This window comes from Antennarius striatus, chromosome 13 (assembly GCF_040054535.1).
Source record: "Antennarius striatus isolate MH-2024 chromosome 13, ASM4005453v1, whole genome shotgun sequence".
NCBI lineage: Eukaryota > Metazoa > Chordata > Actinopteri > Lophiiformes > Antennariidae > Antennarius > Antennarius striatus.
In genome coordinates, this window is record NC_090788.1 from 10,767,756 (window position 1) to 10,878,913 (window position 111,158).

The window sequence follows — 111,158 nt, forward strand, 5'->3', positions numbered from 1 at the left end:
TTCTTTTCCTTGATAATAGAAAATTGTTAAAAAATCCCATCATGCAATGCTGTGACCTAGAATCCACATCCACCCCCATGTGACGTCTTTGACCCAAGATCTACCTCTACATAAAGTCCACTGACAACTTTTCAAGACATCTAGGCAATAAATGAACAAACAAAAAAAAGTGACTTAAATTATTTAGTCATTGGTAGGGGCAGCTGGATAAGGGTTACACTAATGTCAGATTTAATTTGTAAGTCAACATTTATCTTTTATAAGGACCATTAATAAAAATCCAACTAGCCTACCTCACCTACCAGGGGACCATTCTTTGCAGACAGAGAACTTCACTTTAACTGCTTGAGTAACTGTCAAATGGCTTAATTTTGGATGCACAAGAACAAAACATTCAACAATCAAACCTAAACTACGACGCCTTGGTCTTAGTGATGTTTTTAGGTCTGTGTTCCCCTCTCAAGGATCTGAATCCCCACCTCTTCATCTTAGTGGAGAGTAAACTGCAGCTGAGGCCACTGTTTTTAATCAATCTGAGCTTTAAAAACCTTGATAGCTCGTAGCGGTGTGCCAGTGGGCCCGACAGCAGGAATCATGTTGCGTATGTGAGCAAAGGCACAATCTTGTGATGCAGTGAGGTGTTTACGACTTCACTTTGAAGGAAGGGTAAAATCCTTTGTCTATGGGACAAAAACTTTCTTTCTGCTTGTGTTACAGAGCAGAATCTTCCTCTGAAGCAGTTGACTTTTTTTTCCATTTCCCATTTTGAACAGTTGATTTTGTTATGATGGAAAAAATGTCTTTGTTTAGGTCACAGTCTTGTTTTTATGTTTGTCAAGTCAATTTATTTATATATCCCCAAATCACCACATACAGCAGGATACTTGAAAGCACTTTTCAGGAAGCACAGCTTTAGAACATTTCTTTATTCTACAGAGACCTGACAATCCAAATGTGATCAATCTGTTGGTGACAGTGGCAAGGATGAGGCAGAAACCTCAAGCAGATCCCAGGCTCAGATTAGGCCGCTGGTTGGGGTGAGGTTGGGAGTGCAGTAAACTTCTCATCCTTTGGCTTCTTCAGGGAAATAATAGTTATTCTGGAGCCTTGGTTTCTGTAGATTTGAATATGTCACCATGTTATTTTCAATGAAAATATTTTAAGGGCAAATTGAAAGGTATTTTACAGATATAAACACTCATTCTTTCTGGGCAGCACGGTGGCGCAGTCGGTAGCGCTGTCACCTCACAACACGGCGGTTCCAGGTTCGGGTCCCGCTCTGTGCGGAGTTTGCATGCTCTCCCCGTGTCTGCGTGGGTTCTCTCCGGGTTCTCCGGCTTCCTCCCACCTCCAAAAGGTTGATTGGCCGATCCCAAATTGCCCATAGGAGTGAGTGAGTGTGTGTGTGCATGGTTGTCTGTCTTTGTGTGTGGCTCCGCGGTGCACTGGCGTTGTGCCCGTAGTGTCCCCCACCTCACGCCCTATGCCAGCTGAGATAGGCTCCAGCTCCCCGTGACCCGCTACGGCGGATAAAGCAGCAGAAGATGAATGAAACAATCTTTCTCACACTTTTTTCATCCATTTTCTCAATAATTTATTCCGGATCGAAGGAAACTGAAATATGAAATGTGTTCCTAAAACATCCATCACCTAGTCTGTACACTACGTACGACAGAAATAGGAAGGATTTGACAAAGAGAGGAGGCGACATCCATCAGGGCATAAATAGGATTTAACCTGCAAACTGGTTTGTATCTGAGTTCTTATAGCTGTCAGTTCTCTTCCATCCACGTGTTTTTGTTGACCTCCAATCTTGTCTTCACAGGTTATGTGATGAAATCAACACACAAACTGGCAGATCTTATAGTAAAACTGAATGAATGCATAAAAAAACTGCCAAGGTAATGCAATTACAGTACTTCAAAATTAGAGATTTTCTCCCAATAACAGCTGACTCTTTTGGTTTTAAAATATCTCCTTGGTCATTACTGGGATTTCTCTTTTGGAAATCATGAAATGAACATTGCTGATTTACCCACAATTTATTTAGAGCATCTTATTTTTACTTTTTTAAATCAAGTCAGTGATTAGAATCAAATTTCACTCCAAACATAAAGATAGGAGGAAATTGGAAGAGTAAAATTAGCATGATAATTGGAAAACTGTTCGATCACAGGACTCATAGCTGGAAGATGATAAGTCATTAAGCATAACTATAACTATCTCCGACAATTATTGAGTCATTGCTCTTTATTCATGCTGCTGGATTTCTGACCTGTGGTGATGTTGCTGGATTTAGATGAGAGAGCAGCTGCCATGTATGTTAGAAAGAGAATTCATCTGAGAATCAGCTCAAAGCAACCTCAAAACTGCTCATGCCTTCCTGCACGGGAAACCAGTAAAGTATTCCAGGGCACCAGCTTTCACACATCTTAGAGCCAGTATCATCTGAAAACATGACAGTTCATTCTGGAACCTTCACTTTTGGACCTGAGTTACTGAGGAAAATATATACGAAACTGGTCCACATGTTTTTGAATTCAATACAATTACAACAAGCAAGAACCCATGGAAATTCCATGATAAAACAATATCAGACTTCATACCAAACATATGAAAAGAATAAATAGCTACCTTATTCTATGGAGCAAGATAGATAGAAATTGTTCGAACAGTTATGACACTCTAAAATAAATTTAAATGGGAAGTCCATGTATAGTTATTTCTTCTGACATAGCAGATGCCTTAAGACTTATTGTTCATGTGATTCCTTCTGGCAGAAGTGCCGTGATTGGTTGGGTGCTTGATTGACAGGTAATGGGTGGAGTTTGTGACAGCGTGAGACTTTTTCAAGTGAGCTTATTTAAATATATAGGTGGGGAGATAGTTATCTGTGCCTGACAGTGACGTGCGGTCAAGGGAGGCAGTTGAGGCACGGCCTCACCTGCCATCATAAAAAAAAAAGGAAAATGGAAGAAATAAATTAAATGGTTGTATTTATCCAGTGATGTGTATTATATAGTTATTTTATGTTTAACGTCACCAATTTTACATTATTTTACTCAAAATCGCTGAATTTTCACATTTAGTACTGAAATACTGAGAAGAGACCTGCGGTGAGGCACCAGCCAGCCGAGCCTCACCGTGGATTGCGCAATGGCTCGGTTAGCTGTGCTGGTATGCTATACAGTTAGAGCGTAATGCTATCCTTTTATATGTCGCTATTAAAATGTCCAAACATGTTTGCTCTATGAACTGAATTTTCATAATTTAGCTCATTTATATGATGTTCACTGTTTTTTGTCAACTACTGTATGTGTATAACATCTTTCTTGAGTTGAGCGGACCTGAAACCACTGGTAAAAGGCACGAAGCGAGGCACGCAGTTCTTGTGCCTCATGGTAGGAGGCGCTGGTGATCCCAGGGATTCGGCCAAGGATTCTTCCTCCTCGGCCATAGAAGAAGTGACAGAAAACTCCAATCTATAGTCAGTGAGTCAAGTGCGGCCATTCATTTGTTTTCCGTTCGCCTTGCCTTACTATAAAAATAGAGGATTACATATCTCAAGTCAACATTTTTTTTATGCTTTTGTTCAGAAGGAGCTGTGCATGGACCTCATATATAAGTAAACAAAACATACAAAAAATGTGAAGGGAACAACATAACAATGTATTTTAAACAAATGTGTTTATTTGTGTGTTCATGTAGCCGCAGGAGGACACAAGCCAGTGTCTTATTGTGCTGGTCCCAAGCCCGGATAAATACAGAGGGTTGTGTCAGGAAGGGCATCCTTCCTAACACAACAGTCCAGATTTGTTGCTGGGTCAACAGTCCAGAGCAATGGAGAGTGTGGAAAAGAGGTGAAGAAGCATGTACAGGCAGGATGGAATGGGTGGAGAAACATGTCAGCTGTGATGTGTGATAGAAGAGTTTCAGCTAAAATGAAAGGAAAGGTGTACAAAACTGTGGTGAGACCAGCGATGTTGTTTGGTCTAGAAACAGTGTCACTGAGGAAAAGACAGGAGACAGAGCTGGAGGTAGCAGAGATGAAGATGCTGAGGTTCTCTTTGGGAGTGACCAGGATGGATAGGATCAGGAATGAGGACATCAGAGGGACAGCACATGTTAGAGGTTTTGGAGATAAAGTCAGACAGGCCAGACTGAGATGGTTTCGACAAGTCCAGAGGAGAGATAGTGAATATATTGGCAGAAGGATGCTGAGTTTTGAACTGCCAGGCAGGAGGCCTAGAGGAAGACCAAATAGGAGGTTTATGGATGTAATGAAAGAAGACATGAAGGTAGTTGGTATGAGAGAAGAGGATGCAGAAGACAGGGTATGATGGAGGCAACTGATTCGCTGTGGCGACCCCTTAAGGGAAAAGCCGATTGGAAAAGAAGAAAGAAGTGCTTATTTGTGTGTAACAGTTTGGGTTATTTTTAAAGTCTCATAGCAGAATTATTTACACATATACTCGCTGTTACGAGTATATGTGTAATTAAATGAAATAAGTTACACTGTAGGTTCATATGTTTGTAAACCATCTTCATCTGATTATGATAAAGTTAGTGCTTCACCAGCCATGAAACTCACAGAACGTCTCTGGTGCCTGATGAGCTAGGTGGGTGTCTCTATTCTTCTGCACAAATGTAATGCTTTGATAAACGTAATTCTTTTATGTCCTCAGTGATAATGCAACATTCATTCGTTCATTCATAGTCTACCGCTTCATCTGCTGTGGTGGGTCGCGGGGAGCTGGAGCCTATCCCAGCTGACTGTGTCACGTCTCTTGACAATTACTGTTCTATTTGTTTTCCCTTTACCAACATATCTGTCCTTCTAGATCCAGTCTGTCTCGCAATCAGCTCATTCCCTGCACATACCTTCCCTTCGCCCACCTGCAGCCACTCCCCTAATAAGTCACCACTATTCATATACCCAGCTCAGCCCTCAGCTCTCGGCCAGATTGTTAGTGTTCGTCCTGACCTTCCAGCTAGTGATGTCTGAATGGCGCCCCATGGGGCTTCGAACCATTTGTGACAATTGTGCCGAAAACTGTTTGATTACTCAGCGCCCCATTCATTGAGAACGTGGACGCCCTCTTTGGCAGAGTTGCTGTACTAGAACCACACGGTCGATAACCCCAGAAAACAGTGCTTTGACGTTTCCTGTATAGCATATATTTTGTGAGTAAAACAGAATATAATCTAATTCAATGTGTTAATCCTTGCTTGCTATATTGTAGCCATATATTATAGGTAATTGTTTTATGATCATTAGTCCTTTCAGTGTTCAAAAAAGCAATAAGAGATATAGGTAGATAACTTGTCCATTAATGTATATTTAATATAAATATATACATATGTGTTCGTGTGTGTAAGTTACATAGGATGATTAGTGCCACTGATAAGAAAACAAGGTCTATGTTGTGAGATAAAAGTCGGACTTTCCAGATGTCATCACAGCAGCACCACCGGCTTCATTCTCTCGTCTGGATCGGTTACGCCTCATCATTGATGACGTGTTGTTACTGTACGTCAGGTGCTGGAACAAAGCAAACACTTCAGCTGTAAATTAAAAATGACATGTGGATTATTATTTTTATACTGTGTGAGCAAGAGCCTGAAAATAAGTTAAAATCTACTTTGTTCGGCTGCGCCAGTTCAAAATGTTCCCAGACTTGGGATCTCTTTCTGGTTGGATTCATTGTAAAATAATTATGACGCAAACTGTCTGTCAGCAATCAGAACGCTAATGTGATTAATTCAAGGGATATTGATGCGACTGGAAGCGCACCGCGCTGTTCCATCCATTTTAACACATCTTTGGTTGTTTCGGATCACCCATGTGGAGCTCCAATGTGTCACCTGGTGAATGGGGCGCCTGGTGTTTCGGCGCACTTGTGTGCCAAACGTCATCAGTCACGAGGTTTTTCCATGTTTGAAGCAGGCTCCGGAGCAGTGTTTCACATGGGAACGCCCATTGAGTCCGGGGCATGGAGCGCCGGAACATCATTACTTCCAGCCATCGTATCCTGCCTTACCCTTTGACCTTGCTTCGACCCTGCTAGTTTCTAGGACCCAAACTTTCATAACCCCTCCTCGGATTTGTCTGCCTGGTTTGTTGGATGACTTTTTGTGAATGGCCTGCCTGAATTGGACTGAATTGGCTTGTTTGCTTGCCATTTGTCTGATTCGTCTGCTTTTTGGACTGATTCCCCAGTACCAGAACCCTGTCTGTCTAAACTTACTTTAAGACTCTTGACTGCCCGTTTGTCTGTCGTGCTTTTGGGTTCCCCCTGCCAGTTGTGTTCAAGCCCTGACAGACTGAGGGTGTGAGGTGAGGGAAACTCCGGGTGTGTCGCCAGTGCACCGTGGAGCCACACAGAGACATACAAACATGCACGCACAGACTCACTCCTACGGGCAATTTGGAATGGCCATTTAACCTGAAGCGCATGTTTTTTGGGGGTGGGAGGAAGCCAGATAACACTGAGAGAACCCACACAACAGATATGTCTATATCTTGAATTGTAGTCATTGACTACATGAAAAAATGAACAGTAACTAACCAAAACTATCAAAACAGAGCTCCGTCAATGCCATGTATTTTACAGGCAGAAAGAGTTTGCTGCGTTCATTGTGATGTAGTAAAAACACAAAATACTTAAAATGTGATTTACTGTACTGATAGAATATCATTAAATAAAGATAAGCAAATGGACTGCTGTAATTCCCTGAAGACAATAAAGCAATGGTGGCACAGTGGTTAGCACTGCCTCCTCACAACACGGCGGACCCGGGTTCAAGTCCCTCTCTGTGCGGAGTTCGCATGCTCTCTCTGTGTCTGTGTGGGTTCTCCGGCTTCCTCCCACCTCCAAAAGCATGCGCTTCAGGTTGATTGGCCGTTCCAAATTGCCCGTAGGAATGAGTGTGTGTTTGTGCATGGTTGTCCGTCTTTGTATGTGGCTCCGCGGTGCAATGGCTTCGTGCCCGGAGTGTCCCCCGAGATAGGCTCCGGCTCCCCGTGACCCGCTGCAGCGGATATAGCAGTGGTAATCTGACGATGACTGACTGACGACTGGAAACCAAGCACTGAAACATGTAGTCAATGGATCCTCAAAGACCGTATCACATTTGTCATGAACTTCATGACATGATTCTCATTTTCATAATGTTGTCCTAATAGTGCATGATGTGGTGATGAGGTAGGCAGTTTTGTCATTGCTTATCTTCACCCCAGACATAACTGCAGCACTGCTGCATTCCATGATGTCTGGAGTGTAGTGAAATTGTAAAAACATGTCAACACACAACTAGAAAATCCACCGCTGTTCCCACATTCAAATTAAAACAACTGTGATGACTTTTATAATCTTTCAGCTTTTGTTTGTTTTTTGCCCCAACTTTGAAAATAGAAAATATCCATTGATAACTGGCTCTGCTCTGCTGTACGGATCACTGTCATTGTCAAGTCCACCTGTCTTCAGTTTAACAAGAATATAGCTTGTACCTCTAGTTCACAATGCTAAAGATAGTTGTGTTCTGAAATTGTTCTTTTGCCTGCTGTGGCTTCTAATCACTCATGTCTCATCCCCTCTGTACATTCCATCATCTGCTGTGTCCGTAAATCTGCAAATCACTGTGAGTGCCTCACTGCTCTTTACACATATCTGGCTGCCTTAAGGATGAGATGATTCATTCCTAGTGTGCGATAGATGGCGGTGTTGTTACGTATGCCTACATATACATTTTGTATGTGCTGTATGTAGGTATGAATGTGTGCATGTGGTTGTTTGTGGGAGAGTCTGTGTCCTGTGTGTTTTGTTTTCCCTAGACCCAGATCACCCAATCCAGCTCCAGTGCCTGCCTGGAGCTGTCCATCAAGGAACTTCCACTTACCCTGCTGATCACTCCACCTGCTGCCAATTACCACAAGTACCTGCCAATTGCATGCCCCACCCCAAACACACCCTATATAAGTCTTTTTTTTTTGCCATTCAGAAAGAAGAATCTCCATCTTCTCTCAGCTCTGAATCGCTAGCTCAGCTCTTTATTACATCTCTCTTCTCAGCTCTCACTCTATCTCTCTCTATGTCCCATGTTCTCTGCCATTTCAGTTGTTATTCTTTGTTAGTTATTTGTATGTTCTGTTAGTCCAGGACCTAGGGGTAGCTAGACAGAGGCCTCTGTACATGCCACCCTTAGTATCCTTTGTCTAAAAACACAAGTTAGGGTGATGTTGTCTTCCTGTTGTATTTTGGGTCAGTTATCTGTCAGTTATCTCTCTCTCGTTAGGAGAGATAGTGAATATATTAGTTGAAGGATGCTGAGTTTTGAACTGCCAGGCAGGAGGCCTAGAGGAAGACCAAAGAGGAGGTTTATGGATGTAATGAGGGAAGACATGAAGGTAGTTGGTGTGAGACAAGAGGATTCAAAGGACAGGGCTAGATGGAAGCAATTGATTTGCTGTGGCGACCCCTGAAGGGAAAAGCCGAAAGGAAAAGAAGATCTGACTGTCTCATTAGTGTAGTTAGGCAGGGTTTTTATTTTCTTGTTTAGTTAAGTTACCTGCATTGTTTAGTTTGTGTTATAGATTTTATTTTTATTTTGACAACGTCCATTTCCCTAGACCAGGGGTCGGCAACCTTAAACGTTCAAAGAGCTAAATTGAACCAAAAAAACTAGAATCAAATCCTGTCGGGAGCCGCAAAAATTATAAGCTTTATATGAAGGCAACACAAGCTCTAAGTGTCTATACTAGCTATATTAACCTATCAAATTGATTAGTCTACAATTGCATGAGATTCATTATTTTCCATGCAGCGCATCCTGGGGAGACTGACGCACCACGTGACTACTCTGTTGTACCATATTTGGTGCTTTTTAACTTCCATTACTATATTGCTGTATTATACTTTTTTGCATTGACGAACTTGTTAAATCTGCTCCCAAGTGCAGCTAACAAATCAAAGATCACTCCTAAATACAGTAATCCCCGTTCAGTGTGTGATGGTGATGGCGTCTCTGGACTCTTTCAGGGAGGGGGGTTGAGAGCCTCGCTGTACATCCCTTATGAATACAGTCAGCTGGAGCTGCAATGACAAAACAGTGTTTCCGCTCCTGGAGACTTTTATTAAGCGTGTTTAGGTAACGTGTTCTCAATGAGCAGTGCTATTAACTATCATTTCTTCTTGCGGCTCGTTGGAGTTGACATACCTACACAATAGCGCTGTCTGTTCAATATCGCTCACAACACACGACTCATCATGTTAAATTGATAATGTTTGAGTTGAATTAATGTCCCAGATTTGCTGATAGATGATGTTGCGTCTTCTTTCCTTCACTGTCTTTGCAGTGAGAAGCATGTCTAACTTTCTGTATTATTTTTTGTTTTCATTATTTTAATGAATGAGTCCTTCGTGTTATCACCATCTATTTGAGATACAGTATAATCGGGGGGACTGTGTGTTGGACACAACTTATCCACAGCGGTCAGAAGCAGGCACCACACAGGGAGCAGTTGATTTCTGGCATTTAATCAGTAACTTTCAGCATTACTGAACATAATTTCGTGAACGACTCAGTTTTATAGTTCACCGCACTCTCCACCATCACCATTCAACGGATGCGTCCTTCTTCAACGGAGCAACAGGCGCTTCTCCGGTCCCGATTTCACCCCCTACCAGAAAAACATGCATTGCAGACAGGCCATGCATAAATAATAATACACATAATAAGGCTGAACAAACCCAGACAGGAAAACACTTGTTTGGATTAACGATAACTACTATATTCACATCGCCATTATTAACAATGTAATTAGTAGCCGGCATGGCTTGAGCGATTCACGTGACCACATCACCTAGCATGGCTAACACGACCAGCCTCAGTTGCACCGCTAGCACGATTAGCGTGGCTAGCGCAATTAGCGCGGCCAGCGCCACTGTCAATTCCCGTCTAATCTGAATGAACTCATGTATATGCACACATATGTGTACCGACAAGGAGCGGACATCCTCCACCCACCACTGAATGGCCGTAGCACTGCTGTCCTTTACTTAATTGAATGTGGAATCCTCGTGACTCTCTTTCTCTCTCTCAACCTGACAGAGTCCGGGAGCCCCGTAGAACAGTGGTAGTGCCGCGAATGACAGCAAGAAGTAGACCCGCCCTCAGGTGGCCGGAGATACAGGGAATCTCACCCAATTGGTCAGGACTCATGTCACATCCCTCATCACCCGCCCACTGTGCTGCTAAACCAATCACCACTGCTTTCTAAAACCAGGGCTACAATCGCCTAGGACCCCACAGTGCATCTGAGCTGTCCTAAAAGGTGCCTGACTAAATTTTTAAACAACAAGATAACGATGATAACTTAATAAAGCGTAGGAAATTTACAACAATCTTCTTTTCCTTTCGGCTTTTCCCTTCAGGGGTCGCCACAGCGAATCAGTTGCCTCGATCTAACCATGTCTTCTGCATCCTCTTCTCTCATGTCCTCTCACATGTCCTCTACCTTCATGTCCTCTTTCACTACATCCATAAACCTCCTCTTTGGTCTTCCTCTAGGCCTCCTGCCTGGCAGTTCGAAACTCAGCATCCTTCTACCAATATATTCACTATCTCTCCTCTGGACATGTCCAAACCATCTCAGTCTGCCCTCTCTGACTTTATCTCCAAAACCTCTAACATGTGCTGTCCCTCTGATGTACTCAGTCTTGATCCTATCCATTCCTGGTCACTGCCAAAGAGAACCTCAGCATCTTCATCTCTGCTACCCTCAGCTCTGCCTCCTGTCTTTTCCTCATTGACACTGTCTCTAGACCAAACAGCATTGCTGGTCTCACCACTGTTTTGTACACCTTTCCTTTCATTTTAGCTGAAACTCTTCTATCACACATCACACCTGACACTTTTCTCCACCCGTACCATCCTGCCTGTACACGCTTCTTCACCTCTTTTCCACACTCTCTAATGCTCTGGACTGTTGACCCTAAGTACTTAAAATCCTCCACCCTCTTGATCTCTTCTCCCTGTAACCTCACTCTTCCACTTGGGTCCCTCTCATTCACACACATGTACTCTGTCTTACTGCGGCTAACCCTCATTCCTCTCCTTTCCAGGACAAACCTCCACCTCTCTAGCTTCTCCTCCACTTGTTCCCTGCTCTCACTACAGATCACCATGTCATCTGCAAACATCATAGTCCATGGAGATTCCTGTCTAACCTCGTCTGTCAGCCTGTCCATCACCACAGCAAACAAAAATTTACACCAATGTCTTGTCTTGCCATATCCAAAATACACCAGTTGCAATTGCAAAGTCTTTTGTGTTGGCTCCAATTTATTTATATCTCAGCTGTTGAGTTTCTGTTTGCTTATTTTCCAGGTTTTTGTTTTTTGTTACTGCCATTTAGTTATATATTGTAGTCAACATTTTGAAGGGTTGTAACAAGTGTATTAAAATCCTGCTTTGAATTGTTTGATAAGACCTATCTTCTTTAGATTCACAGACAAAATAATAAAGCTGCCTGTAGATGTGTGCCAGAGCCTCCAGACTGATTTTGGCTCAAACCTAATTGGCTCCTCTGCCTTTTTATGGAGCTTTTAAACTTGTTATAAAGTGGCAAACACCACAGTGGAGCCAATGTCATGCAAAATGCAAGAACTGATGAGCATTTGGGAGAGGTAGTGTATTTATCTCCAATTGAAAAGGGAAAACGGTGTGCCTTTTCCATCAAATGAATGTCAGCTTAAATCGACCTTGAAATTAATTCATGATTAATAAATGACAAACGAGAATATTTTGGTTTTGTCAGATTTTACTTGGCAAGAGCAAATGTTCATTATCTGCAATGGCAGAGATTAATCGACAGTGGGATGAGTGCCTCCTTAACTGACATGTCAAAGACCAAATACATGTTAAAGTCGGGGTCATACCATGCCAGACAGGTGCTGCAGGAAAAGGAGAGACAAAGCAAGGACCATGAGGGCCGTGCATTTTGGTCTGTGTTTTGATGAAAACAAAAATAACAGAGGTAGAATTGGAAATCTTTTTATTGTGATTTGAAATGTAGGGTGCAAAAGATGTTTTAGAAAGAGACTGATAACCTGTGTAATGGCAGTTGTTCCTTGTGTGCAGACATTGTACATAGTCGCAAGTGTCGGCAGTTTGGCTCATTGGTGTGTTGTTGTGAGTCAGAATCTAAAATACTGAATTTGTTAACTTTTTATTAGGTTTCTAGACTCTTCTGATTGTCTGGGAAGAGATTGTGGGGAAACCCTTAATAAAATCAGCAAAGACTATAATCTACGAAGGGAGAGGTAAGCCACTGATTAAAAAGCCATTGGTTGTTTTTGCTCATCCAATCAACCTATCAGAGTTAGCAAAACACTGCAACAAAAACACTTCGCATGATACGCACAGTATACGTACTGACAGTAAGAAGGTTTTGAATTTACATTCATGATAGTGGCTGTAATACTACAACATTGCGTTCATTTAGAAGAAGTAGTATACTTTATTAATTCCCAAGGGGAAATTACATGGTCACTCAGGTATACATTTTTGTGTTAGTTTTAGTCAGTGTGTACAGGCCCCTGAAACACAGCACACAAGGGGGCCTGTAAGCATGCAGTCAGTACACACAACATCAAACTACACATGGGGAGGCAGAGTGACGGGCAGTGAGCAGCTTGTAGGGGGGACGGCGCCTTGCTCAGGGGTGCCTTGGCAGTGGCTGGGAGGTGAGCTGACACCTCCCGCTGTCGGCTCACACTCCGGTGATATCCTGGCGGGAACGGGATTCGATGGCTGGGGCGATCTGTCTTCAAGACATCTGCTCTACCGCTGAGCCACTGCCGCCCCATATACTGTATGCAAATGTTAGCCTGCTAACATGGATACAATGATTAAGTGCTCACATTGTTGTACATATACTATAGATCATACTCATCTTCTTAAACATGTTGGGTTGATGTGAAGTTGTGAACTGAATGGGCGCTAGGGAAGAGGAAGGGGAAGAGATCTTTTGGGGCGGAAGTGGCTCAGTGGTAGAGTGCGCGGTAGAGTGGGTCGTCCAGTGTTCTGAGATTGGCGGTTCGATTCCCGCTCCCGCCCAAAAAACACCTGGAGGTGAGCTGACAGTGGGAGGTGTCAGCTCACCCCTGGAGCACTGCTGAGGGGCCCCTGAGCAAGGTGCTGTCCCCCTTACAAGTTGCCCATTGGGGCGCACCACAAAGGAGCTGCCCGCCACCCTACCTCCTGTGTGTTTGTGTTTTTTCAGGGCCTGTCCACACTAACATATGCATGTGATTGGATTTTTTTGATTAACTAGAGTGTGCTCTTAATTTCCCTTCGGGGATTACTAAAGTATGTTAAATTAAATTAAAATTAAATGTCTGGAGTCTGAGGAGATATCTGCACTTTAACCAGCTAAAATATGTGAAGGAAAAGTTGGGGGATCGCCAAATTGGCATTCATCATCTGAACATAATCAAAAGTTACACGGCACACCAGTCATTAGTTTTTGAGAACAAAAGTTGAGAACAGCTGTAGGCAATTAGATTTTTAATGCTGATATCTCAAGATCACAAGCTAATTATCATGCTATCTCAACAAAACTCATTTTCTCGAGATAATGGGTTGATTTATCTTATTATTTCAAGAAAGCAAGCTTTGCTTGTGGGATAATGAAATAATCTACCTATAATCTTGAAAAAATTAAAGGTTGTTTCTTTTTATTGCTAATTATAATTTTCAGTGCCACACCGTCATGTACTGTGTAGACGGCATCTTGACAGCTGTAGAACTGATTTGAAAATGTCAGATAAAGCGGTAGGTTGTCCATTATTAACATATTAGACTGGAGTTTGACATAATTTATGTATAAAGTACTACATAATTTATTGCACATTTTGAACAACCAAAGTGGTTTGTAATTTTCTCTTTGGTCTTAGCACATTGGATGGTAACATACCTTTCTTAAACTGTCACTGTAAACCTCTTGTGTCATTCTCCTGTGATTTTGTTAACTTGAATGGCTCAGTCCAGTGTACAAATAAACACAACACATCACTACTCTACACTACAATATATATACCGGATATTAAGGCATTTCCAGTTGCTAATACTGTAAATTATATAGCCTAGTACCCACTGCTGGCTACTCCTCATGTGTTACTCAAAAAGCACTACCTAATGCTGTAGTCACACCATCCATAATGGTGTAACTCTGTAATTATGCAGAATGTAAATACTCTTATATAATAGTACTGTATAATCACCACACAAAAAATGCCACAGTAACCTGTTCCCAACAAATGGGAACAGGTCACCGAGTTTACTTGGTTTGCTACAAACTTCCCCAAATCAACCCTGTAACCTAACATGTGTACGTCATTCTACTACACTCGTGAATGCCATAAAAAAAATTCCTGATAGATTATCTTCATTCATTCATTTTCCAACCCGCTTAATCCGCTAACGCAGGTCGCAGGGTAGCCAGTGCCTATCCTGGCAGTCTCAGGGCGTGAGGCGGGGGACACTCCGGGCACGACGCCAGTGTACCGTGGAGCCACATACAAACAAACATACATTCACACACGCACTCACTCCTATGGTCAATTTGGGACTGGCCAATTAACCTGAAGCGCATGCTTTTGGAGGTGGGAGGAAGCCGGAGAGCCCGGAGGGAACCCACGCAGACACGGGGAGAGCATGCGAACACCGCACAGAGCGGGACTCGAACCCGGGTCCGCCGTGTTGTGAGGCAGCAGCGCTAACCACTGCGCCACCGTGCCGCCCTCTATAGATTATCTTATTATTGAGAAATCAAATGTTTAGCAAATGCAATGAAGTTAAATGCATTATCACTACAAAAAAAGCTTATTTCAAGATGAATTCAGTAATTACCAATTATTTACTTAAGAAATTTCACTAAAAACAAACATTCAAATTTACTGGTGATGTTTAAAAGGTCCCAAAAGTGAACATGAAAGTCTGTATATATTTAATGCTTCATCCTCTGGTGATCATGAATGTCTACTGTATATGCATTTTCAAAGCACTACAAATCCATTTTCATCGTGAACTGATCTGGTGAACCAGTAGACTGATAAATCAAACAAACTATTGCTGCAGCAACTGAGCCATTGTTAAAACTGAAAATGAGATGTGATCAACTGTTGTATTGTAGTTTAAATACAGCAATAACCACAGCATTTTGATGAAGGCAACAATTGTTGTAAAGAGTCAATTTATTCAATGAAGTCTGTTCAAGTATTTCTTCCGAATGAAAAACTCTCCACTCCCTTTCTTATAATTGAAGGCGCGACTAAACAAACATAACAAATCTCGCAACTTCTATCTTTTAATAATGTTTGACAATAAGTAGACTTGGGAGACATTCAGGTGTCTCATGATACAGTCTCCACAAAGGAAGCACAGTGCATACAAACGGCTGACAAATAGCCTCCTTGTCTTCCATCGGTAGGTCACTCTGATCCACAGTTCTTTTGTCCCGTGCACCAGAGATTCTTCAAATTACAGACAGTGTGAAGAAGAAAAAATGGACCTCCCGAGGACCTTTCTCATTCTTCTTTGTTTCGCAATTGTTACCTGTTGATGCTCTTGTAGCTTGTTAGTGCAAGACGTGAGACGCTGATAATACAGTAGATCTTCTTCTTTTCCTTTCGACTTTTCCCTTCAGGGGTCGCCACAGCGAATCAATTTCCTCCATCTAGCCCTGTCCTTTGAATCCTCTTCTCTCACACCAACTACATTCATGTCTTCCCTCATTACATCCATAAACCTCCTCTTTGGTCTTCCTCTAGGCCTCCTGCCTGGCAGTTCAAAACTCAGCATCCTTCTACCAATATATTCACTATCTCTCCTCTGGACATGTCCAAACCATCTCAGTCTGGCCTCTCTGACTTTTTCTCCAAAACCTCTAACATGTGCTGTCCCTCTGATGTACTCATTCCTGATCCTATCCTTCCTGGTCACTCCCAGAGAGAACCTCAGCATTATCATCTCTGCTACCTACAGCTCTGCCTCCTGTCTTTTCTTCAGTGACACTGTCTCTAGGCCAAACAACATCGCTGGTCTCACCACTGTTTTGTACACCTTTCCTTTCATTTTAGCTGAAACTCTTCTATCACACATCACACTTGACACTTTCCTCCACCCGTACCATCCTGCCTGTACACGCTTCTTCACCTCTTTTCCACACTCTCCATTGCTCTGGACTGTTGACCCTAAGTACTTAAAATCCTCCACCTTCTTGATCTCTTCTCCCTGTAACCTCACTCTTCCACTTGGGTCCCTCTCATTCACACACATGTACTCTGTCTTACTGCGGCTAACCTTCATCCCTCTCCTTTCCAGGACAAACCTCCACCTCTCTAGCTTCTCCTCCACCTGTTCCCTGCTCTCACTACAGATCACAATGTCATCTGCAAACATCATAGTCCATGGAGATTCCTGTCTAACCTCGTCTGTCAGCCTGTCCATCACCATAGCGAACAAGAAGGGGCTCAGAGCTGATCCGTAATGTAGTCCCACCTCCACCTTGAACTCCTCTGTCACACCTACAGCCCACCTCACCACTGTCTTACAGTCCTAATACATGTCCTGCACTGCTCTAACATACTTTTCTGCCACTCCAGACTTCCTCATACAATACCACAGTTCCTCTCTGGGCACCCTGTCAAAAGCTTTCTCCAGATCTACAAAAACACAATGCAGCTCCCTCTGGCCTTCTATGTACTTCTCTATCAACATCCTCAAAGCAAATACTGCATCTGTAGTACTCCTTTTTGGCATGAAACCATACTGCTGCTCACAAATGTTCACTTCTGCCCTTAGTCTAGCTTCCACTACTCTCTCCCATAACTTCATTGTATGGCTCATCAGCTTTATTCCTCTGTAGTTGCCACAACTCTGCACATCTCCCTTGTTCTTAAAAATGGGCACCAGCACACTTATCCTCCATTCTTCAGGCATCTTCTCACTATCTAAGATCCTGTTGAACAGCCCAGTCAGAAACTCTACCGCCACCTCTCCTAGACACTTCCATACCTCTACAGGTATATCATCAGGAATTTCAGGCACTAAATACAGTAAATCTGATGGTTTTGGTGAGGTAGATACAAAAAAAAACATGAACCCTTCTGGATTATGATTTTAATTTCTCTTGAAATAACACAGAAATTTATGAAGACAGCAAAAAAGACCAAACAAAATTGTTGCTGAAGAAATAAGCAAATGAATAAGAAATATATTTACATTTCTTACTTGTTTTCCTGTGCCACAGAAATCTCATCAAAGTCTGACATGTGTGCATTTTGAGATTCTTTCCAATGTAATTTTGGGAGATTCAGAATTGCACCACTTGTGGCGATGTCGATTTGAGTGGATAAAATGAATGACCTCAGAGTTTCATTCATTATTCTGTTTAATGGACAAAAGAAATAAAATTACACAAGTTGAACAAAAATCATTGGACTTGCCTTGGCAGCATTAACCAGTGTTCTGGCCATGTTAGCTAGCTTGAATTGCTAATACCTTATTTATATCATGTCATTTAGATTAAAAATTTGGATTTTCTCTTATTTATGCGACTGTCTCACCCAGATCTTCTTCAAAACTGATTTCATTTGGATTCCCCCGAGGAAATCTCACATCAATTAGGTAAGAAAACTGACTGCTTCATTGCAGATGTAATGAATGGGTAACGCTAAAATATACTGTGTTCAGATGATTATTTGCAGAAAAATGTGCATTCAAGACAACATTATCATAAAACATACATGATGGCTTATTTCTAATGCTAGCCATGCAAATGATGTGAAAATTCATAGTTTTTCATCAGATTGCAAGAGTCACTGCAAAAAGGCAGCAGGGTTGCATCATAGTCAGGTATTGAACTAAATGGTTTTATCTGTATTTAGCAGACTTCTGAACTGGAAACAACATTCTACTTGCACTCAAATCCCCAGTGATAAAAGTAATCAGCCCGGCTCAGGTGTCCTTCAGTGAAGCTGCTGCGTAGATCCATAAATGTGTAGTCATTGCATATTATATCAAACATAATTTCAGGACATGTGTACTAGATGTTTTACAGAATAAGAAATGCACCTTACCTCACCAACCAGGCATGGATTGGCTGTTTGGACTGGAAACATGCAGCACTGGAACCTTGAACTGTTAGACTGGAGGAAGACCTGTCTGTTGATCCCTCCATCAACTGTCAGGGTTCACTCAATGGACAGTTTACTGAAACAACATGCCAGTACTTGTCGATAAAGCAGACTTAATTTTGTTTTGGAATCAAAAGTTTAAACAATACAGGAAGTTGTGTAAAATTACTATCAAAATAAAAGTATGTAGGCTTCCTTTTCAACCTGAAACTTTCGTCCTCTATGTATAAACGGAACAAGCTAACGCTTTGTTTAGAATACAATTATATCTGAAAAGTAATGATAGTCAAATGTAATAGTCTACAGTTGGTCCTGATGCAGGAAGCGCCTTGAGATTTGTACCTTGCTAATGTAAGTGGAGAACAGGTTACAATATTAAAGATTTCACCTTCATAAACCTGCTGAGATTTCTAACAATTTAAGACCGTTTTGCTTTTCAGTTGACAGCATAAAAATGAAAAAGGAGGGAAATGGAGTGAAAGAAGTATCAATTCAGTGAAGGGTGTGAAGGACTCCATACGATGACGTTTTTTTAAAAAAACGCAACTTTTTAAAAACGCATCGAAAACGATTTGCGTCCACATGACAGCATTTTCAAAAAAAAATCTATGTCCACACGTAAATGCATCAGTGCGTTTTTGAAGATGGCTATGAGTATGCCAAACCATGTGGTGGCAGTATTGAGTCAAAATTTATCCAATAGGAATCCTCCTTGCTTTGTTGTCACAAAACGCCTACAAGAATGCTGCCATCAACAAGGTTTGTACATCCATCATGTTTGTAGACACAGGCCCATAAATATGACGTCACAGCGGTTTTCGTCACAGGCAAGACGTCAGCGTTTTTAAAAAGTTGAGGATACACCGTCCACACGAAAACGCAGACCCAGCGTTTTAAAAAAAATCCACATAGGCCAGCGTTTTCAAAAAGTTGCATTTTTGTTCTGGATATCTGGGTTGTTCTGTGGACGGAGGGCGTAAACGCAACAAAAAAGTTGCGTTTTCAAAGAGTTCCGGCATCGTGTGGACGGGGCCTGAGAGTAAATCAGGGCAAAAATAAGTTGGAAAGGTGGGCCAGCCACATCACACCACTGGGTCGGCTGCTGAACAACCACAGTCACTAGTGGAACCCACAATGACCAAACCTGTACCTTCAGAATTATTACCAAACGTCTTATATTCAATCACTTTAAAAAGTACAGTAGTTGCCCTCCCTAAAGGATGTGTTTTTACATTCCTTGAGTACACTTAGTTTTAATGGTTATTTGGATTTTCCCTTTATAGTAGATTAGCTGGTCATACTGTATCAGGTATCTTAGTTTCATTTGTTAATTTGCTATTCGGCTTCTCGGCTTCGGCCAGCAACAGGCCCATCTGATGTAGGTCTTTGGTGATGGTATTGATCCACTGAGTGTAGGATGCATCGCGGCAGAGTTTTGAAGTGAAGGATTGTGTGTGTGTGGTGTTCCGGTGGGAGACGGTTATCATTGGCAATACCAGTGAATCTGACTCCGTTCTACTGGACGTGAATTTAAGGGCTACATTACCGAAGGAAGAATTTTGGAAACGTCTATTGTGAGTAGCACTCTGGTGTCAAAGCCATCATTTCTGTCTGTCAGGATCTCATTGAGAGGCCATATTTCAGCTACATAAAGAACGATAGAGGGAAAGGTGTTGTGGACACAGAGGTTGGTCCGTAGTGATATGGAGTGGTGTCTCCATAATGGTTTACAGAGTGTTTTCATGACACTGGTTGCCAAGGCAAATTGTAATGTAAGTGTCTTCCAAAGAAATTCTTCTTCCACAGTATCAGAAGCAGCCTTGAGATCCATAAAAGTGATGTAGAGATGTCTGTCTCCACTGAATTTATGTGCCTTTGATGATGAGGCAGGGAGCAGAAAACTGGTCTGTTTTTGAGCAGTTCAGTATTAAACCCTACTGTTGGGGACATATTTGACTTCTAATGGCCAGAAAGACCAGAGATAAAGGTAAAAAGAAAAGATGTGTGATGCCTCTGTGGTTATTGAGACCATGTACTGTATTTCCTAAGTGTTTCGAGGAGGGCAACCTGAGTCCAGTCTTCCACGAGGCACTCAGTACTTTAGTATTCCAGTCATGATTGGTCAGAGGTATGTGAAGGTAGATTCCTACATTGGTTTTTCTGGTGATAACCCTTTATTTTTAAGAGAAATAGCCACAGTGTTGTATAGTATTGTATGAAGAAGTCTGGAGTGGCAGAGAAGTATGTTAGAGTGGTGCAGGACATGTATGAGGACTGTAAGACAGTGGTGAGTGTGCTGCAGGTGTGACAGAGGAGTTCAAGGTGGAGGTGGGACTGCATCAGGGATCAGCTCTGAGCCCCTTCTTGTTCGCTATGGTGATGGACAGGCTGACAGACGAGGTTAGACAGGAATCTCAATGGACTATGATGTTTGCAGATGACATTGTGATCTGCAGTGAGAGGATGGAACAGGTGGAGGAGAAGCTAGAGAGGTGGAGGTTTGTCCTGGAAAGGATAGGAATGAAGGTTGGCCGCAGTAAGACAGAGTACATGTGTGTGAATGAGAGGGACCCAAGTGGAAGAGTGAGGTTACAGGGAGAAGAGATCAAGAAGGTGGAGAATTTTAAGTACTTAGGGTCAACAGTCCAGAGCAATGGAGAGTGTGGAAAAGAGGTGAAGAAGCGTGTACAGGCAGGATGGAACGGTTGGAGAAAAGTGTCAGGTGTGATGTGTGATAGAAGAGTTTCAGCTAAAATGAAAGGAAAGGTGTACAAAACTGTGGTGAGACCAGCGATGTTGTTTGGTCTAGAGACAGTGTCACTGAGGAAAAGACAGGAGGCAGAGCTGGAGGTAGCAGAGATGAAGATGCTGAGGTTCTCTTTGGGAGTGACCAGGCAGGATAGGATCAGGAATGTGTACAACAGAGGGACAGCGCATGTTAGAGGTTTTGGAGATAAAGTCAGAGAAGCCAGACTGAGATGGTTTGGACATGTCCAGAGGAGAGATAGTGAATATATTGGTAGAAGGATGCTGAGTTTTGAACTGCTAGGCAGGAGGCCTAGAGGAAGACCAAAGAGGAGGTTTATGGATGCAATGAGGGAGGACATGAAGGTAGTTGGTGTGAGAGAAGAGGATACAAAGTACAGGGCTAGATGGAGGCAATTGATTCGCTGTGGCGACCCCTGAAGGGAAAAGCTGAAAGGAAAAGAAGAAGAACATAAAATGTAATAGTAGTCGGATGATGTTTCCCATGAAAAATGAATGGTCCTTTTGTTTTAGTTTTCCTTTTGGGTGTTTTTTTGTGAATTTACAACATGATAAGAATCAATAAAAAATAAAAGAGAGGCTGTTATTTTCAGACAACAATCAACTCAAGCAAATATGGAAATAAGCAGTGGTGTTTGTCAGTCGGTTATGCAGTAGCGCTGTTGCCTCACATCAATGCCTTTCTATGCGGAGTTTGCGTATTCTCCTCGTGTCTGCCTGGGTTCTCTCCGGGTTCTACGGGGTGTTTATTCTGAAGGTGCTCACCGGAAACTCGCGTTTTTGTGGATTCTGTTGTTGTGGAGACTGGAGTGGGCGGAGCCTGCTCGTGCCATTCCTGTCTGTTTGATACTGCGATGAAGTCCTCGGTGGCCAGTTTAACGTAGTCCTACGAGCTGCTTCAACGCTCAACTTTAAGTTTCCGCCGTGCGACCAGTCCGCTGATTTACAGGAAGGGAAAACTTCATTTAACCTGAATTTCAGGGTCATTTTTAGACTGAAACAAGCTGGACGTGTCGCGCAACATCCCCACCACCTTTTGAGGATTTTCCCCCCGCAGCCGAATAGTCTGGTGCGTCAGTTGAGAGGAAAGGGAGAAAATCACTTGGACGGATTGTTTTACAAAACAAACTAACAAACACATGAACAAGCAAGAAACTGTTGAATTTAACGTGGACTGAGTGGACACCAGGATTATTTCTGCTGTTAACAGAGATGCGGTGAGGTGAGCTGTGGTTGCGGGTTCATGTCGCTCCGTCATCGGGCTGGAGGGGAAAAATTTGGGAAGTGTGAAGCACAGAGAGTGGATTAGAGTGGAGGATCTAAGTTTGGACCACGAGTCTCCTGAGCTTACAGGACCGAGGTGGGAGTACATTTGATTCGTTATTATTTTAGTTTCTGAATTTTACCTTCTGCTGGATTTTCACCTCAACCTAAATTGGACTATTAATCTAAGTTTCCAGGTTTACCGTATAAAAAGCCTCCAAACCCATATTTACAATCAACTGATAACTGCCCGTATCCAAACTATGTGTTCCTACTGCGGTGTTTTGACCACAGCGTGAAGCTCTCCGAACCGAAATCCACTTTGGTGCGGACTGATCTGCGGTCAGCAAAAGCACATCCCTGCTGCCATTGCCACTTGATTTTTAATTCAAGGAAAAACAGAGCCCGCTTCGTTTATTACCGTTTACCAACAGCACCATGGAGCTGACGTTCTGGCGCCTCGTCCTGCTGGGGAACATCTTCCTGGACTGGGTTTTCCTGGCTGCTGCAGAGGAAGGTAAGTCTGGAGTTTTTCTTCAAACACTGTCCAGAAGGATGATGTCCCTGTGGTTGGACTGCTGAGTGACACGACAGAGTAGTTTTATATCCTGTTCCTGACCAAAAGGAAGTACAGTAGAACCACAAGAGAATGTTTAATGCATATGCGATACAAAGATCTGACAATAATGTGATCTAAATCAAAAAACACACAAGGATGTACAGAGCATTCGTCAGAACGTGGACTTTAAAAAAAATGAAATTCTGCTTTTTGTTTGAGTTCTGCTGTTTTGAAGGAGTTTCATCCACAATGCAAAGCTTGTGTATTGTCTCCCTGGTGTCTGCAAGAAACTAATGTTGAAGACCTAACTGTTATTAGTTTGCACTTTCAAGTCATGAAAAGGTTCCCAGGCTGCACCCCGAGACCCTTAAATCAATCCAGCCACCCCCCACCCACCCCCCCAAAAAATCTATAACACATCCCAGCACTGAGGCAAATATGAAGCCAGTGTGATTCATTAAGGATGGTGGATATGTTTGAGGTATTTTCCGGTTGAGAAAAACATGCAGATATATCTATCAATTATAGTATTAGTTTTTGGCAGCTTCCCTGAGATCAGCCCTGGGGAAAAGAACGCAGACGAGACAACTTATAAATAAAATGTCTTTTTGTTAGAAGATGGGTCTGAAGAGAACAGCTTAGAAGTAAGGATATCACAGCACCATCAGCATAACGTCAAAACCAGTGTAATATGCATGTGTGTAATATGTACTACAAGGGTGGAGGACTGTACATCATCAACTACATGATCAGAATAAACTAATAAAATGGGTGTTGATTGGGTTTTTGATCTCCGCCTGCTCGTTAATTATGTGTGTCTTTTATGGAGACGTTTCATTCCTGTTGACAAAACTAAATTTGTGTTCAAGAATGCTGCCTATCTGTGAACCCTATTTTGAAATGTTACACAAAGTAATGGGCTTTGTGGGTTTTTTTGTTTTTTTTGTTCTTTTTTTAACATTCAAGGGATGACAGCCCGGTTTGGTATCGAGCTTTAAAATAAGTGTGAAGGTTGTGTGCAGTTGTGTTCCTTTTAAGACAGCTCCTTTATTCTACATCACCCTGCTAGTGTCTGGTCGATAATGTGCCTAACCCGTCACAGCTGTTCATTGTTTTCAACATGTTTTTTCCCTCACTTGTTTGAATCAGAATGAATGCAGCATAAAAAGAGTGGACACACGCTTTAACATGAAACAGACGACAATTCGGATAAATGAAATTGCATTAAAAACATTGAGACCGCCAACAATTTTTTTTTTCTCGCCAATCTTTAGTTAATGTAAACAGGAATACAGGGAATAAGCATGAGCAAACATATTCTATGGAAGGAACGTGAATCTTTCATCTGCCTGTAGTCTGAAGCTGGATGCCAAATTGGTGATAGATGCCCTTTCTCCAAGGGCTGGACTCACACTGTGGCTTTTTCAGTAAAAATGCATGGATGTAGCACCTAGTATGGTGGATCTGTGAGACATTAACTACTTGTGTATAGACACTCACAGGATGCTATATTACTCTTACTCTGTATAACAAGGGAAAGTTCGGGATTTTCCCTGATTTTGTCTGAGTTTTCATGCCAGGGTTCAGGGGTTCTGAGTTACACTAGGGTGAGACCCAGTCTCTGACTCAAAAGTGAATCTCAACCGTCAGTCTTTTTCTCCGGAACATAAGAAATGCTTTACCTCAGATCAAATTGTGTGTGGGAAGCCCTGCAGGAATTAGGCGACACAATCAACATGTTCCCCTCATGAAGCTCAAGAGTACTCAGTTTTTGCTTTGCTATCTCCAGACAGGAGCATAATAGGACCGATATGGAAGACAGACATGTAGCCGAGGGGTTGAAACTCCTCCCCAATTGATGCCAGACCAAATCCACCACGCCAAGTATGGAGCAGAAGGCATCTCTGCCAGCGCACTAGATCATCCTCTCCCTTGTTCTCCACCTAGTTGTGAATCCTGTAACGAACTGATGGGAGGGTAGATGAAGCTCAGAGCTGCCAAATGTCTCCTCCTTTTCCAATGAAAGGACAAATGACTCACACACTCCACTTGCTTGTTCGGTGCACGGATCTCTTCCTTCTGTCTCAAGGAAGATTAAAACACAAACCTCTTGATCAGATAATGACTCTGGCTGGAATTAATAGTGAGCTTTGGGTGGAAACTGGTAACAAGGATTTACACACACACAAACACACACACACACACACACACACACACACATACACACACAGCGGGCGCCAACGTTCCTTCTCTGCTTGGCGTTGCGTGTAAAAAATGTGTCATGCACAATAAAGTATGACCAAGGAGTGAGGTTTTTATCCAATATTAATAATCTTTGCTAATGTAGCGCTACCATGATTTTAAAATATGTTTGGTGATGAATGGTCCTTATCCACACAGGCTCAACTATAAGGAACCCATTTAGTTTTTGCCTCCTGCCTGACGTTTTTCCTCACACGCACAGGCAAGCGCAGTAACTTTAACACAATTTCATGTCCAAAGTTTATACTTGCTGTCACTTGTCTGGACTGAAAGGATTTTCTACCCATTTTTTTTTGAGGATTTTTTTTTTTTTTTGAGAATTGGTCTTTCTAAATCACCTGTGAGATTATCTAAGCCTGCAACGCTTCTGCAGACAGTCCTTCAAGATTTCAGAAGTTAACTTTCCGGAAAGCTCTTGATGTAAATTCCAACTTCACTTCCAAAAAAAAAAAAAAAATCACTCCATTACGGTTACACAGCTGAACAGTTGGTGAGAAAATTAATTTTTAAAAGGTTGTACTTTCTTCATCTCCCCAGTGGAAAACCTATTGCGGGTATCTTGCCTGTTTTCAAGATGGTTTTTGAAATGTGCAAAATTATTCATATGTGATTGAAAAACAGGCACATTGGGGTGAAAAAAACACAGATCTCCTGTTACATCTGTTGGTGCATAACCATTGGTTAGTCATAATGGAGAGACAGCTGAGATTTTGTAGTCGATGCATGAACGTCTCTTAAACATCGTCTTCCAGTAAAGTAGTGTGTCTGCAAAAATCCTATCACTTCAGAATAGTTTGTTTTTGCATGGGAAGCCTCAGCTTGACACTTGTAGCTTAACCAGCATTGTAAATCTTCACACATATTGGCAATGTGGACAATATTGTCTGCAGTATGGTGCAGCTGCTGCCTCACTCTATTTACAAATGATTTTTACAAATAGTGTGTATAAGACAGTGCAGCTGTTTGTGTCATTTGTTTGACTGGTGATATTCATGCTCCTCCTGACGTTTCAGAGTAAACGTGCTGCAGTGGTTTGTTCCACATCGTCCCATAATAAATCTTGAAGTGTCTGAAGTGTTTGCATTCAAGTCTATTACTCTTTTTTTAAATTTGATGATACCTGTGTCGAAACAGCATCAAGTTGATGTGTCAAAGGCCAATATAGATTAGTGGTTGATCGGAATCTTCATTTCATTAAGCTTACATTATTTAAAACAAATTATAAATAGCTAAAGAAATCCCAGTTTGTTTGATTTGTTAATGAAGTTGATAGACCACCCTGCCTTTATGAGAGTGGGTTGACCATTTTGCCAACGGCTTCCCACCACCTGAGGTTCACTGCCTTACAGCTGATTGGTGGTGGTTCAGAGGAGAGACAGATAGGGAAGCCAGTGCACATATATCCCAAGAAAATGTTACAACACCCACAAATGTTGCTCATATCCACTCAGCCAAAATCATAGCACAGGGTTCTTTGTACTGAATCCAACAAAACATCTGTTGATGAATGGCTGTCAGGTGAAAGGCAAAATTTACATAAAATATCACATTATTCTTTCACATTTTCACCAATTATGGTCATTCTTTCACCTCCTGGCATCTGTAATATAACCAGCGTGATGAAAAGAATAATTCCTCTCAATCTAAGCTAAAGTGCACTAAGTGTGTGAAATGCAGAAAAGATTATTTTATCTAGGAGGCCTTACTTGAGCCTCAGTCCCTTTTTTCCCTTTACAGCCATGTATCCCTTTTCTTTTGCTACTCTTTCCACGTCCTCTGTCTCCTTGATGTTTGACTGGTGCTATTCTGTTTTCTCTTGCCGACTGTCTCCCCTGCCATGGCAATGTGGTTCGTTTCCAGAAAGCCTTTTAAATGGAACCGATTTTTATAAGAAAGGGATTTGCATTTAAAGCAACCTCCCCCCTCTCTGAGAGCCTGTAGCCCATCATCCTCACCACCTCAATCCGATGATTAGCTTCCTCAAGAGTTAAACAGGCATCCGAGTGCCACAAGTACTCTCATTCCGTGTCTCTCTCCTGCTCCCCCTTTCCCCTCTTGCTGAGAAGGATGCATATGACAGCAGGGAATTGCAGGTGGATGATAGTTTAGCTCGCTGAGTAGGTACACCTCCCCCCCAGCCTATACATCCATGTCAGGCATTCAGTTTGGAGAGCCACTCTGTCCTCCACCCACATGCTTCTCGCTGGGAGTGGGACACAATGGGGACAGGCTGCAGCAGAGAGGGAATGAGGCCACAGCCTATCAGCCATAAGCGCCAAGGAGAATGGCACTTTTAGAGGGATGGGGTGTTTCTTTGAAGTGAGTCAGGGAGAGATGGGGAGACTGGCGTGTGTCGATGAAATAGGAAGAGAGGTGCAGAAGAGGGCAAGGAGGGTGCAAGTATATGCACATCACACCACATAACTAGTAAAGTAGATGTATTGGCTATTTGCATTCCATAATCATACACACCTGGGGCTGCGTGTGATATATAGGTGAAGGGCTGAATATGTGATTATAATGAAAGGGATTAGGAAGGCGTTTAATTAGAAGACAACAACTGAAGGAGCTATTTATCTCAGGTCCAGCTCATTAATCTTTCACTCTAATCGCAGCTGTAATCACAGCCGGCATCTGTAGCATAATGTCAGGAAAAAATATTTGGTATATCTATGCAATTTCCTCCGGGATTAATAAAGTATCTATCTATCTATCTATCTATCTATCTATCTATCTATCTATCTATCTATCTATCTACATGCCGTCGTCGTCTTTGTGCCTCTCGGTTTGTTTGTTTTTGTCTCTTTTTTTTGCCCTGCATTCAAAAATAGAATGAAATCTTGCAGGAGGAAAGGCAACATGAGGCTGGTGAGACATACAAAACCTTAATGTACAAGAATTCAAAAATAACAACCTTGATGCATAAATGGAAAAATCCCAGACTTGAGGCACCCCGTCTGTAGACTTGACTTGATTTGGTTTGAGTCTGGAAATTTTTCCTCCTCCGACATAGGTTGACCTACATCTTCTTTTTTATATGCCTGTTCTGAGTTACGATGCAATTCACTCAGTACTACATCCACCAAGAGAACATGCGAACGTTTGCTTCTACCTTCGCTATTGCGCACAGCTTTGGTGTCTCTCCCAAGGCCTGCTTTCATACTATATAGTGCTCTGAACCTAGCAGGCTCTGCTTCCTGCAGTGGAACACACATTCCCATGCACTAGGGCTGCTGCAGCCTGCACACAGCTAAGAGTGTTAAGAAGGAGTCATGCTCCTTCAAGGAGTGGGTCAGCTCAGTTAAATCAGTTTTAACACTTTTTTTGTCAGGTTGCCATCTTATTTTAAGGTTTGTTGCACTCAAAATGTTTGCTCCCGCGTCTTCTGCTAACTTAACTGTTGGCTGTCTCTGCTGAACCCCATCTAGCATTGGAGGGAGAGTCTTTTGTTTGACGTGGGTCCAGCGGTGTAGTATTGAAATTCAGTTTGCAGACTACTGTTTCATCCCTGTCTAGAAACATAATGAGGCTGCCTGCCTGAGGAAGGAGACCCATGCTTTTTTGTACTCTAACAAATGACCTCATGTACTAAGATGAGTTCATCTTCATTCTAGATATATCGGTCACCGCTACACCGGCACCCCAGTTGCAGGCTTCGTTTGGCAGCACATGCACTGATGAAGAGAATGAGCTGTCAGCGTGTCTGCTGTCATTTGAATTTGAATATATGTGATGTGGTGGAATGAAAACAAAAATATCCTTGGAGAAAGTTGCTTCTCTGGTATCTCAACTTAGATGTGTCAATCCTTATGGTTTATTTAGCTGGAGTCTGCTCTCTTGGTTTCAAGCTGTCCACCTCCCACAGCAGATTAGTCACTGAAAGCTGTGTGCATTTTTCTTCAGCAGGAGGAATTGTAGATTCTCCTTTGGTAAAGGCTTTAATATAAACCATTTGAAGTACAGCAATAGACAGTTTTGGGATTCATTGAGAGGTCATTAGATGCATTGCAACGGTAGATGGAGCTGTGTGTACTTTTCATCAAGCCAGTGTGATGGAGGTCACCTGTCCTATATTTCTTTCTAAAACCGAACATTTGCATTCTTTTTATGCTCCAGCAACTGGGAGTTGATTTTACCGCTGTAACTCTATAAGATAATACATCATTCCAGGCCTGTAGGCAGACAGACATATTACAACACATTGGAATGGATCCCAGTCTTTTCTGTAATGGATCCCAATCTTTCCTTTTCATGACACAAGACACAATGTGATACTTACTCTAAAAGTATTCCTACTGGTGATCTATCTGGATTAATTATCCAAGGATACACAGACACCAAGGTGGGAAGTTCTGGTTTTTGAAGATCATGTTGAAGGCAGGAGAGCCGATCTATGTGTGAGCCTGTCCTGAGGACTTCCTGTGAACAAGACAAGATGGGGCAGTGAGTGTAAAGTTTCGAGGGCTTACAAAGTGGACATAACCTGTACTTTTCCATGTTGCTTCTGCTGTGATGACACACTGCTCAGCTGTCTGGGTGCACAGATGATCAGCAGCCGTCAAGATTTCTATAAAAGAGATAGCAGCTTGAGGCTAGTTGGTTTCCAGAGGGTAGTTGTGACCTCAGAAAAATGATGTATAATGGCTCCTGGGTATGGAGCAGGGAGTTGATCATTGTGAAGTTGCCAGACTGGAATTTGGTTTGTGAGGATCCTGATTGTGTGATTAAAAAACAGACTGGCGCCCAGCTATCTTTGCTTTGTGCCCTTTTCTTTCAAAGATGATTGAGTACATTTTCTCTCCCGAAATATACACTAATAATTTGTTGCTTTTCTTAATTTGACTGTGGGATTTAGACGACTTGAACCATGTAAACTACTTCATGTAGAAGAAAATAATAATTTCCCCATGTACGTGTAAATTTTCTGAGTAGAACAGCTTTGAGTTGTTGGAACTGCTCTGCAGTTGCCCAGACAGCATCAAGATGTAAAATATTTTATCAAAAGCAAATCCTCGTAGAACCATTTCCAGTGATGGACCGAGTGCTGAAGTGTACAGCATACATCGGTTTACTGATCCACTTTGTTTGTCAAGCTTGCTAGATCAAGATTCTTAAATTATCAGATCCTCCCATGCGACGACCTATCATGAAGATCTCCGTCTTCTTTCACAGTTGTCCAAACACTGATATGATACAAGCCCATTGTGTGATATTTAAAGGGGTCCCATTACGAAAATCACATTTTTTCATGTCTCTACATGTACATAGTTGTCCTCCCCAACCCGACTAACTCCTAGAATCTGGTAAACAAAAACCCTTCCTGCATAATAGATATTTGGAGTTTTAGGAATTCATGGCCCAGACCGAATCAAAACGATCGGATTTTGTTAGAATTGCCCTTTGTGATGTCACAAACGGTGCTCTGTGATTGAACAGAGTGATTGACGATATTGATTGGTTGACATGGCCAAGAGCGTGGCCATCCCCAAGGGGGAGTTCTTTCAGGCTACGGTGTCATTGTGCAGTAATGTCCTAGCTCAGAGCTACACACTGAAAGTTCCTCACAAACTAAGTCAGCTAGCATTTGGTTAACTAGTTAGCTCTGCTTCAGTCCTGTGTGTGTGTCCGCTAAAGGCGTATTTACAGCATAACAGATTGTCAGTCACCAGTCAACATAAACCCTGCATGTGAAATAATCCAGCCAGAAATCAAGAGGTGAAATTATCACTCATTCCTAGCCTTGTGAGAGACAAAGGCTGGATAAGTTCACGCACGCGCACACACACACACACACACAACTTTCCCTACTCCCTGTGTCGCAAGAAGTAGAGCCCAGACAGGTAATCTGACTGAGTTAGGCCCCGTCCACACGATGACGGATTTTTTTGAAAACACAACTTTTTGAAAACGATTTGCTCTTCAAAAAGTTATTTCACCACTATGAAACACACACAAGTGGAGAGGACATACATGCAGCATAAAAGAAATGCTGACAAAGTCCAGTGGTCTCATTCACCACAGATGACAGAGACCACCACAAGGAACCACCACCACCACAAGGTGTGCACACGTACAAGTTTACTTGTGTACAAGTAAATTACAGGCAGGCCACATGCCCCTTTCTCTCATGAAGAAAGTTTTGTTTGCATTTTTCCCCTGAAAGAGCCAGTTTTTATTCATGCTTTCTGAACATGTTAATGTTTTCTTACTTGAAGTGTAGGCCTTCAGTTCTTTGGGCTGGGACGTCTTTAATTTTCGAGACAAAGGATTATTCAGCTCTTTTTGCACTTCATTTTTAATTCTGAGGTGTTTGTGTTCTTCAATCTAACATAAAGGCTTGAAATGTATTTGTCTGGGTCTATTTTTATTTATGGTGAGGTAAAAGACCTAGCTGTGCTTCACTTAAACATATACTGCATTGACAATTTATAATTAATGATAACGTGGACAAAGCGACCGGCTATTAGACACAAACTGGACTTGGGTTCTGACCTTTTATGAAGAGAAAATTTTTATAACCGGACGTCTGTGACTTTTAATTGAATACCCCTGCACTAAGTCATCATGAGGTGAAATCCTGCATTGCCGGAAAGGTTCCCCTAATAAACAAAAAACATGTAAAGTCCTGTCTGAAATTTGCTAAAGACCATCTTGACGATCCAGAGGATTTGGAGAATGTGATGTGGTCAGATAAGACCACAATTGAACTTTTTGGTTTAAACACCACTCGACGTGTTTGGAGAAAGAAGAGTGCTGAGTTGCATCCCAGGAACACCAATCCTACTGTGGAGCACGGTGGTGGAAACATCATGCTTTGGGGATGCTTTTCTGCAAAAGGGAGATGAAAACTGGTCAGTATTAATGGCAAAATGAATGGGGCCGTGTATTGTGACATTTTGGGTAAAAACCCCCTTCCCTCGGTCAGAGATATGAAGATGAAACGTGGCTGGGTCTTCCAGTATGATAACGATCCAAAGCACACAGCCAGGAAAACCAAGTACAGGTAGTCGTCGACTTACGACCTATGCAACTTATGACTGACAGACTTTACGACCACAATGTCCGGGCAACGCGGGCATTCCCTCCAGCCACAGTACTCACACTCTGAGACTCCCGCGCTCTCTTTAGTCACCACGGCGCACACGCTGTTCAGTCACGCTGTGAGATCAGTAGCCCAGCCCACTACTGATGGGCTGGGCTGCTTAGGAGGCTGTGACGGAGAAATGTATGAATGGCGTATGGAAAAACTGTCAAGCGTTACGTGAACTCTTCTGCTGGATTTGAAAGTGACTAAGAACTTGATCAGGTTCGGGAGAAAATAGTGAAACTGGCAAAAAACCTCTCCTTGGAGAACTTACGAATGATCGCGCTGTATGAAGAACTGATCGCGCTGGAAGAAGAAAGTGGAAGAAGAAGAGAGAAGAGAAGCAGAGAAAGAAGAGGAGGAAACAAAAAATGTTCACCACCAAAGGCTTGTCAGAAGGCTTTTCCCTGTTAAATAAACTCCGTGCACACTTTGAAGAAATGGACATAGAACATAGAAAGATTTGCAAGGATTGAACGGATGGCAAACGACGCTTTCCGTCCATATCGTGAAATTTATGAGGAGAAAAAGAAACGAACAATTCAAACAAAGCTCACAATGATTATGAAAAGATCGTCTCCCACCAACCCATGCGCTGCCCCAGCTGACGATCCGGATGACCCACAGCCAAGCACCAGCGCTGCTGGATTGAATTTTTACTTAAGAGTCGATTTACGACCAAGTCGAATTACGACCGATCTGTCGGGACCAATCGCGGTCGTAAGTCGACGACTACCTGTAGTAAAAATAATATCAAGGTTCTGGAGTGGCCTAGCCAGTCTCCAGACCTCAACCCAATCAAAAACCTCTGGAGGGATTTAAAACTCCATGTTGCCAAGCGACAGCCCTCATACATCACAGGTCTAGAGAAGACCTGTGCAGAGGAATGGACCAAAATACCAACAAAAGTGTGTGTAGACCTGGTCAGGAACTACAGGAACCGTTTGACCTTTGTCATTGCCAACCAAGGCTACATTACAAAGTATTAAAAGTAACTTTTGCTGGCTGCCCAATACTTATTGGCCACTCATTTTCACAAATAAATTGTTCGAAAATCATATAATGTGATATCCTAGATTTATTTTTTACATTCTGTTTCTCACGCTTGATGTGTACCGATGATGAAAATTACAAAACTCTCTTTTTAAATGGGTGAACTTCAAATTTTTTAGGTTGCCCAATACTTATTGGCCCCACTGTATATTCACAATCTCTCCTCTGGACATGTCTAAACCATCTCAGTCTGGCCTCTCTGACTTTATCTCCAAAACCTCTAACATGTGCTGTGACATCCTGGTCACTCCCAAAGAGAACCTCTGCATCAGGGTGTAGTTTGACATTTGGTAGCTGATGACATGAATTTAAAAAAAGCATTATGTGGGACCTTTAAATCACTAATGTTTTCTGAAGTGAAACAAGCATGGCTTGTTGCTCATTAACATGTAGTACACATCATTCATTCATTTGTTTTCTTACCTGCTGCATCCGCTTGCGCTGGTCATGGGGAGCTGGAGCCTAACCCAGCTGGCATAGGGTGTGAGGCAGGGCAAACTCCAGGCGTGACGCCAGAGCACCGCGGAGCTACACAAAGACACACAACTGCGTGGGTTCTCTCCGGGTTCTCCGGGTTCCTCCCACCTCCAAAAAAACATGCACTTCAGGTTAATAGTACACATCAGATAACTTTAATAGCAGATGTCATAATTGTTACATTTTCTCTGTAGCTTATTTGCTAACTTCCTCTGAAACAAATTAGTTGATGGGGAGGTTATAACAGTGTAGAAGAAAACCAATTCTCCACAGTTATTTACATGAAGTTGAGAATCAGGTTTTGTGACATTAACATAGAAACAAAACCTAAAAGCAAAGAAAAGATTTGGCACTTGGTCTAAAACCAAGATCATCAAGTTGATGAAAGTGATGAGGAAGCCAATGGAAATTGTAATTGTGTGTGGACAGATTTACTCACTATTAAGTCACCATGACTTAGGGCTGCATATTCACTGGCAGCCCAGTTGATGTTTGCAGTTACGTCTAGTGTGATGAGTGTGCGATGACACCATGTGTACCACATTGCCATAACCTTCACCGTGAAGACAACTTTATGAGAATGGGAAATGCTGCTTTGATCTTAAATGGGTTTCTTAACAGATTTCAACGGACGTTGATGCTTTGCCACAGATTTGCATGTGATTGGGATCAGGTTCTACATCCATTTTTTGTAGCCTTTAGCAGTATATGAAAAGACAGTTCTGAATTCTTTTTGAATCTATTTGTACACCTACCTGGGACAACATTTCATTGTATTTTTCCTTACAGTTTAACCTACCAGTCAGTAAGAGTTTCCTGCCTGCTTTTTAAATTCTCTTGTGGCGGGTCACAAACATGACATCCTGAAACTTTGGATGTGTTTTCCCTCTACTCCATTTGGTACATTTTTCAGTTCTGGTGATACCCTAATCCCTGACCTTAGTTGCAGCCCCACTGAAAGGTTTCCACAATGAAATAGTATCCAGGTTACAATAGAATGATAAACCAGCAAACAAAATTAATCACATTCAAAGGTGACGTGCACATTGTCTTCACTGAAACATTATTTTCAGATTAAATGGATACAGTAAATTGGGAATCTACTCAATGACAGATCAATATTCTAACAAAGTTGAAAGATACTAGCAGTAAAGTGCGGCAGTTTAATCCATTTTAAGAGACACAGAGTTATGTTTGTTGCTTGATGTTAATGAGATACAGTTGTTAAATTAACTTCCGTGGAATTAAATGACCAAATCTATTGTTTTAAGTTCATTTTACTGATATTATCCACTTTCTGTGGTACTCAAAGGTCCAAGAGTAAACATACCCATTAAGATCACTTTAAGCTACTATCAAACAGATGAAGATTTCTTTCATTTTGCACTGTATAGATCCTTTGGGAGTCCACTGGATTTTACAGCTAAGCGAACTTTGCTAATCTTAAAGAAAGAAGGTTGGTAATTTTCAAGAAACGGTTCTGGTCAGAAGTCACCAGCGCAAGTCAAAGCTCATTATTTGTAAGAGGTGATGTCAGGCGCTGAACCGAGTTGATGCTTCACATCCTCTTAATCTTAACCTCTCGTTCAGTGGAAAGAGCCAGACTTTTTATACCACTATGATTAAGCAAATTTAGTATTCACTTTGAATCTATGCTATTTAAATAATGCAGCAGTGCTTCCTTCCATGTTATCACAATTATTTTAATGAGAATGTAAATAAATGTTAGATGCATCTACAGTACCTCAACCATTTGTTTCGTGTCCTAGGCCCCGTCCACACAATGACGGATTTTTTGAAAAATCAACTTATCTGTTGCGTTTATGCCTTCCGTCCACACGACAACGCAGATATCCGGAACAAAAATGCAACTTTTAAAAATGCTGGCCGAGATTAATTTTTAAAAAACGCTGGGTCTGCGTTGTCGTGTGGACGGCGTATCCGCAACTTTTTAAAAACGCTGACGTCTTGCCTGCGACGAAAACTGCTGTGACGTCATATTTATGTGTGTGTTGTGACAACAAAACACGGAGGATTCCGATTGGATAAAATTTGACTCAATACTGCCACCAAATGGTTTGGCATGCTTATAGCCGTCTTCGAAAACGCACTGCTGCGTTTACGTGTGGAAGGAGATTTTTTTGAAAACGCAGTCGTGTGGACGCGAATCGTTTTCGATGCATTTTTAAAAAGTTGCGTTTTCAAAAAAATCCGTCATCGTGTGGACGGGGCCCTAGAGACACTGTTTCTCACATTTGTAATTTGAATTTACATTGAAGGCTGAGCAAGGATTAGATAAGACTTAAAAGGTGAATTGCCCTCAGGTTCAGAACAACCAACAAAAGGAAATCAAAATGTTTTCAGTGTTGCAAAGAATTTAGTTATAACAGTCGTTTTAATCTGATTCTGGCTTTCCCCTTTTAACTCTGAGATTAATTTGGGAGAAAACCGCAATCTCATTTCTTAAATGTCTCTGCAACACTGGCAAGAAAATTAAAAAATTTTAGCCGTTTATGTCTACCTTTTTTTGGCAATTTATCTTGTTGTTGTTGTTTTTTTTTATCGCATCAAGAATCTATTTCAGGAGAAAAGAAACATGAGAGAAACAAGCAACAAATATTTCTATTTCTTACCTTTTACCATTTATGTTTTTGCATGTTATTCTTAACATGTTTTAAATTTGCATTGAAAGTTTAAACCAAACATTGTATACAGACATTGCATACACACCTCATTTTTTATCAGTTTAGCTAAGAGCAGCAGCTTCTAAGAAGAGGAAAGTCATCTGAAAATGTCTCCAAATTGAGAAGACAGGATAAAGTCTGGATTCCCCTAAACTTGCCAAAAATGTCAGCTGGGATTTACCTAACAGGGAAGGTAAATAATTGAAAACAACTAAGTAATGCGGGAAAGCATAGTCCTACTCAACATATATGTATTGCATCACACTAGACCTGATACTGTTATATATCACAACTATTTGCAGAATGCTGGCTTTCAATGTAAAATCATGCATTCAAGCAGCCATAGGTTTAAATGTATAGAAAGAGAGGTGTTGTTTGTGCCGCAATGGTTTTACCATAAAAGGTTTTATTGAGGTCTGTTAAAGTACAGTAGTGTTTTTGAGGGCCTGTAAAAAAAAAATATCAAGGTCTTCCCAGCAAAAGTACAATGCAGACTCTCTCGCTATTTTGTGAAATTTGCCTTTTGGCTGTTTGAGTGTCTGTTGGAAAATTCTCCAAAAATATTGAGATTTGTGTTTTGATAGCTGCACTTCTCGAAAGAGGAACCCAAACTACAGATTTTTTCTGTTTAGTGTTTCTGCATTGTGGTTTTAAAGGGCAGAAGTATCTGGGGCGGCAGTATTTGGGGCGGCAGTGGCTCAGCGGTAGAGCCATCGTCTTGAAGACAGGATCGCCCAGCCATCGGGGGCTCGAATCCCGCTCTCGCCAGAACCTCCCCTAGTGTGAGCTGATCGTGGGAGGTGTCGGCTCACCTCCCAGCCACTGCCGAGGCGCCCTTGAGCAAGGCGCCGTCCCCCCTACAAGATCATTGTCGCTCATTGACCCGTCACTCCACCTCCGTTGTATCACTGTATGTCCTCTCTTACTAATTGCATGCCTACAAGCCCCTAGTGTGTGCTGTGTTCAGGGGCCTGTAACCTCTAACCCATGTGTGTAATAAACACATATATACATGTGTGAGTGTGAGTGTAAAAAGAATTTCCCCAAGAGGGATAATTAAAGTATAGATTATTATTATTATTATTATTATTATTATTATCTATATTGTGTTATATTCAATGGTCAATTCTTTGGGTCAGTCAATTTCACTCGCAGTAATGCGTCTTTGGTTTCCCTCCATTGAGGAGCTTCCTCCCTAACTAGGTTACATCCTGTCCTGGGACACAAGACCAACCACAATATGAATTGATATGCGTCCCAGCAGACGAGGAAGACAGGTGTCAAACATTTACGCCTAGTCCCCATCTCACCTTTGCCACTTTCATCTCACTTCTAAATAGAATACACCTAAAGTACCTGAGCTCATCTCCACATGCAACAGGAGGCTTTTGTTATTCTACAGACATGTAGTGTGTCTCACTCGTTTGGTGTGCTTGCGAATCCCATATGCTGACGAGACAGGAGCTCGACAAGAATTACGGGAAAAAATGAGATCTAATCTCTCTGCATCTGACTCTTGTCACATATTCTGTGTTCACAACCACATGCTAACCTACACTAGCACACTTAACACATGAAACCTGACCATCATTTGCATTCTTCATGCGCTCTGCTGTAAATAATCTTGGTGCCAAGGACATCCAAAATTAAAGAATATTTTTCTGTAAAATTTGGTCGGTATCGCATGCAGAAGAATCACTGTTACCAAAAATGGTAATTCCATACCAGATCACAGAGGACTTACCACTTTGTGTTATGTATTTTGAACTGCCAGGCAGGAGGCCTAGAGCAGGGATTCCCAAAGTGTGGTGCGTGAGCTGCCGCTAGGGAGTGTAATGGCAGCTGAGCACCTTGAAATACATAAGTAATTAAATAAATAATTTAAACACTTTTTAATGGAGGATTAACATTTTAAATATTTAAATTCATTCACGGAAATCATTGGTAATTTTCAATTAAAAAACGTTTTGGGAAAATTTTAAATAAAAAAATAATACCCAAAATGCACATGGCTTTCTCCTAGCTACGTGCTAGCTTGTTGTGATAGCAACAACAATAATATGCCGAAATGCATAACTGGTTGAAAACGGGTAGTCTGTCCGCTATTAAATCTGGGAGAAATTAAAGAGGACAGGATACATTGGCCACAACTGCAAGCTGTGCAGTCTACCAGGCTGAAGAAATCCAGCAGGAAAAAGAGAGTGATGATGAGGAGACAGGTGAAACTGAAAATGAGGACCACAGAACACAGAAAACTCACCCGGACACTTCATCGGGAGAAGGGTTACGCAATGAGACTCGTACTCGAAAGAGGAAAATGATGTTGAACTTGGGCCTATGTTATTTTGATTCTTTGTGGCGCAGTAGCATGTTTGTTACCATTTAATAACTGTTACAGTTTGTTAAATAGGCCTATTTCTTACATAGCAGGGCTCGACATTGCGCCCATTTTGGTCGCATATGCGCCCAAATTTTTATCAGTGTGACTATTTAATATATTTGGGAGCACCGGTGCAACTAGGGAAAATATCTGGTGCGCCTTTTTTTGTGAGACCACGCTCCTGCGGTCTTTCCAGGAAACAATGAGAGCGCAGCTGCGGCTGCTCTCCTGGGGGAGAGAGGAGGAATGGAGATGGACGGAGCGTCTCTATCGCTCCGTCACTGCTTTGCTTTTGGGTAGGTGCTCCTGAAGTCTTTGCTGGTGCCACTAACTTCTACATTTGGGAGCAACAGTGCTACCAAGAAAAAAAGTTAATTTCGAGCCCTGCATAGTAATAACTGCTGTTCATCACTCATCTGTAGTCGGCTCGCTCGGCGACCATTTTGACTTAAAATATTATTATTGTCATTTTTATATTGTTACTATTATTCTCCCCACCGTTTCTAAAGTGAAAGATCATTAGGCCCATTATTGCACAATCTATTCTGTGTTAACAGGAGCCTATATTATTAAACTTGATACCTATATGGCTATAAAAACTACGCCTTTTCTTTCTTTTTTTTTCATGTTTTGGGCATTGGGGGCGCGTCAGCTAAGTCGGGAAGTAGAAGTGGGTGCGAAAACTTTGGGAACCGCTGGCCCAGAGGGAGACCAAAGAGGAGGTTTATGGATGTAGTGAAATTGGACATGGAGGTAGTTTGTGTGAGAGAAGAGGATGCAGAAGACAGGTTTAGATGGAGGCAACTGATTCGCTGTGGCGACCCCTGAAGGGAAAAGCCAAAAAGAAAAGAAGAAGAAGATTTTTTTTCTTCATGCCTTTCTATGAAATTCTGAGAACTCCAAAACACCATGTTAATAATGCCCTGCTCTATTTGTGCTTTTCGAGTTTGGCCATTTGTTTGGCCTGTGGTGTTGCTGGCAGTGTCTTTCTTCAGAAACCGGTGAGGACATGTTGGGTCACAGTTCAAAGGGCATTGTATGGCCTTTGAACTGCGACCCAACTGCGACCCAACATGTATTCATATTTTATTTCTTGTATCTAAATTGCACTAAATCTGATGCAGCCCTTCTTTTGCCACCAGCGATTCACAAGCAAAGTTTGAATTACTGTGCGCCTTCATTCTTTGCGGTTAATGCATTCCAGGAATCACACGCGATTAAGGAATCCGCGATCGAGCAAAGAAGTATTTATCTTATTATTGACAGTAATTTAAACATTTATGAACCCCCATACTGATATCAAACCACCTTCTACTCTGATAGATTTTTTAAAGCACTTTTGTGTTTCACGTACAGTAAGTCCGAGACCGATGGAAATGAGTGCACTTCCGGATGCCGTCAGCCAATAGAATGCGCGTACGGTATCACATGACGGCCTACCAAAAATCCGCGATGACATGGAGTTGCAAGCGTTGATGTGCGGTATAAATAAATGTTAGCTCAAGCAAAGAATCTATGTATGTCTCCATTTCACTTTCTTAAAACCAGCATTTGATTTATTACATCCCGCTTCAAAGCGGTGATGCATTGTAATTGTCAGTGTTCATGTGTTTGTCCGTTAGTCCACCACAGATTGCAGATAGAAAGATGAAACAAAAAGCACATTACTCAGGCAGCAAAGGGTTTTCTCAAGGTCAAGGTCAAATTTCAACTTTTGTACACTCAGGAACCGGATAAGATAAAAGGATGAGGGAGAAGGCCAGTGTGAGAAAGACCATATTGCTTTGATCTATGAAAGTAGGTCAGGGTAAGATTTTAAAATTCAGGGGTGTCACGGGATGTTGCAGTCTCTGACTGCCTTGGTTATAGTGGTATTTTTTTTGCTCAGGCTACATCCTGGGTTTGAATATGGGGACTAAGGTTTGAATCCCAGTTGCGGCAGGAAGGGCATATGGCATAAAATGCTTGTGTACAGTGCAAGTTCCAATGACTTCCTGTGACATCCGCTGTATAAAAACAAGCAGATCAATAGATGCCTTTGGTAGTATATGTCAGACGGCTTTTTAAACATTGCTTAGGAGCTGCCTCCCACTAAGTTATGTTGACAGTATACAGGCAAACCTCGGTTTCCGACCACAATTTGTTCCGGAAGGCTGTTCGAATACCGATTCGTTCGAATTCCAAATACATTTTTCCCATTACAAGTAATGTAAATGCTCTTAATCCCTTCCAAAACACTAGAAAACTACCTTTTTTCAACATAATATCCATCCATTTTCTGCTGCTGTATCTGCGTACTATATGTTATTTCATAATGTCATTTATATGTCAAATTGTATAGTAATGAAACGTATCAAAGAAATGTAAAAGAAAGAAGCAAACACGAGGAAGAAAGAAAAAAAAACATCGACGTAATCAGGTTAGCCTAAGGAACGAGTTACCGTCATCTTTTTGACAGTTTACGGTACCGTAATTCGTACCATAGGCAATGGAACGCAAATTAAGTGAAAATTATTGAATACAGTAAACTAAAATAAAAAGCACATTACAATTAAAGCATAAGAACAATAAAGATAAGCGTTTTACCTTTGTGGTGGTGAGCAGTTGTGTTAAGTATGATCCTGTGATGCTCTTATTTTGGGACTTCCTGTAGTACCTTGAAGTGGTTACATGTAAACATAATACACTTGTTCTGTAGAGTGCGACATGCGTAATGTGCTTGTGTGCAATTGAATGTTCAGTTGAGCGTAGCGGACTCTGGTTCAATAAAGAAGAGAAAAATTTATTTAGTTCCGCTTATCATTCATCAACAGATTCCTGATGAGCAAGTCTGGTATCGTAACAAGTTGGCATACGTGAATGTTGGAGAGGGAGAGGAGGAGGAGGATGGATGTTACTGCGTTTGTTTCGCATTCGACTTCCATATTTGTTCGACTTTTAAGTTTTTGGTCGAATTCCGATTTATTCGATGTCTAAAGGTTTCAAAAACCAAGGTTTGCTTGTATTTTCTCCATGTATAACTTTGTTTTCTCTGGAAAAATGTTAAAATTTATCACACGTTTATTCCAGTTCATTTCAAAAAATTCATGACATGAATTAGGAAACTTTATAAATTCAATGTGAATTTTCCTGGAAATAATTATTTGAAGACAAGACCAGACATCACTGACTTTTCTAGTAGCAGCTGTAATCAATCAAACTAGTTTTCATCCAGACACCTTATTGATTGAATAATGCAACAGACAGCTATGAATATTGCCTTTTCTTTGAGCCATCTGCTAATGTTAATATCCCAACATGATTAAGTTAAATATTTTCAGCAGTTACATTCCTGCCAAGATTGAAAGAAATAAGAGAATGACATTCTCATTTCTGCATGAAGCTACCGTCTGTGGCATAGCTTAGCACCAGTAGTCCCCAACCTTTTTTGCACCACGGTTTGGTTTCATCTAAGACAATACTTTCACGGACCGGCTTTCATTTGCTTGATAATCGTTAATGACGCCAGGACATCAGTAGTCTATTAATAAATCATCCACAGTGTTTTTATGTAAAATGCAGACATCAACAGACAATAAACAACCTTTTTTTCTTTAATTGATAATCAACACCTCTGTAAACGAAATAATTGTAAGAAATAATTAAAGACTTGATTCAAGTGACGGCACTAATGAGGGTTTTTTGAAATATAGCGACATACAAACAATTCATTCAACGTAGGAGAATTACTGATAATTTCCAATAAAAGGGTGAACGAGTAAATCAAATAATAATAATTATAATTAAAATAATGAGAATGTAGTGGTTGGGGACCGCTGATCTAGGGGTAATGAGAGACAATGACACCTGAAGTGTGTTCCAGACGTCTGGTCTACTCCGCAGTTTGGTTTTCTTTAGTCTTCTTGTTCTTGTTCTTCTTGTTCTTTTTCTTCTTCTTTTTCTTGGAGGAGTGCATGGTGCATGAAGAGAGTGGAAAACTGCTGAGTGTGTTTCAGCGCTTTTTTCTATCCTTAAGTTTTATCTTTATGTTTGTATTCTTTGTGTATTGTTAATTGGGTTTGTCCTGAGTGTTTAGTGTCGTTTATTGTCAGTTTTTTTGTGGTTTTTGCCGACCAGGCGTGGGCTGGTTGGCTGCCACTCAGACACCGTCATGGCGTATGGTGGCTACACGTTGCTGACAAGGAGTCACAGGATTAGGGTGGTGTCTCCTTGCAGCGTGGAAGAGGTGGCACTTGCGGTGGGAGATGTTATAGGGTGTAGTGCGCTGAAGACAATTGCCCAGATGAACAGGGCAATTGTCATGTTCGTGGAGAAGGTGGAACAGGTGAAGTTACTGGTTGAAAAAGGGATAAATGTAGACGGACTGTTTATACCGGTCATGCCGCTGTCACAACCAGCGTCAAGAATCACACTGTCAAACATCCCGTTTCATCAGTGATGAATTCCTGATTAGAGAACTCTCTCGACACGGAAAAGTTGTGTCGCCCATTACAAAAGTTCCATCGGGGTGCAAGTCCCCGCAACTGAAACATGTCGTGTGTCACCACCGACAGGTTTCTATGATCCTGAACAGCAAGGCGGAAGAATTTAACTACCGCTTTGTTGTTAAGGTAGACGACTATGACTACACAATGTACGCCACCTCCTCTCGGCTGAAATGTTTTGGCTGTGGAGAGGAGGGACACATTGTTAGTGCCTGTTTGAGGCGTAACAGCGATGCTCCGCGGGCCCGGTAAGGCTGCGGTTCCCACTGCCACTCCAAAGCGTCTCGTTCTGGCTCCACGGTGCCGAAGCATTGGAGACACGGAACGGGGAGATGCTCCGAGGAGCGGACCTGAGAGTCAGGTGCAGGTAGGCGCAGTGAAAACCAGTAGTAAAGTCAAGGTGAGGGGGGAGAGTGAAGGTGGGATAATTGAGGATGGTGGCAGGATAGCTGAGAGCAGGTGAGGTTAGGGGTAATGCAGGTGAGGTTAGGGGTAGAGCAGGTGGAGTGATGGGTGAGAGTGAGGTGGTGTCCAGTGAGTTGGGGGAGGTGACTGTTGTGGTGGGTGAGAATGGTGAGCTGACAGGTGAACAGGGTGTGATTGGAGAGGTAGTGAGTGAACGGGGTGAGATTATGGAGGTGGTAGGTGAACTGGGTGTGAAAGGTACACTGGGTGAGAATAGGGTGGTGACAGGTGCAGTGGCTGAGAATAGGAGGGAGACTGGTGATAAAAATGAGAATGTTGAGACAGGAAACCAGACAGGTGCTGAAGTTGTCACAGACGACCATGCATCTGAATGGATTCCTGTTCCTGGTAGGCGGCGCAGTAAGCGCAAAAATGTATTGACTGTTTCTGCCGAATGTAAAGCTGGTCGGCTTGAGGTCACACCGAGTGTTAAAGACAGTAGTGACAGTGATGATTGTATGTCTGATTGCAATGAACTGTCTCACACTCCAGTCACTGCCGGTCAAGAGCACGTTTTGTACCTGGAAAAATGTTTAAAATGTTCTTACAGCAAACTAAAGGCATGAAAGGTCTGAATCTGGAACAGTTTTTTCCTGACAAGTTGATTTTTTATAATTCTGCGAAACAAATTATTAAAAACAGAGCCACGTCAGAACTCAGTGACCAAGAAATATACCAACTCAAAAAGCAAATGAATAAAGTCCGTAAACAACTGAGTTTTTAATTTTGATGAGGCTGACTGTTTTATTATATTTCATATTTATTTATTTATTTTAAGGTTCTTACTTTTAACTTCTCCTTCATCATGGATTCTTTTAGAGTGGGGAAGTTAAGCGTAAATGGAGCCAGAGAAGAAAGGAAAAGGGCACTGGTTTTTGACACAGCAAGGAGGAAAACTATTGATGTTATGTTTTTACAAGAAACACACAGCGATGAGAGCAATGAGGTGGACTGGATGAAGGAGTGGGAAGGACAGGTGGTCCTGAGCCATAACACCACGCTGAGTGGTGGAGTGGGCTTCCTGTTCTCTAGAACTTTTAACCCAACATCTCTGGAGGTCGAGCATGTCGTAAAGGGGAGGTGTCTTTTAGCAAAGGCACATTTTGAGCACCGCACCCTGGTTTTTATGAATATTTTTGCTCCAACAAACGGTACAGAGAGGAAGAGCTTTCTAGAAAAAATACAAGTTAGACTGGATTGCTGTGGCTCGGAGGATTTTTTATTCTTCGGTGGGGATTTTAACTGTACTGAGGACGGGGTTTTAGACCGTAATCATACAGAGCCTCTCATGGCCTGGTCGATGTGTGGAGGAGGATAAATCCAGACTGCCGAACGTACACTTGGTCCCACCTGAAAGAAGATAGGGTGTCTTTAGCCAGGCTGGATCGTTTTTACTCTTTTAAACACCATTTCAATGTTTTTAGGGACTGTAATATAATGCCAGCTGTTTTTACTGATCATTCTTTGGTTTAATGTCGAGTTGTGATGAGAAATATTTCACCTAGGAGTGCATACTGGCATGTTAATTCAGTTTTAGCTTTAGACAGAAGCTTTAGAGAGGTTTTAAGTTATTTTTGGAGCACTTTTAAACGTGGAAAAGCTGATTTTACTTCTCTTAGGCAGTGGTGGGACTATGGCAAAACAAAGATAAAACTCCTGTGCCAGTAGTATACTCTGAACGTTACACGTGACACCAGCCGATCAATGAAAGACCTGGAGGCTGAGATCGTGGAGTTAGAGACAAGTGCTTCCACAGCAAATCAGAGGTATATTGAAATCCTCAAGTCCAAATGAATGCCTTTAGCCACCCTGTTGGATACTAAAGTACAGGATGCACTGGTCCGATCCAGGGTGCAAAACATCACAGAGATGGATGCTCCCTCTAGCTTCTTCTTCGGCCTGGAGAGGAACCATGGACAGACCAACGTGATCCACTCCCTGCTGTCTGACACAGGTCAGGAGCTGACAGAGCCCGGACAGAGTAGAAGGCGAGCTGTGAGTTTTTATTCATCTTTGTATGACAGTGAATACTGAGAAAACCAGCCACTGTTGAAGGAGTTCTGTGCAGAGCTACCTCAGGTCTCCAAGGAGATACACTCACAGCTCGAACCGGCCACTGGAATTAGAGGAGCACCACACTACCCTGCAGAACATGCAGGGACGACGAGCCCTGGGCATTGATGGTCTGACGGTCAAATTTTATAAAGCCTTCTGGGACATTCTAGCACGTGATATGCTGGAAGTGTTGAACGAAAGTCTGGCCTCTGGCTCCTTGCCTCTGTCCTGCCAGAGGGCTGTCGTAGCCCTCCTGTCTAAAAAAGCCAATCTGCAGGACATCAAGAACTGGCGCCCTGTGTCACTGCTCTGCACGGATTACAAGGTTCTGTCCAAAGCTTTGGCTACCAGGCTGAGGGAAGCCATGGAGCAGGTCATTCACCGGGATCAGACCTACTGTGTGCCCGGCAGGTCCATGGTAGACATTGTCTACCTAATTCGAGATATTTTGGAGGTTTCCAGATCATTGGGTATAAATCCGGGTGTTGTACAGTCACGTTGAGAGTCTCATGAAGTTTAACGACTAAACAAACTAAATTTAACAACTAAAACGACACGTCCACACAGTTCAACTTCCCCCATCTTGTAGTGGGGACGGCCCTCGCTCAAGGGTGCCTCAGCAGTGGCTGGGAGGTGAGCTGACGCCTCCCACCATTGGCTCACACTCCAATGGTTCTTCTGGTGGGAGCGGGATTGGAAACTCCGATGGCTGGGCGATCCTGTCTTCAAGACGTTTTTGCTCTACTGCTGAGCCATTGCCGCCCCAAATAGTGACGCTAGCGAAATTAGCGGCGCTAACGAAAATTGTGGCACTAGCAAGCTGCGCTAGCAGAAATAGAGGCGCTAGCGAGCGGCACTAGCGGAAATAGCGGCGCTAGCGAGCGAAAAAGTATTAAGTTTTAGCCTTTTTTTCCTAAAAATAAGAACGCCACTGTGGCTACACAGTCTTAAAACCTTGTAGCCTCTCTGCAATTTACTTCGCCTATGGCCAAGAGCCACTTCGCCTAAGGCTAAGTGGCGAATAGCTAGCGCAAGCCCAGGATGTTGATGTTTTAGTGGTTTTAACAAATCTATTCAATGTTTTAACTGCTGCAAAAGTAAACTGGAGCAAAAGTGAAGAACTTGCTGTTGGGAATGGCATGGCAACCTCCCGGTTCTTCCTCAAAATGTGTTGGACGACTGATGGTCTCAAATATCTCGGTGTTTACCTGAGAAATGAGACTAGAACCAGGAAGAACTGGGAGGGCATTATTGAAAAAATAGAAGGGAAACTTAAAAAATCTAAATGGTTGCTCCCCAGAATGTCGTACAGAGGTCGAGTTTTAGTTATAAACAACCTGGTGGCCTCGTAGCTGTGGCACCGCTTGGCCTGTATGGACCCTCCATCAGGGTTTCTAGCCCAAATCCAGACTAAACTTGTTAACTTTTTCTGGAATGGGCTACATTGAGTACCTCAAGGAGTGTTGTTTTAATCTAGAGAGGAGGGGGGACAGGGCTAGGAGAATCCACCTGGCTAGTAGAACAGCCACATTCAGACTACAATTTATCCAGCGGTTTCTTACCGGACCAGTGGATCTGACGTGGAGAGAGGTGGCCAGCTGCATATTCAGACGTGTGAGTAACTTGGGGCTGGATCCTGCATTGTTTTTTTTCCTTGATTCTAAATTTCTAAAGTTAAATGGTTTGCCTCCTTTTTATCATGGTGTTTTTAAGTCATGGGCCCTTTTTAAGAACAGTTCAGGAAACAGCTCTGACTCACTGTTGTGGTTACTGAAGGAACCACTAGTGCATGGAGCCAGGCTGGGTGTCTGCAGTGGAGCCACACCTGGGCTGTCTGCAGCGCTTTGCAGAAACAGGACCCTGACCCTCCAGCAGCTGGTGGACAACGCCGGGCTGGCGTTGGCGGATGCCCAGGCTGTGAGCTCCCTGCTGAACATCCAGTCCGCCAGGGTGGCTCGGACGGTGCTACAACTGTGGAGGCAAAGACTCTCCGGGAGGGAGAGAAGCCTCCTCCTGGACTATAGTACAGGAACTTTGCCTGACAATAAAGATCCTTTCCCTGAGGTCCACATCAGTCCCCAGTTTGGGGAGCTGGAGGGTCCTCTCCTCGGAGATGAACGAGAAGTCAGCCTTACACTTTCATATAATGTAAATTTGTAAAATGTTTTGAGTGTAATTAAAGTGTTTTTTGTAAAAATAAAAAAATCTTTTTCTTTTTCTTCTGCTTCTGCTCCTTCTGCTTCTTTTCCTCCTTTCGGCTTTTCCCTTCAGGGGTCGCCACAGCGAATCAGTTGCCTCCATCTAACCCTGTCTTCTGCATCCTCTTCTCTTACACAAACTACCTTCATGTCCTCTTTCACTACATTCATAAACCTCCTCTTTGGTCTTCCCCTAGGCCTCCTGCCTTGCAGTTCAAAACTCAGCATCCCTCTACCAATATATTCATCTCTCCTCTGGATATGTCCAGACCATCTCAGTCTGGCCTCTCTGGTTTTCTTTACAGTCACTGCAGAAAATCCAGCTTCACAAAGACAGGAGGTTGGAAATGGAAGTAGTCTTTTTGATACTTTTTGGGTGATCTCAGGATAATCTGCCTTGACTTTAATCCAGAACACTGGCGCAGTTGTGGGCTGGCTGGTAACCTGTCACTTGACCGAGACCTGTCAAGCGGGACAGACACATGCATTCGTCTGTGCGTCATTCCGCACAGACGTCACTTTTCTTTAGTCTGGTAATCAATAAAAAAAAAGAAAGTCAAACTTTCTGTGCCGCACGGTACCTAATGCTCCACGACCAGGTACCAGGTCGCGACCCGGTGGTTGGGCACCACTGACATAGACAGATGTAACAGAGACTTAGGTAATTTTTCAAAATAAAACATCTGTCAGACTCCGAAATAAATAAAATGGAAGTAATGTAAATTATTTTTTCTTTCTGTCCGGCCCGGCACCAAATGACCCACGGACTGGTACTGGTCTGCGGCATAGGGGTTGCATCTTGTCTAAATCTAAACAGTAGAGTGGATATCTGTATTTCCCAGAAACCATTTCCTTATATTAAATATGAATAATAAGCATACTGACTCACCAGAACATTTCATAAGCTGATTTCAGGGTATCAGCTTTAAAACATGTGCAGAACTATCCTCTGAAACACATGGGGTTTTGGGTTATACTCGTAGGACAATAACTCCTATCTAGAAATGACTTCTCTGCTCCAAGAATCAGGGCAAACCTTCATATGGAGCACGAACCTGAGGATCCACGAGTCCCAAACCACCAAACAAATATTATGCAGGCAGATGTTTTTCCTTTGCTTAGCAATTTGTGATGTACTGCATTTGTGCATCTTGTGTTCATTCGGCTAGAAGCTTTATACTATAGCTGTAACAGTGGCAAAAATACTGATAAGTTCATGTGGATTTTATACAGTTGATCATTTGTAGACCCCAAACGCTGACATGTCCTTTGATTCTTCTGTTTCATTATCCCTGCTCATCCCCTCTGCCTCCATTTCTCTAGGTGTGTGAGGGTAATTGGCACTGTTTCTTTAATTAAAATGAAGGCTAATTGTAGCAAATGTTCCTGGGCCTGTGATTTTCCCATCACAATCCAGAGCCTCAAAGAAAGAGGAAAACTGGGGGGGAACGAGCACGCTAGAATGAAATGACCACAAAATTGAAGATTGTCAACGCAATCTGCCGCAAGTAGTTCCTGCTCTTGAATTTGAGGTCAGTTGTGTCAGGCCTGAGGGCAGCTGTATATAGAAAATGAGGGTGGGATGTTTGCTATACGCCCCCCTTTTGTGAAAATACAGGATTGTGTTTTACATTTCAAAAGGAACTCTCATACAACACCCTCTATTGTCGACTGCCTTAGAGACAGAAAACCTAACACCTTCCCATTCCCTGGGTTTTCTGGCGCAGTTTTAAAATATAAAATTAAAATGAGTCGTTGGTAATACTCCTAGAAGTGCATGTCTTTGCTTGGGTGGCAATGAATGACAACGTTTATTTCTAAAATTTAATTACATTTAATGTAATATTTTCAGAATCTAAACTTGAGAGTTGAAGACTGTGTCAATGTAGTCTTCCCAAGGTCCCGTTCAGACTGCAGGCACGACGGATTTCCTTCCATATCCAATTTTTAGGGCTGAATGTTCACACTGTTTTAAGCGTGTCCAAATGCGATCTGGCTCTCTTTAGACTAGGCCACATTATCGGCCGATCTGAAAGGTAGCTGTAACAACAACGTTTGGGAGGTGTCATCATTCAGTGCGCGTAATATGTGAGGTCATGTACTTGCGACGACAGCAACAACAAGAACGACAAGCATGAAGTTCTGCTACCTTAGCATATTGGTGATATCACTGTCTGGTAGAGGTGGAGAAAATCTCACATACACCAAACATTGACAAATTTTTCTTCCATTTTTTACTGCTCTGTAAATTGCGACGCTCTTCCTTCTGGCGCCTTGCTCTTGCATCACGGTCCGCCATATCCAATTGGAGTGTTTGGAGCTGTTCAGATTGAAGATGCCTCTGTCACTATCCGACATGAAACTACCTCCTGAATGTGGTTTCAGTCCGTCCCGAAAAAATTTCATGTGTTAAGGGACTGTTCAGACTATAAATGCGATATCAATCTGGATGGGATAAAAATCAGATGTAAGTGACTAGTCTGAACAAGGCCCAAGTGTCTCCTAATGTGGACATTTGTACTGTAATTACTCTACACTTGTTTGTTTGGAGTGGTAAATGCAGCCAGATGACGAATTGTTATTGTTGTTGCATTTTTTAGCATTGGGGCAATTTTCCAGGAGGTGGGTGGCCGCCGCTGTTGAAAGAATGTAGAGGAAATGCCAGCTTCCTCTAACAGGGCTTAAGTCTGAGTCTACTTCAGCGACAGGCAAGGCCATGCATGCACATAGTCAACACACTCACACATCCTGTCTCATAAACCTTAACGATAGAGCACAATAAACAGTGATTACCATGCCGGGGTGGGCTCTCTCCCTAAAAATCATCTCCATATGAAACAGAGTCAGGTGTGCATATGAAAGAGTGAGACGGGGCAGTCTCCAAACAGAAGTGTTATGAAGGTGTTTTTTGAATTGTGCCAGCTTGAACTCGAGGCAAACTAAATGCAGGGAAAGCACCTTCGTGAATTTTGTCAGCTAATTATCCTTCTCAACCACCTCTCCTCTTTTTCCCTGCTCCCTTCAGACGGTCCTTTGTTCCTCTTTATCCTCTGCGATTGCTGTTATTAAGCCGGTGAGACTCTGCAGTTTTGAATTGGTGGAGGGTGAGAAGCATTTCTACATGTGATGATGTGTGGTATACAGGGTTGAGGAGTCTCTAATTAGAACTCAAATTCACCTCTTGGTGTGATGGAGTGATGAACCTGCTGTATGTGCAGCCTGGACAATTAGCCATGTGAAATAATTTATTTCATACAGACAGCATGTGATGGGATTCAGGTAGATCTTGATGCAAGGCATTGTGTGTGTGTGTGTGTGTGTGTGTGTGTGTGTGTGTGTGTGTGTGTGTGTGTGTGTGTGTGTGTGTGTGTGTGTGTGTGTGTGTGTGTGTGTGTGTGTGTGTGTGTGTGTGTGTGTGAGCGTGTTGAAATTAATTCAATTAGCAGGAGTGTGATTGGGCAATCATTGAAATCATTATGGGAAAATGAGATAAAGAATCAGATATTTATAGATGACAGCAACTCTTTTTAAGTGTGTGTTCTATGACTGTTTGTTTTTTTGTATTAAATTGTGCAACAGTTAATCATGTTCCTAATCTAAAGGGTGGAAAGCAGCAGGGATAGTTTTTTAATACACACTTATCAAAGCAATATGTGGTTTTACTGCATTATCGTGTTAATTCATCCTCTTAATATTTCCTCGTAGAATGTGGGATGTTAGTTCATTACAAGTGAGGCTGAAGTAGAAAGTTAATATCTCCATTTGGCACAAAAACAACACTGATAGCATAAACAATGTGCTTAGTTTGTCCAAGCATCATGCATGTTCCATTTTAGGGGTCAAGTGCTGTGCAGCTATGTCAGAACCAAAGTCACATTTATTGAGCTGAATAGACCACACAGAATTCACTGCAGTTAAACGTCCATTAGTGGCATCCGTCTGTTAAAAGCTGCGAGTCCAGCTTGTCGTCTCTGGAGGAAGCGTGAGGCAGACTGTGCCTTATATCACACTGGTTTATATGTGCCTTGAGATGTATTTCATTGCAATGTGGGCTGGTGTTAAATATGATTGCCTCACACCTTACAGAAGATCACAGAGATTAGTGACTGTAGGTGTTGCATTTATTTCTGTGAAGTACTACCAGCGTTGGTGTTGTGCAAAATGTGTGCACAGTGCAAAAGGAGACCCCAGCAGTATCTCCTTTATATATATATATATATATATATATATATATATATATATATATATATATATATATATATATAATATATATGGTTGTTGGAATGCTACTACACGAGTAATCCCAGAGAGAGGGGATATATGGGGCGGATGTGAGATCAATGGATGCTTCAAAACCCACAATCAAGGCTAACAAAGAAACCGCTGTTAGCCCAGTGTTCCAACATCCGTAACCGAAAACTGCTGTCACAACTAGAAATCGATGAAGTACTACAACAATGCTACGGCAAGGGGGAGCCAGGACGCCAGGTCAGTGGGGGGATATCACCACCCCCACAATCCGAGATTGGGTACCAAGCCCCACGAGAAATACACAGCCTCAATACAAGAGCTGCTGACCTGAGAAGGAAGATCGTGACCCAAATGGAAACCTGGAGCCTCCGACAAATACCGAAGCTAAGTTGTCAAGTACCTTCAGAAGATCTGCTAGAAGATGTGAATGCTGCAATAAGAACCATCCCCACAGGGAACATAACTGAGACCAACAAGCTGATCCACAGTACAGCAACAAGAGTTGGTCAGCACCGGGCCCGGATATGATCCATACATACTGGCTAAAGAAGCTGACAGCACTCCATGAGCGTCTAGCAGCACAGATGAACCAGCTGCTAAGGGATGGGACGCACCCAGAATGGTTGACTGAAGGCAGGACAGTCCTGATCATGAAAGACCCACAGAAGGAATCTTCCCCGTCCAACTACCGGCCAATAACCTGTCTCAGTACAACATGGAAGCTCCTGTCAGGCATCATGGCGGCTAAGATGAGTAGGCACATGGATCAATATATGAGCGGGGCACAGAAAGGAGTTGGTAGTAACACCAGGGGAGCCAAGCACCAGCTACTGGTGGACAGAGCAGTACACAGAGACTGTAAGAATAGGCAGACCAACTTGTGCACCACCTGGATAGATTACCAGAAAGCCTACGACTCAATGCCACACACGTGGATACTGGAATGTCTGGAACTGTATAAGATCAACAGGACACTAAGAGCCTTCATCAAGAACTCAATGGGGAAGTGGAAGACAACCATGGAGACTAACTCCTAGTCAATTGCCCAAGTTAACATCAAGTGCGGCATATACCAAGGGGATGCACTATCACCACTGCTGTTCTGCATAGGCCTGAACCCCCTCAGTCACATCATCACAAAGAGCGGCTACGGATACCGATTCCGAAGTGGGACAACAATCAGCCATCTCCTCTACATGGATGACATCAAGCTGTATGCCAGGAATAAGCGAGAAATTGACTCACTGATCTACACCACCAGGATCTACAGCGACGACATAGGGATGTCATTCGGATTAGACAAATGTGGCCGGATGGTATCAAGAAGAGGCAAGATGATCAGAACTGAAGGGGTTGACCTACCAGGGGGCAGGATAGAAGACATCAAGGACAGCTACAAATACCTTGGAATCCCACAAGCTAATGGCAACCATGAGGAGGCCGCAAGGAAGTCATCCACAGCCAAATGCCTCCAGAGTCCAGAGCAAGTCCTGAGAAGTCAGCTGAATGGCAAGAACAAGATTCGAGCCATCAACATGTATGCACTCCCTGTCATCAGATACCCCGCTGGGATCATAAGCTGGCCAAAGGAGGAGATAGAAGCCACAGACATCAAGACGAGAAAGCTCCTCACCATGCATGGAGGGTTTCACCCCAAGTCCAGCATCCTGAGGCTGTACACTAAGCGGAAAGAGGGAGGCCAAGGACTAGTGAGCATCAGGGCCACTGTCCAGGTTGAGACATCAAAAATCCAAGAGTACATCAGGAAGATGGCCCCAACACATTAACTGCTCAGTGAATGCCTTAGACAGCAGAAACCTGAGGAGGAAGAGGAGGAGGAGGAGAAAACATGGAGGGACAAGCCCCTACACGGCATGTACCACCGTCAGATAGAGGAAGTGGCTGATATCAAGAAGACCTACCAATGGCTGAATAAAGCTGGACTGATAGACTGCACAGAGGCACTGATCATGGCAGCACAAGAACAGGCCCTAAGTACAAGGGCAATAGAGGCCAATATCTACCACAGTAGATCTGACCCAAGGTGCAGGCTATGTAAAGAAGCCCCAGAGTCAGTCCAGCATGTGGTAGCAGGGTGTAAGATGCTTGCCAGCTCAGCATACATGGAAAGGCACAACCAAGTAGCTGTGATAGTGTACAGGAACATCTGTACCCAGTATGGACTAGAAGTACCCAAATCCCAATGGGACATACCACCGAAGGTGGTTGAGAACGGCAAGGCTAAGATCCTGTGGGACTTCAGCTTCCAGACCGACAAACAGCTGCTGGCTAACAAACTGGACATAGTGGTGATGGACAAAGAGCAGAAGAGAGCAGTGTTGATAGATGTGGCGATTCCAGCTGACGCCAACATCAGGAAGAAGGAACATGAAAAGATTTAGAAATATCAAGGGTTGAAAGAACAGCTGGAATAGATGTGGAAGGTCAAGGTTAGTGTGGTCCCCGTGGTAGTAGGAGCACTTGGGGCAGTGACCCCCAAACTGGAAGAGTGGCTCCATCAGATTCCTGGAACAACATCTGAAGCCTCAGTCCAGAAGAGCGCAGTCCTAGGAACAGCTAAGATACTGCGCCTAACCCTCAGACTCCCAGGCCTCTGGTAGAGGACCCGAGCTTGAGGATGACACACAGATACCACCCCACAAGGGTAAGAGGGACATTTTTGTTATGTGTGTGTGTGTGTGTGTGTGTGTGTGTGTGTGTGTGTGTGTGTGTGTGTATATACCGTATTTTCTGCACTATAAGGCGCGCCTAGAAGGCGCACCTAAAAGCCTAAAATTTTCTCATAAACCCATAGTGCGCCTAATAATCCGGTGGGTCTTATATATGGATTAAAATTCATATTAATATTGGTTAAAAACATGATCGCTGAAAACAAGCCGGCAGTCTGGCCGCCAGTCATGCCGCACCAGAGGAGCACCCTCACAAGGCACTCGGGCCCACGCCCCCTAACAACGGTAGTCAAGGGGCGTCACCGAAGTCCCGGCTCTGACTGAGCTGCTCTCAGACGGTAGAGCAGACTGTAGGAACACTGGTGATTACGTAGCAAAACATAAGAAACTTTCAACAATTCTATTAATAAAGTTTGACTGATTGACTGATCTCAGTATTTCCTAACTATTTGGCGTCGGAAATAACCCACTTTAAACTTAATTGGTCTTAAAAATGCCATTGTGCTGGAATCTAGTGACGGTCCATTCTATTAGTCTGTGGAAACACACGGAGACCCTGGCATAAAGGTGAATGAAAGACCCTCAAAGCTGAACTTCCAGCCTTTTCTGAAATTCCAAGAGCAGAGTCACTGCTAGACAAAGGTGCCAACGGGCGTGCTGCATTGATTTACAAATGTAGTTGATATCTCTGGGCGGGCGGTGGAGGGGCGCATTCAGGCTTGTGTATTGTCTGCAGCGACGTGCTTTGAGATTCACGGCGGTGAGACACCGACGTTAAAGTCAGTTCTAGGCGTAAAACAGCATCACATTTGACAGTAAATTAGCAGCCTGACATCAAAAACTAGTTAAAAAATTGTTTAGGACACACAGCAGCAAATAGCTGCACCTCACCTCCGACTGGACTACCGATCGATCAAAATGATATTTAATTAATAAACAAATACGAATGTCGGAGCTTAAATATCTGCTTCGAATTTCAGATCAGGAAATAATCCGCTCTGTTCGCACTGACTGCACTCGTAATGAATTTAACCACTTTTTAATGTCAAGTTTTTTAATATGTGTGTTGACTTCTTTCAAAGATTGCAAAGTGATCAAGTGATCAGGTTTCCTTGATGAGGCTCAGAATGGCTTATTGACATAACAATAGGGGCCATTCAAAGGTAGTCAGGAAGTCATGAATGCAATCATTACTGCCTGAGCAGCGCGGCTCTATCTACTGGACGGATTGCGCAACTACAGCCGCTGCAGTTGGTCAAATAAATTTTATTTATTTTTATTGTGTGCGCCTTATAATCCGTTGCGCCTCATAGTGTGGAAAATACTGCATATATATATATATATATATATATATATATGAAAAAAAAATATATATATAGATGAAAACAAACACACAGACACACATAATATATATATATATATATATATATATATATATATATATATATATATATATATATATATATGTGTGTGTCTGTGTGTTTGTTTTCATCCTGTGGACCCACCACCTGCAGGGCAGACCGATGGGGTCAGGTGCGCTGCCATATGGGTGGCAGTGACAACAGGGGGTCACGACGGACCAGACCCAGGCGGCAGAAGCTGGCTTTGGGGACGTGGAATGTCACCTCACTGGCGGGGAAGGAGCCGGATCTTGTGTTGGAGGTGGAGCGCTACCAGTTGAATCTGGCGGGGCTTACCTCCACGCATAGCCTCGTTTCTGGAAACTCCTGGATCCACCTTGTTTTACTCCGGAGTTGCGTCAGGCGTGAGGTGCAGGGTGGGTGTGGGGATACTCACAAGCCCCCGGCTGAGCGCCGCTGTGTTGGAGTTTACCCCGATGAATGAGAGGGTCGCTTCCCTGTGCCTTAAGGCTGTGACTTAAGGTAACTCTGACTGTTATTTGTGCATATGCACCAAATATCAGTTCAGAGTATTCGGCCTTCTTGGGGTCCCTAAATGGGGTCCTTGAAGGGATCCCTGCAGGGGACTCCATTGTTCTCCTCGGGGACTTCAATGTACACGTCGGCAATGATGGAGACACTTGGAGGGGCGTGATTGGGAGAAATGGCCTCCCTGATCTAAACCCGAGCGGTGGTATGTTGTTGGACTTCTGTGCTAGTCAGGGATTGTTCATAACAAACACCATGTTCGAACACAAGGATGCTCACAAGTGTACTTGGTACCAGAGCACCCTGGGTCAGAGGTCAATGATTGATCTTGTGATCGTATCATCTGACCTTCGACCGTGTGTTTTGGTCACTCGGGTGAAGAGAGGGGCAGAGCTGTCAATTGATCACCATCTGGTGTTGAGTTGGGTCTGTTGGCGGAGGAAACCTTTGGATAGACCTGGTAAGCCCAAACGAGTAGTGCGGGTGAACTGGGAACGTCTGGAGGAGGACTCGGTCAGCGAGGCCTTCAACTCACACTTCCGAAGGAGCTTCTCGTGCACCCCTGTGGAGGCTGGGGGCATTGAACCTGAATGGTCGATGTTCAAAGCTTCCATCGCTGAAGCTGCAGCTGAGAGCTGTGGTTTCAAGGTCTTGGGTGCCTCAAAGGGCGTAACCCTCGAACACTGTGGTCGACCCTGGTGGTCAGGGAAGCCGTCCGACTGAAGAAGGAGGCCTTCAGGGGCATGTCGTCCCTGGGGACTCCTGAAGCAGTTGCAGGGTACCGACAGGCCAAAAAGACTGCAGCCTCGGCTGTGATGGAGGCAAACAGAGGGTGTGGTTGGAGTTTGGAGAGGCCACGGAGGACTATCGGACGGCACCAAAGTGGTTCTGGAGGACTGTCCGACACCTCAGGAGGGGGAAATGGGGGACCATCCAAGCTGTATACAGCAAAGATGGGACACTGTTGCGTTCGGGTTCTCGACAGTAAGTTGGACTTGTTCCGAGTAGCTGTTGGCCTTCGCCAGGGCTGCGCTTTATCACCAATTCTGTATGTGATTTTCATGGACAGGATATCGAGGCGTAGTCGTGGTGAGGAGGCTTTACAGTTTGGTGGCTTGAGGATTGCATCGCTGCTTTTTGCAGATGATGTGGTCCTGTTTGCGTCATCAGCCTGTGACCTGCAGCACTCACTGGTCCGGTTTGCAGCCGAGTGTGAAGCGGCAGAGATGAGGATTAGCACTTCCAAATCTGAGGCCATGGTCCTCAGCAGGAAACCGGTGGACTGCCTTCTCCGAGTGGGGAATGAGGTCCTTCCACAAGTGAAGGAGTTTAAGTATCTTGGGGTCCTTTTCACGAGTGAGGGAACAATGGAGCTTGAGATTGGACGGAGAATTGGGGCAGCAGGAGCGGTATTGCAGTCGCTTTACCGCACTGTTGTCACAAAGAGGGAGCTAAGCTGAGAGGCGAAGCTCTCCATCTACCGTTTAGTCTTCATTCCTACCCTCACCTATGGTCATGAGCGATGGGTCATGACCAGAAGAACAAGATCGCGGATACAAGCGGCTGAAATGGGCTTTCTCAGGCGGATAGCTGCTGTCTCCCTTAGAGATAGGGTGAGAAACACTGCTGTTTGCGAGGGGCTCAGAGTAGATCCGCTGCTGCTTCACGTGGAAAGGAGACAGTTGAGGTGGTTTGGGCATCTGGTGCGGATGCCTCCGGGACGCCTCCCTAGGGAGGTGTTTCTGGCACGTCCAGCTGGGAGGAGACCTCGGGGCAGACCCAGGACCAGATGGAGGGATTACAGTATATCCCAACACTGGCCTGGGAACGCCTTGGGATCCCCCAGTCAGAGCTGGTGGATGTGGACGGGGAAAGGGAAGTTTGGGGCTCCCTGTTGAAGCTGCTGCCCTCGCGACCCGACTACGGATAAGCGGTGGAAGATGGATGGATGGATGTATATACATGTGTGTGTGTGTCTGTATGTATATGTATATACATACAGACCCCCCCCCCTTTGTCGCGGGGGGGGGTAGGGGGGATACCCCCAACAGGGAGGGTACGAGGGGCCTCCCTCGGGAAATTTTTTAGAAAATTGGGTTGTTTTCCTGCATTCTGAGGGCCAAATCTTCTGTTCAGTTTACCTGCAAAAATACACTAAAGTCAACAGTTCAAGCTTAACTATCTTTATTTCTATCCTACCTTATGCAGGTATAAATGTGAGATTCAACAATTGAAAACTTGCATTCACTATTTGAAGATACAGACATACAAAATATTACTCAATGTTTACTTGTAAGTTTTACTTGGACTATAAGACATTTAACTTTGACCACCACCAAAACCATTGGTATGCCATAGTTTAGTTTAGTTTTTTTAATTCTATAATATGATTTTTCATTTCAATTTAAAAAGGCATGAAAAATAGCAAATGAGGTGAATACATACATCGCTGGTTATTCCTGCCGGTCATAGGGATTAAAGTCTAAGACTACAAAAAAGTATTGATAATATCTTTCATTTACCTTCTGATTGGTCTGTCACCACTCCTACCCCCTCTCAGCATTCACCATTTGTTGTTCAATTAGAATTTTAACGCAAAATCTACTATAAAACACTGGATTCTTAATTTCTTTCAATCGATCATCCTCACCTTGTCGTACACCAATTTGTGGGTTTAGCTTGTAAAAATAGAATAATTTTGTTTTTTTCATTGGACGAAAGGTCATGACTCGAGTGCATATTTAATGATCGGGAATGTTTGGGTCACTTCGGCTATTTCCGTCGGCATGCGGAAATAGCGGCACTAACGGAAATAGCGGCGCTAGCGGAAATAGCGGCGCTAGCGGAAATAGCGGCGCTAGCGGAAATAGCGGCGCTAGCGAGCGAAAATGTTGTAAGTTTTAGCCTTTTTTATGTAAAAATAAGAACGCCACTGAGGCTACACAGTCTAAAAACCTTGCAGCCAATCTGGAATTTTCTTCGCCTATGGCGAAGTGGCGAATGGCTAGCGCAAGCCCAGATATGTAGGGTAGGATGTGCAAAGGAATTGGCCCCCTGTTCTCTCAGCTCAGCTAACCGACTCCAGAAGTTCCCTGATGACTTCTGAATGATCCAATGTTGAAGTAAATAACTAAGCAATGACAGAGTGCATCTGTGTGGCATTTGGTCTGACATTTGCACGTCCTACTTTTCAGTTTTTTATTTGTAAACACGATATTAAATGTTGAATAAATTTTCAGTTAGCTTTCTTTAAGTTTGAAGACTGAAATGTGGAAAAATGTCAAAAAGTTCTTGGGGGGCTATATATATATATATATATATATATATATATATATATATATATATATATATATATATATATATATATATATATATATATATATATATATATGGCCCCCCAAGAACTTTTTGACATTTAGCCACATTTCAGGCTTCAAATATATATATATATATATATATATATATAGAGTCATTCATCTATTTTCCACTGCTCGTTCCATTGATGGTGGGTCGTAGGGATAGCTGGAGCTGTATAAATGAACTGTGTGTGTGTGTTTGTGTGTGTGTGTGTGTGTGTGTGTGTGTCACGTCAAAAAATTCCAACAACATTAGCAGAACTTCCTCACAACTTCCAGCCAGCTCTCCAGAAGCCAAATAAATTCTTTTTAGAACAATAAAAGTCAAAGGACATCAGGAACATCTCACATATGTTAAAGTGCAATAACATCTGTTTGGAAGATCCTGTTTAAAACGTCTGAAAGGCACAACACCTTTGTTATACAGTATGTATGTCCTGTTATTACTCTTGGTGTTCATAAAGATGTACTTCTCTTGGGCTGCATTCAGACTGTAGACAAGATTCCAATCAGATTTCCTTTCATATCTGATTTTTAGGGCTGACTGATCACACTGTTTTTAGAAAGTGTCAAAATGGAATCTTGCTGTGTTTGGACAGATATTTGCTGATCTGACAGGTTGTAGTAGCAACAACATCAGAATGGAGGCATTGTCCACTCACCGTAACGTGGTCTTGCATCGGTAGCGTGACGCCATGGACAGTCAAACCGATCGGTGTGTTTGGAGCTGTTCAGACTGAAACACATCTGTCCCAATTGAAAGTTGGTTTCAATCCATCCTGCAAAAATGGGATTTTATGTGGTATGTGACTGTTCAAACTATATACATCTGTCCACTTTCAATCTGGATGGGCTACAAATTGGAATTTGGCTGCCAGTCTGAATGCAGCCTGAGCTGCTCAACAAACATAATCACTGTAAAGATTTTAACCATTATTATTTTTTAAATTGACACTATTTAAGTTAAGATAGAAGTGGTGAATCTTGTAAATAAAAAAAAATTACATTTCAGACAGATTCAAAACCAGTTTGTCCTTTCTGAGCATTTAAAGTGAAGTAGTCTTTGGGTCACTTTCCAGTTTTTCAGGAATGCCATTAATCAAATTTTGCTCTGTTTAAAATAATTTCAATAATCGTTTTAATGAATGTGTGACTGTTTTCTTAAAATAAGTCAAACAGGAAACCACCAGTAAAGAGCACATAATAAAGCTTCATTGGTTAAAAATAAAAACCTGACAGAAAATTAGGAAATGCTTCCAATTGTAATGCAGTGAGGGATTAGGTTTTATATTTCTGTGCTTGCAGTTTATATTAATAGGGTTATAGGATGCCTGTCTTTACTGTTGAGTCATATACCAGAAGCCAAATTTAACAAAACATCTTAATAACCTTGATGATAAACTTGCACTGAAACCCATTTCCTTCAGAATCTATTTTCATGCAGGTGCTCCTTTGATCATGGCACTCAGGAGAGCCACATTAAATCCTGTTTATTGGTAAAACCAAACTGCCTTAGCCTTGAGATGAGCTTCTTCAGGGAGCAAATAGGGCTCAAACCGATCTGTGACAGAGCCTTCATCCCATCAGTATACACACTGGTTCAGTAGAGACAGCTGGGGGAGAAAAGATGAATGAAAAGACGTACCTTCACCCTAAGCTAAGGCTGGAGCAGGGAACATGCAGTTCAGGTCCCACATTGTATTGAGACAGTGAATCATAGCAGAGCAGCTCAGAGTCATCTCTGGCAGCCGGCCTCTCCAAAGATTACAAAAACGAAATCTATTCCAATCATAGGTTGTCACGTGTATGATCTGAAGCTTTATGTATGCGTGTCGGTGTCAGGGTTTCAATGCATGCCTCTCTTGTTCCAACGAAGACCCAGTTCAGTCCAACCGCAGGCGTGACCTGTCTCTGGGAACAAGAGTGACACGGTCGAGGGGATTAAAAACAAACTTGTGAAGAACGGTTTTAGGTTAGTGGGAACATTTGTGGTGAGGTACTCACTGGTGAACCACGCCATCCACCTTAAGCCCAGTGTGATCCATGAGAGCTCTATGTATGTTCACTGTAATTTTAATTTCATCTCTGCATTCTCTGAAAGTCTCAAACCTGTCATTTCATGTTGTCAGTGATATTCTTTTCTATTTCTCTCACAGAAGTATTGATGAACACTAAGACAGAGACGGCCGATCTCAAATGGACTGTCTTCCCAAATACCAGACCTGAAGTGAGTAACCGCAGCTTCAACATGATCTTTATTACAAACACAGACCCTCTGATGACTGGGGATCTTTGGCTTTCAGCTGTGCCTTTGTTACATGGGATATAAAGGAGTTTCCTTATATGGCAGGTAACTGACAGAATAATGCAAACTGCAAAGTATATTAGAAGCAGATGCTTTTTGATACATCCCATCAACCTCAGAGTTGAAGCCCCTGGCAGCCCACAGTTTCAGATGCTGAAGCCAGAAAAAGACATATTTGTAATTAGATCAACTGAGGGGTTGTTGCTAAGGTATTTTTTGCAATTGATCAAAATTACAGATACGTGTCAACCATGATAGTCCCTGCACATCCACAGACTTGAGGTACTCGGGGCGAATCTCATCCACCCCCGGTGCTTTGTCACCGAGGAGTTTGGCAACCACCTCGGTGATTTCAGCTTGGGTGATGAAGGAGTCCACCTCTGAGACCTCAGCCTCTGTTTCCTCTATGTAAGACATGGTGGTGGGATTGAGGAGATCCTCGAAGTATTCTTTCCACCGCCCGACAATATTCTCAGTTGAGGTCAGCAGCTCTCCGCCTCTATTGAAAACAGTGTTGGCTGTGCACTGCTTTCCCCTCCTGAGGCGCCAAATGGTTTACCAGAATTTCTTCAAGGCTGACCGCTAGTCTTCCTCCATGGCCTCCACGAACTCCTCCCAGACCTGAGTTTTTGCCTCCGTGACTACTCGAGCTGCAGTACACCTGGCCTGCCCGTACCTGTCAGCTGCCTCCGGAGTCCCACAATTCAACAAGATTTGATAGGACTCCTTCTTCAGCTTGACAGCATCCCTTACTTCTGGTGTCCACCACCGGGGGTTACCACCGCGACAGGCACCAGAGACCTTGCGACCACAGCTCCGAGCAGCCGCTTCGACAATGGAGGTGGACATCATGGTCCACTCTGACTCAATGTCACCAGCCTCCTGTGGGATCTGGGAGAAGCTCTCCCAGAAGTGGGAGTTGAAGACCTCACTGACAGAGGGTTCTGCCAAATGTTCCCAACAGACTCTCAAAACACATTTGGGCCTGCCGAGTCTGTCTGGTCCCCTGCTCTGCCAGCTGTCAAACTCACCACCAGGTGGTGATCGGTTGACAGCTCTGCCCCCTCTCTTCACCTGAGTGTCCAACACTAGGAGGTCTGACGATACGACAAAGTTGATCATCGATCTCCAACCTAGGGTGTCCTGGTGCCATGTGCACTTATGGACATTCCTGTGGTTGAACAAGGTGTTTGTTATGGACAAACTGTGACTAGCACAGAGGTCCAATAACAGAACACCACTCATGTTCAGATCGGGGAGGACGTTCATCCCAATCATAGTCATAGTCTATGATAGTCATAATCCCAATCCAGGTCTCACTGTCATTGCCCATGTGAGCGTTGAAGTTCCCAAGGAGAACAATGGAGTCCCCAGTCAGAGCACTATTCAGTACCCCTCCCAGTTACTCCAAGAAGGGGGGGTAATCCGCACTGCCATTTGGCCCGTAGGCTGGAGACCGTGAGACACCTGTCCCCAACCCGAATGTGCAGGGATGCGACCGTCTCATTCACCCGGATGAACTCCATCATATGACAGCTGAGCTGTGGGGCTACAAGCAAGCCTACACCAGCCCACCGCCTCTCACCTTGAACAACACCAGAAAAGTGGAGAGTCCAGCCCCTCTCAAGGGTTTGGGTTCCAGAACCTAAGCTGTGGGTGGAGTTGAGCCCAACTATATCTAGTCGGTACCTCTTAATTAACCTCCCTCACAAGCTCTGGCTCCTGTCCTCCCAGTGAGGTAACATTCCATGTCCCTAGAGCTAGACTCTTTGTCTGGGGATTGGGTCGTCGAGCCCCATGCTGACGACTGCCACCCAATCCACACTGCACCCGTCCCCTACGGTCTCCTTGGCGGGTGGTGAGTCCACCGGATGTTGGGCCCACGTCGTCCTTTCGAGCTGAGCACGGCCGGGCCCTGTGGGCAGAGGCCCGACCACCAGGCTCTCGCATACGAGCCCCAATGGGGCCCCACCCTGGCCTGGCTCCAGGGTGGGGCTCCGGTTGCGCCATACCGGGTGACGTCACGGTCCTTGATGTTTTTCTTGCCATAGGGGTTTTTGTACTGTTCTTTGTCTGGCCCATCACCCAGGACCTGTTTGCCAAGGGAGACCCTAGCAGGAGCATAATGCCCCTGACAACATAGCTCCTGGGATCATTCGGGCACTCAAACGCCCCCACCACGATAAGGTGGCAGCTCTCGAAGGAGACATCGCATGGCAGTCGGGGACAGTACCTCTGGATTGGCAGACCGGGGCGGGGGTCCCTCTTTTCAAAAAGGGGGACTGGAGTGTGTGTTCCAACTATTAGGGGATCACACTCCTCAACCTCTCGGGGAAAGTCTACTTCAGGGTACTGGAGAGGAGGATTAGACCTATAGTCGAACCGTGGATTCAGGAGGGACAATGCAGTTTTCGTCCCGGTCGCGGAACACTGGACCAGCTCTGCACTCTCTATCGGGTGCTTGAGGGTTCATGGGAGTTTTCCCAACCAGTCCACATGTGTTTTGTGGATCTGGAGAAGGCATTCGATCGTGTCCCTCATGGTATCTTGTAGGGAGTGCTTCGGTAATATGGGGTTTGCGGCAGGACTGTCAGCCCTCAGCAAAGGGCCTGTATGACCGAAGCCAGAGCTTGGTTCGCAATGCCGTCAGTAAGTCAGACCTGTTCCAGGTGCACGTTGGACTTCAGCAGGGCTGCCCTCTATCACCGGTTCTGTTCATAATTTTTATGAACACAATTTCTAGGTGCAGTCTGGATCTGGAGGGAGTCCGGTTTGGGGACCAAGGGATTTCATCTCTGCTTTTTGCAGTCAATGTTGTCCTGTTGGCCTCATCAAACCTTGACCTTCAGCATGCACTGGGAAGGTTTGCAGCTGAGTGGGACGCGAGTGGGATGAGGATCAGCACCTCTAAAACCGAAGCCATGGTTCTCAACCGGAAAAGGGCGGTGTGCCCTCTTCAGGTCGGTGGAGAGTCTTTGTCCCAAGTAGAGGAGTGTAAGTATCTTGGAGCCTTGTTCACGAGTGAGGGAAGGATGGAGCGTGAGATTGACTGACAGATCGGTGCAGCCTCTGCAGTAATGCAGTCGCTTTATAGGTCTGTCATGGTGAAGAAGGAGCTGAGTCGCAAGACGAAGCTCTCAATTTACTGGTCAATCTACTTTCCTACTCTCACCTGTGGTCATGAGCTTTGTGCATGATCGAAAGGACAAGATCCCAGATACAAGCGGCTTAAATGAATTTCCTCCGTAGAGTGGCTGGGCGCAGCCTTAGAGATAGGGTGAGGAGCTCAGTCACCAAGGAGGAGCTCGGAATAGAGCCGCTGCTCCTCCATCTCAAGCGGAGCCAGCTGAGGTGGCGCGGGCATCTGTTTCGTATGCCTCCTGGACACTTCCCTGGGGAGGTTTTCTGGGCATGTCCTACCGAGAGGAGACCTCAAGGAAGACCTACGACACGCTGGAGGGACTATGTCTCTCAGCTGGCCTGGGAACGCCTCTGGTTCCGCCTGGAGGAGCTGGAGGAGGTGTCTGGGGAGAGGGAAGTATGGGCATCCCTGCTGAGACTGTTCCCCTGCGACCCGGCCCCGGATAAGCGGTTGAAGATGGATGGATGGATGGATGATCAAAATTACTCATCTTGCGAATGTCTCCAATGGAAGACGGTTGCTGGGAAGGAGATCTCTCGAATTGGATAGAACTATTCAACTGCTATTTCTTTGCAGTTCGACCACCAATCAGTAACTTAAGCAGTTTATCCAAAACATGAAAAGAAAACAGTAATTCTAAACAATAATCTTGTCAATAGTAATGTGCAGCGACAGGGAGAGCTTCTTGCATCAAAAATGATTTAAAAAGCTTCATATGCAGCTATCAATTTCCAGCATTAGAAGGTTATAGTAGATATTTTCGGCAACTTCCAAACCTGCCATTTATAAATTCTGGTATATAATTTTCACAAAGCTGAACACACCGTCGCTCAAGGTAAGTTGATGCGATTTTTAGAAGATGACCAGGTAAAGTTCATAGGAAAGATAAATAATGTTTTTTTTTGTGGCTAAAATTTCTGATATTATCATTTTTAAATAGCAATTGCTCAGGGTTGTCCCACTGCTACGTTTTTACACATGTGGAATGTGAGTCACACATTGTGTGTGTTTGTGTATCAACAGATTTATCAACGTCACTGGACCTCTTGTTTAACACGGCGGACCCGGGTTCAAGTCCCGCTCTGTCCGGAGTTCGCATGCTCTCTCCGTGTCTGCGTGGGTTCTCTCCGGGTTCTCCGGCTTCCTCCCACCTCCAAAAGCATGCGCTTCAGGTTGATTGGCCATTCCAAATTGCCCGTAGGAATGAGTGTGTGTGCATGGTTGTATGTCTGGCGTCGTGCCTGGAGTGTCCCCCGCCTCACGCCCTATGCCGCCGAGATAGGCTCCGGCTCCCCGTGACCTGCTGCGGCGGATACAGCGGTGGTGATCTGAAGATGACTGACTGACTGACATATCAGATGTGGCAACGGAACTGAATTTAAAAATGAACTAGTGGGAGAAACACAGTGATACTGAAGATGCTAATTGAGGGTTAATTCATCAGGGTGCCGCTGTCTGCTTAGCTGCTTCACTGGAAAGGCTCTGCTTACCTTAAAAATACAGAACATTCATCGATTCGGCTGATTGAAGCTGTCGTTTCATTGAAGCTGTTGTTTCAATTTGCCTGAGATGGAAAAAGTATCTGGTGTTAAACTGAAGCCTTCAGCTGTAGGATTGTTCAAATAGCAATGGATACCTATGGTTATGTTATATATGACGTGTCAATTACCTGACATTACACATCTTGGTCTCTGGTCAATGTTCCTACATCTCTCACATCACCTTCAAGGTGGGGCCTTTACACTTTCATCATACCTCACTGTTCTGTATAGACAAAACGTCTCAAATTAACAGCCATTGTTTCACCTTTGAATTGTTCATAACTAATTGTTCGTACGGATTGTTCATAACTAACACCATGTTCGAACACAAGGATGCTCACAAGTGTACCTGGTACCAGAGCACCCTGGGTCGAAAGTCAATGATTGATCTTGTGATCGTATCATCTGATCTTCGACCGTGTGTTTTGGACACTCGGGTGAAGAGAGGGGCAGAGCTGTCAACTGATCACCACCTGGTGGTGAGTTGGGTCCGTTGGCGGAGGAAACCTTTGGATAGACCTGGTAAGCCCAAACGAGTAGTGCGGGTGAACTGGGAACGTCTGGAGGAGGACTCAATTCACACCTCCGAAGGAGCTTCTCGTGCATCCCTGTGGAGGCTGGGGGCATTGAACCTGAATGGTCGATGTTCCTCTTTTTAAAAAGGGGGACCAGAGGGTGTGTGCCAATTACAGGGGCATCACACTCCTCAGCCTCCCTGGGAAAGTTTACTCCAAGGTGCTGGAAAGGAGGGTCCGGCCGATTGTCGAGCCTCAGATTGAGGAGGAACAATGTGGGTTCCGTCCTGGTCGTGGAACAACGGACCAGCTTTTTACTCTCACAGGGATCCTAGAGGGGGCTTGGGAGTATGCCCATCCAGTCTACATGTGTTTTGTGGACTTGGAGAAGGCATATGATCGTGTCCCCAGGGATATACTGTGGGAAATACTGCGGGAGTATGGAGTGAGGGGGCCTCTTCTCAGGGCCATCCAATCCCTGTACGCCCAAAGTGAGAGCTGCGTTCGGGTTCTCGGCAGTAAGTCGGACTTGTTCCGAGTAGCTGTTGGCCTTCGCCAGGGCTGCGCTTTATCACCAATTCTGTTTGTGATTTTCATGGACAGGATATCGAGGCGTAGTCGTGGTGAGGAGGCTTTATAGTTTGGTGGCCTGAGGATTGCATCACTGCTTTTTGCAGATGATGTGGTCCTGTTTGCGTCATCAGCCTGTGACCTGCAGCGCTCACTGGTCCGGTTTGCAGCCGAGTGTGAAGCGGCGGGGATGAGGATTAGCACCTCCAAATCTGAGGCCATGGTCCTCAGCAGGAAACCGGTGGACTGCCTTCTCCGAGTGGGGAATGAGGTCCTTCCACAAGTGAAGGAGTTTAAGTATCTTGGGGTCCTGTTCACGAGTGAGGGAACAATGGAGTGTGAGATTGGACGGAGAATTGGGGCAGCAGGAGCGGTATTGCAGTCGCTTTACCGCACTGTTGTCACAAAGAGGGAGCTAAGCCGAGAGGCAAAGCTCTCCATCTACCGTTCAATCTTCGTTCCTACCCTCACCTATGGTCATGAGCGATGGGTCATGACCGAAAGAACGAGATCGCGGATACAAGCAGCTGAAATGGTCTTTCTCAGGCGGATAGCTGGTGTCTCCCTTAGAGATAAGGTGAGAAACACTGCTGTTCGCGAGGGGCTCAGAGTAGAGCCGCTGCTCCTTCGCGTGGAAAGGAGTCAGTTGAGGTGGTTTGGGCATCTGGTGCGGATGCCTCTGGGACGCCTCCCTAGGGAGGTGTTTCTGGCACGTCCAGCTGGGAGGAGACCTCGGGGCAGACCCAGGACCAGGTGGAGGGATTATATCTCAACACTGGCCTGGGAACGCCTTGGGATCCCCCAGTCAGAGCTGGTGGATGTGGCCCGGGAAAGGGAAGTTTGGGGCTCCCTGTTGAAGCTGCTGCCCCCGCGACCCGATTCCGGATAAGCGGTGGAAGATGGATGGATGGATGGATGTTTCACCTTTGAGCCATCAGCACAGATCCATAGTTGCACGATTCAAAAGGCAGCTAGCAGGAGCAGCATTCAACTAAAAAAAGAAAGAAGAAAATAAAACAAAAATACCTTCAAATTGGAGAGATTGCCCAAAATTAGGGAGCTCCCTACCCTCAAAGCAAAAGACAGATCAGTCACCACGTAACAAGGACATTAAATTATGTTGTTGTCATGTTATTTGTTGTTCGCAAAGCGCTGTGTGAACATCAGCGTAGACACAGATACTTCTGTTTTGTATATAAATCACACTTCTTTTCCCTGTGACACACAGGCTTCTATTTAAATTTAAACCAGACTTGATTTCTTCAGTGTAAACAGACAAGGGTCTTCTTTGCGACACTATTGTGCAGTCTGTGTAAAAAGGATTTGTGTCTGTTTCATAGCATTCCTGTTGAGGCATCTATATTTGTATAGATTTTCCTGTTTTACACAATCAGAATCAGAAAATAGTTTATTTCCAGGTATAGTAAGGTTTTCCACACAAAGAACTTGACACGGTGTTGGTGCATTAAAAGGTGGAAGAGAAGCAATAAGGACTAATAAGGAATGAGGAATTAAAAAAAAATATTAACAACTTACATTAAGTTGAGATATATTATATATACCTGTATATATGTATGTATATATATATGTGTGTGTGTGTGTGTGTGTGTGTGTGTGTGTGTGTGTGTGTGTATTTACATAATGGGTTTTTTTTCCAAACTCAAATGACAGTAATTGGATATTTTAATCATCTATATTGCAGTAAATATTTTGTTCATAAAATGCATTCAGCCATAGGTTTTTGTTGATGAGGTGGGCAGTGATGCAAGCTGTGCTCTGTGTCATTCATTCAGACAAGTATCCTCACATCATCAGCATCTCAGTTTTAAAGATTTGCATATTTACATAACTGAGTATCAGAGCCTTGACTTCTGTGAATCCATTAAGTTCTACTCCGAATGTTAATTTCTCTGCTTGTTCCTGCTCTTCAGCACACAGCGATGTTGAACATGTGTGCTTTTGACTCAGAAGTCAGAAAACCCCACCACATTTAGTCATTTTTCTTTTTCCATAGTCTCCTCTACAGATGTAGATTTCTTCGGAACGGTTCCACTTCATGAATTTGTTCCTATATCCCTTCTGTTTTCCTACATTTTTGTGTAAAAGCATGCTTTAAGGGTGAGCGCTGTGTTTGTCCCAGATGCTGTTTGCAGTAGTGTGCTAGGTTTGACAAGTGAGACTTGTGTTCCCATGAGCTAGGTTGCAGCTCAGCAGGAGGAATGATTTATCAACCCAGATTCAAATTTGGGCTGGATAAAATCCACCGCAGGCCACATCTGTCCCATGGGCCTCAGAGAGGTGCACTATAGTAGAGGGCAAAGAATAGTAATTTTTATGATAAATGGGACCTTGAAGATGGTCCTGGTGAAAGCTTTTACAGCAGAATTCAATTCAGTAAAGGATCACAGGAAAGTTCTTTTAGTTCAAATGTCATTTTAACTTACAACTCGACAATCGTGTGTCTCCCTTGTCTGCCCTCAGTGGGAGGAAGTTAGCGGTTTAGATGAGGAGAAGAACAGCGTGAGGATTTATCAGATCTGCCAGATCAACAGTTCAACCAGCCACTGGCTGCGTAGTGGCTTCATCCTGCGACATGGAGCATCGCAGGTTTACGTGGAGCTACGGTTCACCATGATGGAGTGTTCGTCCAGGAGCACCAACCACCGCAACTGCAAGGAGACGTTCAATCTCTTCTACTACCAGGCAGACTCCAACGAGGCCACGTCCAGCTACCCACCCTGGATGGAGAACCCGTACACCAAGGTACTCACAATACAAGTCCTCATAATACAAGTCTTGCCTGCAGCACACAACATAAGTCATAGTCATAGGTGGTCAAGTGATGAAGTACAAATGTCCATGCATCATCTGTTACGGCATTCAACTTGCTTTCTTCTGAGATTCAAAAACTTATGGTTCTGAGTTTGGGGAGTTCTGCTGGTAGAAAATCTATGACTTTAATCTCTGCCCATAAGTTAGCAATGTTCCCCAAACATTCCACTCTAGTGGGAAATTCTTTACATATTTTGTGACTCTTATCCAGGTCCATTTTACTGTAAACTCACTAAATCCAAAATGGTTCTTCACTTTAGCGTTTGAGGAGGGAAGTTGTTATTGGATGGTTTTGTTTTGAGGGCACCAGCAGTTAAAGGCTCTACTGCTCTCACAGCTGAGTTATTCCCTTTTATTTCCATCAGTTTGTTAACAAAACCAAAAATAGATTTTTTGTAAACTGCGAGTCGATTAATAATTATCTGACCCTGTCTCAAAATGCATGTAATGTATTGAATGCCTGCATTTAAGAGCTTTGCCTTGGTAAAATTTCACTTGGCCTTTGAAAATCCCTGGATGACATCAGATTTTGCTGTTGAGGAAGATTTCCTCATTTAACATTACCACATTTATTGTAATCGATTGATCACTTACTGTTTTCTTTTTTATTGCCTAGAGTTGTAATTTAGATTATGAAATATTAGAAAATAAGAGAGAAAAATCACTCTCCCCATTTCAGATAGCTCGCAGTGATGCCTTTAATCTAAAGATTTTCCACTAAAGACATCCCCAACTTTGTAATGCTGCAGTCATGAAATATTCCGCTCTTTTGCTTTAAAATATTTGAAACAATTGAAACACTGAAATATTCAAAGAGTTTCAGATTGATTTTTGACTAATTTAAGCAACACAAATAATTTGTCAGTATATATCATTCAGATTATGTGCGATTTTTCTTCAAACAACCATTTTTATGCCTGTGTTGCCTGTGGGCTGTAGAGTTTCAAAGAAATCGTAGTTTGATGGTCAAGGATGCCCCAACAAAAGAAGTCATTCAAGTGTGGAATCTAGTATTGGCCATCTGAATCAAATCTGTCTCTTGCAAATCACCCACCTTATGCATGTGAAACGATAAATCACTAACGTACGGCTTTGGCTCAATCAAGGAAAAAGAACTTGTGGGAAAGAAGTGCAGTACTGCAATCCAAATAATTAAAACAATGTTTTTCTGTCCCTTTTACATTACCATCTAATATGCAGCTACTTTAAATATATATATATATATATATATATATATATATATATATATATATATATATATATATATATATATATATATATATATATATATATCCGAAACACTAAAAAATAAACAAGTTACATCATGCAAGTTACATCATGCTCACATTCGCGAGCAGGCTGCAGTTTCCTTTGCTCAGAGCGAGTTTTTTATGCATAATTTTGCGTTTTTTTTCTAGGTTTCTGCATGTATTTTTTTAACGTAAATTTAGATAATGTATAGCAATATGCTAGTGTACTCCAGGGAGGAGTTGATGTCAATGAGGGTCAAAGGAGACCAAGCAACACGCAATCTCATCCCCGCTGAGCTCCGACGGAGATATCACGGATGCCGAGCGGGTCGCGTTGAAAGGACTAGACTAATGGCTAGAGCCGCTAACCGAAGGAGAGTCAAGCCCTCCGTCCCCTCCGTCATCATGGGGAACGTGAACTCGCTACCGAACAAGGTGGATGAACTGACGGCGCTGTGCAGGACTGAACAGCGCTACCGGGAGACCAGCTTGTTGGTGTTCTCAGAGACGTGGCTAACTGACGACGTGCCAGACGCTAACGTCGGACTAACCGGCTTCTCCTCCATACGAGCGGACCGGGACACGAACACCGCCGGTAAGAAGAAAGGAGGTGGATTAATCATCTATACCAATGATAGATGGTGCCATCCGGGACATGTGACGGTGAAATTGACGCTGTGCAACCGCGATCTGGAGCTAACAGCTGTTAGCATCAGACCCTACTACCTGGCGCGTGAATTCTCACACGTCATTGTCCTCGCCGTCTACATCCCTCCACGGGCGGACCCTGAGACTGCATGAGAAACCATCTGCGGGACCACCTCTGCTCTTCGGACCCGGCACCCGGAGGCGCTCGTCATTATCACCGGTGACTTTAACCACGTCACCCTGGACTCATCTCTCCCCACAATGGTCCAGTGTGTAGACTGCCCCACACGGAAGAACAGAACCATTGATCTGTTCTACGCTAATGGTAAGGAGGCATACACCGCCAGCCCCCTCCCTTCACTAGGTAAATCAGATCATAACCTAGTGTACCTACAGCCCACCTACATCCCGCTGGTGAAACGGCTGCCAGCAACAACACAGCAGGTCAGGAGGAGGTCCCCGGAAGCAGAGGAGATGCTGAGGGACTGCTTCCAGACCACCAACTGGGATGTCATCGTGGGCTCACATGGGGAGGACATTGAGGGGGCAGCTCAGTGTTTTACAGACTACATGAACTTCTGTGTGGACTCCGTGGCCCCTGTCAGGACAAGCAGGTGTTACCCCAACAACAAACCATGGGTAACCAAGGAAGTCAAGGCTGTCCTGAACAGGAAGAAGCGGGCGTTCAGGAGCAAGAACGAGGAGGAGATGAGGACGGCCCAGCAGGAAGTGAGACTCTGCCTGAGGGAAGCCAAGGAGGCGTACAGGAGGAAGCTGGAGAAGCAGCTGGGACGCAACCAGGTGCGGGAGGTCTGGAATGGGATGAGTACCATCACCGGATACGGGAAAGGGCGCAGCACTGTGGAGGGGAATATTGAACGAGCGAATGAACTAAACAGCTTTTTTAATCGGTTCAGCTCCCCCACCACTCCCGGCTCCTCGTCCCAGGCCTCTTCCGGTCCTGCAAACCGCTCCACTTATGCTCCCTCCTCGTGTGCTTCCTCTCCTTCCACCCCTGCCACTTCTCCCGAGCCCACTCCAAGAACTGCGAAGCTCAATGGCCCCACCTCAACCACTGGACTTCCAACCTCGCCACAACCTCCTGCTCTTATCACGACGGAGACCGTCATCACTGCAGACCTGGTGACGACAACGCTGAGGAGGCTCGGTCCCTACAAGGCGGCTGAACCAGATAAGGTCTCCCCAAGACTCCTCCGAGCCTGTGCTTCGGAACTAGGGGACCCCCTGCAACAATTGTTCAACCTCAGTCTGCGGCTGGGGAGGGTCCCGTCACTGTGGAAGACCTCCTGCATTGTCCCTGTACCCAAGAAAGGACGCCCTACTGAGCTCAACGACCACCGACCGGTCGCTCTTACCTCCCACGTAATGAAGACCCTAGAGCGACTGGTCCTGGAGCTCATGCGTCCACAGGTGCAGGGTGCTATGGACCCTCTCCAGTTTGCCTATCAGGCCAAGGTTGGGGTTGACGACGCTGTCTTGTACCTCCTCCACCACATACTCTCCTACCTGGACGCCGGGGGTTGTGCCGTCAGAGTGCTCTTCTTCGACTTTTCAAGTGCCTTCAACACCATCTAGCCCCGGCTCCTGCAGGATAAACTGACCTCCATGGCTGTGGACCCCTACCTCGTGAGCTGGATTACGGACTACCTAACGGACATACCCCAGTACGTCCGTATGGGGGACTGTTTGTCTTCTATGGTGACCAGCAGCACGGGGGCGCCACAGGGGACTGTTCTATCCCCCATTCTTTTCACCCTCTACACATCAGACTTCAAGCACAACTCGGATACATGCCACATACAGAAGTACTCTGATGACACCGCGATAGTGGCATGTATCCGGGAGGGTGATGAGGGGGGGTACAGGGCATTGGTGGCTGACTTCGTGGAGTGGTGCCAACAGAACCAGCTCCAGCTCAACGTCTCCAAGACAAAGGAGATGGTTCTGGATTTCCGGCGGGCACCTCCCTCTCCACAGCCAGTGATCATCAAAGGCAGTGAGGTGGAGGTGGTAGAAAACTATAAGTACCTGGGACTGCAGCCAGACAGCAGACTGGACTGGTCACTCAACTCGAACTGTGTGTACAAGAAGGGGCAGAGCAGGATGTACTTCCTGAGGAGGCTGGCCTCCTTCAACATCTGTCCTAAGCTCCCTCTCATGTTCTATCAGTCCGTAGTCTCCAGTGTGCTGTCATACGCCATTGTGTGTTGGGGTGGGGGAGCCAGGAAAAGAGATATGGACCGTCTGAACAGACTCATCCACAGAGCGGGCTCAGTGGTCGGGCTGAGCCTGGATTCTGTGGAAATGCTTCTGGAGAGCAGGACCATGTCTAAAATTAAGGCTATTGTGAACAACACCAGGCACCCCCTACACACCACCTTCTCCCAGCAGAGAAGCACCTTCAGCGGCAGACTGCTGTCACACAGCGCCTCCACAGAGAGGTTGAGGTTCTCCTTCGTGCCCCGTGCCATCAGGGGGTACAATGACTCTCTCAGGAGGAGCGGGGGGGAGGTGGCGAGGTCAGCACGGGGTTGAATGGATTTAATGTAATTTAATTTTATACTGTTTATATTTTTATACTGTTTTATATTTTAATTCAATTCTATACTGTTTATATTTTAATTTTATACTGTTTATATTTTAATTTTATACTGTTTATATTTTAGTTATAGTTTAGTATATAAGTCCTGTTAGTGCTGCATGTGTCAGTTAGTGTAGTGCATGTCTTGTGGTATGTCCTGTGATGTCAGTGTTTCTTTTTCTCCTGGTGTTTATCCAGTATTATTTGTTATGTAATGCCTGAGCAGTGGATATATACAATTTCCTCCGGGATTAATAAAGTATCTATCTATCTATCTATCTATCTATCTATCTATCTATCTATCTATCTATCTATCTATCTATCTATCTATCTATCTATCTATCTATCTATCTATTTAGTAATGTAAATATTGGATCACTTTTATATTAGAGCCATGCTATCATCAAGGACAATGCATGGATTCAAAAACTACCCTCTGGCCTTCATTTTTCAAATATAGTAGGAAATTATTTTACAAGGTTATCCTTTATTTATTCCTTATATGGATCTCCATTAGTCTCCACAAAGCGATCACTAGTCCTGGTGTCCAAAACAAAAACATGTCAATTTAAACAACAAATTACAGCAAAGGCTATTACCAGCATACAAACAATCCAAAATATGAGCAATAATAAACAAATAATGGGTAATAATAATCCACACCTGAAAGATTGAGACATTGATAGAGGAATAACCACAAATTTATTCAAAATCATATCAAAACAAATTGTCCTGCGCTTTAAAACAAGGGTAACCTCTATTTATGATTTGTCAAATATAGTTTCAGCAATCTTTCAAAAGAAAATATTATCTATTGTCTGATGTAGGTGGGAACTGCATTGAACAGTTTTCATAATGCGGTTTGCTCAAGGACTTCACACCACCAAAGGACCACTGCTCACTTCACATGTGCTATTCATGGCAAAATCGTGAATATACTTCATTCATTCATTCATTCATTCATTCATTCATTCATTCATTCATTCATTCATTCATTTTCCTACCCACTTCATCAACTTATGCGGGTCACGGGGAGCTGGAGCCTATCCCAGCTGGCATAGGGCGTGACGCCGGTGCACCGCGGAGCTACATAGACACATACAAACACACACACACACACACACACACACACACACACACACACACACACACACACACACACACACACACACACACACACACACATACACACACACACACACACACACACACACACACACACACACACACACACACACACACACTCACTCCTATGGGCAGTTTGGAATAGCCAATTAACCTGAAGTGCATGTTTTTGGAGGTGGGATGAACCCGGAGAAAACCCACACAGACACGGGCAGAACATACAAACTCCCCACAGAACGGGACTCGAACCCGGACCCACCTTGTTGTGCGGCATCAGCGCTACCCACTGCACCACTGTGCCGCCATGAATATACTTCTTTATCTGAAAAGAAATATGTGTTTTTATGTTCACATTATGCTCAGTTATAATAGACAATTTAAATAAAGAAGACTCAGCAACAACATTTCTGCTACCAAGTGCAGTACATTTAGTTTTAGCCATGGTTAAAACCAATTTGTTCATTCACATTTATTCAGGGTACGCTCTGCACATGTTGCGGTGCATCGTGGAGTCACATGAAAGAAAAACAACCAGTAACACACAGACACTCACACTTTTGGGCAATTTAGAAAGGAAGGAAGGAAGCCGGAGAACCCAGAAAAAACCAACACGGACATGGGGAGAAAATTCAAACTTTGCAACTCCCCTGTGGAACCTCACACAATACTTATCTCTGTTACAAAAGTTGACTTTGAAAAATACTTGCTTTGTTTTGCCAGTTAGATGACATTCTGAAAAAAGGAGAACTACCCATAAGAAATTGACATTTTAAAAATTAAACAAACCTCTCCAGTATTTAACCAATCCTAGGGGTTAAGCTAATGAGTCTGCAATTACACCGGTTGCTTTCCCATCTTTGGGTAAAGGAATAATTTTAAAATCTTTCCGTAATCCGGATGGGTGCCATTATGTATACATCTATTAAAAATATGACGCATGGGTTTGGAAGATGTCATAGTGCAGTTTTAAAAACAATTCCACTCAGATTGTCTGTGCCTGGAGATATGTTTTCTGAGAGCTGAAGCTTTGGAAAATGTTCAGTAATGTAAAACATGTGTGATGGGCTAAAATGCCTAAACCACGTTTTTAAAACCACAAGCGTAGAGCTTCTTCACAAGTCGATCCTGTGTGGCTATTGGAATGTGACTATTACACGATATATTTTCTGTTTCGTCCTATCACAGGTGGACACAGTCGCTGCAGACTTCCTTATGCAGAAGAACAGAGAAGGCAAATTTAACGTGAAGACCTTAAGACTGGGCCCTCTCTCCAAGAGAGGCTTCTACTTGGCTTTCCAGGCTCAAAGCGCCTGCATGGCCTTGTTGTCTGTCAGGGTGTTTTTCAAGAAGTGCTCCCCCTTGGTCAGCGCTCTTTCCTCTTTTCCTGAAACTGTTCCCCGTACGCTGGTGCAAGAGGCCCAGGGTGAGTGTGTGGAGCACGCCGCCCAGCAGGGTTCCCGGCCCCAGCCACCGAAGCTCTTTTGTGGAGAAGACGGCCAATGGGTGGGCCAGCCAACAACCTCCTGTGCATGCCTACCTGGATTTGAGCCCACTGAGGGATACACGAGATGTGCAGGTAGGAAAACACCTACAAGCTACAAGCATTTGTATAAACTACACCCAAAGAGACGACAGTGCAGGCAGCCTAAACAAGAAAAAAATGGTAAGACAAGGGCAGGGTTCTCTGAGGGTCGAAGTGCTGAAGAGGAAGTGTATGGCAGAGGAAGTAAACGAAGGGGACATAAGGGGGGAAGGGGAGTGGTCAGGTGGAGCAGCAGAGGAAGAGCAGAGTGAAAGCTCACTGCTGCAACAAGCCATGCTTGAGCTAATATGACAGGAGCAAAGGACTGGAGAGGTGAAGGGAGCAACAGTGGGGGAGCGCTGGAGGTGAAGATCATATCACTGAAAACTTCAAAGCAGAGAAGAACAAAAAAAAACAAGATAGAAGCAGGATGATTCTCTCAGGAGCTTTGCAGCAGCTCTGTCTAATGAGTTCAATTAACAAGCCTCATGCATGAACTCTCCCTATGCACTCACTCACACGCACACACTGCGTCACATCAGCACAGACTAACTTTGAGCCCTAAACACAAAGAAACACAAGAAATTATGCATTTTCTCAAGAATATTTTTGGTCCCGTCAGTCTGCATGTAGGCAGGAATCAGTTTGAGCTCCATGGGAGGTATAATGATTTCTCAAAACAAAAATTCATTTCCGTTCCATTTCACTCCCGGTGAGGTGAAGTTGACATTTCCAGCATTCTGTCACTGTAAAGAGCTGTGAGGAAAGCACATTCACCAGACCGTAAAGGGAAATTGCCTTTATAGAAAGATTGAACTGTTAATTTCCTCGGAATGCTGGCCATTCCAGAAAATGAAATTGACATCTGGCTGAATTAATGATGCTTTACTGCTGTTGTCTCTCATTGACGGTATGTGGATTTTACTTGTCAAACAAAACCCTCGCTTGTAAAACTAGACCTTTGTATAATCTTTGTTACCTTGTCATGTAATGTAGTTTGCAGTGTGTCCAACATCCTCATTAGATTTCATCCTATTTACTTAACACCATCATCACATGTTTTTTTTCAGTTAAGCCTTAGTCAGCAAACAGTCTCAACATATTAGTCAAATTTATCCACAGAAAACTATATTAAACTTGGTTCTGTCGAGGTAAGGTGGGAACATATCTTTCATTGGGGTTATTCGGGTTACATCACGTTATTATTAAGATCTAGTGGAGCCAAAAGATCAATATTTATAACTGTTAATTTTGAGGTTGTTTTATAATGCATTAAAACAGATTAGGAATGGGGAGAAGGGGGTAAAGAACACAATGAGACTCGTATTCAAAAGAGAAAATATGATGTTGAACTTGGGCCTATGTTATTTTGATTCTTTGTGGCGGAGTAGTATAGTAGTAGTAGTTACAGTTTGTTAAATAGGCCTATTTGTTACATAGCAGGGCTCGAAATTGCGCCCGTTTTGGTCGCATATGCGCCCAAATTTTTATCAGTGCAACTATTAAATATATTTGGGAGCACCGGTGCAACTAGGGAAAAAATCTGGTGCACCTTTTTTTGTGAGACCGCGCTCCTGCGATCCTTTCAGGAACCAATGAGAGCGCAGCTGCGGCTGCTCTCCTGGTTTTGGGTAGGTGCTCCTGAAGTCTTTGCTGGTGCTACTAACTTCTAAATTTGGGAGCACCAGTGCTACCAAGAAAAAAAGTTAATTTCGAGCCCTGCATAGTAATAACTGCTGTTCATCACTCATCTGTAGTCGGCTCGCTCGGCGACCGTTTTGACTTAAAATATTATTATTGTCATTTTTATATTGTTACTATTATTCTCCCCACCGTTTCTAAAGTGATAGATCATTAGGCCCATTATTGCACAGTCTATTCTGTGTTAACAGGAACCTATATTATTAAACTTGATACCTATATGGCTATAAAGACTACGCCTTTTCTTTCTTTCTTTTTTTTTCATGATTTGGGCATTGGGGGTGCGTCAGCTAAGTCGGGAGGTAGAAGTGGGTGCGCGGACTGAAAAGTTTGGGAACCGCTGGTTAAAGCTAATGCTGAACTAACTCCCCCAGCCCAAAGCGAACCCCTGTCACGAAGAAGAAAATAAAAATAGTGGTAGCACAAAGAAGAAAAATATAAAATAGCAGTAAGAAAGAAAAGAGAAAAAAAATAAGAGAAAAGATAACAGAAAATGGAGAAACGTAGCGACCATCTGGAGAAAAGTGGGTCGAAGATCGGCCAGGTTAACCGGCAGCTGAGGAGAAGTTACGATGCAAAAAAATGTTGCATATCAAATGCTCTGCACGGCAGTGAAGATGACGTGCTATGGGAGGAGCCAGCGGAGCCAGAGAATGGGAGTGAGGACAGTGACACTGAGCACAGCGAGGCAGAGGATGTTTGCGAGGAGTAATGTTCTGACATGACAGATCTCGGCTACTCTCAAGTTTAAACCAGTTTGCATTATTTTATTGCACTACAGTTTTTCTCTCGAATATATTGTTATAATCATTTGTTTCAGATGTACTGTAATTATTTTCTCTATAAAAATTAAATTTGGTGTTAAAAAAGTCTTTTTTCAAACTTGAGCCTTGAAAAAGAGGGGGTCGTCTTATAATCGGGATCGTCTTATATTCGGGCCAATACGGTAGTCAGTTCACTGCTTCATTACATCCCGAGTGGACAGGATGTCTTTTTGAGAGCAGTATTTGGACCAATAAACAAACGCATTTCTTTGCAAGTGTTCCCACTTTTTTGCTCTGGTTATGGCCAGATAGATCCAATATGAAGTAGTGTGTCAATGACAGACAGGCTTGCTCCCTAAATTGGCTATTATCAAATTCATTACTGCAATCATTTTCAGTTTATAGCCCTAATTACATGGTTATGTCTGTCAATCTCAAACCATCTGGCAACTAAGTGCTTAAAAAATGTAAATGTATTTGTAAATTCAGTTTAACCCATTTCTGGCTGAGATTTACTGGCCGGGGGTTTCACCTTATCATTGGTCTCCAGTCACGTCCAGCAGGCCTGATGGTTGTGTTTGTTTACCTCTTCAGCCTGTCCCGTGGGTCAGTTCAAGTCGAGCACAGACGGGCAGTGCACGGGATGTCCAGAGTTCAGCCACTCTATCATCAGAGGGTCGTCGGTGTGTCTGTGTCGCTCTGGATCCCTGCGTGCGGAAACGGATACTCCATACATGCCGTGCACTAGTGAGTCCACTGACAGCATTACTTATGCATGAATCCATATGTGAAGTCACACAAACATTTGCTCACCTGCTATTTGTAGCCAATCTCCTCTAATCTGTGTGGGCATTGTCTTGCCGCCTTGTTTTGAGATGCGAGTCGATTGTGACAGGTTATTTGAGGGGTTGGGCTCTCCCTCCTAAATGGAGCAGGCATTGATGGTCTCAAGTGATGCTTTTAATGAAGATTCAGGAATTTTACTTCACGCACTTGTTGATGGTGGGAATGAGTGACGTGTTTTGATTGGATGCCTTTTAAAACGACCATGAAAAGGTTGTGAAACATGTCACTAACGATGTGTGTTTGTATACAAGTGTCAGACCAGCACCTGGTAGATTATTACAGCCACCAGTTACTAAATTGTAATTACCAAAATTCATATCAGAATTATTAATCATTTAATTAGACAATTCCTATTACTTTTTTGTTATACTTTATTGGTTGTGCAATTGTGGACATCACTTATGTTTTCAATTTGTTTGCAGAATTATAAACCAGCCTTGCCATTAGTAAATCATGCAGACCTTTCCCCTTAAAAATAAGTGTTTTGCATTGCTGTGGCAGTTTAGGTCATTTTAATGTAGTGGGTTTCTGATTGTTAACTCATTAAATACATTGCCTCTAAATATACCATTTCCAAAAAGTTGAATTCAGCACCCACTTTGTCCGTGATGTTGCTCCACTTGCGTTTCCAATGAGAACACTATTAGCACTTAAGTTAGCTGCAGGCTCAGGGACAAAGCTTTGTCTCCTTGGCAGGAACAGAAACTCATTCACTGTGGCTGAGTGCGATTGCTGTTTAGTTATGCTTGGCTTGAGGCAATAGCTATCTTCTTACAATTTTCAGACCGTGATCATTATCATCCAGTTTTTAGACAAATGTAGTTGCACCATTTAAATTCTGTGACACATATGCTCCTGCTGTGATGCAAAGCCTTTGCAAGAGCATTGTTCTGCTTCGTGACTACATGTGCAGACTGAATAAAATGTCTTATGCCACTTATATAGAGAAAATGAATACAGTAAATGGTGTGTATGGGTCATGGAAAGGTAAAGCAGCAGTAAAATTACACAGCAAACATTATGGTGTGAGTCAATAGAGAAATGTTGATTGTATCAATAGATACCGACATATTAAATATGATATTTTTGACATAATAATGTGATGTATATAAAAAATCTGCTACTATTGCCATCTAAATCCTCAGGTAAAGCTTTTATAGGAAATCGGTTGAAATCACTTCAATGTGTTAAGAAAATATCAACTCATTACAGAAATGCTGGTTTTCAGCATCTAAAGGGAGAGTTTGGCAATTTCAGGGACGTTTTCTTGAGACATCTAGTAAGAAGCTGCGCCCGACAAAGTCCTCTGGAATTTTTGAAGTTTGATGTCACTGCAGCCAGTCAAGAAATAGTCCGACACACAGATACTTCTTTAAAAGTCTTCGTGCTAAACTGACTGGCTGATAATATTATATAAGATGAACAATAGATCAATGGACTCATAATAAACTACCAGAAACAATAAAATAGCAGGTAACACCATATCAGTGTAACTTTGGAAATTAATTTATTTTATTTATTTTTTGTGACTGTAGGACCTCCTTCAGCCCCTCGCAGCATCGTGTCCCAGATCAACGGCACCACGCTGAGTCTGGAGTGGAGTGAGCCCCTGGATAATGGCGGCAGGAAAGACCTGAGCTACTCAGTGCAGTGCTCTGTGTGCAGGTCACCCAAGGGCCCCTGCCCCTCTTGCGGGGATAGTGTCAGCTACCGCCCCACGCAGCACGGCCTGCTGGGTCGTAGGTTGGAGGTGTGGGGCATGCTGCCTCACACCATGTACGTATTCACAATACAGGCGCTCAACGGGGTTTCTCAGCTCAGTGGCAACGAACCTGCCAGCAAAAATGTCAACATTACCACCAGCCATGACGGTAAGAGGCAATGACGGAGAGGTAGACCGGTATAAATAGTCCAAATATCTTATGGTATTTATAATTCTTCTGCCATCTATGCAGTGCCATCCATAGTGTCTGTGATCCAGAAGAGTGACTCCACAGAGAGCAGCCTGACGCTGCACTGGTCAGTCGCAGATCAGCCGCACTACACAATCATGCAGTACCAAATTCGCTACTGTGAAAAGGTGAGAGCTCCCGGACAACTTCCTTTAAGTCTAAGCCATAAATGTCACATTTCATGACAGTGAGACATGTAAACAGCAGTGGCGGCTCAGTGGTAAGATGGATTCCCTCAGACAGTGCAAAGTAGTGCAGGTGAGATGAGCTGAGGCCCAAATGCCTGCAGATTCTTACCAAACAGTTATGCCTCACATATTCCACAAAATAAAGGATTTATTGAAGTATATGTTTTTAAGACATAGCCTTCATCTGAACACTTGGTTTATAGTATTGTATATGACATCTGTAGAGGCAGTACACACAACACCTGGGTGTGCACTTGACATTTCTGTGGTGAAGGTTGTGTTTTCGCTCCAACCAAAACACACAGGAAAAACCTGACTTAAAATCAACATACTGTAGACACCCAGGGCATTTGTGAGAACAAAAACAAATCTCACAACATTCTTCAGCTTATGTCAGATTGTGTAACCGGGTGTATTATACCAGAATTTTATGTGCAATTTTAAGTTGGCAATATTTGAAAAATTACATCTGTTTCTTCTTTAGTGGCGTTACATATGTCATGTTGACAGCAATATTTATCTTTGCCTTACATTTTCCTGTTTTACATTCACTTCAGTGCTATTAACTCTTGTTTCCATATATTAGGAGAGGCGTGGTGAGGACCAGTGCCACTACTCAGAGAGTAACAGAAACCAGGTCGTCCTGACAGACCTCCGCAGGGCGACTCAGTACGAAGTGCAGGTCAGGGCACACACCAAAGCTGGTTATGGCAACTTCAGTCCTGCAGCTGTCTTCCGTACACTTCCTGATGGTAAGAAAAGGCCCCATGCATAGTAGAATTTACACACATCTGTATTTTTTCAATTGCACTTTTCTTTTTGAAACTTCCAGCGGAGTGTTTTTCACATTCTCCACAATCAATAGTTGAAAATTCATTCAGATTCTTGTTCTGAATTTATTGCCTGTGTCCTTGTGCTGAGTTAGTACCCTTGTGTTGAGACCATTTAATGTCATAAATTCCTGCTCATGTTCTTTCTGTCTCTTTCTGTACTCTACTATACATTTAAGCACATTGATTCCTGTCATTGCTTCGCTCCAACTCGCTCTGTCTCTTTTGTCTTTCCTCTCTGTCTGTCCTTTCGCCGGCTCTCTCAGGACAAGACTCTGCCTCCCAGTTCTTGGTACCTGGCATCCTTATCGCTGTCGGGATGCTGCTGCTTGTCACTTTCGTCGTGGTGGTGGCCTACTGTATACGGTAAGAACAGGGGAAAAGGAAAAGCAGCAGAGAACAAGATCTGGAGGGCAACGAAGCTGACACAATAACAGGAAATGGGAAAGAAAACGGAAATCAAAAACCAATAACAAACGTGACCCTTATTTTACAGTTTTGCACCACTTTGTTCTTCTGTTTATACAAATCATATCTTATCAGCAGTGGGTTTGAACTCTGTTTCTTACACTGGTTTTGTTTGTTTGAGGCAGTTAAGAAACAGAGCAATGTGCACACGGTTTTTTGCCTACACAGCTAAAAGTTATCCTGCTCATTAGAAATTTTTCCTGAGGCTTCATTGTTTGAGTAAATAGTGTATCATCAGAGCAAGAAGGTGTGTGTGTGTGTGTGTGTGTGTGTGTGTGTGTGTGTGTGTGTGTGTGTGTGTGTGTGTGTGTGTGTGTGTCTGTGTGTGTGTGTGTGTGTGTGTGTGTGGAAAGAGTGAGAGAGAGAGAGAGAGATGGAGCTAGAGGGCAGGGAAAGACAGGATGCAGGCATCCCGACCCTGTTTCCAACGAACAGAAGAACAATAGCTGTGACCTTGTGAAACACACACACACACACACACACACACACACACACAGACACACACACACACACACACACACACACACACAGACAAACCAGTGGCCGAGGCCCAGATCTGCCACTAAGCAAGGGTGTATGTGTGTGTGCATTACTGCTATTTTAGACTCATGAGGTGGGAAAGATAGAGAAGGAGAGGAAGGCAGGGACCAGTCGCTACAGGATTGTCACAGTCTTGCTTCAGCAGAATTATAATGGAGCTGCTTGTGTCAAAGAGCACAACCACAAAGACTGGCTGAGGGTCTCATTATTACAACAAGCCGTTGTGAGAAATTGTGGGACAATTTAAGATCTTTTTCGCTCATCTAGTCCAAGAGTTTTTTTTCTTCATGACACTCCTTTGGCCTCTAGCTGAACTGACCTCTCAGTGTGTCAGGTCAATCAAAAATAGGAGAGTATGCTATCAATGAATAATGATCTTATTATTATTGTTTAGATCGTAGTCACACAATATGTGATTTTCAATTCATTTTCCTTATTATTATATTATTATATTTTAGTCACAGGCGCCTTTGTTATTATCCCCTTATTGCATCTGGACTGTCACATTGTGAGACCATCGATTCGCATCACTTAAAGCTGATAAAGCATTCAGAGTGCTTGCCAAAAAAAAAAAATCCAACATCCATTCTTCAGATAACTACACTGCCATCCTAATCTCATTCTATTTATCCTGATCTCTTCCTCTCTGCCTGCAGCAAACAAAACCGAATGAAGGATCCGGAATTGAGTGACAAAAATAACCAATACCTCGTTGGCCAAGGTATCGAGCAGATCACAAACATTTGTGCTAAACCTCAGTATTGATTTATATCTCGTTCACCTCAAGAATTAATTTTTATTGTGAGCAGATTCTTCACTGTTGACAGGACATTTCTACATTTCCTTTCCCACAATTCTTTATCTTTCTCCTTTAGGGGTCAAGGTTTACATCGACCCCTTCACCTATGAGGACCCTAATGAGGCAGTGAGAGAATTTGCCAAGGAAATTGACGTTTCCTTCGTCAAGATTGAAGAGGTTATCGGCGCTGGTAAGCCCACGTTTTTCCGATCATTCACAAATCTCCAAAGAACAAATTGAATTTCTATCTGCGGTCATCTTTCAAAATAACATAATTAAATACTAAAGACGAGGTTTAATTGATTCTATGACATTTAAAAATAATGTCTGTATTATTCCTAATTTAAAGTGAAATTCATTATTGCTGTGTAAATTAAACAATCAATTGATAAATAACTTATTTCCAGCACTTATTGAAATTAAATGTCACCACTAGCTGCTAGCAAACTAGGTTCGCGGAAGACAAGACACTCAACATCTCATGTAATTTGTGTTCATGTGACTTTTTGCCACAGGAGAGTTTGGAGAGGTGTGTCGAGGACGGTTGAAGGTTCCAGGGAAAAAAGAAAACTATGTAGCGATCAAAACTCTTAAGGGAGGCTACACTGATAAGCAGAGGCGTGACTTCTTGTCTGAAGCATCCATCATGGGTCAGTTCCAGCACCCCAACATCATCCACCTGGAGGGTATCATCACAGCCAGCTGTCCAGTCATGATCCTTACAGAGTTTATGGAGAACGGAGCTCTGGATTCTTTCCTACGGGTAAGTATCAAATAACACGCTGAAATCCACTGTCGCTCCTCTCATTCTCCAGTTGAACTATTTCTCTCCTCTGCAGTTGAATGACAGCCAGTTCACGCCCATCCAGCTGGTGGGTATGCTGCGTGGCATCGCCTCCGGCATGAAGTACCTGGCAGAGATGAGCTACGTCCACCGAGACCTAGCAGCTCGCAACATCCTAATCAACAGCAACCTCGTGTGCAAAGTGTCTGACTTTGGCTTGTCACGGTTCCTGCAGGAGAACTCCTCTGACCCCACCTACACCAGCTCTCTGGTTAGACGTCGATCCGCTTCACATAATACATTCAAAACATGTCCATTAAATCATTATATATGAATGTCAGATAGTTAAACTTGTTCATAATTGTATTTTTTCTCTCTGCGGTTTTTCAGAATTCCTCCTAAAACCTTCTTTTGATATGTCAGAGCCCCATCTGACTGTATCTGTACAAAGCTTTGCAGAGCTCACTGATTTGTCTTCTGTGCAGGGAGGCAAGATACCAATCCGCTGGACAGCACCAGAGGCAATAGCCTTCAGAAAGTTTACCTCGGCCTCAGATGTGTGGAGCTACGGCATTGTCATGTGGGAAGTCATGTCTTTTGGAGAGAGGCCGTACTGGGACATGAGCAATCAAGATGTAAGTTCAGACAGCAACACATCAGGCGCTGTGCTGAGCGGAGGTTCTTCTAAATAACAATGCAACATTTGCATTCTGTGTAAAGAATGGTTTAAACGTTTCAGGGAATCAATAATATGTTTCATCCGTCGCTACATCCTGATCTCAAAGGGGAAAGTTCAGGATGTTGTAGCTTCTTTTTCTTCTATAGTGTTCTTAATTTCTTGTTTTTTTAACCATTACAGCACATATATGCTCGTTTTGGATTTAAATACTTTTAAGTGAATTAATTGGTTTAAATAATGATTTTTCCTCCTGTTAGGTAATCAATGCCATAGAGCAGGACTACCGACTGCCCCCATCCCCTGACTGCCCCACCCACCTCCATCAGCTCATGTTGGACTGCTGGCAGAAGGATCGCTCAGCGCGACCTCGCTTCACAGATCTCGTCAGTGCTCTGGACAAGCTGATTCGCAACCCTTCATCACTGAAAATAGTGGCCCAAGAAGGAGCAGGGTAAGAGTTCAGATCTTCGTGAGTGATTGACAGGAGACCTGCCCAATTAGGTCACAAAGGTAGTGAATGTACAGCTTGAGAATAAAAGGGGAGAAAATAATGCTTTTCTTTCTTTATACATTCCTTTTAGCAGCGCCCATTTAGGATTGTAACCATTGCAGCACAGATATTAGCCGCCTACTGCCCGATTTTATGTACCAACTTGATGTCCTGCTGTGACCTGTCAACCTCTTGCTGTTCCCATTTCCCCTCAGCCACATTCTGCCTGTCAGATTGTCACATACAGGAGTGGATGCTCCACCCCTGACTAATGCCATTCTTTGTCCCAGTCAGTCACTTAACCTTAGATTATACCTCAGCTTGTCAATTGGAAAGTAGCTTCAGGATATTTGTGAGTCGCCATACTGTTTTTTCATGAGGGCAAAAGTAAGTTATTTCTTCTGTTTCCCCACTCCCTTCCTCCAGGCTGTCCTACCCCCTGCTGGACCAGCGTGCACCTCTAGCCCTCTCTTTGTGTGCTTCGGTTGGGGAATGGCTGAGGACCATCAAGATGGAACGCTACGAAAACAGTTTCCTGCAGGCTGGCTTCAACTCAGTGGACCAGTTGGCACAGATCACCACACAGTCAGTTCATATACAGTATTATTGTAATTATTCTCATCTGAAATGATGCTCATGTTCTGAGGGATATTTTCATTTGTCAGTACACATCCCTACAAGGTCAGGGAGCCAGCGTCAGCATTTAGCACTTGTTTACAGGTTAAATAAAGTAACTCCACTACTTTGGGCAGTTTTATTTGGGTTTAAGTACGAACCCCAAATACCAGTCGTTTGGTAGCCAAACTATGATTTTAATTTCCATCTAAATCTCTATTTTCTCCTCTTCCTTTCTAATTAGTGTTTTTTTTGTCTCTATTTCAGGGATCTGCTACACATGGGAGTGACTTTAGCGGGACATCAGAGGAAAATTCTTTCCAGCATTCAGACTATGAACTTTCGGAACAACAGCACTGCCACTGTGACCTTCTAGGTCACCAGTCTCTTAACCTGGAATTAAACACCAGTTTATAGGTGCTGCCATGGTGCTGAGAACAGTCTGGATTCTCTCCTTGACTTACTTTGAAGATGGACTACATGAAAGATTAACAATATTTCTTAGCGATTTGAAGAAAGTAAGATAAAGAATTGACTACAGATGACTTCTCATCAGGAAGAGAGAGACTAGTCCAGAGGCTATCATCACTGCGTTGGCCATGACACAAAGTTTAAGCTGACTAATTTTGTGAGTTTGTGGTCAGTGTTTTTATATCCACCCAAGGTTAGAACCCTATAAATGTGCTAAATGAAGACCAGAGGAAGAGTCATCAGGGTTTACAAAGTTTCTCTAGGATCACATTATTTTTTTTAAAAATGGTAGTTAACTGGTTTTGTTGTTGCAGTAAAAAAAAAAAAGTTCACCAAAAGAAATACCAGTGCCAATCCAAGGATTTAAGTTTTCATATCATTGTGTTATCATGAATGAGGACTGCACTCACCCTGTGTGTCTTGCATTAAATCCATTAGGATTTCAGACATTTTTCGCATGAAGACTCAACAGTTTTTGGATTTTTTTTTCTTAATATTTAATTTTATTTTTTTATTCATATTACCTCCTCTTTACTCAGGTGTGATGTGTAATGCAGACTTTTAGAGAGCTGCATCCAACCCAATCAGACTTCACATCTCTCTCATTCTGGCTGTTCTCTAACCAGCTCCAGTGAGGAAAAGGGAGGCACCACACAGACATTTCAGCACTTTTGTCGTTTCAAAGTGAATTATAATATTCAGTGATTCCATGTGTTTCTCTTGGAGTATGGTTAGTTATTTTTACTGCCTGTGTTTCTGCTGGCTGCTCAGTTTTGTTGCTGTCAAACAAAACATGTACCAAGTTATGTCAGAGACCAGAGAACACTGTGTAATTCGTTGTCTTGTAGAAAATTTTGCCATGAAGCTTTCTGGTCATAAAATAGTTTTTTTATATAATAACTGATACATTTAAATTATCTTTTTCTTAATTCTCCATCTTCCAATGCCATTCAGTTATTCTTATGGACTCAAATGCCAATTTTATTAAAATCTCAAATCTCCAGAGCAATTCTCATTTGAATGTACCTTAAAGGGTTGATTTGACATTTTGAAACTAAGTGAATGTTTTCTTCATCAGATAACGCTTTGGCATTCTGCAAATTACTTTTGCATGAAAGCTGCACAGAAATTGTCCCATAATATTAACAATGAGAGTTAAAAATGTTTATTGAACTGTATATGCAGCTGCCAGCTAAGCTATCGGGCTAGCTTTTCATTGGCGATATCCATTCGTTTCACAGTGGAACGCTAACAACACTGTTGAGAACTGTTCATTCACTTTTCAAGTCATGACAGTGCTTTATCTTATCAGATGCTGATTGTAGTTAACAGACTTCACAGTATGATGAGGCTAAAATGATGCTACAGGCTAACTTTTAGCTTGTAGTAACATCAGGTTTTGTGGTATAATGCTCATGTTATGTGATTAACAGCAGGCTCCTGATAGTTACTTCAGTGTGTTCTTTCATCGTACTATTTATGCATGGCAATATTATGATCAGTAGCATTAGCAATATAGTGCTAACAGGCTAGCTATATTCAAAATGGAATGTATTTTGTTGCATCATCCGCAGTTTCTTGTGTTGTAAAGAAAGCTATTTTACCCAAAAACTACACAATGTTGTTTTTGTTTTTTCCTTCAGCAAGCCAACAGGCTATCCTGTAACCACTGGTATCCATTGTTGTTATAGTAGAATGCTAAAAATGCATTGGATGTAGCATTTTGCATTTACTCAGTTGTCATTTTTCTTATCTGTTGTTGTTCTTGTGCAAGTGTTCCTATTCCTGTTCCTGAGCTCCACAAAAAAGTTTTCTGTACATGGAGTTGTATCATCTAGCTAACTAGGCTAAAGTTAGCTTTTGGTTCAGGTTGAGCACCAATAATTCCACTTGTTTGTTGCTGTTTAGTTACCAGAGCAGGTCCTTTATTTTTTTTTGTATTTACTATATTATTATTAATGTTATCAGATGCTGCTTTTTGAGTGTTTAGCTTTGTCCACTCCCATTGTCAGAGCTGAGCTATAAAAAATAATTTCTTAACATGTAGCCACACTAGCTGAAAGGCTAAAGTGTCCATTATTTTCAGGTTTAAATGCTACCTAGCGGCACAAGCCCCTCGTATTTTCTATTTACTATACCAAAATATTATTTTACTTGATCAAATGCCATTTTTGGAGGGTGTGAGTGTTTATGCTCCTGAACATTAGCTTAATAGCTTCTGGACGTGCAGTGGTATTGGGTAACAGGCTAGCTTATAGCATCTATTGGTTTCAGGATGGAATGTGAATAATGCTGCCAAGCTGAGCTTTGATCAGCAGAGGACCCACCAGTGCTTGTGGAAGAGGAATAAAAAACGAGTTCAAAATGTCAAAGTATTGCTTAAGATTGAGCTTGAAGGATGATACCAGACTTTTGACATTTAGGTCATGCATAATTTTCCCTGATAGTCGGCAGAGCTGCAATGAATCAGGAAAATGAAGCTTAAGCAACTACTGAAACGAACTCAAACAACGAAGTTCAACAGAAACAAAAAGCATCACCATATCTATGTCTAAAGGAATCTACCACAATGCCATAGTACGCTTATATGAAAGAATTTCTTGTTATTTGGTGTTTTTTCAGTTGACAGTTCATTTTTTCCCAAATGTGATAATCATCTCGGGTTTGCAAGACGTTTAAATTTAAATGTTATTACTTTCAAAATAATTTAACTTGTCATTAGCCTATCATACAGTATATCCAAGTCTACTTTATGTAATTAAGGTGGTGATACTACTATCACCACCTGTAAAGTGAGTTCCAATGGTTGAGCTATCACTTCATCTGTTGTTAGCCATCAATGTTTTCTTCTTTAATTTAAATAGTTTTCAGGCCTTAACCCAAATCACTGGTATTGTCATGCAAGAATGGGAGATTTGTTTTAAGGGTTGTGGGTAATGTGGTCTTCATATTGAAGATCCCCCAAAAAATTAATAAAGTTTGGAATAATGAATAGATAAGTATGTTTTCATTACTGTATTGTATGTAGGCTAATCTGTATTCAGTATTCATAATAAAGATGCACACCAGTGTTCATCATCAAGGACTCATTCTTCAGCTTATTAACATGACGGTCCCTGTATATATTCAGTCTCACCAACGTCATTCTCACTTCAAATGGAGTTTGAAAACTGCACCAAATATATAGATGTCACTTTATGTGTGTCAAGGAGAAGCCCCATCTTTACAGAGAGTAACAAAAGAATCTAACTGAGGTCTGTGTCACTGACCTAAAGACTTCTGTCCCCAAAGCAAAGCCAGTCATTTCTAAACCAAGCTGCTCTTCCTGTCCTAAAACCAACTGATGTCTCTGGATGTGCTTCAGATGTTTTATTTCAATGTTTGCAGATGTGAAGCAAATAAACTGTTCTTGGTTCTCTTGTTTTCTGTCTTCGGTTGGATAACACCATATTTCTGTGGTCATAACAGAAATATGCAAACACAATGTCTACGAGGGTATGTATTAGTGTCGGTTGCTCTTGTTGCAGACGTTCCTATCATCTATTCTATCCATGATTCTATTCTATCATCTATCACCCCTTTTTTAATAATGAGAGAAACAGGAGGCTGCGAGGGCCAGAATGAAATCCCACTCCCCAAACATTTCCCAGCTTTGCTTTTTAGCAGTCTCTCCTCTTGCCTTCTGTCTCTCCAGAGCTTTTTACCCTTGAGGGCTCAGAGCTTGTCCCCTCCTATGTTTCCCTTCCTGGTCCTCAGCCCTTTTAATCGTGAAGAGATGTTCTTTCTTCTCCTGTGCCTCGGGCTGAGAGCAGCTTATAGTGCCGCATAAGCTTAACTACTCTCGCACAAGTTTTTTTCCTCTATCTCCAAAGCTACCATAGCAGGCAAAGCTGCTCAGCCTTCAAGGAGTGTTTAGGTTCATTGATTAATGAACTTTGATTATCTTTGCGTTAGTGAGTCATTCCTCTTTTTCCACGGCTCTCGTGTGTCCCATTAACTCCAAACTTGCACTAGTGGGGCTTCCATACAGTGAACATAAATGATAAGTGACTTGTGAACATGTTTTTTGCCCTATAGTGTGTTTTGGTGTGAATGAATCTGCATCTAAGTAATTCAATGTCTGAAAGAGAGTCAGGCTTTCATCTGTGGTTTCTACTTCTGTCAGTGCTTTGCATGACCCTTGACCCCCCGTATAGAACACAACCAGCCCCAGCTTTGTCTGCACGTCTGAATGGCTATTCATTAGGGCTGCTGCCGAGCTAGGCTGAAGACCAGACTTTAGCATCTGGTGGATTGTGTCATTCCCCTCACATTCCTGTGTGCATTCAAATGTGTGTGTGTGCGAGTGGGTAGAATACTGGTGGGTGGGGGTTAACTCGTGGGACAGGTACATGTATGTTTGCAAGTAAAGGGGACAGGGAGGTTGAAACGGGATAAAGTGAAATGGTTTCATTGTGTCTGAAGCAGCGGATGGCACAAAATCTAAATTTGACCAAATGGGTGTCTTAAAGTTGGACTCAAGGCATTGAGTGCTGCACTTTTTGGTGCATTACTTACCATAAAAATTATCTTTCAGTATTGTTAAGTGCTGTACACTACAGTTAATGGCATGTCTATCTCATTCATCATCACAGATCCCCTTCTTCCCAAATGCCCATGTCTTTCAAACCACACAACTCCTGTTTGTAATGTAGACTTTCACTTAATCCGAGTCATGAGGCTTATCTGACGGAACAGACTGATCAATAACCCCTATGACAGCTTCAAGGTTACATTTGGACAAACTGCCACTAAAACTCCCAGAAGGTATAGTTTTCAAAGCTGGAGCTGTCGGACTTAAGTCTTTATCAGATGGTCATTCAGTATCTAGCCCCACCTCCCACAGGCACACACACACTCACACACATGCAATCTTCAGTGGTCTTTGGGGCTGACTCTGACATTTTTTCGAGGATTGGCATGTGTGTCATAGTGGAGCGAGCAGAACTTCCCTCTCAAGCTGTTTTTTTTTTCATTCTCTGCATAATTTCCACTATGTGAATACAAATGAGTGCAACTCTGAAAAGCATCCACCGTTATCCCCATCTTCTTCTTCTTTTCCTTTCAGCTTTTCCCTTCAGGGGTTGCCACAGCGAATCAGTTGCCTCCATCTAACCCTGTCTTCTGCATCCTCTTCTCTCACACCAACCATCTTCATGTCCTCTTTCACTACATCCATAAACCTCCTCTTTGGTTTTCCTCTAGGCCTCCTGCCTGGCAGTTCAAAACTCAGCATCCTTCTACCAATATATTCACTATCTCTCCTCTCCTCTGGACATGTCCAAACCATTTCAGTCTGGCCTCTCTAATTTTATCTCCAAAACCTCTAACATGTGCTTGTCCCTCTGATGTATTCTTTCCTGATCCTATCCTTCCTGGTCACTCCCAAAGAAAACCTCAGCATCTTCATCTCTGCTACCTCCAGCTCTGTCTCCTGTTTTTTCCTCAGTGACACTGTCTTTAGACCGAACAACATCGCTGTTCTCACCACAGTTCTGTGCACCTTTCCTTTCATTTTAACTGAAACTCTTCTATCACACATCACACCTGACACTTTTCTCCATCCGTTCCATCCTGCCTGTACACGCTTCTTCACCTCCTTTTCACACTCCCCATTGCTCTGGACTGTTGACCCCAAGTACTTAAAATCTTCCACCTCCTTGATCAATTCTCCCACCTTCTTGATCACTTCTCCCACCTTCTTGACCCACCATTATCTCCATATTTAAATAATTATCAGCCCTCGCTCCTCTTGATGGCTCATGGCCCTTCAGCTTTCATTTGCTTGTGACCGTTTGGAACTACTGTAAACATTCTGCTTCCTGCTGCAGTCAGAAGACGCAGCGTCCAAACCAGGTTATATTTTAGAATACACACTCAGTCACTCCCTCATCCCATGGCCTAGAAGGCCGTAGGGGTGACATGATGGATGCTTGGGCAGTCAGGGATCTCCAGCGCTCTCGATCTTCTGCTGTGCGCAGCATGGTGTTGAAGCTGCAGCCAGTCCAGTCCTTGATGTTGTCCAGGCCTTTCTCTGCCTCCCTCTCCTTCACTTTGCCTCTACGGTCCCCTGCAGGATTGTCTTTGACAGGAATGTATGTCTTGTGATGTGACCATACCAGGCCAGTTTGGGACTTTTCACTGTCGAAAGTAGAGGCTCCTGTTCACCAGCGTGGGTGGTAACTAGCTATCTAACATAGTCATTTGACAAGTGTTCTTTATAAGATATATGTAGCATCCTTCTGTAGCACTTGTTTTCAAAGGACTGAATCTTGCTCTCCATGTCTGCTGTGAGTGTCCAGCTCTCACAGCCATAAAGGAGGGTACCAGTGACTTGTAGTCTGATCTTCATCGGCAAGCTGATGGTGTTGCTTCTCCATATTCTGGTCAGTCTTGTCATGGCTGATGTTGCTATGCCAATTCTTATTTTTATTTCTTCCGTGAAGCTGCCATCTCCACTCACAAAGGATCCAAGGTATTTGAAGTCCTTTACTTGATCCAGGATTTGCCCGTTCAATGTTGTGTTGGTTACTGTTGGATGGTTAAAATATACAGGCACATGTGCGCTGCTCGGCGGCAGCACTGCGACCCAGCTCCAGCCGTGTATGCCTTAATGTTTCGTATTGTCTCTGTGATGGCCAGCCACACATGGTAATAGCCACACCTCACCACTAGTACATTTTTATGTTGCAGTCACAAACCTCAATATTAAGCATCATTTTACACACTATTTCGGTTCATATTTTCCAGCATTACGCCTGAACACTGATAGTTCAAATTATGTTTGTATTAACATTTGTTTCTTTTCTTTTGAGTTACCTGGAGTTTTATTTCCTGGTGCAGCAAAGGCGTGGCTGAGGGCTCTGATAGGCTGCTGCCAGCCTTATTGGACTATACCATAGCCTGCTGAGTCATGGGGGGTATCTGGGGATTTACATTGAGTTTTTGGCCAGTTAAGTATGTACTGTCCATTTTATTTTCCCCCTTTGTTAATTCTTAGTTTGGCTTAACTTGTAATTAAGTTCATCTGTTTGATTGTTTGGGGGTTCAGTTTGTTCTGTTGTGTCCATTCTTTCACTTCGGTTCTGAGTTCTGTTAGAGTTTAGTTATATTTAGCTGACCTCTTTTACCACTGCATTTGGTCAAACTCTTCTTGTTAGTTGTTTTGGTTTTTTTGAAAATTAAAAGAAAAAGCCCGTGTTGGGACCCAAAATCTCCTGTGTCCTGCTGCCTTACTGCTTGGTCCCTCACAGTCTCGTTTAACTGTTTATGTCAAGTCACTATGTGTATGGAGATGTATAGGATGAGAGCCCCTGAGAGCTGCTCTGCTTATTTTTCTGTGGATTATGAACTTTAGTGGACGATGTGGATCAGTTGAGCCTCAGGCTCAGCCGAGCGGCAGTACAGACAGCCGGCATTTGGAAACGCCCGTCCGGCGTGCATACAGCCAGGATGAACTGCTGTCATTGCGACCAGAGCATCACACGAACAGGGTGCATCACATCTACACACCAGTGTTGGATTACATCCCCGTGGAGCTGATCCAAAAAAGAAGGAAGCGAAAACGGGGGAGGAAGGGGGGCATCCGAGTTCGCCTACGGAGGAGATTCACCCGCCCACCACTACCCTCAATCGTTCTCGCTAAAGTGAGATCCCTTCACAACAAAATCGCCACAGTCCGGACATACGCCTGGTACAGTCACGATTTCCGTGAAGCACCACTGTTTTCACTGAGAGCTGGTTAAAGCCATCAAAGCCAGACTCACTCTATCAAGTCCCTGGGTTCACTCTGGTGCGAATGGACAGAGGAGGGGAGAGTGGCTACGGTGGGATCTGTGTTTACATCAACCATCTCTGGTGTCGAGCCTTCTCAATTAAAACCAGGATATGTGATGATCCCAATGTGGAGATCCTGGGCATGACTCTACGGCCGTTTTACCTCCCTCATAAGTTTGGGTGCATCTTACTGTTTTATGTATATGTTACCCCAAAAGGACCAGGAAGAGCTGCACAAGCAGCAAGAACCATCCCTGACTGTGTACATGATTGCAACTACAGTACCCAGAAGCACCAGCAGTTGTGCTGGGAGATCTGAATCAGTGCTTCCTTGACACTGTGCTGCCAGGATTTGAACAGTATGTCATGGATGCGACCAGAAAAAACAATATATTGGACAAGTGCTATTTAAACATTAAAAATGCTTATGCAGCCAGGGTTGGACTACCTATATCAACCTCAGATCATAATGTTGCGTGCATCACTCCAGTCTATAAATCAAAATTAAAAAGAGGAAAGCCTGAGAAGAAAGTAGTTAGGACTTGGACAAACGAAAGCAAGGAAAACTAAAAGCATGCTGGGACTGGACTGATTGGGACATTTTTAGAGATGGTTCATTGGATGAAATAACCACTGTCATAACTGAGTACATTAATTTCTGTGTAGAGCTGGTTGTTCCCACAAAAGAGATAAAACATTATCCCAATAACAAAACCTATGTGACCAAATATATTACAGAAATAATACATGAGAGGAAAACAGCCTTCATAAACAAAGATTTTGGTACACAAAAATTGGCAGAGAAAAGGCTAAAAAACAAAATGAGACAGGCAAAATCGGCACATAGACAACGTTTGGAAGACACGTTCAAATCCAACAATCACAAGAAGGCATGGGACACAATGAAATCTATGAAAGGAATGTCATCTCCAACCAAACCTATCGTGACAGAGAATGAATGCGCCTTAGCCAATGACCTAAACACATTCTTTGCCAGGTTTGAGTCATTAGACAACTCCTCAAAGTGCACTGAGATACTCAAGGCTGTAATACCTGCCCCATCAGACAGAATTACCATCACTGAGGAAGACGTGAGAAGAGTGTTTCAGTGTGCCAATACTAAGAAAACTAATGGGTCATACGTGTGCAGTGCTTTCCTCCTCAAAAACTTCGCATCTGAGCTGGCTCCAGTGTGGCAACGCATATTCCAAAACTCTGTAGACACACACATAATTCCCCTGTCTTGGAAAACCTCACACATAAAACCACTACCAAAAATCCAATGTCCCAAGGAGCATAAGGATTATAGACCCATAGCCCTCACTTCAGTGATAATGAAATCCCTAGAGAAAATATTACTACAACATCTGGTTAGTGTAACCAAAGACAAACTAGACCCATGTCAATACGCCTACAAAAAGGGCTGTGGTACAGAAGATGCAGTTGCCACATTGGTCCACATGATTACAAAACATCTAGATCAGTCCAACCACAACTATGCAAGGGTGTTGTTCTTGGACTTCTCTTCAGCATTCAATACGATTCAGTCTGATATATTGGTGTCAAAGATGGTCCAGTTATAATTAAATACATGCCTGATTCACTGGTATGCATCCTTTCTAACTAACAGAGTACAGAGAGTGAAGGTGAACAAAACCATCTCCTCAGCATTAATTACAAATGTTGGTGCACCACAGGGTTGTGTAACAGCTGTCGTACTGCAGAATGTCTGTCTGAGGGTAAGAGTAATAGACCAGACCAGTACATTCTGAAGTACTCTGATGATAAAGTGTTAATCTCTTTTAAATAACCTCAGTGACACTGGACTGCACCAACAGAGGGTAAATAAGGTGTTTGAATGGAGTGGTAACACAATGCTCTCATCATAAACACAAATAAGACAGAAGAAATTGTTTTTGGCACACCACCAGAAACACACAAAGTTCCTGTTACAATTTATAAATTGTAGATAAGAAGAAGAAGAAGTACACTTAATAAAGTGTACTTCTTCTTCTTCTTCTTCTTGAGGAAAATTGAAAACAATACCGCTCAAGAAGCAGCTACTGTTTTTTGCTGTAACATCAGATGTCGCTTAAAACTAGAATTTGGTTTCTATAAATTGACAAAAGACCTGAATAACTTTAGGAACATCTGGTGTTACAAAAATGTCCTATGCACTTTAGTTGATGACCACCTCACTTTTGCAAACTTCCTGTTATAATGCACTAATTCTTATATTGTATTTCCCTTTGTTTCTTGGTGTTTAATGTTTTTGAGTGTTTAGTGTTTTTGAAATTTCATCTGATGAAAATTTGTAAAATGTTCTAAATGTTCTAAATGTTCTAAATGTTCTAAATGTGATTGAAGTTTGTTTGGAAAAGATGTTCTGAGGCACTTAAATGCTTTCATCTGATGTAAAACTGCAAAATGTTTGAATGAGATTAAAGTGTTTTTGCAAAAATCAAAAAAAAAAAATCTTCTTCTTCTTCTTCTTCTTCTTCTTCTTCTTCTATAATGAACAGATCCATCAGGTATGTTCTTACAAATGCCTAGGAGTAGAAATAGACCATCTCCTGTCCTGGAAAGATCCTGGAAAGATCAGATTGAAGCAGTGTGCAAGAAAACAAAGCAAAGAATCTATTTCCTTCGCCGTCTACGATCTTTTGGTGCTAGTAAAAGGATTCTTCTTTTGTTCTTCACTTCTGTTATCATGAGTGTTCTTCAATACTGTAGCACCACCTGGTATTGATGTCTGTCTGTAGCACTAAAGTCACAGATGTCACATCAAACACACAAATGCTAAAAGATTATTGGATAAGAACTTCAAGAACCGTATACATCCATGTATAATAACAGCATGTTGAGACTGGCAAAAAAAAATCACTTCAAACACCAGTCATGTTTTATACAGTGAGTACAGTCTACTGCCCTCAGGAAGGAGATACAAGGTACCAACTTTCAAGAAGGTTAGACTAAAAAAATCCTTTGTCCATCAATCCACTTTAATGCTCAACCAGGAGCAAAACCGGAGATAGGCTGAGTGGGGGACAAGTGCTCTCAACTACTATGTTTTCCATGTTGTCAATATCTGTCATGTCAATGTGTGTGATATGTGTGTGATATACAGTATGTTCTTCTCTGTTGCATAAAACGGCTGCTGGGTCGCAAAACAAATTTCAGCACTGCTGACAAATAAAATTCGTGTTATGTTATGTTATGTTATGTTATGTTATGTTATGTTATGTTATTCTATGTTATGTTATGGTTGTAGCTGTTGACCGGAATCTTGCTTTTTTCTTCACTTATCTCCATGCCATATGCTCCCGCTACCTGCTCCAGTCTGGTGGTAAGTTCCTGGAGTTCAGCTTCACTTTTCCCTAGTAGGTCGGTGTCATCTGCGAAGCGAAGGTTGGAGATAGGTCTTCCTCCGATGGTTATGGTGGAGGGGAACCCCTGAAGAGCTTCTGCCATTATGTTCTTCAGGAATATGTTAAATAAGACGGGAGAGGAGACAGCCCTGACGGACACCTACTGTTGTTTTAAAAGGTTCACCCATAGTGTTGCTTATAAGCACTGCACTGGCTGATTGGCTGTAAAATGATTGGATGAGCTGTATAAGGTTATTGTCAACACTGTAGTTTCTGAGAACTTGCCATAGTCCATCATGCCAGACACGATCGAAGGCTTTTTTGAAGTCAATAAAGTTGTGATATAATTTGTGTTGATGCTGAAGGTGATTCTGACTCAGTAGTCTGATTTGCTCGGTGGTGCTTCTTCTTGGTCTGAATCCCGCTTGTTCCTCTGAAATAACTTCCTCTGCCTTACTCCTCAATCTGTTTAGGATGATCCGCAGCAACACTTTGCTCACATGACATATGAGGCTGATGGTCCTATAATGTTGGCATTGTCTCGAATTCCCTTTCTTGGGGATGGGGATAATTAAAGATTGGGTCCATTTTTTTGGCCACTGCTTCATTTCCCAGATCCTTTGGCAAATGTGAGTCAGTGCTTTAATTGACTCTTGCCCTCCGTATTTCCAAAGTTCTGCTGGAATGTTATCAATGCCTGGTGATTTTGCGGTTTTCAGACTCCTAATTGCCTCTTTCACATGTCCACATACACACACTTTGATTAAAAGTGACAGGATGCCCCTTTAACATGTCAAACTAGACAGCTCTATTTCATTTTACTACCACTTTTCTTTTTGGATCTGCTAGAGTTGCATTGATTCTTTAGCAGCAGGGCCTTGAAGATGGAAACTTTCGAGCTTGATTGTGGTGGATGATTGGCAGCTGTAGCTCCGCAGAGTGCCTCCACTCTGTTTTATATTAGATCTGATCACTGGAAAGTTGCAGCTCCCCGCTGTTCTACAGCATATCTGTTGATTTTGAAGGAGCTTGTGCCAGGCCATCGCTCTCAATAAGAGTTTGTTCTTAGCTGACCCACCTGGTCAAATAAAACTAAGAATCTAATTATACGTGCAGGCTGCAGCACAGTTTAATTTGGAATTAGCGTTGTGCTTTTCATCATACACTTAATCCAGTTAATCAATATAAACCTTTAGATTACAGGCCCCTGCTGTGTCTCCATTGTTATTATTGTTATTTGTTGTTGATAAGTGTTCAAATATTGTTTTATTATCCACCCCCAGGCTGTTACCTTCAGAAATAATTCATTTTGGTGTGATCTCAATTTATTCTAGATTTCTGAATTGCTGATTAAAAATGCTCTTGTCCCATCTTGCTCCTCATTCTTAAAGCCAAATAGTTTGCAATTGACTCCAAAACAACCTTCATAGCTGGTATCATTTTCTCCTTCACCGCCATTCAGAGAGTGGATCATGTTTTCAGGCGAGAAATGTGAATATGACCGTTAACACCTTCAGGATGAGCCACCAGCCCCTCCGAAGGTTTCCAGGAGTGGTCCTGCCTTGTCTCGGCTTTCAGCCGTCACACAGCAGCCATCCATCTCCCCAGGTGGTACCTTTTTGTTTTCCGTTGCACTAAGACGTGCTCATTGCCTTCTGTGAGGAAATAAAAGGAGTGTGACCTTCCCTGGTTCTTATCCTCTCAGGCCCCATCCACACGATAATGGATACTTTAAAAACGCAACTTTTTTGTTGCGTTTACGCCTTTCGTCCACACAACAACGCAGATATCCGGAACGAAAACGCAACTTTTTAAAAAACGCTGGGTCTGCGTTGTCGTGTAGACGGCGTATCCGCGACTTTTTAAAAATGGTGACGTCTTGCCTGCGACGAAAACCGCGGTGACGTCATATTTATGGGCCCGTGTGTTGTGACAACAAAACACGGATAAATTTTTATCCAATTTTATTGGATAAAATTTGACTCAATACTGCCACCACATGGTTTGGCATGCTTATAGCAGTCTTCGAAAACGCACTGCTGCGTTTATGTGTGGACGGATTTTTTAAAAAAATGCTGTCATGTGGACGGGAATCGTTTTCGATAGGTTTTTAAAAAGTTCCGTTTTTAAAAAAATCCGTTATCATGTGGACGGGGCCTCAGTGTGTTTCACCCCATATTCTGAAACTCGATCCACGTGCATCAAGGATCACTGGAGTGGGGATTGAGAAGCAGGAGATATCAAATCACTCTCAAATTAGAAGAAGACATTAGTTTTTTTTTGAAGAAATGGACTGTGAGCGTGAAGGAGATTCGCTAATAAGGAGATTATCACAAATGGTTAACACGTCACTTTAAATGTGTTTTCGAATAGTGTGATAAATTTTCTTTTTGAACTCGGCTTCTTGAACCCAGATTGATGAGCTTTCCCCTCAGTGGTGCACTTAACCTCCCACAAAGGCCTCACCTTCATGTGCTAACTCAACCCAACTCCTCCAGACCTCTGAACCCTGCAAGTATAAATCTTTACTCCCAGCTTGAAAATATGGACCAACCAAAAGCCACCTAGTTACCAACTCAGTAAGAAACACAACATTTTCTACTGATGTGATTTAATTAGCCTGTAAAATTAATTAAAATTAATCTGAGGGTTGCTTTTACGTCTCTTGACCATTTGTTCTAGTTTCACAAATTACCTTGATATTTTTCTTTGCTCTTATACATTTTGAAACCAATAGCCTTGTATATTTTCAGAAATGTTTACAAAGCATATGAACAAAAAATGGAATATTCACAAAAACAATACATATGTTGCTAGATTGAGAAATTTTTTTGTATGTAAGTATGATCCTTTTAAAAAAAGAAAATATGATCCTCTCCTCCGAGAGCTGCTACCTTATCGTGGTGGGGGAGTTTGAGTGCCTGAATGATCCCAGGAGCTATGTTGCCAGGGGCTTTATGCTCCTGCTAGGGTCTCCCTTGGCAAACAGGTCCTGGGTGATGGGCCAGATGAACAGCCATACAAAAACCCCTATGATGACAGAAAAATCAAGGACGGTGATGTCGCCCGGTATGGCGCAACCGGGGCCCCACTCTGGAGCCAGGTTGGGGCTCGTATGCGAGCGCCTGGTGGTCGGGCCTCTGCCCACGGGGCCCGGCAGGGCTCAGCCCGAAAGGAGGACGTGGGCCCAACCTCCGGTGGACTCACCACCCGCCGAGAAAACCGTAGGGGACGGGTGCAGTGTGTATTGGGTGGCAGTCGTCAGCATGGGGCTCGACGACCCAATCCCCAGACAAAGAGTCTAGCTCTAGGGACATGGAATGTCACCTCGCTGGGGGTAAAAGAGCCAGAGCTTGTGAGGGAGGTTGAGAGGTACCGACTTGATATAGTCGGGGTCACATCCACCCACAGCTTGGGCTCTGGAACCCAAACACTTTTCTGGTGTTGTCCAAGGTAAGAGGCGGTGGGCTGGTATGACAGTTCAGCCGTCATATGTTGGAGTTCACCCCAGTGAACGAGAGGGTCGCGTCCATGGGCCTTCGGGATGGGGACAGGTGTCTCACTGTCATTTCGGCCTACGGCCCAAATGGCAGTGCAGAATACTCGGCCTTCTTGGAGTCCTTGAGAGGAGTACTGAATAGTGCTCCAACTCTGCAGGCCCAAACGTGTTTTGAGAGTCCGCTGGGAACGTCTGGCAGAACCCTCTGTCAGTGAGGTCTTCAACTCCCACCTCTGGGAGAGCTTTTCCCAGATCCCGCAGGAGCCTGGGGATATTGAGTCAGAGTGGACCATGTTCTCCGCCTCCATTGTCAAAGCGGCTGCTTGGGGCTGTGGTCGCAAGGTCTCTGGTGCCTGTCGCGGCGGTAACCTCCAAACTCGGTGGTGGACACGGGAAGTAAGGGATGCCGTCAAGCTCAAGTAGGAGTCCTATCAAATCTTGTTGAATTGTAGGACTCCGGAGGCAGCTGACAGGTACAGGCAGGCCAGGCATACTGCAGCTCAAGTAGTCGCGGAGGCAAAAACTCTGGGAGGAGTTCGGAGAGGCCATGGAGGAAGATTAACGGTCAGCCTCGAAGAAATTCTGGCAAACCATTCTGCGCCTCAGGAGGGGAAAGCGGTCTTGTTCACGAGTGAGGGAAAGATGGAACTTGAGATTAACAGACAGATCGGTGTAGCTTCTGCAGTGATGCAGTCGCTGTATAGGTCCGTTGTGGTGAAGAAGGAGCTAAGTCGCAAGACGAAGCTTTCGATTTACCAGTCAATCTACCTTCCTACTCTCACCTATGGTCATGAGCTTTGGGTCATGACCGAAAGGACAAGATCCCGAATACAAGCGGCTGAAATGAGTTTCCTCCGTAGAGTGGCTGGGCGCACCCTTAGAGATAGGGCGAAGAGCTCAGTCACCAGGGAGGAGCTCCGAGTAGCACCGCTGCTCCTACGCCTTGAGCGGACCCAGCTGAGGTGGCTCGGGCATCTCTTCCGGATGCCTCCTGGACGCCTCCCTGGGGAGGTTTTCTGGGCATGTCCTACCAGGAGGAGACCTCAAGGAAGACCTAGGACACGCTGGAGGGACTATATCTCTCTGCGGGCCTTGGAACGCCTCGGGCTCTCCCTGGAGGAACTGGAGGAGGTGTCTGGGGAGAGGGAAGTATGGGCATTCCTGCTGAGACTGTTGCCCTCCCGACCCGGCCCCGGATAAGCGGTTGATGATGGATGGAAATATAATCCTAATTCAGTTTTGTGGATTCCATTTTTTGCAGGTCTGCATACTCCAGCGCTCCCTCTCCACACAGCTTCCCCTCTCGTACGGCCCCTCAAACCTTAATGTTCTTTAAAACTTTTCTGTGAACAACCACTGTAAAAACATGATCACTCACGTTTATTGCACGAATAAACCATGTTCCCTGGACTCAGGTTGTGACAATAGGGCAGTCACGACTGTGTTTGTGTGTGTGGGTGCTTCCATCTGAGTCCTTGCACCTTTGTTCATTCTGTGCAGAGCCCACTCGAAATCTGAGGAAGCAGCATATGGTTATAATTTAACCTGCATCTGGAGTGCCGTTCAACTCCTTTTACACAAAGTGGGTATGTGTGCACTATTTAAAGTAATCAGATTACAAAATAAAGTAATAGTAACCCAAAAGGGGAGCGTTCTTTGATTTAAAACATTTTGCAATGACTACAATTACAACAAGGCGTGACTTTACCCTCAGAAAGCATTTACTGTGTCACGAGCTTCCTCTAGTGTCCGGAAAGCGAAGTGCACATGTAGTTTTCTAATGAGACAGTGTAATGATGTCCCTGTATTTGTATTTCTTCAAATTTTTCACGTTTCGTGCAGAAAATTAAGTTAGTGGACCCTCGAAGAATGAAACGTATCAGCAGCATTAACGGACGCTGCTGTGGAGGGTGGAGATGAGTGAGCCTGTGCGTGCAGACAATGAACGAACGAGCCGGCTCCAAGAGCCGATGCCCGTCGGAGTGAGCCCAAGCTTCAGCCTCCTGCTCAGCTGTCACAGAGCTACCGCTCTGAGCAATCCGTTCAGCGGAGAATGCGTGCAGGCACCAGGCAGGGGCGGGAGTTTATTTTGATGGGCACACGACGCGGCCAATCACATGCAAGGACAGGCTAGAATCGTACCATTATGTGAAAGAAGGAAGGGGGGCAGACGCTTGAAAGAATGAGTGTAGTGGTACAAGCCAGGTACACACTGTGTTAGGCAGCAGAGACAGGGAGACGGAGGAGGATTGGAGAGCAAGCGTGTCATGAGTGAAAAACGTAAAAGAAGCAGCATTTGGCTGCATTTTAATGATGTTGGGGACTGCAAGGTTAAGTGCAAAATTTGTAAAAATGAAAATATCTGTGAGAGCAGGTTCAACCACAAACCTTCACAGACATTTAAGAACTACCCATCCATCCGTGCAACTCGATGAGAGACGAGAAACTCCCTCTCCACCATCCACTGACTGGAGGAGTGTCCACAGCATCCACCTCAGGTATACAACGTCAGACCAAAATAAGCTCATTCATACCCAAGCAAATGACTCCAGTCAAAATGATAAGTGCTGATGAGGAGCTAGCTAAAATGATAGCCACGGACTTTCAGCCTTTTTCTATCGTGGAGAACAAAGGTTTTAAAGCTTTTGTACAGGCTATAAGTCCAACGTACTGTATGTTCTCCCCAGTAGGAAAACCGTGTCTCAAAAAATGACCACCAACATTTTTAATGCAGAGCGTGCATTGTGGCAAGACAGGGTCAAGAAAGCTTCAGCAGTTTGCCTGACAACTGACTGCTGGACATCCAGAACAACTACCTCATACATGAGCGTCGCTTGTCATTTTATTGAAAACTTTAAGACGACATCATGCCTACTTGAATGCTTTTAGTTTTCTGAGAGACATACTGTAGACAACCTGGCGGAGCAGCTACTGAGATTGGCAGAAGAATGGGAAATTGACGACAAAGTCGTAGGCTGTGTTACTGATAATGAAGCAAACATAACTAAAGCCATCAACAATTTGCAGTGGATCCACCACCCATTTCTTGCTCACACAATCAACCTGATGGTCAAAAATGCACTGAAGGTTGTGAAACCAACTATGGACAAAGTGAAGGCTATTGTTGAGTTTTTCCACAAAAGCACAGTTACAGAGAAACTCAAGTCCACACAACGACAGATGGGGATGCCTGAGCTAAGGCCCAAACAGGAGTGTGCTACAAGGTGGAATTCAACATTTTATATGTTGAAACGCATCTTTGAGTCAAAAGATGCCATCATCTCCATCTTGGCTGTTGACAATCTAAGTCAAGAGGAATCGGAGACAGTGAAAGAAGTCTGCACCATTCTGGAGCCCTTTGAGGAGGTGACTGTGGAGATAAGTGCAGAAAGGTAACTTTAACAACTTAGTTTTTAGTTTAGTACTATACAGTTAATGTTGCAGTAACTAACAAAATACTATTAATAGCACAATTTAAAATGGATTGTAAAAAAACCCCATGTATCAATAAGCCTAATTTTCACATTTACTATTTTGTCTTTTTCAGCTATATCACAGCCTCCAAATGCTTCCTCTCTGCAAGGACCTGCAGCAGGCAACAGTCCACCACTAACAGAAAGTAACGGTGGATAAAGTAAAGGAGCTGGCCAACACTCTGTGTGCATCCATGGGCAGAAAATTCTTGAGGATGGAGTGCGACCCTGTGCTTTTAGAAACCACCGCACTGGACCCACAATTTAAAAAGTTAGCTTTTAGCGACAACAGGGCTGTGAATGAGGCACTTCAAAGGATCAGTGCAGCAGCAGCAAGGTGTAACCCCAGCAGCCTGTCAGCTCCTTCATCAGAGGGCCAAGAGGGAGAAGTTGGTGCAAGGGTGGGTTCTGAGGATCCTCAAGCTTCTGCTGTGTGGAGGCTGTTTGATGAAAGAGCCACAGGAAATACAGCAAGGAGAAATCCCACAGCTGATGCTGTACGGGAGGTGAGGTCCTACCTTGAGGAGCCCCTCATCCAGAGAGCTGAGGACCCACTGAAATGGTGGGAGGCCAAGGCTTCATGCTACCCACGCCTGGTTATGGTAATGAAGAGAAGACTCTGCATTGTCGCAACATCGGTCCCCTCAGAGAGAGTCTTCTCAAAAACAGGACATACTGTATAATAACAGAGGAGAAATCGGATCAGTCCATCCAAGCTGAGACATCTGGCTTTCCTGAATGCCAATCTCCAATAAAAGACGTTTATGTAAGGTGTCATAATGTCATGTTCAGACATTGGCCTTTGTTTGAGGTTTGATTTGTAAGTTTGCTGTGTTTGTGTGGTTGTTCAAGGGTTGATTCGGTATTTAAAGTTTTGATACATAAAAATAAAGCTTTTATGAAAACAATGAATGGAAAATTTCTCACCAATACACTAATTGATTGCTAAATTAGGCTAAAATATAACGATCAGAGTGATGTTAAATGAAGAGCCATTTGGGAGCCGTAAGAGCCAGCTCTTGTAAGGGAGCTGAGCCAAAAGAGCCGAGGCTTGTAGAAGAGCCGGAATGTCCATCACTAGCAGACATGCGGCCTCCACACATCTGGGCTGACTAAGGAGGGAGCAGCCGGTGGAACAAGAGATGCTGGAGGTCTTATCTGGAGTGCTTGTTGGTAAATCGTGTCAAATAGGCCACATGACACATATTCTCTCTGCGCACATTGTCCTCTACATTTAGGGGTTTTATTGTTGGTTTTAAAGGGTGTGTTTTTCCACACAATTTAAACAAAGAAAATCAAATTTCGCCCGCATGTCACATCATGATAAATGAGCGTCGGACTCCTGGAGTCGAGTGTGGCTTCTACTGATTCTAGTTAACTGCAGTGCCATCCACCGACGCCGTTCTGTCGCCACCTAGCGGTTATGACAGGCTGACTTGGGCTGAAGAAAAAGCAGAGTCACGTTTGACTCAACAGACGCACAGGTGAACTCTCACATGATGCCTATAAAATCACGTTTAAAGAGTGTGGGTAGACATGTTCCCCTTAAAACGAGGCCATTCTTCAATCTTCTTTCGGCTTTTCCCATCAGGGGTCGCCACAGCGAATCAGTTGCCTCCATCTAACCCTGCTTTCTGCATCCTCTTCTCTCACACCAACTACCTTCATGTCCTCTTTCACTACATCCATAAACCTCCTCTTTGGTCTTCCTCTAGGCCTCCTGCCTGGCAGTTCAAAACTCAGCATCCTTCTACCAATATATTCACTATCTCTCCTGTGGACATGTCCAAACCTTCTCAGTTTGGCCTCTCTGACTTTATCTCCAAAACCTCTAACATGTGCTGTCCCTCTGATGTACTCATTCCTGGTCCATCCATCCTGGTCACTCCCAAAGAGAACCTCTGCATCTTCATCTCTGCTACCTCCATTTCTGTCTCCTGTCTTTTCCTCAGTGACACTGTCTCAAGACCAAACACTATCGCTGGTCTCACCAGTTTTGTACACCTTTCCCTTCATTTTAGCTGTAAATCTTCTATCACACAACACACCTGACACTTTTCTCCACCCGTTCCATCCTGCCTGTACACGCCACAGTGCTCTGGACTGTTGACCCTACGTACTTAAAATCCTCCACCTTCTTGATCTCTTCTCTCTGTAACCTCACTCTTCCAGTGAGGTCCCTCTCATTGACACACATGTGCTCTGTCTTACTGCAGCTACTTTCATTCCTATCCTTTCCAGGACAAACCTCCACCTCTTTAGCTTCTTTAGCATTTTTTTAGACCAATAAAGTTTAAAGTGGGTTATTTTCAGCACCACAGTAGTTGGGAAATACTGAGATCAGTCAGTCAAACTTTATTAATAGAATTGTTGAAAGTTCCCTATGTTTTGCTACGGAATCGTAGCCAGGCACCGGTGGTCTCCGCAGACTGTTTTGCCGTCAGACAGCAGGTCAGTGAGAGCCGCACTTAGGTGACGCCTCATTACTACCGTTGTTAGTGGGCGTAGGCCCCAGTGCTTTTTGAGGGTGCCCCTGGTGTGGTGGCGTAGTGCGGCATGACTGCCAGCCAGACTGCCTGCTTTTTTTCATCGATCATTTTTTAACCAATATTAATATGAATATTAATCCATAAATAAGGCGCACCGGATTATAAAGCGCACTGCGGGTTTATGAGAAAATTATAGGCTTTTAGGTGCGCCTTATAGTGCGGAAAATATTGTACTGTATATTAGTACTCTTTTTTGGCATGAAATCATACTGCTGCTCACAAATGCTCATTTCTGCCCTTAGTCTAGCTTCAGCTACTCTTCAATATGTTGAGACTTTGTTCTAAAAATAATGCGCACCTTCTGTGTATAAATATATTATGCAGAGATGTTGTCTAATCACCTTATTCTTGCAGTCCTTCTAAGCAGTCTTCCTTCCTCACCCAAATCATATAAAATGTTTTTTTTAAAAACCCATCAAAACCTTTCTCATGCATGAAATTAAAAATACAAATTGTAATAAAATTTTTAGTTATACATCATTTCATTTAATCTGGAGAAGGATGGACGGGCTCAGTTACTGTTTCCACCCTCACTTTGTTCAGCATAGCAAGGCAAAATGTACCAAGTTGTTGAGCTGTGTGAAAATTATTACCCCCACAACATGTGGAATTAAGTCTTTAAATTTTCTCTGCACGTTTGGTCACATTTTTCAGCATTTCTGGCACTGGGTAGACCAATGTTTTTCAAAAATGCACCATAAAATGTTCCACCAATAATTTGACTCTCTCACAAGAATAATGATATCATCATTCATTTCAGCAACTACCCCAAAACAAAGTATGTTCATTTTCGAGTTAGAAATTCCTTTAGCATCTGTCGTACAGTAACTACGATAGAAGCAAAGGTGGAAATTGAACAAATTTCTTATGGAGGTCCCAAAGGAGGAAGTCATTTTGGAAGGATGGGTCAAGAAAACATCCTCAAGCCTGACTGCAGGAGACCATTGTTCATTTCCTGTTTCCTACTGGCAGCCAACAATGTTATTTTACCCAAGGTATTTGCCAAAACTAACAAAGTAATCAACATTTTAACTTTGACCACTAGATGGAAAGTGGGACTGGTTCACATGAAGGAGATTAAACCCATCACCATCAGATAAATCTGAATATACACAAACAAACAGGACTTTTTAAATCTAAAGTAGGTAAAATCTTTCCT

The 111,158-nt window shown here is 43.3% G+C and overlaps 1 protein-coding gene and 1 long non-coding RNA gene across 2 annotated transcripts; one reads left to right on the forward strand and one right to left on the reverse strand.

The window, feature by feature from the left end:
* Positions 1-5,370: 5,370 nt before the first annotated feature.
* On the reverse strand, positions 5,371-23,132 carry LOC137605718 (uncharacterized). The gene is made up of 3 exons (XR_011037776.1): positions 22,651-23,132; positions 18,144-18,276; positions 5,371-5,542 (listed from the first exon to the last, which is right to left on the reverse strand). It is a non-coding gene; the product is annotated as an uncharacterized lncRNA (long non-coding RNA).
* ephb4a (eph receptor B4a) lies at positions 21,815-92,703 on the forward strand. The gene is made up of 17 exons (XM_068330424.1): positions 21,815-22,746; positions 62,273-62,343; positions 70,671-70,952; positions 77,832-78,222; positions 81,228-81,380; positions 83,015-83,350; positions 83,435-83,559; positions 84,206-84,371; positions 84,716-84,815; positions 86,114-86,178; positions 86,333-86,446; positions 86,772-87,019; positions 87,096-87,311; positions 87,526-87,675; positions 87,977-88,170; positions 88,636-88,794; positions 89,092-92,703. Exons 1-17 carry the CDS (start codon positions 22,668-22,670, stop codon positions 89,198-89,200), a joined length of 2,958 nt encoding a protein of 985 aa, XP_068186525.1. The 5' UTR covers positions 21,815-22,667; the 3' UTR covers positions 89,201-92,703.
* The last annotated feature ends 18,455 nt before the right edge of the window (positions 92,704-111,158 follow it).

What these genes read in the sequence shown, in the direction of transcription:
- ephb4a (XM_068330424.1), top strand. Translation starts at nt 22,668, where the DNA reads ATGGAGCTGACGTTCTGGCGCCTCGTCCTGCTGGGGAACATCTTCCTG. An exon ending in AAATTCGCTACTGTGAAAAG is followed by an intron (nt 83,560 to 84,205) that starts GTGAGAGCTCCC and finishes TCCATATATTAG; the next exon opens with GAGAGGCGTGGTGAGGACCA. An exon ending in TGAAGAGGTTATCGGCGCTG is followed by an intron (nt 86,447 to 86,771) that starts GTAAGCCCACGT and finishes TTTTTGCCACAG; the next exon opens with GAGAGTTTGGAGAGGTGTGT.